We start from the raw sequence: 126,748 nt of genomic DNA on the forward strand, positions 1-126,748 counted from the left end.
AAACGCCTCGAGTGGCGCATGAAGCCCTGACAGACCTCAACAGTGACTAGGGCTGCAATCGATTTTCACGATTTTTGTATAATGACATTTTTCGATTTTGAATTGGAAAAAAACATATTTTACTAATCGAGAATCATTTGTTTTGAAAAAATCGGAAAAGAATCGGAATCGTGACCCCAACAATCGGAATCGAATCGAATTGTGAGATAGCAGAAGATTCACACCCTAACAGTGACGTCGCCACAAGCCTCCTCCATGGCCTGGAGAAGTGGGACCCGGCTCTTTGGGTTCCGTTCATTTACCTTCCACCTCCAAGCTCAAAAGAACTCCTCGGGATTCAGTAAAGGAGAATAAGGTCGAAGGTACAGAACGGAAAAATGTGGGTGGTCCTGGAACCAGTCACGCACTGGAGCAGCCCGGTGGTGCAAATTGCTCACCAGACCTGAAAGTGTTGAGTTTTTAACACTTGTGTGTTACAGTTGATACTACTGAGATTTCAGATGAGAAGTGTGTTCAACAATAGAACATTGTGTGTAGTGTTTCGACAACAAGTTGATGTGCAATTGAGCTCATAGTGTTTTGTAGGTTGAAGCTTTGAGATTTCACATGAGAAGTGTGTGCAACAACTGAACATTGTGTGTAGTGTTTAGACTACAAGATGGATGTGCAATTGACATAAGAGTGTAAAGAGGGAAAATCAGAGTCTAATGCAGAAAAGAGAGTGACAGGTTTAGCATTTTGTGTGAATAGTTTTCAGTTTTGTGTGAGCAGTATTGACTGCCTTGTGAAACGCCTTGTGAAACGTGTGAAAACAATCGTGAAAAACTGTAATGTTCATATCAACAGGATGTGTAGCTTGGGTGCATTTTGAGAGGCCCCGAACAGGCTAGTTTTAGTCAGCGGTGGTTATACATATACATTACAGAAACTACTAAGCATGAGATGAGATGAACTGAACTGAAATTAAATAAATGAAAACTAACTGCTCTAGCCTGTCTCTCACCCCTGACAAAGCTATGAAAGAGGCAGAGAAAATGGCTTTCGTAAATTCTCACATTTGAGTGTGAATGATGCAGCTTCACCTGTCTCGCGTGTGTGTGTGTGTGTGTGTGTGTGTGTGTGTGTGTGTGTGTGTGTGTGTGTGTGTGTGTGTGTGTGTGTGTGTGTGTGTGTGTGTGTGTGTGTGTGTGTGTGTGTGTGTGTGTGTGTGTGCGTGCGTACGTACGTGTGTGTGTGTGTGTGTGTGTGTGTGTGTGTGTGTGTGTGTGTGTGTGTGTGTGTGTGTGTGTGTGTGTGTGTGTGTGTGTGTGTGTGTGTGTGTGTGTGTGTGTGTGTGTGTGTGTGTGTGTGTGTGTGTGTGTGAGAGAGAATGGAAGAGAACAATTTCACTAAGAACTATAGGGGGCACCACGCATGCTACAATGTATAGTACAGTATTCATAAAAGTATCATTACTTAGTAGTTGATCTGATGATACATACAGCATGTGATTTTTTTTATTGATGTAGAGAAGCCAATCATTCATTTTGTCATCCCTTTTTGAACCAATTTAGTCGTTAAGTCAAATTAATTGCTCCCCACAGATTTCTCCATCCTATACCTCAACACCCCCCAGCCCCAGCCCGTAGTAGTAGTACATGCAGCGACAAATATCACCCTCCCCCCAGCTTCCCTCCCCCCTAACACAGGCTAATTGTGATCCTATAGACATAGGCCAAACCAGATGCACTGCGGTGGATTTGAACCCTTAGACAAGACTGTCGACAGGTACTTTACCCCTGCTCCACACAAGCACAACATTTTCATTAGCTACTATGAAATTAAATTAAATTGATGAAAACTACTGCTCTAGCCTGCCTCACACTCCTGAGAGAGAATGGCCCCTGTAAATTCACACCTTTGAGTCTGAACGATGCTCAGCTTCCCGTGTGTCTTGTGGTTTGTAAGTGCTTGTGTGCGTACGTGTGCGCGCGTGTGTGTGTGTGTGTGTGTGTGTGTGTGTGTGTGTGTGTGTGTGTGTGTGTGTGTGTGTGTGTGTGTGTGTGTGTGTGTGTGTGTGTGTGTGTGTGTGTGTGCATAGTCTGTATGAATGTGTGTGCATGTGTTTGTGCATGCATACTGTACATGCATGCTGTTGATTAAATGTTTTGCGCAAATGAGTCTGTATGTGCGTACTTATTCAAACAAATTCTATGTTCATGCACAACGGCATTGTGCACCCACACTGTAGACTAGAGAGTGTGTGTGCGTACCTAGACTATCTTGCATGTACATGGTTGTGTGTGTAACTCCTAAGTTTGTCTTAAAACTGAACAAAAACACAATTATGGAATAGCAATATAGAATATAGCATGAATATTATGCAACCTATGCAATCGTATTCAGACAAAGGATGCAGTCGCTAAAAAGTTATGAATAATGCTTATTCCAGACAAAGGTCATTTATCATGATTTTTCACTCAATCTAATCTTACTATTAAACACACAATATGTGCCTCGGTTCTAATCACTTAATTACATTCTAGGGACCAGTGGTCCACTACATAAATAACATTAGGGTGTACATGTACATGTACAAATGTGTATTTACTGTAAATGTGACTGACTGTACTGTCAAAGATCAAAGAAATGGAATTTGAAAAAGATACTTTGTCTACTGGGAGAATTTTGACACCAATTGGTCCAGCGGTGTCCGAGATTTGCACACAGCCACAAACACGCACGAACGCACAGACAGACACACTGGACACACTGGACACACTGGACACACACACACACACACACACACACACACACACACACACACACACACACACACACACACACACACACACACACACACACACACACACACACACACACACACACACACACACACACACACACACAAACTACTCAAAATGGTGGACAATCCGAGGGCTGAGCTTATGGGTCACAGTGACAGATTTGTTCTTTGTGAATAGAGGCATATGCGTAAGTAAGTTTCATGGTTGTAGGCCAAACGATGACATATGCCTGTTCAAAGTTTGCATTGTTAATCTATTGCTATAGCACCTCCCTTTGGCCAATTGGAGTACGATTCAGCGCTGTTTGGCATGACCCTCTGCTAGGTTTCATAAAAATGTGATTCTGCATTTATGTACAGTAGTTAGGTTTGCAGGAGTGGCCTGTTTTGAACAAAATGACAGTCATAACAAACCTGCAAATCTATAGCTCTTTCAAGTTACCCAAACTCAACCAGTCAGACAGCCAACCAAACAAGCTGTGATGAACTTCAGACAAAAATAGCAGTGAGAACATGAAAGGTTGTCAGTCAAAAGAAAACTGTTTATTGATCAAACTATTTACAAAAATAAGTAAAGAAAATGTAACACAATCAATACAAATCATTATTGATGTAGCTATAATGTCACATCTGAGCGGAAGAAAAATCTATTTTACTCTTACGTACCTGTACAAAAGACATAATAAAGACAACCCGTAACCTAGTATGTAGGGAAGTGCGTGTGAGTGGAAAATAAAGACCAGTTTAAGGATAAATCAAACAAAGCCAGGAGCACATGTGGGAGCAGAGTGACTAAATAGTCTCTCCAGAATAGCCAACCAGGTGAAGCTCCTCCCACTAACGACCTCCACGCTGCTGTCTCTTCCTGAAAGGAGACGAGAGCACAACCAGTAAGTAACAATAGGAGCATCACACAACCAACACAACAACCAATCAATGAAGTGGTGATTATGATTCATACTTATGAGGTTGTACTGTAGATGGTGTTATGACACCATATGTATCCTGATCCATAGTGGCTACTTGGAGACTCTGATAGGTGGGGTCTGGACCTGTGGTGTGTGGACCTCCACGCTGATGCCTCTTCCTGGAAGGAGACGAGAACACAAGCAGTAGGACAGTAGGAGCAGAAAGAGAGGCATCTTTCAACAAACACAACAATCAATAAAATGGTGATTATGAGGTCATACTTAGGAGGTTGTACTGTAGATGATGGCGTGATGACATCATATGTATCGTGATCCATAGTGGCTGGTTGGAGACTCTGATAGGTGGGGTCTGGACCTGTGGTCTGACAAATGAGAGGGACCGGGGAATGTTTCTTTGGTCAAATACGTTTGTCCTATGTTTTTAACCCATCCTAACTGTCAGCAGGGGGAAACTATGGAACAGTGTCCTGGGAATAGTTATTGGTTCAGTACACTCACTGACGAGCTAGACTTCAGCCAGTGTGTGTGCGTGTGTGTGTGTGTGTGTGTGTGTGTGTGTGTGTGTGTGTGTGTGCGTGCGTGCGTGCGTGCGTGCGTGCGTGCGTGCGTGCGTGCGTGCGTGCGTGCGTGCGTGCGTGGGCCGGTAGATAGATAGATCACAGATCGATAGATCGATGCCTTTAGTGATCCCGCAGGGGAATATCAGAATCATATTTCTTGTACACTGAAAGCAGGGCAGGCCAAGGACTTCAATTCACGAATACTTTTCAAAATGGTCAATATCAACTATATAGGTCTATTTTATTTAAAAAAAAATCATGCATGAAGTCAATGAACACAAATGTACCATTCGGATATTCTTATTTTCAATGCATCTTTCAAGAAGTTAAATATCTCTCAATTGATATTACTTTAATAGATCCACCTGTATGAAGCCATTAGACAGTGATACCAATAAAGACATGTGGACGTAGAAGGATTATTAATTTTTGGTCCATAAATGATGTGATATCAGTTAAAGTCATATTACCAAACATGGTCACTACATTCTGTTGCTTGGAAAATAATTACCGGATCACTTGACTGATTGACAGCTGTCTGGTCATGTCCACGATGTGATGAAGTGTTCAGTGTTCCTACAATATAAAAGCATGGAATTGAAATCAAGTAAACCTAGCATTTACTTACGTTAAAAAGCGTTTCCAAGGCAGAAGTTCTAGACCTGTGAGTCAGGACCCAAAAATGTGTTGCAACTTTATCATAGGAATATTGTGTAATGTCATGTAATAGATCATGTCATGATCAATACAAATTGTTCGGTCCCAGTGCGAGAACAACATCCTAAGGAGACTAGAGACTTAGACAGATATCATTTTAACTGTGCGATCTGTTGCTCAACCTGGCATGAAGAGACGAATGAAGACGCATGAAGAGGTTTAGCTGCAATACATTGCTATTATTATCTTTTAAAGCCAGAAACAAGCTTGTATAGTGAACACAATTCTTCATAGTATGGAGAATAGAGCAATTTCCAAAGCTGGAGAGGCGGAAAGAATAATCTGGATCAAAAAATAAATGAATGATAGAAACATTTTTATAGTTTAGAGTGAATCAACAGTGATGAAACACATATAATAAACACATAATGATGGATTATATTTATGGAATGAACCTATTTTACCTAGTTCTCTGGTGCAAAGAAGCACACAGCACACCAACAGTAACCCCTGCACAACCACTATAATGACAAGTGGATCCAACTTCTGACCTGGAATCAGAGACAAAATAAAATATATTCTTACAACTTATGCTATAATAACTATACTATATGAATATAATGTAATATCATAATAGATTATAATAACATTTGAATTCAATTGCGGGCAATCATAATGTTTGCTTTTTCAATTTGAGCAAACGTTAACGTAAAAAACTATTAACATTTTACCATTAAAAAAAAAGAGCATATCCTACTTATCTCCAGCTTAGCTCCTTTGCCAAAGAGTATCTCTCCACATGCAGCCACAGCACAGTAGTACATCCCAGCATCAGAGGAAAGGACACTGTCCTTGGAGAGACTGTAGACACATCTCTGTGGAGCTGAACCAGTTTCACATTTCCTACTCCTGTCCCAGGGAGATGAAACCATACCAGGATGGGACTCACTTTGGAACCAGTACACGTTGTGTCCTCCTGTACACTGGGCACCGTCTTCTCTAGTCCCAGAGAGAACCCAGCACTGGAGGGTCACCGGGTCTCCAAGTGGGACCGGCCCAGACACCAGTACCAAAGTCTGGTTGATGGACCTCTCATGGTCATGTTCTGTGAATAGAATAGAATTTAGATTTTAGAATGAAAATGAACCTTTGGCTGACAAGATAAAATAGGCTATATGCAATCACAGCAGTTCATAGTCATGTCAGCACTGCAGTACAATTCATGGTAGATAAGTGCTACTGTATATCAGAAGAAGATCATCATCGAGACTGAATGTATACTGTACCATTTACAACCAAATATGTGCCCTTTTCATATTTCATGGTAAATGTTGTTCCGACTGCACAGAAATATGTTGCTTCATCATCTTTGTTGATATTCTTGATGGTTAGACTGATGTCAGCAGTGCTTATATTCACGATGAAACGTGAGTTTTTGAACGGTCCTTGTAGTTCTATTGTGTCATAGGTTGAAGTAGAAAGTAGTTGGAGTGCATGTCCCAGACTTTGCTTAAACCATTCAAGCCGTATTGTTGTTACATTTCGTGGGCATCGTAAAGTGATGGTTTCGTTGATTTGGACAAATTTCAAAGGTATCTGCTGGGTAACCCGAATCATGGCTGAAGAGCCAATCCAGTCTCCATGCTTAAACGTTCGTATTGTACGATTTCGCAATGTTCGAAAACGTCAGTATTGAACGAAATATCGATACATTTCGTTAGTATGGAACGTTTCATTGGTCTGCTTTCTGAGGACCAGACGTCTGTATCGAACGTCTGGACAATGCGACGTAAATACATCCCGAATCAAACAATAATAATTATAAATATAGCTGCAAGCAGCGATAATACGGGGACAGTGAATAGAGAGGGAGAGAGACATGGAAACGGAATAGATTGAAGAGAGAGAGAGTGACATGGAAACAATAGATTGATGAGAGAGAGAGATGGAAACATAATGGTTTGATTGGACATCTCAACCTACTGCCATTAACAGGATTCGAACTCTCAACCTTCAGACTAATAGGCTGCAACACTACCTATAGTGCTATAGCTTTGTCCAGGCTGATATTATCTGTTGAAGATCATAAACTCTTGCCTTCTTTCATGAACCAAGCCCCTGTTTCACTAACACTAAGATCACTCGTTCACAAACCATTTACCAATGAAGAAATTGTACATCTCCTCAGAACCAAAACGAGTGAAAGTAGCCGATCTACAAGCTCACAAACCATGAAAAGTTGTGAGATTGTAGATCAGCTATTTTCAGAATGAAGTATGTCATACGTTGAAAAAACGTACTCTCAAATAAGCATGTCAGGTTATCTTTACCATTTGCACATGTATTCATTGATACAGTCATGTTGTTTGCAATTCAACTTAAATTAAGTCTGCATCAAGTCAGGCTTGAACTGGCGACCTTGAGATTGTGAGGCATTCATTTAAGGGAGACGCCATTGGCCCAACAGACAAGTAACTGTGAAAAAGGAGATCACACAGATGATACAGTTTCACGCAAATAGCTGAAAATCCTGGGTTTAAGTGTTTTTCAAACTGCTCAAAATTGCGGAAAATCTAAGGGCGGACCTTACTGGTCAAAAAGATAGATGTGTTCCTCATGAGTCAAGGCACAAGTGTAAGCAAGTTTCACGACTTTCGGCCAAACGAGGCATGACTTATGCCTGTTTAAAGTCTGCCTTTTCAAAAAATTGCTATAGCGCCCCCTTTTGGCCAATTGGAGTAAGATTGGTTTCAGTGATATTTGGAATGACCCTGTACATATCTGCAAAGTTTCAAAGAAATGTGAGTCTGCATGTATGTTTTAGGCACAGATGAATAATTTTCATAAAACTGTAATAGTTAAAATCTATCTCCTCCTGGGATTTTTTAGCAATCTGCACGAAACGTTTACCACTTGAACTTTGGACCTCTGCCTACAAAAATTTCCAACGGATTTTCCATAAGTGAAAAAATGCAGAAGTTAGGAGCCAATGACTGTTTTTCATATAATTCAAAATGGTGGGCGATCTAAAGGTCAGAGGTCAAAAGTCAGACCACGAAAGTTGTCGGGCATGAAGAGACGCATGTGTGTATCGAAGTTTCATGGTTGTAGGTCAAACAGGGCATGAGTTGTACCTGTTCAAAGTTGGCACTTTCAATTGAGTGCTATAGCGCCACCCTTTGACGAATGAGTGTGAGAATTATTTCTTGGTAGTTTTTCATGAGCATCTACCATATGGCCGAGTTTCGTAAAAAGCGTATGCACGGTTAAGCCAGAACTGGCAAAAACAAGTATTTTTCAAACTGCTCAAAATTGCGGACAATCTAAGGGCGGAGCTTAATGGTCAAATCGATACGTGTATTCCTCATGAGTCAAGGCACATGTGTAAGCAAGTTTCACGACTTTCGGCCAAACGAGGCATGACTTATGCCTGTTTAAAGTCTGCCTTTTCAAAAAATTGCTATAGCGCCCCCTTTTGGCCAATTGGAGTAAGATTGGTTTCAGTGATATTTGGAATGACCCTGTACATTTCTGCAAAGTTTCAAAGAAATGTGAGTCTGCATGTATGTTTTAGGCACAGATGAATAATTTTCATAAAACTGTAATAGTTAAAATCTATCTCCTCCTGGGATTTTTGAGCAATCTGCACGAAACGTTTAGCACTTGAACTTTGGACCACTGCCTACAAAAATTTCCAACGGATTTTCCATAAGTGAAAAAATGCAGAAGTTAGGAGCCAATGACTGTTTTTCATATAATTCAAAATGGTGGGAGATCTAAAGGTCAGAGGTCAAAAGTCAGAGTGTGAAAGTTGTTCAGCATGAGGAGACGCATATGTTTATCCAAGTTTCATGGCTGTAGGTCTAACAGGGCATGAGTTGTACCTGTTCAAAGTTGGCATTTTCAATTGAGTGCTATAGCGCCACCTTTGGACGAAAGATTGTGAGAATTATTTTTTGATCGTTTTTCATGACCATCTACCATATGGCCGAGTTTCGTAAAAAGCGACAGCACGGTTCAGCCAGAACTGCGAAAAGTGGCAGAAGAAGTAGAAGAAGAAGAAGAAGAAGAAGAAGAAGAAGAAGAAGTGACAGAATACTGCCAATAACAATACGTGTACAGAGCAGAGCTCTGTCCCCGTAATAATAATAACTAGCACTAATTCATTGTTTTTTCCTGTGTGTATCAACATGTGTTTCTTAAGATTAGCATTTTGACTAAAGCTTTTGTCACAAACTGTACACTTAAAGGTTTTTTTCCGCTGGTATGATTCCTCATAAGTCCAAGTCATTTCCTGGTATAATAATCCACAGGTGTGTTCAGGAAGAGCCAGAAAAGTCTGCAACCAGCTGTAGTGGGGCGGCGTAGCACGACAATCGTTCCCTTTTGTGATTAAACCGCCAAATTTGGTGGTTGATTGATACATTGGGAACAAAACTGGATATTGGGCCATCGCAAATTCTCACCCTGGTGGGCGTGGCAGCCATTTTTCAAAATGGCCACCAGCGGTTGATCAAATCTTCCTAATTTTTGTCCTACTAGGCCGAAATGTTGCTCAAGTATGTGAGTATGAAGGTGTGTGGGTGTGTTCATGCTAATTGTCTAAAAGGGGGCGTTGCAATGGGAGTGGCTTAGATAACAGCAATATTTTGGGAGAATTGTTCAAATGGTGATACAAGCGGGAAATTTGGTACAAATCATCTTTGGAGATCACGCTTCGATTTAGGAAACCAGGCCACTCTTAACCTTTTTTCAAGATGGCCGCCAATTTTTTTTTTTGCATTTTTGCATATCTTTGCCTATTATCATTTGAAGTCAATCACCAGATCACCTAATAGCACTCCCATAGTATGTTTTTGAACATTTTCAAACAGGAGTTACCATTTATTTGTAAGTCACTCCTAATGAGAATCGTAGCATCCTCAATTCTGCCACCTCCACCTCCTGTCTTTTCGTCAGTGCCACCGTTTCCAAGCCGTACAGCATCATGGCTGGTACCCCTCCTGTCTTATACATCTTCCCTCTCACTGGTATACTTCTGTTAAAAACAAGTAAGACGCGCGAACGCTGGAAGCGAACCCAGCTCGAAAATATTGTGTATTTACGGGTGTGTGTGTGTGTGTGTGTGTGTGTGTGTGTGTGTGTGTGTGTGTGTGTGTGTGTGTGTGTGTGTTGACTGTAGCTGCACTCTGGCGCACTCTGTCGGCCGCACCCAGGCAGTGCACTGCACACAGACAGACAGACACACAAGCCGAGCAGACTTTCATAGTAAGCTCCACTTCCGCGTTCGCAATAACTCCTGACACTTTCCTCCATCTGTTTCCTCAAAGTGCTCCTTCCGTCTTCTCAACACACTGTCTTTGGTTGCTAGAACATTTCCATCCATCCTTTATCACCTTAACCTGTTGCTCATCCTTCCCATCTCAGTGCCTCTGTCTAGTCAAAATGTGCAGGTCCTTTTCTCCCTCCTTGGTGTCCAACCTTTCATACAACTACTCATACTCTTTTCCTTAACCCTCACCACCTTTCTCTCTGCCTTACCCCTCATCTCTTTGTACTCCTCCCTACTTTCTCTCTGGCTGCCTTTCTTATCTCCTCCCTGAGCTCCACACAGCATTGTTCTTCTTCTTCATCTTCACACCTAACACCAGCTCCTAGTACTCAAGCCATACTCAAGCCATGTTTGAGTACTGCAGGCTCCAAGGGCCCAGCTTCCTGCTTTGAAATAGAGTCTAAATAGGAAGTAAAAGTTCATATGAATGGCCAGTAGGTTCGCTGTTTTACCCCTGCTGATGTCAGAAAGATTTTCTCTCCATTCAAGTGGGTGGGTTTTTGTCGCTAGTTTAAAGTCTTCTTTCAATCACCATGATATGCGTTTTGGGACATTTATTTTTATTTATTTGTAAATTGATGATAAAGTAGGGTATGCTGTAGGAGGGGCGGGATGATTTGATTGACAAGCTACCCAACCAATAGCATTCTTTCCGGTTGCGCAGGATATGACGCGATATAGAAAGATAGCGGATTTGAAATTCCTGAACAATCGGCTTCATTTACGGTCTGTAGAAACCAATGGCGTCACTTTGTCCAAACATTTTTACAGTCTATGTGCTACTCATACGCTGGCACCGTCACTGTAAATGGTAACTCCTGTCGTGCTAATAGGTGATTTGGTAATTGACCCCAAGTAATAGGTAAAGATATGCAGAAATGAAAATACAGTCTTTTGGTGGCCATCTTGAAAATAAATGGCTGCCATCTTTGATTTATGAGTTGCCCGGTTTCCTAAATAGAAGCGTGATCTCCAAAGATGATTTGTACCAAATTTCCCGCTTGTATCACCATTTGAACAATTCTCCCAAAATATTGCTGTTATCTAAGCCACTCCCATTGCAACGCCCCCTTTTAGACAATTAGCATGAACACACCCACACACCTTCATACTCACATACTTGAGCAACATTTCGGCCTAGTAGGACAAAAACTAGAAAGATTTGATCAACCGCTGGTGGCCATTTTGAAAAATGGCTGCCACGCCCACCAGCGTGAGAATTTGTGATGGCCCAATATCCAGTTTTGTTCCCAATATATCAATCAACACTTCTGCCAAATTTGGCGCTTTAATCACAAAAGGGAACGATTTGGCTGATATATCGTGCCACGCCGCCCCACTACTGGGCAGTACCTTCTGTTGTCAGGCTGCTGAAAAGGGCTCATGCTTCATTCAGCATTCTGACAGCAGCCGGGTTAAAACTATTCCAGAACCTGGTGGTGGAACTCTTGATACTGCGATAGGTCCCCTTGCCCGGTCGCGGTCGTTGTAGGGTTCTGAACAGTCTGTGACTTGGGTGGTACTTGTCCTTGATGATGCGCTTGGCTTTGACCACGCACCGCTTCTTGTACAGATCCTGAAGCGCTGGGAGCTCGCTTCCCATTATTCGCTCTGCCGATCGCACTACTCGCTGTAGGTTAATCTTCTCTCGGGCAGTGCAGTTCCCGTACCAGGCCGTGATGCAGCCTGTTAGGACGCCTTCAACCGAACTGTTGTAGTACAGCTTGAGGATGCGCTGTCCTACTCCAAGCTTATTCAGGCGGCGGAGCCAGTACAGTCTCTGCTGAGCCTGGTCAGTTTAATTTGTGAATTTTGTTTGAATGCCCAAAAGCTTGCTTTGAGTAATTTCCCTTAAACGTGTCTCATAAAACAATGAAAATAGGATGTTTTTAATCATAGCTGATGATGCTCAGAGCATCCCCACCTGGTGTGGGAGGCTGTATTTGCATGGGTTCAATGGAAAGGTTCAAAAGAAAAACTTGAATCTGTTCTTTTTTAGTTCCCAACATTGTTAGGACCAAGCGTGCAAGTGGTCTGACTGTGTTCTCCGCTTATTGCCTCATAATGATTATGATCATCATAATTACTACTGAGGTACTGGGAACAAAAAACAGCTGATCCCTGCTTCTATATGTAAAAAGACCTCCGGGGAGGTCCACCAGGCTCACCGGCCGGCCCTGCATACCCACACTTAAGCACCCCTCGGCGGGCGATAAGTCGGGGAGGTCCCTGCGGTCCATGGGCAGGTCACCGGGCCGCCACGGCGGGGCGGTGACCTGCAGCGCCCGGGGTTCTGTTGCCGAGGTTGTGATATTTCTCAAACCCTATCGTGAACACTCGGCCGTTGCCAAACAAACCACACTCCGTCAAGTCCTTGCCGATGCATGCGCTGAGTTTGATTCGTCGGTGCCATATATGCGTATGACCATATATGGACACAGCCGTCGGATCTGTGGATCTGGACAACCGGATCTCCATGTATGCCTATATACAGTGTGGGCGTATCGGGTTTGTTTATAGTTATGTCTGAGTCATAGTCACATGCCTATATATATGGGCGTATCGGGTTTGTTTATGGTTATGTCTAAGTCATACTGATGTGGCCGTGGTTGGCCGGCCGGTATTAGCCAAATTTAATGTAGGATATGGGGGAACTTTGATTTACAGAATAATGTCAATGCATCTGCAAGATACAGTATCTTTGCACCAGTAGGTGTTATCATAAAATTGGTTACCTGTAAAATGTTCAGCTCACACCAGAACAACTTGAATGACCATGTAGGGCTGCAGTGTCTCTTCTCTTCTCTGTATGATTTGCAACTCATCAAACAATAACAGTAAATAATGTATGTCATGTTAATTTGTTCTCAAAAGGATTGCCAAACCTGCCTGTAGTGTCAACCTATAAGTATTTCCATCACTGAAATTTACCATATTCATACTGTGAAAGAGAGGGAGAGACAAGGGTTGACTTATTTTTATTGTTTTTTTTTTCATTAACTTTTTACATATAGAAGCAGGGATCAGCTGTGCAGCTTGTTTTTACAAAATGTAGCAAAATATCCCAAATTACAAGATAGCCTACCTCCATTTTAGTATAAATCAACATCAATTGTAACCTCTCTAAGTCACTAAAAAGTTGGATTGCAAAAACATAGTAAAACTATGGGAGCACAGTTCTCCGCCAGGTCAGGAAGGTTATTGTGGGCCAGCAATATTTGGAATTCACCAATCAGGATGGAATATAAAAAAAAGACACAATCTTGTAGGAGTAATATAAAAAAGAAAAAGGTTACAAAAATCGGCCTCCTGGTGGCGCTATAATAGGACAATGTTAAAAGGGTGGCATTTGTTCTTCAACCTAGTGTAAATCTGCATGCAAAGTTCCACAGCAATCGGACGCTGCGTTCATGATTTGCGTCATTTTGATGAAAATGGGCCACTCCTGCAAACTTTAGATGTCAGTGTTAGCCAATGAGCATGGAATATAAAAAATCAAACAGATCCATCTTGATCACATGACTATAGAGATCATGTGTACCGATGTGCGTGATGTTTGGATAAAATCTGAAGGCTTAATCTAAAAAAGAATGTTTTACATAAGTCGGCCTGCTGGTGGTGCTATAAAAGGAAAAAGTGAAAACAATTCCCTTGGCCTCTGGGGAGCGTGCATGCAAAGTTTGATGCAGATCGGTGCAGTTATGGTGACACACTCAAATCGGCCTGTTATAGCGCCACCATGGGGCTGATTTGAAAATGTTCAAGTGGCATTTCTTCCTCTGCCTAGTGGGAATGTGCATGTGAAATGTTACGGAAATGGCAAGCTGTGTTCATGATTTGAAAATGATGCATTTTGTTCAAAACGGAGCAATCCTGCAAACTTTGGAAGCCAACCTTAGCCAATCAGAAGGGAATATGGAGAATCGGACAGATCCTTGGTGATCGCATGACTATAGAGATACTGTGTACCGATTTGTATGACGTTTGGATAACATCTGTAGGCGTAATGTCAAAAAATACGTTTTGCACAAATCGGCCTCCTGGTGGCGCTATAACAGGCCCATGTGAAAAAGTTGGGGCATAGGTTCTGAATAGGCATCAAGGGAGTGTGTGTGCACAGTTTCACAGCGACCGGGCCAACGGTGCCGGAGATTAGTTGGTAACGGACGGACAGTACACACGGACGGACAGGGTGCAAAACATACTATCTCGCCATGCCTTTTGGCCTGGCGGAGACAAAAAAGAAGAAAAAATATAAAAGCTATAGAAATAAACAAGGCCATACATGTGGGCATACTCTATGTGACTGATTGTGAATGATAACCTGATCTGTGCTGTATGCACTTTAAAATCAATATTGGTATTGGTGAACAAGTGTCATTTGAACTAATGTAATGTAATGTAATCTTAGATGTGACAGCTAACCGTGTTGAAGCACTTCACTGCCAGTCTAATCTCACAGCAGAGTATATACTCTCAGAGTTCAACTCTCTCTCTCTCTTCATCTTTTTCTTTCCTTTAGCTTTCCTTTCAGGGAAATCCAATGCTGCATAGTTCACTTCTTCTTCAACAGCATCATCACCATCCTGGAGAAAAGAATTATGGAACCAGAGATCAGGCTGTGGCCTAATCTAAATCACTTTAGTCGAGTCAGAGTCGTGACTAAATCATAATAATCAAAACAGCATTGATTCTTGACACCAAACACACCAAAGACAACAGAGCTCTGGACTCAATTCCTTGACAACCACAACCCTACGATGTCTGAGAGACCTCACAGTCAGGGAGAAGAACACATCGTAAAGCACAAGTACTGTATGCAGCTTTTGACTCTGTTGTACCTGAGGTGAGTTTCTGAACTGTTGGGTGGAGCCGTTGTAAGAAAACCATCCCATCAGTGCATTGATGAATATCAATTATGAGAAAACTGGGTGATATGATAAATCCAGTGTAAACCTAAACGGAGGAGTGGTGTCAGGGTAGGCTTAGTGTGGATTAATTATATGTCAGATCACTGGTAAGAATGGGTGAGGAGCAGGTGGTGGCACTGGGTTGACAGAATAATTACCCGTCAAGCCTTGTGGAGGTAATTCACTGAAACCTTTGGGATGACGGGTGCTATACTTGATGCACCCAGAGCCGGCTTACTACAACTCACCAAGGTCCCTTTTTATGACACATTATGGTATTACACTTAAATGACAGTTGTTTGTAGCATTAGGCATTAGGCAACATATCAAGTTTTCCAAAATGAAATGTATAGTTTTATAAGTACAAGTGTTCTGGTAACGGTTACAACGGGTACTCTGACTACGGGTACAACGAGTGAAATGGGCATTGTGTCGGAGGGGCGGCATACGTTCCTAGCGGGCATCATAATCAACAGCATCGTTCCCAACAGGCATCAGCCTAGTATTCAATAATTACCTGTTCCCTTGACTGATGAACAGCTGACTGGTCATGTCCAAGATTAGATGAAGTGATCAGTGTTCCTGCAAGTAAAAACATGGAATTAAAAACAAGTCAAATTATAAGCTTTCTAAAATGTTTCTGAACCTGCGAGTTGTGACCCAAAATGTGTCGCAAATTTGATAGAGGGTCCCAGTTGAGAACAACATTCTAAGGAACTGGTTATACAATATGTCATTTCACTGTGTAATTTATCACACTAGCAGGCGTGAAGTTACATTTCTTGATTTACATTTGTTTTGGTTTTCATCTATAATTTATAATAATTATCTATTCTTTATATGTATAGTTTATAATGAACTAAATGTCTCATAGTATGGAGGTACTTTAGTATGGAGTGATTTGCAAAGATGGGGAAGCAGGCCTGGAAAAAGTGTGTACAGATAAATATACAACAATACACATATCCCTCGCAAAAGATTACTTTTTTTTTCTCAATGAGATTTTACCTGTATAAATAAAGGATGAAAACATTATTTTCATTTTTTTGTTGAATCCTTGTATTTGGAGCTATACTTAACAAAACACATAATGATGTATTATTATGCATCATGTAATCGATCTATTATACCTTGGCAATGTTCACAAGCACTCTTTATATTTCTGGTGTAGTAAATAAGAACGACAATCACGATCACACAGCACACCAATAGTAACCCCAGTACAACCAGGACAATGACAAGTGGATCCGACTTCTCACCTGGAATCAGAGACAAAAAAATTCTTAACTGTTTATGACTCACTGAAAATATATCCTTTTATACTACACAAATGTAATATAGTATAACACCATTTATGATAATAGATTATCTAAAACAATACAATATGAAGTCAATAACCTGACTTTAATTCTGTATAATAAGTATTCCCTAATGGGATACTGTGGCTTTTTAATATTTTAAAACTTTTGTTATTGGACAAATATTAAAACGTTCATGTAAAAAACTAAATAATGTAAAATCTTACCATAAAAATGTTAAAAACAAATTACAATTTCAGTGAAATCGAAAACCACTAATAGGTAGCACTGTCTATCTAAACCTTCCGAAGAAACACAGACAAATACAAATGACTTTTTTGCCCTCCATTCACGGTAATATGGGAATTTAGAGCTTCATAATTTACACCATAATTAACACCAACATTAAATGAAAATGAGCATGCAGAAATATTAAAACAAAAACTGTATATACAATACAAACATACCATAGTGAACTGCACAGTTAAAACCAAAAAGCCTGAAGGTTTACTTATACAATATTATTACAATGTGTGCATTCAAAGGAAGAGAGAGAGAGAGAGAGAGAGAGAGAGAGAGAGAGAGAGAGAGAAAAGAAAAGAAAAACATGTTCTAAAGCTATGTCATCGCTTCTATTAACAAATGCATATCTTACCTATCTCCAGCTTAGATCCTTTGCCAAAGAGTATCTCTCCACATGCAGCCACAGCACAGTAGTACATCCCAGCATCAGAGGAGAGGACACTGTCCTTGGAGAGACTGTAGACACATCTCTGTGGACCTGAACCAGTTTCACATTTCCTACTCCTGTTCCAGGGAGATGAAACCATGCCAGGATGGGACTCATTTCGGAACCAGAACACATTGTGTCCTCCAGTACACTGGGCACTGTCTTCTCTAGTCTCAGAGAGAATCCAGCATTTGAATGTCACCGGGTCTCCGAGCGGGACCGACACCGGTTCCAAAGTTTGGTTGATGGACCTCTCATGGCCAGACTCTGTGAATAGAATAGTGATTTTAGAGTGAACACATACTATGGCTTACAAGATACAATAGGCCTCTGTATGCAGTCATAACAGTTCAAATCTTCATTATGTCCTGGCAAATAAGTGGTAAATATGTACTGTAAGAATATTCAGATACAATTTACATTCAGTACATACAGTAGAGAATGAATGTGACATACAGTACTATACCTTTTACAACTAAATATGTGCCGTTGTCATATTTCATATCATATGATTCTCCTATTCCACAGAAGTATGTTGCCTCATCATCTTTGTTAATATTTCTGATGGTTAGACTGGAGTCAGTAGAGTTTTTATTGACGATGAAACGAGAATTGTTAAACTGCCCAAATAGTTTTGTTGTGACAAAGGTTGTAGAAGAAACTTGTTGGAGCGTATGTCCCAGACTTTGCTTGAACCAGTAAAGAAATCCAGATCCTTTAATTCCCGGGCATCCTATAGTGATGGTTTCATTGATTTTGACAAATTTCAAAGGTACCTGCTGGGGAACCTGAATCATGACTGAAGAAAAGATGGAAATGGTAAAGAAAAACAAGCAGAGACTTAATAGTTAAAAAAGCAAGAAAAAAACGAAACCAAACAAAACAAAAAACAAAGGTAAAACAAAGACCAATAAATATATACATAAAATGTGTTACAAAGTTAAATATTATCTAAATATGGGTCTTACAGTATAACAAAATAGATGTACTTACACACTGTTCTCAGAAGAAGCAGAACAAATAATGTTCCAGTCATTGTGATATGACAGAAAGCTGCCTCAAATGAAACGTTAAGTCTGATGATCAAGGTTTACTAAGTGGAAAATGCATCATGTGACTGTCTAGAACATGAAAGGTACACTTCCTGTACGTCAAACTGTTGGTTATTTGTACAAAAGAAAAAATGTAATAAAAATAAATACAACAATATATAGGCTAAAATACAGGACAATTCGGGGAGGAAAAAACTAACAAAAGAATAAAGTTGGCTTAAAATGACATATTCAATCAACAAGTAGTATGCAAACAAAGAAACATAGTCTCACGACACGTTGCCAGACGATCAGAGATCTCCACCTACTGATACGCCTGGTGCCATAAAAATTCATTGAATGGGCTAAAACTTTGAGGAAATTAAAAAAGATAACTAGGCCAGTGTAACGCCAGTGGGATGTCGGACTTAAGGGCAGTCCCCGGTGGGAATGCATGCCATATCTAGGAATGCAATACCCATTGTACTTGTTGTCTTTGTTGTCAGAGTGTCCAGTGCGGTGGCCATTATCATAGCATTTTATCATAGCATTTTATGATGCCAGCACAGTGATCTCCATATACTGTATGGGTGTAAAACAATCATAAAACTACAACTGGTACAGCTACACAAACGTAACACAAAGCTTGGCTGATCGGTGAAGCCGATGGCGATGGGTTGGGTTTGCTAATCAGGGAAGCCAATACACGTATTCCTTGGACGTAGAGAGACTGACACGCAGACAGAGACAGATACAGACAAAGCAAGGATTTTCGTTTGGGCATTCCTTCATGGGATGGTATCAGCCGGTATCAGAAAATATTTTACATCTGTTAAAAGTACAATAGATGCTCAGTGCCGTGTCATGCTGCTGTGTTTCCGGCACAGCGTAAACATGTGGTGCTCCCTTTGAATACAATTCAAAACATGCACTGCGCTCAGGGGGAAAAAACACCTCGGTGGACACAGCCCCTTGATGTGTTTCTTTTGCACTTTGTCTTAAAGCTTGTGATGTCTTGTGTAAAAGGACTTTGAATTACTTTGCTGTTGAAATGGCACAAGGGACAGAGCCTGAGTGAGAAGTAGGCTAATGAGCATGGTCTATCAGTCTGTGGTAGCCAGCATCCTGTTCTACGCTGTGGTATGCTGGGATGTGGCATCAAAGCCTGGGAGCTGCATAAGCTCAATAAGGCCTGGAGATGGATGGGTTGAAGATAGTTGCAGAAAGGAGGATGAGGGACAAACTCAACTCCATCCTGGATAACCCCTTCCATCCATTCTATGGCGAGCTGCAGAAGAGGGTGGGCACCTTCAGCCAGAGACTCACTCTACCGCAGATGAAAACAGAACAGTAGAGACTTTCCTTTGTGCCAACTGAACATCAGACTGCCTACAACGATTGAGAATTCTCTACCTGAACACAGACACAGAACCATGTGGTTCTGTGTCGGTTGCTCTCGTGTGATTGTGTCCATGTGTGTCTGTGAATGTTGTCTGTGGTAGAAATGTATATGTAGAAGGTTGCTTATTGTTGAGTATAGTGTTTTGTATTGTCTGGTATATACATTTTTTATCACAATATGCTGCTGTAACACCTTAATTTCCCTTCAGGGATCAATAAAGTATATCTCATCTCATCATCTCATCAAAATGTGCTATACAAACAGCCTTACCTTGCCTTGCATCAATACAGTCATGATAATCGCAGCCCATGTACTGTAATGTAAGATGACGATGAAACAGAATTACAGATATTGTGTTTTTTACATGTAAAAAGTGTAACAATCTTATTGTCGTCTGACATAGTGGCACATCCTTGAGTGGTTTGAAAATAAATGATTTTATCAATTTAAAAATTGTATTTCATGGGTTGTTTGCCTCAGTCTGTCAAAAATAAAACATGTTTAATTTCTCTGAGAGGTGACCTCTTAGTCAGTGTTCTTACACTGGCCCTTCCTCCTCATCAGAACTTCTAGGATCACAGATATTCTGTGCACTACGCCTCACAGCATGTACTCACTGTTAGTTTCTTGTAAGTGATAGTGATCTATGAAATTGGGTTAAATCTTATAGTTACACATATGACTGTGAATACACTCCCATTCCCATACATTGTATGCATATCTGCTGCTAATTTGTAGGTCTTTATCTGCACAAGAGACATATTCATCTGTGTCTTTATCACACTTTGTATATTTTATTAGTCTGTCTCTTACACTCATTGTGGCAAGTTTACATACATTAGTCAACTAAAACTCACCAAACGACCAAATGTCACTCTGACTTTAGACAGAGCGCAGACATGCATGCACTCTACGGAACACAGACAGCTAGGCAGAGTGAAACAAAGACACATGCAGTTTCACATTACTGTGTCACTACCAACTATTACAACTAATCAGGGAAAGATATGGAATATACAGAGAGAGAGAGAGAGAGAGAGAGAGAGAGAGAGAGAGAGAGAGAGAGAGAGAGAGGGAGTGGTGCAGTGTGTGTAATACGACACCACACCACACCATATATCTCTCTCACCAGAGAGATAGGGAGAGAGAGAAAGAGACACATACCGTTGCTCTGTTCAAGCCCACGTCTGATTAACACCCACATAGAGTACATTTGTAAACATGACCATGCATGCCTGCACGGCTGTGAAGTTATGGCAAGTACAGTATAAACACTTTAGTCAACTAAAACTGACAACACAATTTAAATGTTACACTGACTTTATATTTCGTGAGCACATGCGTGCACACACAATATAATACAGAGAGAGCCAGAGAGAAACAAAGAGAGAGACACAGCTTGACAATACTGGATCAGAAAGTGCAAGTGTTGGTTGTACCCCTCTTCTAATTGAAGATGTTTTGATGTTTGATAATTGTATTCTTATTTCTTATGTAACTTCAAATTCTGCGAAGCTTCTTGCACTAAAAAGAATTTCATCCAGTCTTTTACACCAGTCAGAAATGTGATGTAATAATATAGTGACGTTGAAGTGTACTGTATATTAGATCTGTCTGTCAGGACTGTATATACATTTTTGTAATATTCTCAAACAAAGTTGAACAGTTTAGCTTTTTGGTCAAAAGTTTGTTGAGATGCTATGAATGGAATGTGTGTTCTATAATTGTACTCGTTGTGTCTGTTTGATTGCAGTAAGTGATGTTCAACTTACTTTTGGGGGTGTAAAAGGCGAGAGAGAGAGAGAGAGAGAGAGAGAGAGGGGGGGAGGGAGGGAGAGTAAGACAGAACTGCAGATCTTATAATAAATGTAGGAAGGGTACGCTGTATTGTGAACACGAATGCAAGAGTACCAATTTTTTTTTTTTTGGAGAGAGAGTAAGCCTATATATTTTGATTTGATTGCAGTCATATTTCCATTAGTGAAATATGTCTTGCAGATAAGCATTACAAAAAAATTATCATTATTATTATTCATGCATAAGACATTACAGCAAATTATATGCTACTGTAAATGTTTTACTTGGAGGTCCCTACTATGTGTGCTGTTTTGTGTTCTTGGAGGTATGTGGTATTGTTTCCATGTCAATGTCTTGCAAACAACAAGAAAAGTCACGTATAGCAGCTCTCTGGTGTAGGTGGTGGTTGGTGGTCACTGCCTTTGACAAACCACTGTTTACTCAAAATTGCATTCGACTTAATGTTCATGTCAACAGGATGTGTAACTTGGGTGTATTTTGAGAGGCTCCGAACGTGCTAATTCTAGTCAGCGGTGGTTATAGCTGATAGCTTTAGTTTCGGTTTCCAGGGCAGGACAGGAAAAGACCCCATTTAAACAGTTTAAACGTAACTGTTAGTGCCTTACATGAAGTGGGCTGTGGAATTTTACAAGTAGCCTACAGTGCTGTATTCATAAAAGTATTGTGCAGGTCGCTCACAAGACGGTAACAATAAATGCAGTGTACAAACTTGACTACTTTTGCTTGTATTATATTTTTACACTGTTTAAAAGTGTGTCATGGACATTTATTTTATGTATTTCATTACAGAAACAACTAAGCATGAGATGAGATGAACTGAACTGAAATGAAATGAAAATAGAAAAGGTACCAACATTCACATTTTCGAGTAAACCGCAGTGGTGGTCTGTCAAAGGCAGTGAGGTGGTTTTCTTTGTTGTTTGAAAGACATTAAAATGGAAACAATACCACAAATTGTAGCTCACCAGCAAGAAGAGAAAATAACACACATATACAAAAATGTAGCAAATAATGATTTTGCCTGAATTAAAGTTTTGCTTTTTATTAATTTTCATTGTAATGCTCATGTCAGCAAGCACAATTTCACCAATGGAACAATAGGCTATTAAATAATATGAGATCGATTTGTAAAAATGGCTGTCAACGATCGACTGTGATCTTGATATAGTATATTGAAATGTTAGTATACTGTACATCAACCAGTCGCTTGATATACTTTACAAAATGTGGTGTAATGTAATGGGAAAATTCTTGACCAATAGACTTCAATAAGATTTGCAGAGCAAAGATTGTAGTGAAACAATTTTTTTAAACAAAAAAAATTACATACTGTAGGCTATTTAATAAATAAAACCCATTTGGAACTCTTAATTAATGTTGACAATACAAAGTACCCTTCCTACACTTACTGTAGATGTAGGGAGACATAAGAGAGAGTCACTTGAGCAGTTACACCTCTGTTAGTTCCTGGGTTCAGATGAATTGATAGTCTTCTTTGAAGTGGTAAGTTCTGCCTGTGTGCCCAAGTATGGTATGGTTTTTAATGTCAAACTGATGGGAAGAGGACATATTGTTATGCACCATGAATCGTCCACAATGGAAACAAGTCCCCAGGACTTTTTTGTGTTATCCTTTTAGCCTAAATGTCCGACTGTACCTCGTGCTATTTATATTTCTGACTAATAAAGTATTCAATCAATCAATGTGTGTGTGTGTGTGTGTGTGTGTGTGTGTGTGTGTGTGTGTGTGCGTGTGCGTGTGCGTGTGCGTGCGTGTGCGTGTGTGTGCGTGTGCGTGTGCATGTGTGTGTGTGTGTGGGGGGGGGTGCGCGTTTGGTGTGCGCGCACGCGCTGTATCCTGTGTCTGTGTATGTGTGAGTGGGAGGGGTAGATGGCTCAGAAAAAAGTGCAAAAGACACCCACACCCCAGACCTACAGGGTGCTATATAAAAAAGAACAATATAATTTGCACACAATTAAATAGCTCCCATTTTCAAAGATTTATTATAAAGTGAGTGAAGTTTCGAGCACCATGGCTTCTGAAGTCTGAAGTCTGAGCAAGAAAACATCACTCACCTTTAAAATAAATCTTTGAAAACGGGCGTGCATATCTTATTGTTCCTACAGGGGTAGATACTAGGACATACATTTGAGAGAGAGAGAGAGAGAGAGAGAGAGAGAGAGAGAGAGAGAGAGAGAGAGAGAGAGAGAGAGAGAGAGAGAGAGAGAATTGATGCAACCTCAACAAAAGCCACGTAAGTGGATATGAAGCTGCATATGTCATATGTAGTCTACTACATAGAATACCCTGCTAATACTGCTATATTATAAATACTTCCCATAGCAACAACAAATACAAGTTCGGTAAAAAATAGCAGATCTACAAGCTCACATGCGTTGCGTTGTGATGGGTTGTGAGCTTGTAGATCGGATATTTTCAGAGATTTGGTGTAGAGGGAAGAAATGAAGTGGACCAGCCCTGAGACCCCGGTCAACTAAGTATATAGGGTTTATGGTGTTAAAAAGCAATGTTTGGCAGAGATCTATGCTCTAGGGAGCACATCTTTCTAGTGCTTGACTTTAGTTCTGTTATGTTGACTTTTTTGTTAAGGGCCCAGATCTATTAAACTTAAAGGGATATTTCACTTTAAAAAATGTTTGGGGTCATTTTACATCTACTCAGGCTTTTGTATTACCGTTCCAATTAGTTTACAGCTATGAAGCAAAAAAGTTTGTGTTGTACCTTACTTTCAAACGTACACATTGTAAGTAAACAACATTACTTCAAATAAAATAAATATATATATATATATTTTTTTTTTACCGTTTTGAAGTATATTCACTCATCAATATGAAGAAACCATGTTAATTTCCGTCAGTATAGACTAGTACCATGCAATTAACAATTATGTTATTTTGTATTATACATGAAGACATATACATCCACACAAATGTACACATGCACAAGCACAAACACACAAACACACGTGCGCGCACGCACGCACACACACACACACACACACACACACACACACACACACACACACACACACACACACACACACACACACACACACACAGTCACAGTTACTGTGGCTAGACAAACACCATTGGGCTGCCTAGAAGAAGGTGAAAGTGGTCAAGGTTGACAGGCAATGTTTCTCTCTTTCATTTATCTATTTCACACAGCAGTAGCTATTAATTCACTGTGAATATACAGTAGGAAGCAGAAAGGTTTATCAGAGTCGTTCATCACAGGAGAGGATGGGTCACGTTTTGCCTTGTGTGATCCTCTGTGAGTATATCAATATCATTAATAAGTCTATTGAGCAAGTATATGAACTATTTCAATGTAGATGTAGTGGCTGTATTTTAAAAAAAACAACGTGTTCAAGTTAACTGCTGAGTTTGTATACAGTAAAAGCATGTCAATAGAATCAGTATTGTAGTTGATTTGATGCTGGATGTCGGATGTTTTTGCCTTGCTGGAAATGTAAAATTTCAGCAATATTTAGATTTACATTATTCTATTTTAACGATAACAACAAAACAGGTGAGCAAAATACGCCATAGTGACAGCATGGGGTCAAAGAAAAATCATCATGGTCATTGGTTGGCCTAAACTGGAAATAAGCTATCTAGCAACACCTTTTTTGTTTTCATGAGCTAATAATGGAGGGTCGACTTCTGCTTTTCTGCTGATAAGCTACACAGTTGTGGTGTTACATCAACACATTTGTGAGTTACGGAATTTGCATCTTATGAATAGCCATGCCCTCTACAATATTCATTTGCTCATGGAGACTTATTTTTTGTTATGTACCAGCTTTTCATCAACTGGGATTTTATATATTGCTCCCTAGATTGTGTGTAGACTGTTCGGTGCTGACTGCTAAATTGGGAGTTGGGATTTGAGAGATTTCTTCGTATAATTAAAAATGGTGGGATATTTAGAGGCGGAACTTATGGGTCCTTGAGGAAAATCTGTTCCTAATGAGGAAACGCATGTGTGTAAAATTGTCATGGCTACAGGTGAAATGGGACATGAGTTATGCCTGTTCAAATGAATTACCGTTCAAATATTTCGTTTTCAATCAATTGCTGTAAAAAGTGAATGGGCGGTGATGCCTGGTTTTACTTAGTTCCTCGCTAACACATAACTTAATATACTGTTGATATGCACAGTAAGGTTATGGTTGAATTAAGGCCAATGCTCAGTTACTCACATCTTTGAATGTCTGTATTTCTCACCTTTACCAACAACAGGGTGTTGTCATATTGTTAAAAAAAAAGAAGGAAATTCCTTGTTGCTACCTGTAGTGTCCCTACTCCCCTTTAAGAGTAACCATGATGACATCACTAGTCAGCGACAGAGAGAGTGATGCTAGATGGCAGAATGTGTGCTCTGTAATGTAACAGTGACCACCAGTAAAGCATTGGAGTCTATTGTAACCTGAACGACATGTGTGGACATTCAGATTATTACATTGGCGACGAGTGATGCAGCTTTCTAGTGCTCAAGAATCCACGGTGATTTTTATTTTATTTTTCCTCTCCCCTGAGAGATGCTCTTGAAGCTAACAGCTAACAACAACAACGAGGCAGCTAACAAGCTAACAGCAGCACAGAAGGGATACGTGAGTCAGCACATTGGATGCCATATTACTGTGTGTGCACAACTAAACTGTGAAGTAGTTTACATTTGCAAATCGAATGGAAATGACACTGATAAGAGGCCAGATCGGCGCTAATGGAAATGACTGGAAGATGCTAACTGTGTGAAGAAAAAAAAACATTTTGAAAAAAACAAACAAACAAAAAACGTTTTTTTTTGTGTGAAAAAAACAAACAAGCACACTCGCAGCTACAATAAAGGCACAAAACATGGCTGCAGAACTACCCTCCTTCCCACCTTTTGACATAAATGCAGACCCTGCTGCTCTGGCAATTACATGGAAAAAATGGATGAGGAGATTTACCACTTTCTTGATTGCAGCTAATGTTGATAACAAACGAAGAAAGAGAGCTATGCTATTGTACTATGCAGGAGACCAAGTGCAGGATATATTTGAGACATTCACTGACAAAGGTGCGGATGATGACTATGACAAAGCTGTCAAACTACTCACAAACTACTTTCGCCCAAGTCACAATGTGGAATATGAAATCTATGTTTTTCGCCAATCAAAGCAAAACTCAGGTGAAACAATTGATGCTTATACCACAAGATTAAGACAGCTTTCCCAGACATGTGAATTTGCTGATGTGGACAAGGAAATAAAGTCCAAAATCATACTCAGTTGCACGTCATCACGCTTAAGAAGGAGGGCACTTAGAGAGGCCGCTTTAACCCTTAAAGGCCTCCTTGACCTCGCCAGGTCATTTGAAACATCTGAAATGCAAGCCGCAAGTATTGAAAACAAAATTGACTGTGCACAAGTCGCAGCAATGTCAATTAGAGATAGCAAGACGTGGGCTACAGCACATCAACGACAGACAGACCGCAGACCAGAGAGAAATGATAAAACACCATGCAGGAACTGTGGAGGCACATTCCCACATCAAGGTGGCCAGTCAGCATGCCCAGCGAGAGGACTCGAATGCAGGGCATGTGGTAAGCTCAATCACTTTGCTCGTTGTTGTCTGTCAAAGCAACACACAGAACAACGTAGCCAACCAGCACAGAAAGAGCCACGTGGACGAAGAGACTATCAACGACCGAGAGTGAAAACAATGCAAACACATGAAGGTGAATCTGTTGATCGCATGATTGCAGCTGATTCAAGCACGGATGATGAATATGTCTATGTCACACAAGCTAAAGATACATCTGAACCACCACCAACAACGCAAATATGGATTGCTGGGAGACCTGTGGATGTCCTGATTGACACTGGTGCCCAAGTTAATCTGCTGGATAGAACCGCTTATGAACAAGCCATGCCAAATATCACTCTTGAACAATGCACCAAGAAGATTTTCCCATATGGCATACAGACACCAATTCCCCTCCTGGGTAAAGCACATGCGGAAGTCTCTGCCAATGGCAAATCCACACCTGCTGTATTCTATACTAGAGTTTCGGGGGGCTACGCCCCCCTCAACCCCAGCCGCGCACGGGGCCCAGCCGTGTGTATATTGGGGGACCCAAATTGCCGGAGTGAAACTGTGGAATTTTTTTTTTGAAAAAGGAAAAAATTTGAAGAAATAATATTTGTTATGTTTCAGGGGGTCCACAGGGGGTCCGCGGACCCCCTGATGGTCCACTGACCCCCTGTGGAGTGTTGGGACGCGCGGGGACACCCCTGGAACATTGCGGACCATTTCGGTGTTTTTTTTTTTTTTCATGAAGGTGGTTGCTTGTTTCTGGCGCAGGCTGTGCAAACCTGGCAACCCAGCGCATGCTGCCGCACGTTTAAGTGGCGTAGCGTCATGAGGGTCAGTGGGGCCGTGGCTCGGTCAGTGAAGACCCTGTAGTGCGGATGATATGTGGCATAGAGGGGCAGATTGTAAATCCACAGAGGAAACATCCGTGGGCTACCATTGGTTCAGCGATGTGTGCGGTCGGCCTGCGGCCCCTCCTCCTCCACCAATGTGCAGTATTGAGAGCCCTGACGTCACAACAATTGGAGCGATGGGCACTGCACTGTGGTTGGTTAGGGTACACCTAGGGCCCAGGTAGAACCCAGTTAAAGCCTGCATGGGCAAACCCAGTTAGGACCCGCCTTGGTCCCACATAAACATGGCTAGTTGGGGCCCACCTAAGGGCCAGGTAGAAGCTACTTATAGCCTGCATGGGCATCGCAGTTGGGACTGAAGTGGATGCCGCTGACATTGCTGACATGGGGTCCATATGGTTTAGCCCACCTTGAAACCATATGGGAACTACGCTGGCATGCTGGCTGTAATGCAAACGCTGCATCATACCTGCAGTGTGTAGTTTGATGTTGTGTGTGTAGCAGATATACCTGCAGTGTGTAGATCAATGTCCATAGGAAAGTCAATGGCCAGCAGTGTTTTTTTTCCCCAGCAGAGTTTCTAGTGTCTCTGTGTCTCTCTGGAAGAGGTTGCACATGAACTCTGCAGCCGCACTGAGGCGCTCCAACACAAACACTCTGACATTAAGCTGCTTCACACAACAAACATCAGCACCACGCTGCTGTTTGTCCAAAAGACACAATATCTGCTCTCCCACCAACGTCATGTGTTCATTTATCGACAGCCGTACAGACTCCTTTTGACACATTTTACGTCGTTTATCCAGCTCTCACTGACTCTCCACATCGGGCTGTTATTTTGCTGCGATCAAGTCAACGATGTGAGAGATTAGCTATCACAGACGGACGGACAGGGGGTGAAACATAGTGTTGCGCCATGCCTTTCGGCCTGGCGGAGACAAAAAAAAACCGAAAGTAAAGGAAATGGCCATTTCTGCAACAGAAGTAGTCAATAAACTATGCTATGAAAACATGGGCCACATTGGCAAAGAATGTAAGAAAGAGGCAATCATGTAGAAAATAGCCGATCTCCAAGCTTACAAAGCCTCTGAACGTGAGGCGTTTCGAGCTTGTAGATCGGCTATTTTCACAATATTTACTTGTGGAACGGAGTCAAACAGAATGGGGGGGTCCCAGATCAAGTACGTGTATTTGGGGGGGGGGGGGGGGGCGGCGTGAAAGGGTTGATAAACACTGCTGTAATCGGAGCGAAATTATCTGAAATTACTACATGACCATAATGCAGCCTAACATCTGTTGCACGGGGCGGTCCTGCCATTACGTTAGTTACTGTAGTTGCTGTGGAGCGACATAGTTCTCCAGAAGACACACACAAACATACACCATCTACAATGGACGAACTGAGCAGCAATATAGACATTCACCACACGAACGTGCATTGTTGACAAAGTGATTGCACAGCCGCTGCAGGCATGACAACCAGGTTAGCGTTAGCGACATGGCAGCTATCACAGCGCCCTGTCCGTCGTGCTGCAACTGCCTGTGATGGCTACAGCAGTAACAGCAAGCTGTCTGCGATGCCATTGTCTGGAGACTGCTCTTAGCGTGAGACGACCAATGAGAGTGAGCGCTGTAGTTGTTGCTAAGATACGGTGGCGTCTCTGCCCCATAGCTTGTAGATCTCTCACACATGATTGGCGTAGGCTGCGTTGCCAGGTCTGACTTTGTGTCTAAGCAATGGTCGGCTGATTTTGGCGCGCCTTTGGGCTCGTTTGCATTGTGCGCACGGCAGCGCTTGTTTAGCGTACGTCAGCGCGACGTGGCAACGGACGTGGCAACGTGAAAGGTGATTGGCTGGTGAAAAGAAACACCCGACGTTACACCAGAAATGGTGCCTGGAGAAAATGGTGACCAAAAAAAAAGTTTGGAAAAAAACCCCGCAGCGGCTGCGTGCTGTTGTGGTGATGAGGTCGTGCGCACGGTAAACGGTACGAAGCTGCCTCCCCTTCCGTTTTGTCCGACATTTGGTGAGTAGAATTAATTATGTTGCGCGGTGGAAAAGGTGTATTGAGCAGTGAGATGTCCCCTACGCGAGGCGTAAATTCAGCGCGGCCGGCGTGGCGAGTCAGTTGGCGACATGTGGTCTGGCGGTGCGTTGTTTAGTCGATAACAGAGCTGTGGGGTGTGGACACCGAGGGTGCGGAAGTTGGTCGCCATTTATATAGTTAGATGGTGCAAGGTGACCACGGCTCCCTGCTCGGGTACAAGACTGCATCTGAGCTAGGACTGATAAGGATAGTGTGTTCAATTAAACCCACCATGTCCAAAGCAGACCATCTCATGCTTAAATATCCTGACATTGCAAAAGGAATTGGAAAGTTAAAGGATTTCCAAGTCAAGCTTCATATTGACCAGAGTGTCGCTCCAGTCATGCAACCACACCGCCGCATCCCTTTTCACATCAGGAAGAAGGTGGAACAGGAACTGCAGCTCTTGGAGGACCAAGGCATTATTGAGAAAGTAGAAGGCCCTACTCCATGGGTGTCCCCCATTGTAGCAATGCCAAAGCCCAAGAACCCAGAAAAGGTACGCATCTGTATAGACATGCGTCTGCCCAACACAGCCGTGCTGAGAGAACGGCACATCTCACCAACGGTGGATGACATTGTGCATGACCTCAACGGTGCAACAATATTTTCAAAGCTGGACCTCAATGCAGGCTATCACCAGCTAGAACTTGCTCCTGAGTCAAGATACATCACAACATTCTCAACACATGTCGGACTGAGAAGATACACAAGACTCATCTTTGGAATCTCATCAGCAGCAGTATTCCAACACACAATCCAGAATGTACTCCATGGAATCCCAGGAGTCCGGAATTTCAGTGATGATATCCTGGTCTATGGTGCCACAGCCGAAGAACATGATCGCTCCTTAGAAGCAGTCTTTGAGAGCCTACACAAGAACAACCTGACTATCAACAAAGACAAGTGTGAGTTCCACAAAACATATTTGGAGTTCTATGGCTACATTTTCTCAAAAGATGGCATCTCACCCGACCCGAAGAAGATTGAGGCTATCACACACATGTCGCTCCCTCAGAACCCAAGTGAAGTGCGCAGCCTAATAGGAATGGCAAACTACAGTGCACGTTTCATTCCTGATTTCTCTTCAATCACCCAGCCGCTGCGTGACTTCACAAAGAAGGACACAGAATGGTCCTGGGAAGCAAAGCACACTGAGGCACTGAACACACTCAAGGACAGACTATGTGATGAGCTACTTCCATCAAGACAGGGAAACAAATGTCATTGTGGATGCCAGCCCAGTTGGCCTAGGTGCAATCCTTGCACAAACTGATAAAAAGACACAGACGACACACATTGTGGCATACGCCAGCCAGGATTGAGAGGTGGGCTCTCAGACTCCAGCCTTACAAGTTCAAGGTTATTCACAAAGCAGGAAAAAGTAATCCAGCCGACTACATGTCCCGCCATCCACAATGTCTTCACTTTTCAGTGCTCACCGATGATGTGGATACAGAAATGCACGTCCGTTTTGTTGCAACACATGCAGTACCCAAAGCAATGACTCTTCAGGAAGTTAAAACAGAAACAGCGATCGATCCACTACTTCAGCACCTGATCAAAGTCCTTCATTCAGGCAGCTGGGAAAGTCTGGATGTGGATTTCCCATTGGAATCTGATCGAGCAGCTCTCAAAGCATTCCACAACGTCAGAGATGAGCTTACTGCTTTTGATGAAGGCTGTCTGCTTCTTAGGGGTAACAGACTGGTAATACCAAAGACATTACAGGCCAAAGCCCTTGCTCTTGCACATGAAGGCCATCAAGGCATTGTTAAAACAAAGCAGCTGCTTAGAGAAAAGGTCTGGTTCCCTGGGATAGACAAACAGGCTAAAGAACTGATTTCCCAGTGCATTCCCTGTCAGTCAGCCACTCCTAAAACGGTACACCAGCCACTACAGATGTCAGAGCTCCCGCAAGGACCGTGGCAGAAAGTCTCTGTGGATTTCTGTGGACCTTTTCCATCAGGTGACTACCTCCTTGTCATTCTGGATGAATACTCCCGATTTCCCTTCGTGGAAATTACAACTTCCACCTCTGCAGGCAAAACAATTCCCCTCCTAGACAAAGTGTTCTCTATAGCTGGGATCCCACTGGAGGTGAAATCTGACAATGGCCCCCCGTTTTCAAGTAAGGAGTTTGCAGACTTTGCACAATATCTTGGCTTCCATCACAGGAAGATTACTCCCTACTGGCCACAAGGAAATGCTGAAGTTGAAAGATTCATGCGCACCCTGACCAAAGCAGTCAACACAGCAACGGCAGAAGGTAAACCATGGAAGCAAGAATTGCACAAGTTCTTAAGGAACTACAGAGCTACTCCTCACCTCACGACCAATCGGTCCCCAGCTGACCTGCTCTATGGTCGTCCCATGTCAATCAGACTCCCCACTGTCCCGTTGCCTCGGGACAGTAAAGTAAAGCATTGGAGTCTATTGTAACCTGAACGACATGTGTGGACATTCAGATTATTACACTACCTTGTAAGGAAAGTGAAAAGAGAATACAATCACTTGGTGCTTTTGGTGCAGAAAATTGCTCTCACTAACATTCAACATACAACATTTTGTATTTTTGGATACGTGTGACTTTCACCCCACTCCATTTCAAAGACAAATACTTTTGACTCTATATTTCTAGGTAGGCAAAAAGTGCATTATGAATTAACCACTCTATTTCAAATATAGTGAAAATAGCAGATCTACAAGCTTGCATTGCATCGTGACGCGTTGTGACTGTGAGCTTTAGATCTGCTATTTTTGCTATTGAAAAGTTCTGGAAAATTGTTTTATTTGTTTGGGAAAATATGTCAATCACAATACAGCAATGCATTGATATTAAAAAGAAAATGTAATTTGTACTTCTGAAAGCATGTACTTTTGAATAGTGAAGTATTTTTAAAAGGAAGAACTCCAGCACTTTAAATCAAGTACAAATTTGACTGAGCAACTTTCACTTGTAATTGAGCTTTTTACTAAACTAAATGTAGCCAGGGAAAGTTGTTAACCAGTTGCTCAAATCTGTCTGCTGGGAAATGTAGGTATAAATCACACCGATATAGATTTATTTTAATAGGCAATACATTTGAGAGTGTTTCCTACAGCTTCTCTCCCCTTCATGCAGGGAGTTGCAAACTTCAGTAGTACAGGCTGCTACCATGGACATAACATAACATTTCTTAATTATATTACTTTGATGAGCTGTTGTTCCTTATTTTTGCTCAGTGTTCCAAGCTGTATTTGGTTTTAACATTGATCCTGTGGTTTGGAAATCCTTGAGTTCACCTGGTGATGGATTTGGATACAAGGTGGTTCAAAGACAATCAAGGTAAATAAAGACAGAGCATGGATTTGTGTGACTGAACACAAGTCTAAAACACTGACATGCTTGTCATATTTTTCCTTTTACCCATCACGCTAATTACTCCCCATGATAGAACAGTCATTAATTGAAACTGGATAAGTTTCAGAAAATTTAATTTCTGGATGTATTCAATATTTTGTTAACACTTTTCAGGTCACGGATTGCTCCCTTTAGCATACTGGTCAGTGCACCCACTGCACCCCTTTCACAAGACAGGAGCGGCCAAATATTTAAGTGTTCTACAGAGTCATGCAGCCCCATGTCTATTACAGGTAGGCAACATAAACATCAACATAAAAAGTTCATTAAATGATATGCCATTTTTGGAGAAACTGAATAATCATTACATGATCGTAATTCGTTCATTATGCAGTACAAATGGTCTCAGCCGCAATTGTGATTTAAAGGTACCTATAAACAACTTCAGTTTCTTGACAGTTTAACCAAGTAACGTGATGTGTGATTATTTTGTTTGCATTAACTCATTCATAAGGGGCAGTATCACTTGTTCAAGTGGTGACTACATTATTTTAGAACAAAACCTCTATAATAATAATATTGGATATGTATTAATGCAAGAAGTATTTATAGTAATCCTGACATAATAAGATGATGGCAGACTACTCAGAAATACATACTGAATGTTTGACTGACGATGTAACAGAGAAGGGATTTCATTTGTGACTATTATTTTAATCTGTACATTTATATTTCCATCTTCCTTATGCTATGTTTAATACAGTGCCAGATTTTGCAGTCAACATGTCCCTTGGCTTGACAATGACAAATGACCCTACCACAGGAAAGACAATTGTGAGTTCATTAACTGCAGTTATATTAAATGCAAATACGAAAGAGTCTTATGTACTTGGTTTGTGTTTTGAGTATTTTGTCAATAAAACGTTCTGGGATAATGGTTATAAGTATAAAACTATTCCTAATCATCTACAGTAAGTGTAATTCTCTCTCTCTCTCTCTCTCTCCCTCTCCCTCTCCCTCTCCCTCTCTCTCTCTCTCTCTCTCTCTCATATATATATATTTGCATTTGTCCCTGTGACAGTGTAACTTCTCCACAAAACAAAAATATTGTACATTGAGTTGAGATATTCTGTTCTCCCATTCCAGGCATGTGGTCCAACCATTCCAAGAGAGTGCACAACTATCACCACATACAACGGTGTATGCTTAGAGATAAGTGCAGATGACAGGGTTGGATCACCTGTGCCATCATCTCTTGAAGGTAAATACTGTATGTTGATTTAAATACAAGTACTGACACACACACACACACACACACACACACACACACACACACACACACACACAGTACTCCACCACTTTTCAACCTATCTTCATATTGTTCCTCACTAAGATGGTACCATTTTTGTCTCAGTCTTTGTTTCGGAGGAGGGCTGTGGACAGTTCCTTAATTCAAGAACAATGGCTTCTATTTCAACATGCTAACTTTCCAGGAAGAGAAAGACCTTTGTTTGTATTAGCTTCGAATCCCCATTGATGATGTCATTGGTAGGTTTCTGAACTGTCCATAGCCCACCAAAGAGACACAGAGTGAGTAGAAAGACATTGTGACATCTTATAATGAGCACAAAGGGATTCTACTGTTGCGCCTCAGCCTTAAACGGCCAGTCCGGTGCGTCACAAGGGTAGGGACAATAGACTAAAAGTCAACTTTTTACTTGCACCTAAATAATAAAAGGCTTAAATTGTGTTGCTCCAGCGTTCATCTCTTCTGCATCTTATAATGAGCATTAGTGAGAACAAATTATATGAAGATAAGATTGAGAGTGGGTGAAGTGGTCCTTTAATAAAATACTGTTATATCAATATTATGTAAAGGTTGCAGAGAAACAGCAGAGTACAACAAACAAAAGATGACCTTATTCTTTTCTTCTTATGTTTTAACAGAGTGTCCTGCAGGGGAGGCAGCAGATATTGCATTCTTACTGGATGGCTCAGGCAGTGTTTCCGCCTCTGATTTCATACAAATGAAGACTTTTGTTAAAAGTGTGATTAACTCGCTAATGACAAAAACTACACTCCTACAGGTGAGACTAGTATAATTGGTCATGTAAAATTATAACTTACTAGACCATACCCGGTGAAGTGCGCAGGCGAAAGTAATTGCAAAGCGTGGGGTTATTGCGCGTCATGTCGCGCGTCCCAACCCCCCGCATCCCGTCGCGCCATGACCTTGATTGTGACCTACTGATCATTCCCTCCAAGTCTGGCCACCCAAATGACTTTGTTCACAGATAGAGAGAATTAGATGGCACAGTGTGATGTCACATGGCAAAGGATGACATAATTTAATCTAATTAACATCCCAATTAATTCAATTACTGATCATTCCTACCACCTTTCTTTCACAAAAGTTATTTTGTTTCATGATTTAGTTCACAGACAGGAGTGATTCAAATAAACAGCCATGCATTGCTGTGAACAGTCTAATAAGCATCTTGCACCATACTGTAGGTTCCAAATTTATAACAGGACTCAGATAAGATGACGGCCACAATTCTACTATACCATTCTGGAATTCCTAATGTCATCTTTATGAGACGCACTGCTTCCTGCAGCTTCTACATACAGTCTGACATGACCAGATGTAGGCCTACAATTCATCATTCATCAACGCTCATGCAGACGTTTGCACAAGGTTCAACTTTTTTTATCAGCAATACCTATCACAAAGTAAAAGTCACATGAAATTCATTGTGCGCCAAAAACCAAAACAACTACAGTGTGATAACTACAAGAGTTACTGTATACAGTACATAAAAAGAATCACACCCTGTGTGAAGGAAGCGATGCCTTTGGGGCGGGCCTTAACTCATTTCAGTTTGTCCCTATTGGTGGTCTGAGTCCACTTACCAAATTTGTACTTGGTAGCATGCTGCAAACTGGAATAATGGCTGTTTAAAGGCCAGCCAATGGGCAGACAGAGGGGGCGGGGCTTAAGTAATTACAGTTCGTCCCTATTGGTGGTTTTAGTCCATGTGCAAAATTTGTACTCCGTAGCATGCTGTGAGCTTGAGTTATGGCTGTGTAAAGGCCAGCCAATGGGAAGACAGAGGGGGCGGGGCTTCAGCAATTCATGCTCAACCCTATTGGTGGTCTAAGTCCACATACCAAATTTGGACTTGGTGGCATGCTGCAAACTGGAGTTATAGCTGTTTAAAATCCCGTGCTCATCCCGTGCTCATACGGGCGGACGGACATAACATACGCTGGGGGTCCCTGGACAGAGGGGGCGGGGCTTCAGCAATTCATGCTCGTCCCTATTGGTGGTCTAAGTCCACATACTGAATTTGGACTTGGTGGCATGCTGGAAACTGGAGTTATAGCTGTTTAAAATCCCGTGCTCATCCCGTGCTCATACGCTGGGGGTCCCTGGACCCCTCTTTGATAACCAGTGGCACGTGTGGCCAATGAGAGGAGAGATGGCATAGGCAATCTGCAAGTCCGTGTGTGTGTGTGTGTGTGTGTGTGTGTGTGTGTGTGTGTGTGCGTGTGTTTGTATGTGTTGCTTCTTTGCCGTGCTCATCCCGTGCTCACACAAACGGACGGACGGACGGACGGACGGACACGCAGACAGAGTCAAACGTAGAGCGGTTGGCACCGCTAAAAACTCAGTGTTAGACGAGCATCTATCAGACGTTTGAGAACTAAACTAAACTAAACTAAACTAAACAGTGAATTCAATCTTTTTCTATTGTACCTGTGTTTGCAGTTTGCAGTTGCCCAGTACTCTGAAAACCCCTACATCCACAATTATTTTGACGATTTTGCCACCTCAGGATCTTGGCAATCTAAAATTGATCGTATTAGTCAACAATATGGACGGACGTTTACAGCTAAAGCAATTAGACATGTTGTGTAAGTACCTTTATATTGACAACATACCACAAATGTCGAGCATTTTATGACAAGAGTTTAGCATGAACATTTTTATTTTATTTTATTCCGACAGCCAAGGTGTTTTTTCAAGAAATAGAGGATCCAGACCAAATGTGAATAAGTTCCTGATAGTCATTACTGATGGAGCGTCTAATGACAGGAAAGACTTATCTAATGCTGCTTTCCTAGCTGCAAGGGAAGGCATTGTTCGATTTGCCATTGGGGTAAGTTGTCCTACTCATCATTTAAAAATGTATGTACTAAAAGGGGGGAAATTATGATGAAAACCAGAAATGAATTATAATTTCGACATACCTGTACAGTAGCTTATACCACAGACACAGTACAGGCCACTGAGGCAGCTATTAGCAGAGCCAGAGGGCATAGCCGCGGGAAGACCTTTTAGGTTAAAGGACGACTTCACCACTTTTCAACATATCTTCATATAATAGGTCCTCACTAATGCTCATGATAAAATGGTAAAAAAAATAATCTAATCAGTCTGTGTCTCAGAGGAGGGCTGTAGACAGTTCAGAAACCCATCTACCAGTGACATCATCGATGGGGAATCCAAGCTAATAGAAACTGCAGGCTTTGTATTCCTGGAAAGTTTCAAGGCAATAATAGATCCCATTGTTCTCGCCTTAATAAAAATCTGAATACATTTTTTTAAATCTTTTTGGGAAAAAAATCCTGCCTAACGATGATGTCTGGTAGACGGGTTTCTGGACTGTCCACAGCCCTCCTATGAGACAGAGACCAAGTAGAAAAAAATTGTATCATTTTATCATGAGCATTAGTGAGGGCCTATTACATGAAGATAGGTTGAAAAGTGGTGAAGTCGTCCTTTAAGGGTGCGGTATGCGCCGCGATTTTTTTTCCACGGTTTGGTCGGGTTTTGGGTTTTTTTTTCACCTAAATTTGGTTTATTCGGTTCACCTAAATTCGGTACCTGGGGGGAGGGGGGGGGGGGGGGGCGGGCGGTACTGCCAGAGGGCCTTAAACCACAGTGGCTAAGAATGTAGCCAGATAGACATTAGTATCTACTGATACTAAAGTCTGGAATATAGAAATCCATTCATAGAAAATACTTTTCCATTCAAGATTCTAGAGGTTTTATTTGTTCCATGCTCAAACAGTTGTGTGTGGCAGGCTCCACCAGAATGAGCTAACAATGTCCAACATGACTAAAACAAGGTATCACACAAGTAGACAATAAGAGTTATAATATAAGTGTACTAAGTAGTAATAAGTAATAAAGTATGAAGTATGTAAAGTGCAAAAAAACCTACGTAAAATCTACAATATCAATGTTGAGATGAGCAAAGAATTATAAACCAATTACTTATAAACAATAACATTGTCATTAAAACATTGCAAACACTGTTTTTGGTATCCTTAGGTTGGACGTGCTTTTAATGATTATAAGGCAAAATTAGAGTTGGACACCATTGCAACCGATCCGTCAAAACACGTGTTTCGAGTGACCAACTTTCAAGCTCTTGATGGAATCAAGGAGGCTTTGCAGAACAGCATCTTTTCAATTGAAGGTACTTTATAGTTCCAACGTCCAAATTAAATCTGGCTTAGCAAGGAAATATTTTTTTTTCCCCATTCAAAATTGAGCAGTGAGATATTTCTTGTTGATTTATTTTACCTTTACAGGATCTCAGACAAGCGGTGGCTCATTGAAACTGGAAATGGCTCAAGAGGGATTCAGTGCTGCTTATGTACCTGGGGTAATCAAAAACATTTCTTTAGTTGTTTCTACACACAGAACCCTATTCTTGGTCATATGAATTGGTATGAGGGGTACAGCAGATGGGCAAATAAAAAATCGCACCCTGTGTGAAGGAAGCGGTGCCTTTGATGAGTGGCCTCCTGGTGGCGCTATAATAGGGCGGGGCGGGGCTTCAGCAATTAATGCTCGTCCCTATTGGTGGTGTAAGTCCACATACCAAAGTTGGACTTGGTGGCATGCTGCAAACTGGAGTTATAGCTGTTTAAAGCCAGTGGCCTCCTGGTGGCGCTATAATAGGGTGGGGCGGGGCTTCAGCAGTCAATGCTCGTCCCTATTGGTGGTGTAAGTCCACATACCAAATTTGGACTTGCTGGCATGCTGCGATCTGGAGTTATAGCTGTTTAAAGCCCGTGCTCAAACGGACATAACGGACAAACGGACAAACGGACAAACGGACAAACGGACATACGGACGGACATAGTCAAGTGTAGAGCGGCTGGCACCGCTAAAAACTTGTGGAGGTGAATGGCAAGGATGGATGGATGGGTAGGTTGGTTGGTAGGTAGGTAGGTAGGCAGGCAGGCCTTTATTTATCCTGAGGGAAATTCACTGGATCATGCTTCTATAGTGCAGTTCTTTCATTACCACCATTTACATACCACCTCAGGCTCCATTACGCAGCCTGGATTAGTAATTGCATGCTGCTATTCTTTTAGGACATTTTAGGATACTTTTAACAAAGTATATTAGGGACACTCCATTTTGCAGCCTGTGATATTACAATTCTGAAGGAGGTAAGGCACAACCTGCGATATTAGTGGCAACCCTAACAAAAAATATGGAAGGAATTGTTCCACAAAAACATAATTTCATTTTATTATACTTATACTAGGGAGGATTCCAGATGGCAGCTGTTGGTGCCTTCCAATGGAAAGGAAGCTACCAGGAAATATCAAAACGAGGCCAGAGGGCAAACTTCAAGGAGCTTACAGATATGGATCCTGACAGTTATCTTGGTGAGAAAGTAAATTTCTTATTACTTCTTATTATATTGTATGCTGTTACCACCAAGTATAGAAATGCCTGTATCTAAATAATGAAAGACTTCTATCCATTTGGACGTCATTGTTTAGTGACTGTAGTGTAGTCCAATGTATTCTGACACAGCACAGTTTGTTTTTCTTGGTAAGAAGGTCATGTGATAATCAGCTTTAGCAACACCTACAGTACATGCACCCTAAGCATCATTAATTATTTCAAAAATCAAGTACTCAATGTTTACTCAGTGCTGTTTTCTCCTAGGTTACTCCATGGCAATTGCAAACACAATAAGTGGCATTCTCACCATTGTCGGTGCTCCAAGATATAAACACATGGGGATGGTAATGGTGTTCTCCTCCAGCAAAACCTCCCAAAATATTGACCCTTCAACAGATCCACAGGTTTGTGCCCCAAATATTATTCACAAAACATGAAGGAAAATATATATTTTAGTAATAAATGTAATTCTGCCTCCTTTGAATAATGATTTTTGGCTTTCTCAGTTTCAGATTGGAGCATATTTTGGGGCAGAGGTTTGTACCATGGATGTGTATCGTGATCAAATGGGATACACTGACATAATCCTCATATCTGCTCCTTCATTCACGGAGAAAGATCGAGAGGGCAGGGTTTACGTCTGTAGCCTTACTCACGGGGTAAAGAATGTTTAACTTTCTGTCATCAAATGCATACATTTTACCTCAGGTGTTCAAATTGTAATTCTCATTCCTGTTTTTCTGTTTTCCCACCAGAGAGCTGATTGTCTATCCGATAGTGAAACAGTGTTGAAAGGTGTTGCAGGAGAAAGAGGAAGGTTTGGTTCCTCTCTTGCTCCACTGCCTGATCTCAACAGTGATGGATTCAATGATTTGGCTGTGGGAGCACCACTAGAGAATGATGGTCAAGGAAGCATCTATATTTTCCATGGTGATGGAAGAAAAAACGTCAATCCCATGTACTCACAGGTGTGTGAGACTGAGAGTCAATACAGTGGCCATGGATTCATGCAACGTTTTGTATTTTCTGGACAGGTGCAAACCTTGCAACCCATGCATTATAACTTGATCTCCGAAAACATTCTCTTACCTGTTTTCTCATCTAGAGAATCCCTGGCTCTGATGTCCAGCCTGGACTGCGGTTCTTTGGTCTGTCTATTAGCCAGTCTTCTTTTGACCTCAGTGGAGACAGCCTGCCTGACTTGGCAGTGGGTTCAAAGGGTGCTGTCCTCCTACTCAGGTAAATATAAAGAATGATGTAATTCTATCCCTGGTGTTATTCTTGTCTTCTACCTCTACCTCAAGACATCAAACCCTTTTACACCTATTACTTGAGCCTGTTTCTAACACATCTGAAAACCTCTGCATACAGAAGGCACTAAAAAGGGCCTTTCATCCAAAAAAATGTTTTACTTGATCTGAAAGGAAAACATGTGAAACAATTTCATCATTAGTGCCATCAGAATATGTTACCAGACTCCAACTCTAATGATATAATATAAATAAAAAACACCAACCAAAATGTTCACAATGAACACAGCAACACAGAATTGTATTGGACACCAATTTCAGTGTAACAGAGACTCATCAACTTTGTTCTGGGCTTGTTATGACTGGTACATGCAAAACCCCAGCCTCCCAAAACCGACGCACAACCTATCACGCCAATAGAGCTGCATGAGCTTAGCTTGATTGGCAGAGCTGTTGTGGCCGGGTCTTGTCTTGGGCACTATGCATTAAAATGTGGGTACGCCAGGGAGTTTTAGGGGGCGGGTTCGGGAAACACATATGCAGTCAGATATTTTTTTCTCCCATTCTGTTTGCATTGCATTACAGAGAAATTGTTGACTTTCTTGCACTTACTTTTAGCAAACAATGGCTGCACATAATATGAATGAAATGAATAAGAAACCCTTTTAAATATGTCATTTTGTCATACTGTATTTATTTTAGATTCTTGCACCATGGTACACTTGTACATTCCGCGCTATTGCCCTTTCCCTCACTAAGTAAATGAGAGTAAAGGAAGAGGTGATTCCAGTGATTCTGTCCATTTCCAGAGGTGATTCCAGTGATTCTGTCCATTTCCAGATCTAAGCCAATAGTAATGGTGGAAGCACAGGTGACATTCATCCCAGCTCAGATCCCCACCAACAACCCAGACTGCAATTCTCCTTTGAACAACACAGCTAAAGTCTGCTTCACTATGACTCGCCAATCAGGTTTAAAAAATATTTTTCTAAGTCTATACACCACAGAGCCATTTTAGCTTTCAAAATACTTTTATGTTGGGAGTAACTTTTCAATTAAAGTCTAAACTGTTCCAGCTCAAGCACGGATTCATTATACATTGACACTGGATTCAACCCGCAAAACTCCAAACAACCGTGCTTACATCGAGACACTAAAACAACGAGAGCTGTTCAAGTCTTTTACCCTTGACATGACAAAGACACACTGCTTTTCACATATATTTGACATTGAGGTAGGTTGGTAATCTAAATGAGCAGAAATTAGAGAAATATTTTTTTATTGAAGGTTGGACTACTGTATAAATCTTTTCATAATAATACCCTCTCATTGCAGGCGTGTCCAGAGGATGCTCTGAATGAACTGTCTAATGAACTTAGATTCACCTTTGAAGGTGTTCCATCTTCAGACAAGCTCAGTCCAAGCCTTGATGAGCAAGCTCAGACAACCACCTATCATCCTGTAAGTCTGCCTGTCTGTCTGTCTGTCATGGGTCCAAACATGTACTCTAGAATGCCATGGTAATACTTTTTATTTAGAGTTTGAGAGAGTACAGATTACCCTATCCCATTAAGGGAGCTTGACATTAGAGACTGCAGATTAGCCAGAATGATTGCCATTGGAATAATCGGTATATAGCCTACTGTAGCTAGCTTTATGGATTTCCAGTTCAGAGTAAATTTATGTTCAAACAGCTTTTAAGACCATCATGTCATATTGCTGTTTGAAAGAAAATGTGATTAACACCGTTGACTTCATCCTTTGTATAACAGTTAGGGTTTGAAATCAACTGTGGCACTGATGACCGCTGTACTGACAACCTCAAAGTTGATTTCAACTTTACCAGGTGAGACATAATGTACACATGTCCTCTAAGAGTGTGGTTACTTTGTTGATGAACCAGTGCCATTTCTTACCCATATAAAAAGTTTGAGTCTACAGTCATGAGTTGTAGCCCTTACCAATGAAGGCAAAACTGATTTTGTGTCCTTGCTTGTCTGTCAAGTCATATGTCACATTCAGTTATAAAGAACATTTGAAAATAACTCCTTTACTACAATGCTGTTCAAAGTTTGCATAATCAAACGATTTCTTTGGCCAATTGGAGTAAGATTGGCTTCAGCGCTATTTGGAATGACCCTCTATCATTCCTAAAAATGTGACTCTGCATTTATTTAGTTAGGGGCAGAAGAATACTTCTCATAAAACTGCGATATGCATTGGCCCCTGGAGGCTCCATGTTTTCACGTACAAACTTTATTACAACTGGTTTGAACATATTGGTCCAAAGTCCATGTGTAGAAAGTTTCGTGCAGATTTCTCAAAACTCTCAAGAGGAGAATTGAACTGTTTTTCATATCATTCAAAATGGCAGAAGATGTAAGGGTCATAGGTCAAAGTGGCAAAGTTGTTCGCCATGAGGAGACGCATAATGTGTAATGAAGTTTCATGGCGGTACGTTAAATGTGGCATGAGTTATACAGTACATCATGTTTGAATTTTTCCAATTGTGTGCTATAGAGCCACCCTTAGGCCAATGATTGTGAATTTTATTTCTCCGTAGTTTTTCATGAGCCTCTACCATACTGCCAAATTTCATGAAAAACGATTGCACGGTTAGGCCTGGAGCGGTGGAAGAATCAAACATGATCTTTCCTCTTTGCCATGATTATTCCTCATACGCCTAAGAAGAAACAATGTAATAACACTTTTCTTTTCTGTTTTTGTATCAGCTCTACAGAAGTTAAAGTGGGCATAGATGAACTGTTGAACGTAATGGTGTCAGTTGAGAACAGAGAGGAGAACTCGTACAACAGTCGCGTCACTCTCACATACCCTCCTGGGCTCTCATACAGGAAGTTCACCATACAGCAGGTAAGGCAGTATTGCCATGGTAACGTCAACTAAGCCCAAGTTCAGCCTTAATAAGTTGTTCTCACTGGTTAAAGAAGATGTGTGATTAACATGCGTTGCGTTTTTTTTGTCTTTACCAAGGGAAGAGTGGAATGTAACTCTTTAGACGCTGAGAATGGTTTATCACGGGGGAAGAGTGACTGCACCATTGACAAGCCTATTTTCAAAAGCGATGCCAAGGTTCAACTTTTAGATTTCTGACATGTCTTCTCCTCTCACATTATCTGCAAGGATGGATAAAAATAATTGTCAAAAGTTTTTTTTTTTTTTTTGTAGATGAATACAGTAGGCTAAAGTGTTTTAAAGTGCTTTGCTTTCTGATCCATTCCATTCTAGGCTGTTTTCACTGTCTCCTATGGGATAGATATCAACAGTAAACTTGACAGAAATCTGCTGATCACTGCAAATGCCACAAGGTACTGTTGTCTGTTGGAAACCCCTGCACTGTGTGATTGTGTACTTTCTATTATTACATTACTAGGGAATGTTTATCTTCTGTTTCAGTGGAAATGCTGAGCATTCCCAAAAAAGTGAACTTTACCGGTGGAAGGAGATTGATGTGAAGTACAGCATTTTTCTTTCCATTTCCAATCCAAGGTTTGCATTGTTTCTTGTCATTCACACAGTAATTATTTTTAAGTTACATTTTTTTATTGATAGGGAGCAGATTCAAACTTGTCAAGGTTTTATAATGAAGTAAAACAATTATTAAATAAAAAAATATATATATTTCTATGCAGTTCACTCAGCTACACCAATTTTACCTTTGGAAAAAATTATCTGCAAACACCACTTCCACAATCAATTACGGTAAAACATCTTATGTAAATATTTGTATGTTCATTTATTCAATTCAGCTTTTAGGTTTACTGTTGTGACATCAAGCGACATCAAGGAATACAATACCCCTTCTTTCTATCATGTCCTATCTCCTCTCAGGTTTTAAATTCTGTGAGAGCCTTTAATGTTACGGTGGTCATCAAGGTGCCGGTGAGGCTTGGTGATAAAGACATCTGGGTGAATCCTGGTAGTATAAAGGTAACTTACATGGATGGACACTTCAATGCATGTTGGAACTCAAACACACCAACCTTCAAACTGCTCTGTGACAAACTGTTCCGGTTCAATTAGTTAGGGTTATTTGATGTGCTTTTGATGTGACTCTAATCTAATGTTATATTTTCCAACTTTCAGATTCCAGGCTGCAGCAGATCTAAGGACGAGGAACCTAACTTCCCAGATTTTGTGAATAACATCACGAAAAATTATGAAGTGGTAAATATAGCTATATCAATCAATCAATCAACTTTATTTGTGCAGACTCAGGGGTCCATTAAAACACATAACTTAAAAACACTTTACATATACAAAAATAACACCCCCATCAGCTATTACAAGAATCATACCAGTGTTTCCAAAAAGATCAATATCTGGTAACACTGAGGCTAGATATAATTATATACATATATGTGTGTGTGTAAGGATAATTTAAGGATAATTCCTTTTAACAGATTGTTCATGAAAGTCCTTGCGGTCTTGTTTCCAATGAGAACCTGTGAGCAATTAGGGGTTAAGAGTCTTGCTCAGGGACAAATTTCATTTCATCGACACATACAGTATGCTGACATGGCCTGGAAGAATCGAACCTGGGGCAACCAGGGCCTCTGGCTCCCTAGGCGGGCTCACTAACCATTCAGCTATGGCCCGGCATTCAGCTATGGCCGTGTGTGTGTGTGTGTGTGTGTGTGTGTGTGTGTGGAAATAATCTATTATTATGAAAGATAATTGTGGATTATTATTAATGAGATAGTAATGTACTTTGTTTCAAATGCCCTGTTGGCGAAAGTGGTGAGTTGGTCTAGTGGTGGCTTAGCATAATAGACCCCTGGTGAGCTAGCAGCTTCAAAGGGTTTCTTGCATACCAAGCGGGGGAAGGTTGTGAGATAAGAAACAATAGGTGGACAGGGCAGAAGGCCAGAGCTAGCCTCCCCTTGTGTGATGTGTAACAAGAGACAGGACCAAGCGCAAAGCCTTGTGGGTAACCAGAACTTCCTGTTGCTTAAAGATCTGCCCTAAAGGCGGACCTTATGTGTGAAGTTGATATAATAGGCTGCCTGAGCACAGGATTTTAGATTCGGAAGGAACAGTGCCGTGGGTTACCTGAAATATGGGTTTTAAGTAACTTACCGAGATCCTACAAGAGAGTGAGAGACCAATAGTGAGTAACATTGTAATTTTGTACTTGTGATGTGTACGTCTGATGTGAAGTCATATCCTTAATACTCTGTGTGTTATGTGCTTATTCTCTCTCTCAGGTTTTATTACCTAACCACTAACTACCGGTGCCTAAAGTGCTAACCGTTGCTAACTGGTAACTAAGTTTTAGACTAGATTATGTTTGTAATGTTTGTATAGTAAATAAAAAACCATCAAAGACACCAGGTTTGAGTAATGTGCTTACAACTCTCTCCACTCTTCTTAAACCCTTTCAATGGGTCTAGCGATTGTAGCTTAGCTGCATCAAACGCAGAAAGTGCGATTTGCTACAAAATTGAACAGTAATAAAACTATTGATGCCTCCGGAGGAGGCATATTCGAGTTTTAAGCGTTGAACTACGCAGTTATTAAACTTTAGAGTCTCTTATATAAGAGACATCTATCAGTTTTAAGTTTAATTACAAGTTATTAAACTTTAGTAGTCCCCGGAGGGGACTTCTGTCAGTTTAAGCGGCCTTTAATAAGGCCTCCGTGTTATACAGGGGTATAACACAGTACAGTTTTAAGGATTAATTACATAGTCATTAACAAAGTTTAAGTGTTACACGTAATCAACCACTAGTGTGTCTGAGAGGGACAACTAGTTGTGTGTATTGGTTATAGTCATTAAACAGAGTTAAGTGTTACAGAGTAATTAAACAATTATAAACCCGTGGTAGCCTTGGTAAACTCTAAGAAAGTATTTGGCCATAGAAGCGGATGAACCTTGAGAAAAGGTCCCGTGGTAGCCTCTGTAATTCTAGGAAAGAGAGAGGCCCTGGAAGCGGATGATATAATTGAGTGATGCTGTGTTGTTGTAAAGATATGACACAGATAAAGCCGTGGTAGCCTATGGCGCTTGAAGCGGAACGTATAACTATACTGTCTCTTTAGATGAGGAGTTAGTTGCAACAAAATATATAAGGCCTGGTATGGGACAGGTTTAAATAGGCTCACAGAACTAACGCTGGCTTAATGAACCAGTGCTAGTTGTGTGAACAAAGGGGACAAAGGGCCTCAACTAACACAAACTGAAGGAAGTCATCTGTCCACGGAGGCGAAGGGAGATACACGGAGCCGGCGGCCTACACGACGCTAGGACCGAGGCAGTAATACCGTACGGGCCCGAGGAACCACCGGGAAGAGACTCGCTATCAGGTTGCTATGAACAAAGCCCCACAGTTCTGCGAAGACCGTGGAGGACAAAGAGACTGTAGATTGTGAAACGCTGCGTGCTAAGAATAAGGAGCTGAGGGAGAAGCTAGAAGCTAACCACAGGTTATGTAGCTAGGCTACCGTTAAAAGTTTGATTAGCGTACCAATAAGGGGGTTTAGAAAGCTAACAGTCCTGAGAGCTACTCTTAGTGTCGCTAGCTCACAGTGCTAACAGATCTATTGTCTAGCATAAAGTGCTAGCTGCTAGCTAACTGCCACTGTTGGGTGGTGGGGGAGAAAATTAGCATTGTCTTTGTTCACTTACAAGACAGTGCTAAGCTAACCGCCAAATTCTAACACGCCTTGAGAGGAGAAGTAGTTAGGTTTGGTTAATAATCTAATCATAGATGCTTGCTTTAAGCTGATTAGACAAACTTTAAAATAGTATTCATGGTTTAACTAGGCTTTATGAGAGACCAGACACTGCAATATAGCTAAAAATCAGACTAAAGACAGTGATTATGAGGTGATCTTATAATTGGGAGTTAAAGGCCATTGTTTACTGATAAGGGGTGGGGGAGGTTTTCTACCACTAGTGTAATACCATGGTTAACCAGACTTTATGATAGACTAAAACTGTGAGCAACTAGATGGTTAGTTACGATAGCAGTGGATTAAGTCATCATTGTGGGTTAAATGCTGTTATTCACTTTGGTAGAGCTAAATAAATCCTGCCAGTATTAATTAACAGTTACTAGATGTGAATAGACCATTAACAGGCTTCTTGCATAGAATGCTACAGGGTGGGGGCTATTACAGGTTAAACACAGTGTTAATTAATTATTGTTGTTATTAGCTAAAGGCTGAACAACACTACTACTTGCTAAAAGAACTGACGATTGCTTTCACAGCCTATTGTATTAAGACTAACTAAAAAAGGCCTACCTAAAGTCCTGTAGATGCCAAGAAGGCCAGGTAAAAAAGGGGAATGGAAGTGTTAGCTGAGTTACTAGAGAGGTGTGAAGCAGCTCAAGCAGGTTTTAGGAGAGATGCAGAGTTTACTCTTTGTGGTCTACCAAGCGAAAGGCTGGCATGGGAGCTAAGAGCTGATTTAGATAGATTCCTGGAGGTTGTTACATATTCTATCGCCATACTGGAAGTTGTTGGCATCGATTCATCTGTGATCTGCAGGATACAGGATGTCTGTTGCCTTGAGTATGACGAGACTATAGAGAAAATCAAGGAGGCAACTTTGACCAGATGGTCAAAAGCCAAAGCGAGTGAAGACCCCCCTGCTGTGAGGGAAAAGCGAGTGACTATCTCCACAGATAAGAAGGCGGCCAGCAGAGCAGTCTCGATGGACAACGCGGCGGAGGGAGTGCCATCGGAGGTCGAACCAGCTCCAGGGGACCACGCTGAGAAGGAAGTCCGTCCAGAGGGCCATCCGGAGGGAGTGGCATCAGAGGTCAAACCAGGCGTTGCTGTTCCTGCAGACGAAGCCGCGAACGCAGAGACCCCACTCTACGCTGCAGAGGGAGGTGAGAAAGTTACTTCCACTGCTGCACCAGGAGACGACGCTGAGAAGGTTCCAGAGGGAGCCGTGCTAGGCGCCAACATCGCAGATGAGCAGGCGGCCAGCAGAGCAGTCTCGATGGACACCGCGGCGGAGGGAGACCCCACCTATCCACTCATCGCAGAGGAGGTTTGTCCAAGGGGAACCGTGCCGGGAGTCAACGTCGCAGAGGAGTCGGCGGCCGAGGAGGGAGTGCCATCGGAGGTCGATGACTTCACAGAGGCGTCAATCGTGAGAGCCACGGAGGAGGACCCACTCAACGCAGAGGGATACCATCCACCAGAGGCCGCAGGAGAGGCGCCGGCGAGGGCGTCAGAGGACGTCGTCGTGACAGCTGGAGGAGAGGAACCGTTGACGGCTGAGAAGGAGGTGCCATCAGACAGCGTTGCTGCTCCCGCAGACCAAGCCGCGGGCGCGGTGGAGCTGCCACTGGAGGTCGCGAGAGAAGCTGCAAGGGAGATGGTCGATGGAGCCGCGCAGGCGAGGGCGTCAGAGGACGTCGCCACCGAACCATTCAATGCAGAGGGGTGCCAGCCGCTGGAGGTCGCTACTGGAGAAGCTGCACCAGGAGAGGCACCGTCGGAGGTGTCAGCCACAACAGCTGCCATGGAGGACCGTCCAGAGGGCGCCGCTATGACGGACGTCGACACCAGCCCACCCAAGATGGAGGGGAAGCACACCACTACGCCAGGGCGGAGAGCCATGGCCAGCCAGCTGGGTGGTCCTACGGAGCCTCGGGGTAACCAAGGTGGCAGGCTACCTGCTGAAAGCGGCGTGTCCTCTGAGCCACCAGTTCACAACGGTGGCAGGCGACCAGCTAAAAGCAGACTGGTGGCGTTCGAGAAGGGCGGCGTTTGCCCCAAGCCTGCGTGTCACAAAGGTGGCAGGCGACAAGCTAAAGGCAGACCAGGGTCTGTCCGAGATCGGGGGCTGGGCGCCAACCCAGCACCCCCAAAACCACTCAGAAGGAAGTCTGAGTGGGTGTGGCCTGACATGCGAGCGCCCGCTCGGAAAGAGAGGGGCGGGGTGCTACGTCAGGTCACTTCAGTTCTTACCGCCAGGATCCAGGCAGAGAGAATGCTTCGTCCTGGTGGGGCTGGAATAATTAGAAAAAAGAAGGTGAAGATAAAAGATGAGCCTTCTTCACCCTCTGCGGAGGAAAGCAAAGTCCCACGCTCTTTCTTGGCAGCGGCCAAGAAAAGCCCGCAGATGGGTGCTGCTGGAAAAGCAGTCTCACTGGCGGCTGGTGGTGCCAGCAACGTGACACTGGCGAACGGACTGACACTTGCGCTGCCACCCTCAGAGTAGGGGAGCAGTGCGGACGAGGAGCGAAAAGACGCCATGCGAGGTGTCTAAAAAATCGAAATGTCTTATTTGAGCGACTGTTTACATAGGAATTTCGAGATATATTTTGTAAATGAATGTATCATTTCTAGGTTGGCAATATACCACAGAAGAAAAACTTAACGCATAATGAAATGTATTAAGCTACTTGTAACTTCCAAAACTATGCCACTAAGTTCAAAATGCAACATAAGTTGGGAGGTTCTTCCGCACAACAACAATTATTCTCTACTGATGTTTGACTCATGGTATGAGCAATCAGACCTGTTTGAATTATTATTTGTTGATTGTCTAAAAAGCGTTTTTGTATGTGTGCTTGAAGTTTAAGTTAAGGTTTCTTAAGGTGAAATTGTAGATCAACTATTTTAATAATCTTTTAACCCTTTTGCCCAAATTGCAATGTCAGTTACCATGGCAAAATGCCCTAAAATAGGACATTGACTTAGTGGTAGGAGAGAAGAAAAGACAAGACACGTGGGTGTCAAACAAATGGGCCCTGGAGGGTTCATGCGTAAATGTAGATAATAACTACAATTAAAGTTAATTTGTCCTGGGATTTAGGAAAAATCTCAGGGATAAACTAGTGCAAAAGAATTGTTGCTAAATTAAATTGGTCATGATTTACTGTGAAGTAAAGTCAATTTGAGATCAAATATTAGCCACAATGTCCAAAAAGTATTTCAAACAAATTGAACATTAAGTTGAACTGTTAATTGTTTCAGTGTATGGGTTTGGAGCCACTTAGAGACAATGTGTGAGCCATACTAAACAATTATTTTACCGAGCCGTTATCTAAAGAGCCAAAAAGCTCACGAGGAATGTTTTGTGTGTGTCCTGGATCCTAGATCAGACACACAGGTGGCAGGTGTGGAAATAATCTATTATTATGAAAGATAATTGTGGATTATTATTAATGAGATAGTAATGTACTTTGTTTCAAATGCCCTGTTGGCGAAAGTGGTGAGTTGGTCTAGTGGTGGCTTAGCATAATAGACCCCTGGTGAGCTAGCAGCTTCAAAGGGTTTCTTGCATACCAAGCGGGGGAAGGTTGTGAGATAAGAAACAATAGGTGGACAGGGCAGAAGGCCAGAGCTAGCCTCCCCTTGTGTGATGTGTAACAAGAGACAGGACCAAGCGCAAAGCCTTGTGGGTAACCAGAACTTCCTGTTGCTTAAAGATCTGCCCTAAAGGCGGACCTTATGTGTGAAGTTGATATAATAGGCTGCCTGAGCACAGGATTTTAGATTCGGAAGGAACAGTGCCGTGGGTTACCTGAAATATGGGTTTTAAGTAACTTACCGAGATCCTACAAGAGAGTGAGAGACCAATAGTGAGTAACATTGTAATTTTGTACTTGTGATGTGTACGTCTGATGTGAAGTCATATCCTTAATACTCTGTGTGTTATGTGCTTATTCTCTCTCTCAGGTTTTATTACCTAACCACTAACTACCGGTGCCTAAAGTGCTAACCGTTGCTAACTGGTAACTAAGTTTTAGACTAGATTATGTTTGTAATGTTTGTATAGTAAATAAAAAACCATCAAAGACACCAGGTTTGAGTAATGTGCTTACAACTCTCTCCACTCTTCTTAAACCCTTTCAATGGGTCTAGCGATTGTAGCTTAGCTGCATCAAACGCAGAAAGTGCGATTTGCTACAAAATTGAACAGTGTGTGTGTGTGTGTGTGTGTGTGTGTGTGTGTGTGTGTGTGTGTGTGTGTGTGTGTGTGTGTGTGTGTGAGTGTGTGAGTGTGTGAGTGAGTGAGAATCTGCGTGCTAGTGCTATGAAGATGATATCCAAAGCGCTGTGTGTGTGGACACAGGCTGTAAATGAAATTCCTTTATAAGTTTGCAGCGTGTGTGTGTTGTGGCGTTCTCTGTGTGGCAGTGGTCGTGGTCGGCACCATAGAGTTATTATGGTCAGCACTTTGCAGCAGTCACTCCACGCATGCGCAGTTTGATCATCCCATAGTTTGTGGCGCTGTAACCATGGCGCCATCCCATAGCCCGAACTTGGAATCTCCGGTGTTTACACAAAAACTCTAATAAACAGCTTACATTATGGGAAAGTGAAAAACAGGTGCCGTGGTTGTGTGCAAATGCTAATGGTCAATGCCCGTGTAAAAGATCAATTGCTCAAGCCACTGAGGAGAACCGTGCGGGACAGGTTTTGAGGACAGAGATTTCCTCATTGACAGGGGCTCTCTTAATTATTGTAGGATATGCTGAAGACATTCCATTTCATAACATTTTGGTTTGATTTTGTCCTTTACTCGCCCATAGGACTGTTCCGTTGCCACGTGTACAGTGTTCAGATGCAACGTATTCATGGTGAAAGATCAGCGGGACGTGTATAACATCTCTGCTAACCTGAGCTCAGGATGGATCGAGCAGGTAAATATCATGTCTAAAATATGCGCTGTTTATTCAACACTAAACATTACATTTTAGATGTCAATCATTGCTATTTACTGTAGGTAAAGTAAGGGAACTATAGTGTCAAACTACGTCAAGAATACATTTTACACTGAGTTGAAACAATAAATAATCATTGGTGGTTGAAGATGGTTAAAATGATTTAAAGCATCTCAGATCCTTGGGCAAATTTGAATAATTCCCATGTCTTTCCTCAGATTAAAAATGGGGTTTGTGCAGGTTTAATCATTATTATTTCCACTACGTTGGATGGTTGTGAGTGGGTGAATATTAAATTCTGGGTGATGTCACAGCTGATCAATGCATCACTAATTTACACATTGTAGCCCTTATTGACACTCATTAGGCAGAAATGTGACCAACCATCCTTGATTACCATCATCACAAGCAAACCAGTAAAGCCAGCAAAGATCAGAGCTTTGAATTTGAGCAAAATGTTCCTCATCTTCTTCCCTCTTTACTTCTGACCCACAGATTGGTCTCCAGTCGGCCAAATTCCTTTTGATCAGCACAGCCACGTTGGAGTATGACAGAGACCAATACATCTTCTTTTCAACAGAGTCTAAAAACGACCCCCCAGTTCGAAAGGTAACATTCCGTCTATTTGTTCAGTTCACTCTTTGGCATTTAGAAGACTTTGAATGTGATGTTGAATGTAATTGTTGTTCTCAGATTGTGGCCACAGTAGAGGTGTACACTGAGACAGACCTCACCAACTGGATCATTGGTGGAACTGTGGGAGGACTTGTTCTTTTGGCTTTGATCACTGCTGGCTTATATAAGGTAATACACTGTATATAATGTACGTTCATTTCAAGGTATTAGTTAGTTGTTTTGTTTGATGAAAGCACAAGACATTTATTCATGAATGATAATACACACAATGATGTCCCATATCATATTCTTTAAAGGGCTATGGCGGCTGTTCAGATAATTCTTGCGTAAGCCAGCTATCATGAAATCCTCAGCTCATTGCATATAGATGCTTTGTCAATCCCATGGCATCCATTTTGTACGTGCTAGGTACCCTTTCATGTCAGCCAGTGCTGTAGTTGAGGACCACAATGGAAATAAGCCCTCTGGTGTTTTCATCCTCTGTGATGCATTGACTGTATGTCGGAAAGTGCTCTGTGCTCTTTTTATCTCACCAAAGCATCTGACACACAGGATCTGACATGAAATTTGACCTGATGGTAAAGATTCAATATCTGAGCAAGCCGGCAGGCTCTATTAGCACAATGGTAAAAATGTCAGCACTTGCGCAGGAAACCGGGTTCAAATCCATGGTAGAAGAGGAAAGTTACATAGTAGCTTTAATTAACTAATAATTTATCATATTTTTAGTAATCAAATCATATGGATGTCTGGATTAACATGGGAATAGGGTGGTTCCAGTGTGAAATGTGAAAGTCTGACTTCATGTGACCAGCCTGTCACTTCAGTCATGTATGACGCTGTGTATGTCAGTCAGTTTGTCTGTCCATCCACCATTTTTGTACCAACCAACATATCTTGAAAACTATTGCCATATACTTTTCTGTGAACATTCATGAACCCGAGCTGTTTTTGGTGACGCAGTTTTATGCAGCATTAGCAGAGAAATTCCCGGTACATTCAATTTTTTCCATTCAATAATTTGTCATTGTTTAATGATGGAGGCTTAATGCTGCATTGCTGGATTTATGCTAGTTTTTCTCCTCATGTATATGTTGGTGTATCCTACTCTCAGGCTGGGTTTTTCAAGAGTCAGTACAAGCAGATGATTGCTGATCAGGGTGGAGAAGGACAAGGTCCAGAAGATGGTGGAGCACAACCACCAGAGGAATAACAGTGAACATAAGGACACAGATCAGGGAACCATGTGCAGTATGGACTGTACTTACTGTATAGTACTTTGTATTGCATTGGGGCAACAACAAAAAAAGAGAAAAAAATCCACTGAGGAGAATATATCATTCATTCACTGTTACTGACAGTGGGCAGGTTTCTATTTAGCTTTATATTAATTAACATACTATGCGTTTTCTTTTTCTAATGTATGAAAATATTTTTCATTATGCCTCAAAGTTATTCTCACATGTAATATAGAATGCTGTAGTTGTATAGTTTCACAATTTGGGAACAATCTGCTTCAAACAAATCAGACTCAACCCTTATGCGTGTGCGTGCGTGAGAGAGATTATACTGTACTATACATCTATACACATTTTGTAGTTTACTTTGTATGAAATGCACTATAGAAATAAAGCTTACTTCTTTAAATATGTTTTAATAGAGCATTATTTCTCAGATCACACACATCACAACCTTATAATCCAGAATTTCACATAGATTCCACTTCTAACCTGCTTCGTGGAATGTTGTCTATGTTGTAAGATCAATGCTCTATAAATAGTTTTCGCTTCACACCGGATGTAAAGCGGATTAGATCAGATGGGAAAAGAAAGCAAGTGAATCCAAAAAGAGAAATAGAGCTCTTACTTCAAGCAGTATTTTATCAATACATAAATACATAAAAATTGTGCCTCCAGGAGCACACTTTTCTAGTTCATTTTGGAAATAAGAATTATTCATACTTAATGCTAAATAACTATAGGTTGTATAGGTTGCAATATTCCATTATTGTGTAAATCTTTATTGTTTTGCTCAGTCTCAGGACAAGGAGGAATCTGTTACACACATACCATGTGCAGTATGTAATGTAAGATACACACTCTCTATAGTTTGCGCATACTTCTGTTTGTGCATGAACATTTGAATGCACGCAAGCACTCATACACACACATTCATGCACACACATTTAATCGAGAGCGTGTAAACTTACACACACACACACACACACACACACACACACACACACACACACACACACACACACACACACACACACACACACACACACACACACACACACACACACACACACACACACACACACACACACACACACACACACACACACGCGCGCACGCACGTATGCATGCACACACTGGAAAACTGTCAAACCACAAGACACAGGGGAAGCTGAACTTCGTTCACACTGAAGGGTGTGAATTTACGGGGGGCATTCTCTTTGCCTCTTTCTCAAGCTTTGGGTCTGTCAGAAGTGAGAGGCAGTCAAGAGCAGTAGTTTTCATCCATTTCATTTAATCATGCATATTAGCTCATGAAAAACTAGAATTAGAAATATAAATATCCATAAAATACCTTATAAACAGTTAAAAAATACGAAAAATTGTCACGTTCATACACTTTGTATTTTTACCCCCTTGTGAGAGTGACCTATTGTACTGTACACTTGCAATACAACACAACACTTTTATGAATATTGAATATTGCACTGTACTTGCAAAATCTCACAGCCCACTTGAAGTAATCCACTAACTTAAGTTTAAATTGTTTAAAACTAAATATTTCCTGTCCTGCTCTGGAAACGAAAACTAAAGCTGATAACCACCCCTGACTATAATTAGCCGATTCTAGGGCTCTCAAAATGCACCTGAGCTACATCCTGTTGATATGAGTAAACGGTCCCGTGGTCTTTCAAAGGAAGTGGTATGGCCAACCACCACCTACATTTGAGAGCTGCTACGTGGCTTTTATAGTTGTTTGCAAAGCATTGACATGGAAACAAAACCACATATTGTAGCTCCCCAGAAAGAAAACAAAGGAACACACATTATGCTAACAGTGAGACCTCCAATTAAAATGTTTAGCATAAAATATGCTGTCATTATGCCTGAATACATGTTTTTTCAGTTATTTTCTTCATTTAAATGTAATGCTTATTTTCAAGTCATATTTCATCAATGGAACAATAGAACTGGAATCAAATGAAATCATATCAAATCAGCTTGGAAATATGTCTGTCAAAGATCAACTCATGTTGATCATTATATGGCCATGATACAGTACATTGAAATGAAATGGTTAGGTTTGTTGATTTGTGTTCACCAGTAGACTTCCATAAGATAAGGAAAGCCAAAATTCTAGTGCAACACAATTTTGAAACAGAAAATGTACACATACATTATATCCTAAATAAATTCTAATTTGGTACTTGTATTAATGTTCACAAGACATGTTCCTACACTTACTGTAGGCGTAGGGAGAGTCATACAAGTCACTTGAGCTGTCACACCGCTCTTAGTTCCTGGGTTCAGATGAATTGAAGGTCTACTTTGAAGTGGTAAATTCTACCTGCCCTGCATGCACTGTCAGTATGGTGGGTTTTTACTGTCAAACTGATGTTCTGCATGTGAAGAGGAAACAGTAGAACATTACATACTGCATTTTGCTGATGTTCTTACCCAGGGTAACTTACAAGTGCAATTATAGAACTTGCTTTCATTTACTAGTAACCTAGTCTCGCATAGCCAGACTCTTCACAGCTCCCTCTACTGTGGAGAGTCTGGCTATGTGAGACTACTAGTAACCCAACATTACAAGTACGCTTGTGTTCCATCAAAACACTAAACCCGGCAACATTGTAGAACAAAACCAACAGTTTAATGAAAAGACAACATTGGCGTGAAATTTGGATAAAATGAGTTATATCCAAACATGTGTGCTACATAAGTCAGCCTCCTAGTGGCGCTATAAAATGCAGGGCAAAGGTTTTTCCTTGGCCTCTAGGGAGTGCACATACAAAGTTTTACACAGATCGTGCAGTTATAGGTAAAAACACGAATCGTCCTGTTATAGCGCCACCATGAGGCTGATTTGAAAGTGGCATTTCTTCTTTGGCCTAGTGAGAATGTGTGTGCAACATTTTGCAGAAATTGCATGTTGCATGTGTTCATGATTTGAGGCATTTTGTTTAAAACGGAGCACTCCTGCAAACTTTGGAAGCCAATCAGGATGGAAGATGAAAAATCTGAAAGACCTGTTTCGTTTAATGACTATAGAGATACTGTGTTAGTTTTTAAACTAAACTAAACTAAACTAAACTGTGTACCGATTTGCGTGACGTATGGACAAAATCTGTAGAAGTACTGTCAAAACATTTTTTTTGCAAAAATGGCCTCCTGGTGGCGCTATGACAGGCCCATGTGAAAAATTTGGGGCGGAGGTTCTGAATTAGCCTCGCGTAGCCAGACTATATCACTGCGTGGATATGAGTCTGGTGCTTCCATGAGGACGTTTTTTTCCCCAAGGGGCGGGATCAAAATAATGGCCCTCGACGCATTTGGTTAGACCTACAACCAACTACCAATTACAGTCTCCCATATTTGAATCCTGGGCCCTGATTGGTTACCCACGTCTTCTGGAGCAGGAAATGGATTCTCTATGGAGCGGTGCCAGCCCCAAATCGCAGAGTGCAATTTTTGGTCCCAGGCTAGTTCTGAATTGGCATCCAGGGAGTGTGTGTGCACAGTTTTGCTGCAATCAAGCCAACGGTGCCGGAGATTAGCTGCTCACAGACAGACGGACGGACGGACGGACGGACGGACAGGGTGCAAAACATACTCTCTCGCCACCACTTTCGGCCTGGCGGAGACAAAAAGGAGTGGACCAATAATGGACCCCTGGTTAATAAATTGAATCATCTGCAATTATCATGACAGTGCTGAAGCATCATTCAAATAAGGAAGACATATTACTAACATTAGGTCTCAGTCATTTAATATCTAATGGAATGAGGTCTAAAACTACAGAAACACCATAGTGCAGCTTTATTGTTATTACGCAGAAAAACTATAAATTCATTCAGAGTCAAAATATGGATGTCACACATGACAAGGCCATTCACATCTGAGGGTCACCCCCCCTTCCCTGTCCCTATCAATTAATCTTCCGATGATCGTATGTTCATCGATTCACTTGTGTGCACACACTTGCACTCACATACAATTAAACAAGTAAACGTAGCCGCACGCACGCACGTACAGTAATGTTTTGTTATTTAGTAATATCTGTTTACTATCCATGTTGTGTTTTCATTAAGCTGAAGCTTGTTTTTGCTCTTGTTTTCCTTTGTTGGTATTTACTACTTGTTGATTGTATGATATCCATCCTTTGGAGGAGGATGTATGAGCCTATTTGTTTTGGTTTTTCTCTCACACACAATTGTCCTGTATTTTATGAACTGTTTGAATTTTTCTTTTTTGTGGGTGTGCAAATGATCAAATAAAATCAAATGGATCCTGGGCTGGCCAGGTTTGGCAGGAAGTGCATCTTTCATGTTCCAGCCAGTCACATGATGCATGTTCCACTTAGTAAACCTTGATCACCAGACTAACCCGTTCATTTGAGGCCGCTTTCCGTCAAAACACAATGACTGGAAAAATGTTTGTTCTGCTTCTTCTTACAACAGCGTGTAAGTACATCTATTCTGCTATACTGTAATTATACTTATATAATATTTAATTTCGTAACACATGCACCTATATTCTCCAATGCATTTTATTATGCATTATTTAAATTCAATACATAATAATAATAATAATAATAATAATAATACATCAGACTTATGTAGCGCTTTTCTAGTACCCAAAGTCGCTTTACAAAACAGCTTAAAAACAATTTTATTAGGAGAAAAAAGAAAACAAGAGAAAAGAAAACATTAAAAGGCTAAAACAAAAGGCTAAGACTTGTCTTAGTTGTATTATTTTTCTATTTCTTGGTCTTTGCATTAACTGGTAATATTTGTTTTTCGAATTGGTCATTCTGTTTGTTTTATGTATTTTTTTTTGTCTTTGCTGTGTCTGGGTATTCCCATTGTTCTTCAGCCATGCAGGTTCCCCAGCAGATCTCTTTGAGAATTAACAAAATTGATGAAACCATCACTTTACGATGCCAGGGGAGTAAAGGAAGGGATTCTATTCACTGGTACAAGCAACGACTGGGACATATGCTCCAACTCATTTCTTCTTCAAGCTATGACAAAACAGAACTACCGGGACAGTTTAACAACTCGCGTTTCATTGTGAAGACAAGCACTGCTTACTCCACTCTAACCATCAGAAATATCAACAAAGACGATGAAGCAACATACTTCTGTGTAGAAGCAACGTCATTTAGTATGAAATATAAAGAAGCCACTTATTTGATTGTAAAAGGTACGTACATCACGTACAGTCTTCTTCTGTTATCTTTACCAGATACCACTGTATCTGCCAATTAGTACTGTTGACAAATGAAAATACTGTATGAACTGTTATGATTGCATAGCATACATAGGCCTATTGAGTCTTGTGTCAACCAAAGGGTACGTTTTCACTCTAAAATCTCTATTCTATTCACAGAGTCTAACCATGAGAGGTCCATCCACCAGACAGTGTCCGGCTTAGTCCCGCTCGGAGACCCGGTGAACCTCCAGTGCTGGGTTCTCTCTAAGAGCAGAGATGATGGTGCCCAGTGTACCGGAGGACACAATGTGTTCTGGTTCCGAAATGAGTCCCATCCTGGCATGGTTTCAGCTCCCTGGAACACAAGCAGCAATTGTAAAAGCGAGACTGGTTCAGCTCCACAGAGATGTGTCTACAGTCTCTACAAGGACAGTGTCCTCTCCTCTGATGCTGGGATGTACTACTGTGCTGTGGCTGCATGTGGAGAGATACTCTTTGGCAAAGGAGCTAAGCTGGAGATAAGTAGGATATGCATACATTTTTTTAAAATTGTTATTAGGATGTTGTTTTTCCCCTTCCTTTTAATGCACACATTGTAGTGATATTGTAACTCAACTCAATTTTCATTTAAAATGTCAAATGTGAAGAGATTTTTTTTTTAAAGCAATTTTTCACTATTCAGTATTCAGTATGAATACATTCAAATTCACTTTTGAAATGCTGTACTTGCAGGTTTATTTGAATCAAATTTAAATGATAGGGTAACATTTACCATTTTATTTAGCTGTCCATAACATAAATTTGCATTTTTTTTCATTCACTGAAATATCTTTTTTTTAATATAACATTGATGGTAAAATATTACATTGGTTAACTTTTTTACATTAACGTTTTAATAACAAAATAATTTAAAAAGCCACATTATCCCATTAAGAAATAATTATATACTGTACAATGAATGTAAGGTATATTGTTTTATAAATGAATCTGTTATGATATTGTATTATACTATATTGTGATATTGTCAAATTGTGTAGTTGTTGACTGAGCAGCGTTATACATGACTGACATCACATGCTGGTCACATGAAGTCAGACATTCACATTCCACACTGGAACCACCCTATTCCCATGTTAATCCAGACATCCATATGATTTTATTTTAATTAACTAAATTATTAGTTAATTAAAGCTGCACTATGTAACTTTCCTCTTCCACCCCGGATTTGAAAATGGTTTCCTGCTTAAGTGCTGAATTATTTACCATTGAGCTAATAGAGCCTGCATGCTTGCTCGGGGGATAAATTACATCTTGACCATCAGGTCAAATTTTTGGTCAGATCCTGTGTCTGGGTGAGACATGACCTTTGACACAATCTAAATGTCTCAATAGAAGAGCAGGGAGACAAAATACAACCACCCCAATTGTATACGTTATTTTGTATTAACATACTCGACCATACAGATTGGGCAAAATGACATTTTATTCATTAAAAACTCCACCCTCCAAGTCAGAACTGCAATGGAAATGTACTGACACACACCCACACACACACTACTATAGCAAAGGCCCAGGGGGCCATCACAAGTTACATAGTTCCGCTTTAAGGATAATATTAGTCATTAACAGATTTTACTTATTGTTTTGTCTCTGATTCCAGGTCAGAAGTTGGATCCACTTGTCATTGTACTGGGGTTACTATTGGCGAGCTGTGTGATCGTGATTGTCGTTCTTATTTACTACACCAGAAATATAAAGAGTGTTTGTGAACACTGCCAAGGTAAAATAGATCCATTGCATATGCATGTTTCTCATGGGTTACACTTTTTATATTATTAATATAAAATGCACCACATTTTGGGTCCTGACTCACAGGTTCAGACACACTGCCGAAAGGTTATAGTTTTAGTTGATGTTAATTTCATGTTTTTACTTGTAGGAACACTGAACACTTCGTCTCATCTTGGACATGACCAGTCAGCTGTCCATCAGTCAACTGAACTGGTAATTATTTTTCAAGTAACCAAATCCGTGTTTAGAAACATGACCTTAGCATTTATGGACCACACAGTAATATTCACTATTCCTCTAAGTTGCCATGTTATTTTCTAAACTTAAATCTACCTCCACATTACACTGTATTTAGGTAGTGCAATCTGTCCTATGTTGTCTAATGGCTCCACACAGGTGGAAGTGTTAAACTAGAATAATGGAGAGATATTTCATCACCACTAATATTCTCAAAACTAAACTAAAAAGCAGTTCAGAAACTCATCTACAGGAATACCAACCCCCAGTCAAAGTTGTCTTTACGATGTGCTTCTATCCCTGAGTGTGAGCTCTCTCAGGCATCATAGGGTTGTGGTCATCAAGGTCTTGAGTCCAGAGCTCTGTGGTCTTTGTTTTTCAAGAATCAATGCTGTTTTATCTGTTTATCTGTGTTGATTCAAATGTAATTGCATGATTTAATCATGACTCTGACTCAACTAAAGTGATTTTGGCCACAACCTGATCTCTGATATATCCTAATCATTTTCTCCAGAATGGTGATGATGCTGTTGAAGAAGAAATGAACTATGCAGCATTGGATTTCCCTGTGAGGAAAGCTAAAAGAAAGAAAAAGATGAAGAAGAGAGAATTGAACTCTGAGAGTATATACTCTACGGTGAGAGTAGATTGGCAGTGAAACGCTTCATCATGGTCAACTGTTACATCTGAGATTAGATTAGATCAGATCAGATTACATTTTAATGCTCACCAGTGAGAAATTAAATTGTTACAGTAGTCGAGGTAATTCAAGATGCATACATGTACGTAGATGCATAAGGATCAGGTTTTTGCTCATAATCAGTCATGCAGAGTCTCGATGTATATGCTCTTATTTACAGTATGAACACTCTGTACTTCTGTACGTCAGTGCTTAGTGATATATTTCATGCATAGTGTACTCATTAGAAGTCAGTTAACTGAGTAATCAATAGTAGGTATGTTGTAGTGCAGGTGAATGTAGCTACTATCATAAAGTGATGGTATGTTCAATAGTATACAATGCCAGTAATATACTGTACATTATGGTATGATACAAGATGTGATATTATTCATAATATTCATAGTATGTAATGCTATGAAATGTGGCTAATGATGTAATGTTGTCAATGTCATATGTAGAACGTTAAATAGATTCATACATGCCCCCACAGTATGCCTTGTTTATTTCTATAGCTTTTTTGTTTACTGCCTTTTGCAAAAGTTTTATGTTGTATTATAATGAAATGGATGTACAGTACCATATGATTTGTGATTCTTTGTGACATTTTTCAAAACCAAACTGCACACCGCTTCAGAAAAAAAAACAAATCAATAAGATAACTGACCTCCCTTTCTTTCGCCTTATGTCTTTAACTTTCAGTATATCTTTATAGGCTGACACTACAGTCACATTTGGTAATCCTCATGATAACAAACAAGAAACATACAAATTAACATAGTAAACATTATTTCTTGTTATTGTTTGACATAATAATTGTGAATGAACAAAACACTGCATGCCTACATGGTCACTCAAGTTGCTCAGATGTGAGCTGATTATTTTGTGGCAAACCCATTAAATAATAACATTACATAGATTTATGTATTGGCATGGTTCTAAATGGTTGTCAAATAAATAATTTTCCTTGCAATTTTAGTCCATGCACTTATACCTCCCTAACACACAAACCTCTGCCTTTTGGGGATTTTATGTTGGTTAAGTTTGTGAAATATTAAACATATTAAATTAGTCCTACTTACATTATGTAACACAGCACATAATCTATCTAACTTTTTATAAGGTAGACTAATAGCAGACTTACTGTCCCATTGACTTGCCTATTATAGTGTGATGGCTTATTTTCTCTTATTTTACTTTGACTGAATTCTCTTTGTTTGGTACAATGAACAAACTGTGTACAATTAAAACAAAGTATTTCTCTTAGTTGCTATATAGTCTTCAAAACAAAACAAAAAAGCAAAGCTAATCAGCGAATTTAGACACAGAATAAGGTTAATACAAGTTGTCAGATACTCCCTAGAACAGTAGTTATCAATTTTTTTGTGCCAAAGGAATTCCAAATGTATATATATTTGGCTGCGGACCCAGGGACCAGGGACCCCCAGAGAAGAATTGTGTTAAAACAAATAATAATAATTTCAAACACTTTCAAGATTTTTAAAAAATGTTCAAAAATAGCAGATGTATAAAGCTCTCAGTGAGCTTGAATAGGCCTATCTGCTATTTCTAAATAGCCACGGTAAATATGTTTGCTTGGGACCCCCTGCAACCCTCCAAGGACCCCACTTAAGAACCACTGCCCTAGAGTAGGTAGACATGGCTATTATATAACCTCGCGTCACCAGGCTTCAGTGGTTCCCAAACGTTTTATTAGCTCAAGACCCAAAAACGAAATTGAACGTTTGCCAAACTAGTGAAAATTGCAGATCTACAAGCTCACATCGCTTTGCTTTGCGCCTGGTTGTGAGCTTGTAGATCTGCCATTTTGGGGGTTAAGTGGTTAAACCCACGGTATCCACCGCCCCCCGGCCCCCGCCCATCCATTCTCACAGCTCAGTGCATGAGACAGACAGACAGACCAGAGACAGACGTAATGAGCTCGGTTTTATTTGGAAGGAATCTAATGAAATAAACAAGTTGTTGTAATGTACGCTCAACCTCATGGAAGTTGAGTAGAGTTGTCAGTGTTGCCAGGGAGGGAAGTATTAGTATCGACTTTGAAGTCACATCTTGAAAGAGAGTTGAAAATAAGTGAATTATCGTCATGACAAACTGCAGTGAGTAGCCCTGATACATGTCATGGATGAACTTCAACTTGGTGTTTGCACTTTCTCCATTTACGGCCCGTACATCTATTTAAACGTTGAGATTTCAAATATAAAGTGTATACCCCATGGTCGCTGTTACAATTATGCACGGGCCCGCAGAATTACCCGTATCTTCCGTATTGTTCAATAAAAAGCATTTTAATCCGATTGGTGGCCATTTTCTTCGTATTTTTGCCATAGGCTTTCAACTACGCGACCCTATCGGTTGGTAGGTGTATTGCAGTCTGATACATAATAACTCTATACGAAAATGGCCGCCGATCGGATTAAAATAATGACTATTCAACAATACGGAAGATACGGGTACTTATACCCATCCGAAGTGAATCGTAACCTCTGTGGCCATGGGGTAAGCACTTTATAATATTTGAAATCTGAACGTTTATGTACATCTGAACGTTTATGGCCGGGCTGTAAATGGAGAAAGTGCAAAAAACAGGTAGAAGTTTCGTCATGACTGTCATGATATGACGGTCAGTAAGACATAAATAAATAAGTTGTAATGTAGCTAGCGCTCAACCTCATGGAAGGTGAGTAGAGTTGTCACTGTTGCCAGGGAGTGAAGACTTTGAAGTCACATCTTGAAACAAAGAGAGTTGAAAGAGAAGTGAATAATCGTCATGACAAACTGCAGTGATTGGATTCTCCAGGTGAGTTATTAGGCTACCTACAGTTAGCAGCTTGCATTTAGCCTGGGACCAGACGAATCTGACAGTGCAAAAAAAAAAATTGCCCTCGGCGATTTGAGTGATATAGTCTGGCTACGTGAGGCTAGCTTGCATTAGCATTCCCAAATAGGCTGAAGTGTGTTATCATTTACTTTTATTATTTTACTTGGTAAAACAAAAACTAGTCAGAAGTGTATGGTCGGAAAAGGCCCCCTGACCGTGTATGTCCTTGCTGTGTTTTATTGTAATGCTTGCGCAACTTGCAGGCATAAAGCACATAAAGGTAGCCTGTGTGTATCAGTTATGGTACTTAAATCTGTACAAGTAGGCTTGTAATTCTTTTTTTAAAGGCCAGATATGTATAATATTTTTAAATGGAAATGAACAGACCTTGAAGGTGATGTGTGACTGCTTGGTGTTACTGTTTCATTAATTAAAGCATAGCTGTAAAGTACTCAACCCCAGTTCTTGAGTTAAAGTAGTATTTGCTTTTTACAATACTTGAGTAACTGAAAGTAGTAGCCACTACTTTTCGATACTCAAGGATTGTGAAAAGCAATTAAGAGGCCTATATGCTTTTAAGCGTTCAAAAGTACATGTTACAAAGTAAAGTTTCTATTTAATATCAATGCACTGATTTCAGTCATTTGGATATATGGTCACTTTCTCTTGACTTTCTCTAAAGGATGGTTTATACCGGTTGTGTGCCGTTGTCGCACAATAGCCGATCTACAAGCTCACAGGGATGTCGAGCTTAGATTGGATATTTTCAGTAAAGCATGTGGCTGGTAAAGTCAAGCCCTACAGTCATAGATATATAGGTATTGTAAGATTAAAGAGTATTTTATTTGGTGAAACTTAACAATAAATAAACTGTAAAGGTATCAGATATTTCATAAAATCAAAAGTTAAAGTCCCAATCTGCAATTTCTTTAACTGGTTGGCTATGTAGAATGTAAAACAGCGGGAACATCCATTTAGACAATTCCTAAACATCATCATTTTACATACTGTGCTAATTGTTTAGTAAACTGAGCTGGCATCTTTTCACGCTAATTCACAAATCATAGATTGGGACTTGGCCTGTCAAAACGTTTCAGTTGTGAGTAGTTTTCTAGGTGTAGCTTTTTTTAAATAATGTGTGCATGTTTAAAAATGACACCGCTTGCCCAGAGATCTTTCTGCCCTGATTTGTAAAGGAAGTGACTCAATAGATTGGAAAGCCCCAGCTGTACTCTTACAATTTAATTACTGATGTGCTCTTGTGTGTTTGTTTATCTGTATGTATGAATATGTAACTGTGTGTGTGTCTATAATATTGCCACTGTAATATGCCTCTTGCCCTTCCTTATTTTGTTATTACTTTGTTTTTTGTTTTGTTTTTGTGTTTTTGTCTGTAGTGTTTGTCTTTTATTTATTTTATTCCAGTTTGTTTAAATTCATGTTTCAACTTTCTGTGTAAAACTCAAAACGCAAATAAAAAGTTATTACGAAAAAAAAAAAATGACACCGCATAGAGAGTGCAAAATATCAATATGTGCAGATAAGCATGTTTATTATAATACCATTTGTTTGATGAAATGATGAAATGGTACATTACATACTCTTGGTCACTTTTCTTTATTTCTTTCTTTCTTTCTTTCACACTATGGTGTCCCTCTCAACTTATTCTGGATCATAGGAGCGCCCAGGTGATGACCCCAGACGGAGACAGTGAGCCTAGTGAGGAGTTTGACATCCTGGCATGGGTGTTACAGATGGACAACCTCATCTGCAACTTATGAATGTGGAACCCCCTCACCATATCAAGCTAAGCTTCTTCTCAGTCCTGTAGAGGTCAAGCTACGCTTCTTCTCAGTCCTGTAGAGTCTGTTCTCCTATACAGTTGTGGATGCTGGACCCTGAAGCCTGCTCTACAGAAGTCCCTGCTCACTGTGCTACACCAGAATGCTATGTGCAGTACTAAACATCAGCCAGGATGAACATGATATCAACAAGCATCTGTATGGGCTACCAAGGATGACTGAGAGGATCACAGCTAGGAGAATGAGGCTGGTCAGTCACTGCCATTGACACTGGGAGCTCTCAGCAGTGGAGGAAAGTATTGGCGGACTAGCCAGATGTATAGGCTCAAGATGACTGGAGATGCTGCTAGTGCTTATCCGAAGATGATTAGTGAGAGGGGGGTTCTATCTCTCTATCCATTGGTTCCAAAGTTTGACCCTGACCATCACTTACAGTACACAACTGATGAAGTCAAGTAGAAGACGGCTCAAGGTAGGAACCTTTTTTTTTTTTTTTTTTTTTTGCTGCTGCTTGTGTTGTATGCTGTGTGTACTAATGTGATTCAAGCTGTTGAACAATTACTGTCATTTTGGGACCCAATGACTGGGTGCCAATAAACATGTTCTGTGTGTGTGTGTGTGTGTGTGTGTGTGTGTGTGTGTGTGTGTGTGTGTGTGTGTGTGTGTGTGTGTGTGTGTGTGTGTGTGTGTGTGTGTGTGTGTGTGTGTGTGTGTGTGTGTGTGTGTGTCTCTTGACACTTAAATTATCCAATATGTGAGTTTGATATTTCCTTTTACAATCAAGCTAGAGGTTTTGGACTGATGTGGATCTACTGTGTGTCTGTTGGGATTGTGGGAGTTGTTGAAGGTTGTAATAATAATAATACATACCATTTATTTGGCGCTTTTCTGAATACTCAAAGTCGCTTTACAAAACAGAAACAAAATAAAAAAATATTAGAAAAAAGCCTTCTGCTCAGCTGCCCCTTTACTGTGGAACCAGCTAAGAGCTCCACAGTCTGTCGATGCTTTCAAGAGAGGACTAAAGACTTTCCTATTCAATCTAGCATTCAGTTAGCCCCCTTAGGTTTTCTTTGTCCCCCCTTGTTTTATGCAAATGTTTTTTATTCTGTACAGTAGCACTTTGAGGTTCGTTTCAAATGTAAAGTGCAATATAAATGAAATGTGTTATTATTATTATGTGAGCTGGGAGTGCATGAGTTCCATAGGGAGGGGGCGGCCACCGAGAAGGCCCTGTCACCCCAGGTTTGTTTCTTAGTCCTGTCCTGGAGGTTGGCATCACCAGACCTGAGGGAGGGGGCGTGGCAGAGTTTTGTACATACTGTAGTTTCTTGGGAACCTTGGTGGTGACACCGTATATAGGCTATTGCAGTAGTCGAGTGGATGTGCATGAATGAGTGTATTGGTTCATGACTGCCTTGGTGGCAAAGCCTATATCTATGTAGGCCTATCATGATTCTTTTTCTTTCTTTCTTTCTTTCTTTCTTTCTTTCTTTCTTTCTTTCTTTCTTTCTTTCTTTCTTTCTTTCTTTCTTCTCGAACCCCAGACTGCTGGCAGTTTGATGGATATTCCAAATCCCTCAGTCCCATGCCTGATGTGATGTTGGTTGTCAAACATGATACAATATGATATAGGTTTGGTGGGAGGCCAGTGGTCTAGTTGGCTGACCTCTTTGGACTCTACTTTGATTGAAGTTAACCACTTAAGCCCTATTTCAATTATAGCGAAAATAGCCGATCTAAGCTCACTGCGCGTCACACCGTGATTTTCGCCTATAATGACTTGCCAAAATACTTACACCAGGTTATAACATTAACACAATTGAAAAGAAAATGAACGTGTTCATGTTTCACTGTTCCTTACATTTGTTTTTCTTTAAACATAAAAAATAATGACTATACAGTAGGAGCATTCTAATAAGTTTGAGGCATATTGATTAATTCAAAAACATTAATCTAAAACAAAACTTGCCCACAATTCAGTCAGATAACTCACAAATAGATTGAGACCAATAATAGCTTGAGAACATTTTATTTATAAAATGTATACAAGTGTGAATATTATATTTGATCTTGGCGTTCAGACTATGCTAATACATTACTACATTTGCTCAGCACATTAGCAGATCCTACTGGTGGTACTGGAGTGGTGGTGGGACCAAACAAAGCATATACAACATCAGTGGCAGCACTGACAGCGAGAGGAAGTACAATGAAGCTTGAGTAGACTGCTTGACACGTCACATACAGTACTGTACATCGCCCACACAGTGCTGTACATGCGTATAAATCTCTCAAGTGTATCTGCATGAACTAGCTTGCAGGCTACACATCATTCATTAAAATATAATAACACCAGATCCACAGTGCAGAAAAATGCCCAAGCCAACAGAGTATTAAGAAATGTACAGATGACACATTGTTTTATAACAGTATGCACTGGTCAAAAGTGTTTTCTGGTAGCCTTCACTCCATTATTCAGTCTAAAAGCCCTCTCAGTACAGCTGTTTTCTGAGATGGGGGCGTGGCCAAAGTGGCTCTCTTTGGCGATTGGTTCATACTGGATTATCCCAATTGGGCCGGGCCGCCGGTTAGATTTTCAACCGAGAAAACCCCGTCTTTCTACAGCGTCACCAGATGCATGCACCCTGAATGCGAGGCTAGCGATTCAGGGTCTGGAGCCAGGCTAATTGTCTGGTGTACTAAAGTGGAAATGTCATTCAATATTAATATACAACTTCTCTGCAATGTAATGATGAGCAATGGTAAAACAAACCAATAAACAGAATGTAATGATCCAATGTATTACAATATAAAGTACAGTCTATTCTGTACATTGATGAGTCCCCGATCACTGTTGTTCCGCTGGTGGTTGAGCTCCACAGTCTACTGGACCTTGTCCTTCTCCACCCTGATCATCAATCATCTGCTTGTACTGACTCTTGAAAAACCCAGCCTGAGAGGATACAGATACACCAACATATTCATGAGGAGAAAAACTAGTATAAATACAGCCATGCAGCTCTAACGCTCTATAATAATATAGTGGCAAAAAACAACTACTGTACAATATAAAATACACCGTGAGAGGCTACGTTTTGAACATTCATAACACAATTAGTCCGTCTGGGCTATTGGACCATGACCACGACTACGGATGCCATAGCATGCGGGGAGCTCAGCCGCCATTACCCGTGGCTAAAGGCCAGTCCACACCAATGCAACTCCTGGCAACAAAACAGTTTTAGAGACCGTTGCAGTGGTCTGGACTGACCAGCTGCGGACCGGTGCCATTTGGAAGTAGTTGCAAGGAGTTGCTTTGTTGTGGACAGGCTTAATGGTAGAATAGTTGTAGTAATAGTAGGATAGTAGGACAGTCACAATAACTTGAAGTGAATGTGCAGTATACACAGTATACTACCTATTACCTTATATAAGCCAGCAGTGATCAAAGCCAAAAGAACAAGTCCTCCCACGGTTCCACCAATGATCGCATTGGTGAGGTCTGTCTCAGTGTACACCTCTACCGTGGCCACAATCTGAGGAGTGGTCACAAGAACAATTACATTTAATTCACATTCAAAGTCTTCTAAATGACAAAGAGCGAAATTAACATATAGCTTACCTTTCGAACTGGGGGATTGTTTTTAGACTCTGCTGAAAAGAAGATGTATTGGTTTCTGTCATAGTCCAAAGTGGCTGTGCTGATCAAACTAAATTTGGCTGACTGGAGACCAATCTGTGGGTCAGAAACAAAGAGGGAAGGGAGTCTTTGTTAGAGACAGTCAATACATATAAAATTCTATACATCTTTACTGTATCTACAGACATAATAGAATTGCAAAAATATTCTTATGACAAAGATTTTGATCCTCGCAGTCCTTTATTGATTGGTTGCTTGTAATACTGATGGTGACAAAGGAATTCTTGGTTGCATTTATGCATGTATGCCTTTTAACAAGTGTCACTACGGAGAGATAAATCCCTAAAATGTATTGATTAGTGATGCACAAACTGTCTGTGACATCACACAATTCAAAAATTCACCCACCCGGTTGTGGGTGGGTGAATTTTTCCAACATAGGGTAAATTATTAAAATTTGTATTATTAAACCCACTTCCACAAGGACCCAAATTGTAATCTGAGGAACATATATTATTTATGATAAGGTCAAGGATATGAAATACTTTCTATGCACAAAATGTCTGCATGTGTGTCCGTCCGTCCGTCCGTGTGTCCCCGCATATCTCAAGAACCGTCTGACGGAGTAATGTGCCAAGTGGGAAGTCATTTTGATCGGCACTTGTCCAAAAAGTCTCCATACAGTATGTGGAGTACCCTCATGTCATCAATATGTACTGGCCTGATAATGGGTACAATGGGTGTTGCATTACCGGAGGGGAATGCGTTCCCAACTGGCATCGGCCTAGTCATTTTAATGATGAACGTTAAAAAGAAAGGAGTACGGCCCGAACGGCTGGCGTAGAGGTCATGGGCACCTAGGCTCAATGTAGCCTGACAGCGTGTTGCGGGTTCGGGTCCCGATCCCGACGGCCTTTGCTGCGTGTCACTACCCATCTCTCTCTCCTGCACATTAGTGCGTAGTCCTGCACATTGTCTTCCCTTACAGAATACATTCTGTATCACTTCATTAAAGCAGGTTTTAACTTCATCAGGCAACATATAGTTGATGAATGTCAGTTGACTGATAGTGTAACATTAATTATTGAGGTAGTTTTAACACTACTGATCCTTTACTTTACCTCTACAGTGTATTGAGATCATTGTTACGTATTGAATCTTAGACATTGGTATTTACCTGCTCGATCCATCCTGAGCTCAGGTTAGCAGAGATGTGGTAAATGTCCCGCTGATTTCTTGCCATGAACACGTTGCATCTGAACACTGCACACCTGGCAACAGAGCAGTCCTATGGGCAATTAAAAGATAGATTAAACCAAAGTCATTAATGTTTGACAAAATAATTTTGTGCAATTTATTGATGGCAATACATTTACCACTGTAAGATCTTGCTTGATGTTATCTACAAAATCTGAGAGACTAGGTTCCTCATCATTGTGTCTGTCGCAGCCTAGAATCTGAACGTTGGAAAATATATAATTAGAGTCACATATTATAGGCACTCATTGAAATGAATCTGTCATGAGAAATACACAGCAGTTTGTGTGCTTGATTTCCAACATACATTGAAGTATATATGCATGTGAGTTACCTTTATGCTACCAGGATTTACCCAGATGTCTTTATCACCAAGCCTCACGGGCACCTTGATGACCACAGTAACATTAAAGGCTCTCACGGTATTTTCAACCTGGGAGAATATAGAACATGAAAGAAAGAAGGATGCGGTATTATTTGATGTCATTTGATGTCACAGCAGTAAACCTAAAAGCTGAATTGAATTGATAAACATAAAAGATTTGCATAACATGTTTTACCGTAATTGATTGCAGAAATGGTGTTTGTAGATCATTTCTTCCAAATGTTACATTGGTGTAGAGTGAACTGAATGGAAATAATAGAATAGTTTTTTTCAATATAAAACCTTAACAAGGTTTAATCTGATAACCAGTCAAAAAAAAAAAAAAAGTTTAACATACATATAGTGACAGGGTGAATAACAATGACAATGCAAACCTGGGATTGGAAATGAAAAGAAAAATGCTGTACTTCACGTCAATCTCCTTCTGTTGATAAAGTTCACTTTCTTGGGAATGCTCAGCATTACCACTGAAACAGAAGGAAAATTATTGCTAGTTATGTAATAATATAAAACACACACAATCAGTGCAAGGTTTTCCACCAGACAACAGTACCTTGTGGCATTTGCAGTGATCAGCATCTTTCTGTCAAGTTTACTGTTGGTATCAATCCCATAGGAGACAGTGAAAACAGCCTAGAATGGAATGAGAGAAATCAGAGAGAGTGCTTTTAACGTATTGCATCTACCAAAACAGTAGAACATATATTTTTAAAGTTATTTTTATCTGATTATCCTTGTAGGGGTGCGTGAACATAAGATAGGTTAGAAATCTAAAAGTTGAACCTGGGCATTTCTTTTGAAAATAGGCTTGTCAATGGTGCAGTCACTCTTCCCACGTGATAAACCATTCTCAGCGTCTAAAGAGTTACATTCCACTCTTCCCTTGGTAAAGACAAAGAAAACCACAATGCATGTTAATTACGATTCTTTGATCAATGATAATAACTTATTAAGGCTGAACTGAAGCCTTACCTGCTTTATGGTGAACTTCCTGTATGAGAGCCCAGGAGGGTATGTGAGGGTGACACGACTGTTGTACGAGTTCTCCTCTCTGTTCTCAACTGACACCATTACATTCAACAGTTCATCTATGCCCACTTTAACTTCTGTAGAGCTGATTATGATAATGCAACAGAAAAGAAAAAAGTTAAATTACACTGTCTTCTTGAGAGTACTAGGGGAAAGGCAAAATATCATGTTTGCCATTCACTTTGGTTTCATATGAAACTCAAAATAGGGCTATTAATCTTTGAAGCCCAGGCTCTAGAAAGACTCACTTTTACTCTCTAGAGTTTGAATCCTTGTAATCTCTCCGAGTTGCGTTACTGCATCTGTCAGGAGGGCCGTTCAGAACGTGTGAACATTGGCCTACAAGTGGGCGGGCCTTAGATCAGGAAGCAAGCCAAGCTTTACCCAATCAAATGTAGTGGGCGGGATTTACATCTGTGCGTTCGCTTTCTATGTGTTCCCACTGGAAATAAACCCAAACTCATTCAACGATGGCGTCCTCGGAGCCGATAACACCACGGAAAGTTAGTAACATTTTAACTTGTTCTTACATTATAGAAACAAGTGGGCTTATAACCAAAACGGTCCATGTTCCGTGGGGGAAATGTTTTTAGGGTTCCGTGGGAGAAATGTTGTTAGTGGGAATGAAAACATAGGCGTCCCACCGGAAGAGGAGGGCTGAGGGCAGACCAAACGGGCCAACTTACTGTATCCACAGTATATTGGGCGGTCCCCCCAGAGTCAAATTCAAAGGAAAAAAAGAGCAGAGGGCGCTGTTTTTTCCTTGATTGGAATTGGAATTCTTGTGATGTCGCTGATATTCAATTGTTGTATTTGTTTTCTTATTTTTTTTTTTCAGGATTACTACATGTTTTAGTGAGGGTACCTACCCTAGGAGACACGGGGAGAACATGCAAACTCCACACAGAAAGGCTAATTTGTTTTAATTGTCAATTGATTATTTGTGCCTTTGAGCTATGTGTCTTGTTGTTTATGTCAGTGGTTCTTTTACAGTATTTGTGATTTGAGTTACCTCCCGGTTTGTACAGCACTTAAGAAGAGTTTTTAAAAGTGCTTCATAAATACAGTTGACTTGATTTGAAAAACAAGCAAGCCCACAAAATGTTGGACTTGTTGGACTTTTGGCTGTGATATCAGGTATCAAGCAGGTATCATTCCATATATTCCAACATTTAGTTTGATAAGAACGAGCACTGGTTCATCAACAATGTAACCACACACTACAGTAGAGGATATGCATACGTTATGTCTCACCTGGTGAAGTTGAAATCAACTTTGAGGTTGTCAGTACAGCGGTCATCAGTGCCACAGTTGATTTCAAACCCTAACTGTGGTACAAGAGAGGACGTCAACCGTGTTAATCACATCTTATAATACAATTGGCATGCAGGCGCATGCGCGAGGTAATGGGTTTGTCCCCAAAAAATGGTTTGTCCCAAAAAAAGAACTGCGCATGTTAGGTTTCGCTTTTGGTTTGCATGTTGCAGTTAGGTTTCGCTTTTGGTTTGCATGCTGCAGTTAGGTTTCGCTTTCGGTTTGTGCGTTGCCAAATCATGTGCGAGAAACAAGCAGCGGTGTTGCAATGAACATCTACACGCTCCACTGCCTCTGTCTCCGATGTCCGGGCCAGGCTACTAGACTTCTAGTGTAATAACAATGGGCCCGATTCACTAAGCTGTTTACACCCATATTTTGAGTGTAAACAGCTTTATGGTTTTAAATGGGGGCATGGAGCGATGCAAAGGATCTTCCATATGAACGCGCCTCTGACCTTCAGGCAGAAATGAGGAATAACTGTGATCCGCACATGTCAGGGATTTACACACCCCTTTGTGAATTGCACGTCGGGTTTTGCTCAGAGAAAATACACCCTCCTTTAGTCACTTTATTTACACTGATATTTACGACCAGCTTAGTGAATCGGGCCCAATGAGATGATGGTCTTACAAGCTGTTAGAACCAGCTTGGCCGATGGCCAAATAGTATGCGGTTCTATTCCCAAGCCCGGCGACAGATTTGCTGCAACTCTCTCCCCATTTCCTGTCTCTCTACTACTGTCCTATCTAACTATATAAATGGCGACCAACTTCCGCACCCTCGGTGTCCACATCCCACAGCTCTGTTATCGACTAAACAACGCACCGCCAGACCACATGTCGCCAACTGACTCGCCACGCCGGCCGCGCTGAATTTACGCCTCGCGTAGGGGACATCTCACTGCTCAATACACCTTTTCCACCGCGCAACATAATTAATTCTACTCACCAAATGTCGGACAAAACGGAAGGGGAGGCAGCTTCGTACCGTTTACCGTGCGCACGACCTCATCACCACAACAGCACGCAGCCGCTGCGGGTTTTTTTTCCTTTTTTTCCAAACTTTTTTTTTGGTCACCATTTTCTCCAGGCACCATTTCTGGTGTAACGTCGGGTGTTTCTTTTCACCAGCCAATCACCTTTCACGTTGCCACGTCCGTTGCCACGTCGCGCTGACGTACGCTAAACAAGCGCTGCCGTGCGCACAATGCAAACGAGCCCAAAGGCGCGCAAAAAACAGCCGACCATTGCTTAGACACAAAGTCAGACCTGGCAACGCAGCCTACGCCAATCATGTGTGAGAGATCTACAAGCTATGGGGCAGAGACGCCACCGTATCTTAGCAACAACTACAGCGCTCACTCTCATTGGTCGTGTCACGCTAAGAGCAGTCTCCAGACAATGGCATCGCAGACAGCTTGCTGTTACTGCTGTAGCCATCACAGGCAGTTGCAGCACGACGGACAGGGCGCTGTGATAGCTGCCATGTCGCTAACGCTAACCTGGTTGTCATGCCTGCAGCGGCTGTGTAATCACTTTGTCAACAATGCACGTTCGTGTGGTGAATGTCTATATTGCTGCTCAGTTCGTCCATTGTAGATGGTGTATGTTTGTGTGTGTCTTCTGGAGAACTATGTAGCTCCACAGCAACTACAGTAACTAACGTAATGGCAGGACCGCCCCGTGCAACGCATGTTAGCCTGCATTATGGTCATGTAGTAATTTCAGATAATTTCGCTCCGATTACAGCAGTGTTCATCAACCCTTTCACGCCCCCCCCCCCCCCCCCAAATACACGTACTTGATCTGGCACCCCCCCATTCTGTTTGACTCCGTTCCACAAGTAAATATTGTGAAAATAGCCGATCTACAAGCTCGAAACGCCTCACGTTCAGAGGCTTTGTAAGCTTGGAGATCGGCTATTTTCTACATGATTGCCTCTTTCTTACATTCTTTGCCAATGTGGCCCATGTTTTCATAGCATAGTTTATTGACTACTTCTGTTGCAGAAATGGCCATTTCCTTTACTTTCGGTTTTTTATTGTCTCCGCCAGGCCGAAAGGCATGGCGCAAGACTATGTTTCACCCCCTGTCCGTCCGTCTGTGATAGCGAATCTCTCACATCGTTGACTTGATCGCAGCAAAATAACAGCCCGATGTGGAGAGTCAGTGAGAGCTGGATAAACGACGTAAAATGTGTCAAAAGGAGTCTGTACGGCTGTCGATAAATGAACACATGACGTCGGTGGGAGAGCAGATATTGTGTCTTTTGGACAAACAGCAGCGTGGTGCTGATGTTTGTTGTGTGAAGCAGCTTAATGTCAGAGTGTTTGTGTTGGAGCGCCTCGGTGCGGCTGCAGAGTTCATGTGCAACCTCTTCCAGAGAGACACAGAGACACTAGAAACTCTGCTGGGGAAAAAAAACACTGCTGGGCATTGACTTTCCTATGGACATTGATCTACACACTGCAGGTATATCTGCTACACACACAACATCAAACTACACACTGCAGGTATGATGCAGCGTTTGCATTACAGCCAGCATGCCAGCGTAGTTCCCATATGGTTTCAAGGTGGGCTAAACCATATGGACCCCATGTCAGCAATGTCAGCGGCATCCACTTCAGTCCCAACTGCGATGCCCATGCAGGCTATAAGTAGCTTCTACCTGGCCCTTAGGTGGGCCCCAACTAGCCATGTTTATGTGGGACCAAGGCGGGTCCTAACTGGGTTTGCCCATGCAGGCTTTAACTGGGTTCTACCTGGGCCCTAGGTGTACCCTAACCAACCACAGTGCAGTGCCCATCGCTCCAATTGTTGTGACGTCAGGGCTCTCAATACTGCACATTGGTGGAGGAGGAGGGGCCGCAGGGCGACCGCACACATCGCTGAACCAATGGTAGCCCACGGATGTTTCCTCTGTGGATTTACAATCTGCCCCTCTATGCCACATATCATCCGCACTACAGGGTCTTCACTGACCGAGCCACGGCCCCACTGACCCTCATGACGCTACGCCACTTAAACGTGCGGCAGCATGCGCTGGGTTGCCAGGTTTGCACAGCCTGCGCCAGAAACAAGCAACCACCTTCATGAAAAAACAAAAAACACCGAAATGGTCCGCAATGTTCCAGGGGTGTCCCCGCGCGTCCCAACACTCCACAGGGGGTCAGTGGACCATCAGGGGGTCCACGGACCCCCTGTGGACCCCCTGAAACATAAGAAATATTATTTCTTCAAATTTTTTCCTTTTTCAAAAAAACTTTTCCACAGTTTCACTCCGGCGATTTGGGTCCCCCTATATACACACGCCTGGGCCCCGTGCGCGGCTGGGGTTGAGGGGGGCGTAGCCCCCCGAAACTCTAGTATCAAATAAAGGCAAAATATCAAGGCAATGTTAGTCTGTCTATAATTCTCTAAATGAAATTAATTTACAGAAATATGTTACACATGAAAGGACAGACAGACAGACAGACTGACTGACTAAGGAATCATTTAAAGGTAACTTACATGATGATTGGTGGTTGTCTGAGCTTGCTGTTTAAGGCTGGGACTGAGGTTGGTGGGAGATGGAACGCCTTCAAAGGTGAATCTAAGTTCATTAGACAGTTCATTCAGAGCATCCTCTGGACAAGCCTGCAATGACATTATATCATATCAAATCATGAAAAGATTCACAGTCAAAATATTCATAAATGTGATTTCTCTAATTTAGGATAATATTTAGGTTACCAACCTACCTTTATGTTGAATTCATGTGAAAAGCAGTGTGTCTTTGCCATGTCAAGGGTAAAAGAGTTGAACAGCTCTCGTTGTTTTGGTGTCTCGATGTAAGCGCGGTTCTTTGGGATCTTGCGGGTTGAATCCAACGTCAGCGTATAATTTATCTGCGCTTGAGCTGGAACAGTTTAGACTTCCATTAAAAAGTTAGTATTTACTGTAAATGTATTTTAAAGTCTAAAATGTCTCTATGGTGTGTATACTCTGTATATTGACTGCATTAAACCTGTCTCCACAGTAGAGTGGTTAGTCATAGTGAAGCAGACTTTAGCTGTGTTGTTCAAGGGAGAGTTGCAGGAGATGTTGGTGGGGATCTGGTCTGGGCTGAATGTCACCTGTGCTTCCACCATTACTATTGGCTTAGATCTGGAAACGAGAGAGCAATACAGTTAGAGTAAGATGTATCTATCTATATACATAGAGTTGAAGGAAAAACCTCCATTAACATTTTCTTAAAAAGGGAAATGGAAATACTACAGCGTTCACTTCATCCAACAGGAATACAGTATGACGAAATGGCCTTTTAAAATAAAACAACTTTTATTTCTTGATGGGGAGCGAGTCGAGCGACACAACTCGACACAATGCCTGCTTTCTCGCTTGGATCAGCGGGAAACCTTGTGAATACTGAAAGCTGGCCATAATCCAGCTCTTGTCGCGGGCGGGCGTGCATGCGTGAAATGAGCGTGATAATTTCATGGGATGCCGCTCCGTCCTTCAGATTGTCCGCTCCTCCTAACTAGTCGCGTGCCTCCCATTGAAGATGAATTACTAGGCTCATCAATCACTCCCCGTCTGAATAGCCCTTTTAATAAGCAGTCATTGTTTGCGAAAAGTAATTGCATTACAAACAAAATACGAGACTGGCTTCAAGACAAGGTGGGGGCCCCCATGTGGTACCCGGCCCCCCACCACCAAAATAGGTACATGATATCATCAAACAGGGTTTTGATATTCCATACTGTTTGCCTGTATAATCTCGGCTTTAAAAATTGAATCAGGAATGCTACATCCAATCAACCCCTAATTGGAGTCATATGTTGAGGGTCCTCCATAGAGTGCACCTCCAAAAGCAATACTGACATGCAACCCAGCCTAGCGGATATGTGCTCTGCGAACTGTGCGAAGTACCCTTTTCTAGAGTCTGGCACTTGATTGATGTTTTCATTTTAGGTCAGGCTACAAAAAGTTGTTTTGAAAGGCCTTTTTTAGTGCCTAGTCTTTCAACATTTTTTGAAATGTGATATTTTTTTTACAAAATAACAGAATAACACCAGGGATATAATTACACCATTCTTTATAATTACCTTAGTAGGAGGACAACACCCTTTGAACCCACTGCCAAGTCAGGCAGGCTGTCTCCACTGAGGTCAAAAGAAGACTGGCTAATAGACAGACCAAAGAACCGCAGTCCAGGCTGGACATCAGAGCCAGGGATTCTCTAGATGAGGAAAAAAGGAAAGACAATATTTTAAGAGATACAGTTATTATAATACTTGGGTCATACCTGTCCAGCAAATACAGAACATTGCATGAATCCATGGAAACTGGATTAACCTCTGACTCACACACACCTGTGAATACATGGGATTGATTTTTCGTCTTCCATCACCATGGAAAATATAGATGCTTCCTTGACCATCATTCTCTAGTGGTGCTCCCACAGCCAAATCATTGAATCCATCATTGTTGAGATCAGGCAGTGGAGCAAGAGAGGAACCAAACCTTCCTCTTTGTCCTGCAATACCTTTCAACACTGTTGGGCTATCGAATAGACAATCAGCTCTCTGGTGGGAATATAAAAAACAGGAATGAGAATTTGAATACCTGAGGTACTGTAAAATGTATGCATTTGATGACAGAAAGTGAAACATTATTTACCCCTTGAGTAAGGCTACAGACGTAAACCCTGCCCTCTCGATGCTCTCTCTCCGTGAATGAAGGAGCAGATATGAGGATTATGTCAGTGTATCCCATTTGATCCACATCCATGGTACAAACCTCTGCCCCAAAATATGCCCCAATCTGAAACTGAGCAAGCCAGAAATCATCATTCAAAGCAGGAATAATGATGATAATTTCTATTTTCCTTCATGTTCTGTGAATAATTTTGAACAAAAACCTGTGGATTTGTCGAGGGGTCAATCTTTTGGGGGGTTTTGCTGGAGGAGAACACCATTACCATCCCCATGTGTTTATATCTTGGAGCACCTACAACGGTGAAAATGCCACTTCTTTGTTTGGCAATTGCAATGGAGTAACCTAGGGTAAACATTAAATTATGTTTTGAAATATTTAATTATGCTTGGGGTGCATACTGTATACAGTAGGTGTTGCATATGCTGATTATCAGAATAGTCTTAATGAGAAGCCATCCCTAGAACCCTTTATTTATTTATATATATATATATATATATATATATATATATATATATATATATATATATATATATATATATATACACACACACATACACACACACACACACACACACACACACACACACACACACACACACACACACACACACACACACACAATACATATACTGATGCGCTAAACTTGGACACATCATCAGTGTTGTTTCCTGGATTCACTGGGTGTTTCGGGTCTTTCAACAGACACCCTCCTCCAGGCGACCTGACCGAGGCTGATCAGACCCCGGCCTGTGTCCAAGTGGCTTGCTACTACCCCACGGCTCTCCCCTCTTCAACCAGAGCCATCTGGAGGCTTTTTCTGCTGCGTCCACGTTGTTGCCTATGGCTCTTCTTCAGTTGGCACCGGTTATGCCCAGTGTGCCATAGGCTTTGCTCAGCAAATAACTGGCAAAGCCCCTACTGCCCACCTCCACTGGCATACACCTGGTCCTCCATCCGTTCCTCCGACAATCCTTCACCAGCTCCTGGTACTTCTCCCTCTTTCTTTCTTGAGCCTCCTCCATCCTCTCCTCCCAGGGAACTGTCAGCTCCAGCAAGAAGAGTTGTTTTGTGGCCTCTGAGACCAAGATGATGTCAGGTCTCAACCTAGACTGGGTGATGTGTGGTGGAATTTTCAGCTGCCTCTCCAGGTCAACTGTCATCACCCAGTCTCGGGCCGTGGAGAGCAAACCAGCAGAGCAGTTCTTTGGTGTTTTTTCCGGCCTTTGTCCTTCCTTGACAAAGTGAATGGCCTTAGCTGTGGCTTGGGTGTATCGGCTGCCCGTGATCCCCTTGCTGATTGCTTCAGCGATGGTTTTGAGGACCTGGTCATGCCTCCATCGATACCGGCCCTCACCCAGCGCCTTGGAGCAGCTGCTCTGGATGTGTTCCTGTGTCCCAATTTTGGAACACAGGGGGCATGCAGGTGTTTCTATTTTGCCCCATATGCACAGGTTGGACGGGCTTGGGAGAACATCATAAACCCCCTGAATCAAGAACTTGATCCTGAAGCTCGCACCTCCTCCTGCACCAACCTCTGCCTCTCCCTCCCTCTGGCAGAGTCGTATCGGGTCGCTGTTAGGCTCCCAAGTCCGGCTCGGCCTTGCGCCAAGGATGGCCTTGTGCTTCAGTCGAGTTTCTGCTTGCTGGACTGCATCGGCTTTCCTCCACTTCCTCCCTGTCCTCACAACAATCCCTGCCCCGGGCACTTTGGCATCTCTGGATCCAGAGTACTGCAGATGTTCCCGTGCCACGATGAACTCCTCCTTGACTGAGCTGAAAGGGAGTCTGAGTTTATTGGTGTTCCCGTACAGCCCGATGTTGCTTAGGCTGCGTGGTAATCCCACGCAGCCTTGCTCAAAGCCTTCCACCACAGTCATCGGGACCTCATAGATGAGCAGAGGCCAAAGAATTCTTGGCAGGATTCCATGCTGGTAGATCCAGGCCTTGAATCTTCCCGGGAGCCCAGACTTGTCCACTGTTCTCAACCAGCCCTCCAGGTCAGCACTGGTTGCCTTGATGGACTCTCTGTCATTCAGACTACAGTTGAAGACCTTTCCAAGGGTCTTCACCGGCTTCTCAGTGACAGATGGGATCTGATGTTCTCCCAACCTGAAGCCGAATTTGTCTGTGACCTTCCCCTTCTTTAGAACCAAGGACCTGGACTTTGCAGGTTTGAAACTAATGCGTGCCCACGCCATGATGCTCTCCAACCCCTGGAGGATCCACCTGGCTCCTGGTACAGCTGTTGTTGTTACTGTGAGGTCGTCCATGAAGGCTCTGATGGGAGGTTGCCTTACTCCAGACTTGCTGAGGGGGCCTCTGCATTCTGGTTCAGCTGCCTTGACCAGCATGTTCATTGCTAGTGCGAAGAGAATCACTGAGATGGTACAACCAGTGATTATGCCCACTTCCAGCTGGTGCCAGTCAGATGTCATCTGGCCAGAGGAGACTCTCAAGCTGAACTTGTTGTAATAGTCCAGGATGAGGTGTTTCACCTTCTGGGGTACATGGTGTTTCTCCAGTGCGACCTCCACCAGCTTGTGGGGTATCGAGCCATAGGCGTTGGTGAGATCCAGCCATAATACAGCCAGGTCCCCTCTGCCTTCTCTCGCCTCCCCTGATGAGCTGGGTTAACCCACGCCTGTGTGTAACCCACACACACATATATATATATATATATATATATATATATATATATATATATATATATATATATATAAAATCGAGCGCAGTGATAGTACAAGTAGGCTTAGCAGGCAAGGCAGGGTGTAGGCTACAGTGGAGCTGCTATACACTCAACCTCACTCATCTCCCTTCATTCCCCTTCGCCAACAAGCTAACACACACACACGCCCTCATTCCCACAGTTCAGTTAGGCAGCCTTTTAAGCAGTCCACTATTCACTGTTCATTCTACATGCTCAGCTTGTCACAGCTCGTTGTGTCAGCGTTCAAACTTCCCGGCCTCCTCCCTTCGTGGCATTTAGTTTTCATATGTTAATGCGTGATTCTGTGGATTGTACTGTGATATGTGGTATCTTAAAGGGCACGACCACTTTGGTAGAGGTTTGGATTGTGTAGTTACCTTGCCATCAGTGTTAATTGTGTTGACTAAGACCAAGACTAAAAGACTAAGATTTTGATATTTAGTCGACTAAGACTAGACTAAGACTAAACAATTGAGAGATGGCAACCGTCGGGTCGGTTTGGGATCTTGCTCTTCCTGGAGAAATTTCAGATGACTAAAATAGGACTGAAACGAAATGGTGTGTTTACTGTGTTATTCAAAAGACTAAGACTAAATCAGAATTTGCTTTCAACACAAGAAATCAAAAATAATTGCTCCATTGATTAGAAATTGATAATTCAAAATATGCTCCTCATTGATTTACATTGTACGGTAAAACAGCTCTCAAAGTCACTCTTTTAGCACATAAACGAACGCAAACAAAGTTGATTCAGACAATATAGAACATCACCACCATTTTATCATTATAAAAATGTTAACTTCCGGTTGATTTTACTATTTACGACCAGATCCAGTCCAGGTTTTCTTCCTAATAAAAATGGCAAAATGAACAGGAAGTTGACATTTTTGCTAAATAAAAAAAATAACTTTGTGTTAGTTTATGTGCTAAAAGAGTGACTTTGAGAGCTGTTTCAGCACACAATGTAAGTCAATGAGGAGCATATTTTGAATTATCAATTTTTAATCACTGGAGCAACTATTTTTGATTTCTTGTCCACCTTTGGAGTTACATCATGGCAAGGTAACTACACAACCCACACCTCTACCAAAGTGGTCTTGCCCTTTAACTTATGCAATTAAAAGGTTCAATGTTATGTTCATTTAATAACTGAAAAGACTTTAAATACTTATAATATACATACCTTTCGATATTTGGTGGTCACTGCATACAATACAGTAATATAATATTCTCACCAAGATAACTGTCAGGATCCATATCTGTAAGCTCCTTGAAGTTTCCCCTCTGGCCTTCTGTTGAGACTTCCTGGTAGCTCCCCCTCCACTGGAAGGCACCAACAGCTGCCATCTGGAATCTGCCATCTCCCTAGTATATACAGTAAACTGACGTTTTTATGGATAATGTTTGACTATATTTTGTATATACTGAAGAATATAAGTATATACTGTGCTTCCAATGTTTTAAATGTTAGTGTTGCCTCTATAAGATCACAAGTTGTGCCGTACTGTCTTTACAATCAAGTTACATATTAAAATGGATCTGTAAAAAGGGACAGACTAGAAAGGGGGACTCAGTGGTGAACAAATCAGCAACACACTCAGTAACAGCTTTCTCTCTCTCTCTCTCTCTCTCTCTCTCTCTCTCTCTCTCTGTCTGTATCCGGCGAGAATAAGCGATGCATTGTCACGTTTACTGTGTTGCCGTGGGCAACACAGAAATGGGTCTTTACTGAACGTGTGTGTACACACCTTAAATATTTTTTGTCAACACAAGGAATGACCATTTTAAATCCATTTAACTGCATATGTTTCTGAGACTATTGCAGTGTTTTTGATTACCCCAGGTACATAAGCAGCACTGAATCCCTCTTGAGCCATTTCCAGTTTCAATGAACCACCACTTGTCTGAGATCCTGTAAAGACAAAATAAATCAACAAGTCTACTCAATTATTCATTTAAAAAAGTGATGACTGTCCTGCTGAGACAGATTTTATGTGGACTTTGGAACTTTACCTTCAATTTTAAAGATACTGTTCTTCAAAGCATCCTTGATTCCATCAAGAGCTTGAAAGTTGGTCACTCGAAACACGTGCTTCGATGGATCGGTAGCAATGGTGTCCAACTCTGCTATTGCTGAAGCTTTATTAAAAGCCCTTCCAACCTAAGGATACCAAGATACAGAGTTTTGTTTACAATGTTGTGAATGACATTGTTAGTCTATACTCTGTAAATGATAATCATTTGTTTTATAATCCTAGGCTCATCTCGACATTGATAATACTTATTGTAGATTCAAAACTGAGAATATTTTAAAACTAAATGGTAATGGAAATTAACCCTCAAGGTCAAGGTGTCTTTGTTACATCTTGTGGTCAAGTACATAAGAGTAATTATTTGTTTCTGGCTCCTCATAGCAAAGAAAGAACAGTTTGTTTGTTTGTTGGACCTAACTAACAGTACTTATTCTAGTATTAAGAAAAAGAGAAGTAACAATTTGTTCCTAGCACTTGACTAGGTACTTGACGGGGCTGTGTGCAGGTCCTTACTCCTAGTATATGAACATAAGTTTTCTCCATGTGTGTATGTAAAAGCTCTATAGCAGTGTTTCTCAAACATATCCCAAATGTATACGTATTAGGCTGCAGACCCAACTTTTAAAACATTTTGTGCCAGTGATGCCACAAGAGAAGGTTTGTATTGTAAGATCAGATTTAATACAGAATTCTACAACTGTCTTTACTATACAGTAGGTGGGGAGAGAGAAACATAATGCTCTGAATAGTCATCCTTATACAATACCTTTTCTAATTTGACTACCTTCTATCTGGTGAAATTACAATGAAATGAACGACTTTCAATCTGGCATCCATTTTGGGCATGTCATAGGCAGGCAAACCCTTTTTCAAAAATAGTGAAAATAGCAGATCTATAAGCTCTTGAGTAGTTTTTTTGCGTGAGAAAATGAAGCCGTTGCTGTGCGTTGATGTGGTTCTTCACCACATATTGTTCTCCACCTTTCTACTAGGCTCAAAGATCACTGAGATTACTCTCATTTTCAGCAACTTGCGTTTTTAGAAATAATGGGTAGCAATTTGTATTGAGTGTGTCCAGACCCTAGATACTGTATAGAAATCATGGATAGGTCGTAAGTGTCCTACAGTACTTCTATGTTCACAGCCACCTACTTTGCTGTGGAACGTGATGATGTACATTAATTACTATGGATACCATAACCAACACATATTAATATCGAGCAAAAGCATGATATTCGTATTGAGCGAAATTGCCACATTAGTATTGAGCAAGCACATTACACCTTGTGGATTGAATGCTACCTCTGACGCTGAAGCTAAGTGTTTCTATCATATAGGCTATGGTCATTCTCTCTACACCAGTCTGTGTACATATTTGTTTTCTGCACTCCTATTACATTTTCTACTCTCCACTTTATTGGTTATTACTACTTAGTATCATTGTACTACTGCAGGGGTGTCAAACTCATTTTGGGGTCCGGGCCACATTGGTCAAACTAGAAGCTCGGCCCTGCTACGCAGGGCCGAGCGTCTAGCCCGCCGCCACGCCCACGTAGTGCCCGCGGCCACTTGGCAGCGCATATAAGTGGCGTAGCGTCATGAGGGCCAGTGGGGCCGTGGCTCGGTCAGTGAAGACCCTGTAGCGCGGATGATATGTGGCATAGAGGGGCAGATTTTAAATATCCAGAGGAAACATCCGTGGGCTACCATTGGTTCAGCGATGTGTGTGGTCGCCCTGCGGCCCCTCCTCCTCCACCAATGTGGAGGAGGTAGAACAGGTAGAACCCAGTTAAAGCCTGCATGGGCAAACCCAGTTAGGACCCGCCTTGGTCCCACATAAACGTGGCTAGTTGGGGCCCACCTAAGGGCCAGGTAGAAGCTACTTATAGTCCGCATGGGCATCGCAGTTAAGACCCACCTCGGCCCCACATAGAATTGCCTAGGTGGGGCCCACCTAAGGGCCAGGTAGAGTCGGTGGGGACCCCCCACAGGCCAATGTTAAAATGGTAGCACTTGTTCCTCAACATAGTGTGAATGTGCGTGCAAAGTTGACCACAATCGGACGCTGCATTCATGATTTGCGGCATTTTGTGCAAACTTTAGATGTGAATCTTAGCCAATCGGGATGGAATATGAAAGATTAAACAGATCCGTCTTGATCACATGACTATAGAGATCATGTGTACCGATTTGCATGAAATGTAGATAAAATCGGAAGGAGTAATGTAAAGAAATATGTTGTACATAAGTCGGCCTCCTGGTAGCGCTATAAAAGGTAGATGTGAAAAATGCAGGGGAAAGGTTTTTCCTTGACCTCTAGAGAGTGCACATACAAAGTTTTACACAGATTGGTGCAGTTATAGGTAAAAACACAAATCGGACTGTTATAGCGCCACCATGAGACTGATTAGAAAAATCTCAAGTGGAATTTCTTGCTCGGCATAGTGGGAATGTGGGTGCAAAGTTGCACGGAAAGTGCATGCTGTGTTCATAATTTGAGGCATTTTGGTCAAAACGGAGCAGTCCTGGAAACTTTGGAAGCCATTTTTAGTCAATCAGGATGGAATATGAAAAATCTGAAAGACCGTGTTTTTTTTAATGACTATAGAGATACTGTGTATCGATTTGCGTGATGTTAAGACAAAATATGTAGGAGTACTGTGAGAAAATGTGTTTTGCAAAAAGCGGCCTCCTGGTGGCACTATAACAGGGCCATGTGAAAGAAATGGGGCAGAGGTTCTGAATTGGCATCCAGGGAGTGTGTGTGCACAGTTGCGCTGCGATCAAGCCAATGATGCGGGAGATTAGCTATCCACAGACGGACGGACAGGGGGTAAAACATACTCTCGCGCCATGCCTTTCGGCCTGGCGGAGACAATAAAAAAGCTAAAGTAAAGGAAAAGACCATTACTGCAACAAAAGTAGTCAACAAACTATACTATAAAACATTGGCCACATTGTCAAATAATATAAGGAGGCAAACATGTTGAAAATAGCCGATCTACAAGCTTACAACGCCTCTCAACGTGAGGCGTTGTGAGCTTGTAGATCTGCTATTTTCACAATATTGACTTGTGGAACGGAGTCAAACAAAATGGGGGGGTCCCCAGTTCAAATATGATTATTTGGGGGGGGTAGCCACTGCCCTAATGGGACCGAAATGATCTGAAATTACTACATTACCATAATGCAGCCTAAACGTGCGTTGCACGGGGCGGTCCTGCCATTACGTTAGTTACTGGAGTTGCTGTGGAGCTACACCAGAAGACACACAAGGCCACAACATACACCATCTAACGGAGCAGCAATAATAACATTTACCGCACGAACGTGCATTGTTGACAAAGTGATTGCACAGCCGCTGCAGGCATGACAACCACGTTAGCGTTAGCTACATGCCAACTATCACAGCGCCCTGTCCGTCGTCGCTGCGACTGACTCTGATGGCTACAGCCATAGATATATAAACACTACAGCAAGCTCTCTGAGATGCCATTGTCTGGAAACTGCTCTTAGCGTGACACGACCAATGAGAGTGAGCGCTTTCGTTGTTGCTAAGATACGGTGCATGGCACACGGCGTCTCTGCCCCATAGCTTGTAGATCTCTCACACATGATTGGCGTAGGCTGCGTTGCCAGGTCTGACTTTTTGTATAAGCAATGGTCGGCGGATTTTTTGGCGCTTTTGGTGTCGTTCGCATAGTGCGCACGGCAGCGCTTTTTTCGCGCACGTCAGCGCGACGTGGCAACGGACGTGGCAACGTGAAAGGGTGGTCACTGTTTCGCAGATGATGATTGGCTGGTGAGATTGACCACCCGGAAGTAAATTGCGAGCAGACACTTTATGACACTTTATGATTATTAGAAAAGGAGGCACATGTGAAGGTTGAAAATTAAGTAGAATTACTTATATAGTTTTGCATGAGCGATTTTTGTAGCAAGTTGGGAGTAAAATGGAGCAGTGCTTTGGCCGTGAGTTGTTCCCTAGTGGTTGAGGTTCCAAAGGCACACGGCTCTCTGATTGTATTGTTGGGATGGGATGGGATGGGATGGTGACTTGATGTGGGCCAGTTGCGGACACGCATGCGCGCTCACACGCATTCAGTTACAGGGCCGTGCAGAGGGCGAACTGAATACCGAATATAGGAAACACTTGTCCGAATGTCTGAAAATTATTATTTAAAAAATATATATATACCGTGGCTTCACGGCTTGTTCTCACAGAACAAGTTTGTCCAGTATTCAGACCCAGCCTCAGTGCATTAGAAGCTGCTCCCATTAAAAGGTATTATTAAATGGCGTTTTCTAAAATCACATCGCAGGCCAGATTGGACGACGTGGCGGGCCAGAATGTCTATCCGAGCTCAATTTTCTTTTGCTACAGTTTGTTAAGGCCCTCGGTCTCTGCTAACAGCTGCATCATTGGCCAGTACTCTCTGTGGTATTAGCTACAGGTATATGATTTTGTTTTACTGTATATTTAATCTACGGTTTTCATTTTTCCTTAAGTATATTTTGAAATGATGAGTTCATCTAACAACTTACCCCAATGGCAAATCGAACAATGCCTTTGCTTGCAGCTAGGGCAGCAGCATTAGATAAGTCACCACTGTCATGAGACACTCCATCCGTAATGACTATCAGGAACTTGTTCACATTTGGTCTGGATCCTCTATTTCTTGAAAAAACATGTTGGCTGTCAGAATAGAAAAAAAAGAAGACATTAATGGAAAACTCTTAAAATAAAAGACTGGTACGTTGTGAAAGGCACTTACACAACATGTTGAATTGCTTTAGCTGTATACGTCCCTCTTCTTTGTTGTATAATATCATCAATTTGAGTTTCCCAAGATCCTGATGTGTCAAAATCATCAAAATGATAGTGGATGGTGGGGTTTGTGGAGTACTGGGCAACTGCGAACTGCAAACACAGAAACGCATTGAACTCATGTACATGTGCAGTATGCTGCAATTTACAGTCAAGTAGTTGAATTGGTTGAGAGAATCAAACTGGAACAAGAATTTGTCAACGGGGGGGGGGGGGGCGTTTCACTGTTTCAGCCCAGCTATGGCTGCACATGAACTCTACAGCCGCACTGAGGCCCCTGCTGGAAAGCATCCCAGCCCAAACATTAACGTAACTAATAATTGGGCCGCGCGACCGGGTAATGACCGTAATAATCCTAAAAAGAAAGTAAAGCGAAGTATTTCTAAAAAAATTTGCCCGGTACGCGAAATGGCCAATCCGCCCCTGTGTCTCTCTCTCTCTCTCTCTGCTGCTGCTGCAGCTGCTCCAGCCATGCGAAGTTTCCTGGCTTTTTTTGCGTGGACCCATGGCTGTGTGCAAAGTTTTGTAAAAGTTTTGTGTCGTCTCTTTGTCTCTCTGTCTTTCTCTCCCTCCCTGTCTATCTCCCTGTGTGTCACTCTCTCTCTCTGTCTCTCTCTCTTTAACCCTCTCTGTAACCCTCGTTACAACACCCCCATTACTGTAATCCAGATTACTAATTTTAAGATGTACTGTAAAACGTTATCGTTTTTTTTACTGCAGCGTTACATGTAATCCGTTACTTCCCAACCCTGGCTGTATGTGACATAATCACTCTTCGGTCTGTTGCTAAAATACCTTGAGAACAGGCGTGGCAGATTGTCATGACACTTGGAGGGAATGATCAATGTCACATCTGTAATATACAGATGTGAATCTAGTTTACATACTATTTAGAATATATATATAATATATTAGAATTCAATTTTACCTGTGGTCAACAGATGGCAGTGCAGTGCAGCCTATACACAAATCCACGGAGCGCTGTCCTGTAGGTGGCCCCGCCATTGCTGCGGTCAGCTGCTGCTGCGCGGTGTCAGTCAGCTGCAGTCAGCTGCGTGAGCAGTCGGTCACTGACTGTTCACGTTACTCTTTTACCTGCATTTTACAAACTTTTACGAACTTTACAAAGATGTACAGAAAATCGTGACGAACCTGTGTAGTTTATGGCTGCTCCAACAGCCAAGCAGGTAAAGAGTAACGTCAACAGACGGACAGAACCGCAGCAGCAGCTGATTGAGTCTGACACCGCAGCAATGGCGGTGCCACCTACAGGGCAGCGCTCCGTTGATTTGTGTATAGTGCAGCTACAGAGTCCTTGAGCATGCGCAGTAAGCATCTACCAGCAATGTACAGACACATGCCATTCATTCCTATCAACGTCTCCTCCTGTGGGCACGCACTTGAATAAACTCGACAGATCTGTAATCCATCGTCCTGCCTGGTGTTTACCGAACGTTAAACATCTAATGTTCTATAATAGTATTTGCAACTCAACAGTGGAAGAAAGCGATGGAAATCTCTATCCAATCAGCATGTATTCAAAATATGGCCCAATTTAGAAGAAAGCTGACCAAAACTTGGCCAATTATGCGAGTCCCACCTTTGTAAATCCGCCCACAAGTGAGCGAATCATTCCTTTCACAAAAGTCTTCATTTTGTTGAAATCATTGGGATTAACGCTGCCTGAGCCATCCAGTAAGAATGCAATATCTGCTGCCTCAGGACACTCTGTTAAAAGATGTGTGAGAAGAAAAGATTAAGGGCATGCTCATCTTTTGTTAATTAGTTGTATCTACCGTTCCTCTGCAACTTTGTACATCTTGATACCATTTTCTTTAAAGGCAGGGCATAATGTGAAAAAAAACTGAATGTATGTCATAATTTGGCATTTTCATAAACAATAATTATGTTTTATAACTGTTGGAAAATGGTGTTTGAACAGCTAAAGGGAGGGAGGGAGGGAGGGAGAGGGTGAGAGGTTGAGAGGGAGTGGGAGATGGCTGATTTGTTTGTGGATGATGCCATGATGACACATTGAGGTTAGACAACACACTCCATATTTTGCATTTTACATGGTTATGGCTGAGCCAGAGTGATGTCAGAGGTCTGCCCACCCACCTGCCCTCCCAACGTGCTATAATGGGGCAATGTTGAAAGGGTGGCATTTGTCCCTCAATGTAGCATGAATGTGTGTGCAAAGTTTCTCTGCAATCAGACGCTGCGTTCATGATTTGCGGTATTTTGTTCAAAACGGGCCACTCCTGCAAACTTGAGATGTCAATCTTAGCCAATCAGGATGGAATATGAAAAATCTAACGGATTCGTCTTGATCACGACTCTTGGTGGCGCTATAAAAGGTATATGTGAAAAATGCAGAGAAAAGGTTTTTACTTGGCCTCTAGAGAGTGCGCATACAAAGTTTTACACAGATCGGTGCAGTTATAGGTAAAAACACGAATCGGCCTGTTATTGCGCCACCATGAGACTGATTAGAAAAATTGCAAGTGCCATTTTTTCCTCGGCATAGTGAGAATGTGCGTGCAATATTTCACGGAAATCTTAAAAAATGTAGGCAATTTGTTCAAAACGGACCAATCCTGCAAACTTTGGAAGCCACTTTGAAAGGCATGCCTCGGGCCTGGCGGAGACAACAAACGTCTGTATGGGAAGCTATCACGTGTCAGAGAAGATAGCAGTCAGGAGGATGAGACTAGCCTGTCATTGCCATTGACACTGAGAACTACCTGCCAGAAGGCTTGTGCTGTGGGAACCAACACGGGGCGTTGATTAGTAGGACGTTGCACACCTACCTAACGTGGACGTGCTAAAGAAAGACGCTGATACTGCTCTGTTTAAATAAACATATTACCTTCAGGAGATGATGGGACATGCATTCCTAACTTGTCATCTGCACTTATCTCTAAGCATACACCATTGTATGTGGTGATATGTGTGCACTCTCTTGGAATGGCTGGGCCACATGCCTGAAATATATGAGAGAGAGAGAGAGAGAGAGAGAGAGAGAGAGAGAGAGGGAGAGGGAGAGGGAGAGAGAGAGGAGATAATTAAATATATAATACAAAGCAAGTAAACAAGACTAACTAACTTTGATATTTACTGCATAACATAACTGCAGTTAACTCACAATTGTCTTTCCGGTCATAGGGTCATTTATCATTGTCAAGCCAAGGCAAGACAAGTTGAAAGCTGGCACTGTATAGGATGATGGAAAGATCAAAGTCAGCATATTAAGTTATATTGTGATACATAGATAGACAGATAGATTATCTTTATTTGTCCTTACATAAATTAATTCCACAATAAACAAGCACGTTAATAATAGCCGCAAAAATAAACAGGTTTAAACGATAGCCACAAATAAAACCCCTTCCCTATTACATCATCAGTTAAACATTCAGTATCTACTGTATCTTCCTATGAGTGAATGTTAACTCAAAATCTTAACAAATCAGTCAGGAAACTGAATTTAGTTTAAAAGTGACTTTAAATCCTCATTAGAACTGATGCCATTTGTGAATATTTGTTTCACATATATATATATATATATATATATATATATATATATATATATATATATATATATATAGTAACTCTTTATATTAATTGTAATGCTAATATTGTGGTTTACCATGAATAGGCATGGGACTGCATGACTCTGTAGAACAGTTATATATTTGTCCGCTCCTGGCTCGTGAAAGGGGTGCACTGACCAGTAAACTAAGGAGAGCAATCAGTGACAAGGAAAGTGTTAATATAATAAAATATTGAAAACATATGTAAATTACATTTTCTGTTGCTTATGCACTGGCTAATGATTGTTAGATTAAAAGTTTGGTCAAGATGTCAGTGTTTTAGACTTGCGTGTCTTTATTTACCTTGATTGTCTTTGAACCACCTTGTATCCAAATCCATCACCAGGTGAAGTCAAGGATTTCCAAACCACAGGATCAATATTAAAACCAAATGTGGCTTGGAACACTGAAAAAAGGAACACATTTTGTTCCGTTAAAAAAACGTGTTCCGTAAAAACAACAACAATAAAAACGTGTTCCGTAAAAACAACAACAATGTGTTCCTTGTTTTAAATGTACAGTCAATGAGCCGTACATTTAATGTACAGCTCATTTATTTTTTTATGAACCAGGTATAAATTCAATTAAATACAGCATAAACACAATAAAGCTCAAATGCTTTTTTACATTTTGGTCACTTGCATTGGTATATTGGTGCAGATGGAAAAAAAAGTTCTGTCCATGCCAACTGTCAGGTGAATTTGTCTGGTGTACAAATGCAGGTAACGTTTTTTAAATATGAGTTCATGATAATGTTCTTATGTAAGTATGACATATAACAAGACACAGCTAAGGGCTAGTACACACTGTAGGATATTTGCTCCGATTATGCTGTCTGGGACCTTTTTTGGCACTCGCCGACCAAACCCCCGATCTGACGCAGATCGGGCTTTGATCACCGAGGTTTTGCTCGCTGTGTGTGAAAGGCTGTGCGAGAGGAGAGCCTTTCAGAGGAGCACTTTAAACCTATATACAAATGCATTGGATATTTGAAAATAGCCGATCTACAAGCTCACGACGCATCGCAGCTATTTTCAAAGAAAAATCTTGAAAAAAATTGAAAATAGTCGGATATTTTCCAAATCCGCACAAATCTTGTATGGCAGTCTATGGCACAACACATTTTCAGAAGGGTGAGGGGGGGGGGGTCTGCGGACAAATACATATTATGTGTTGTTTAAACCACTGGTTTAAACAACATTAGGAAACAAGGCCAAATAAGCAATCTACACTTTAGAAATAACCCCCAAAAAACGCAACATGCAACTACCAATATTTACAAGCAACTCTACAGAAAAACAAGCCCAAAGGCACTTATAATAAGCGGACATGGACAGCGGACATGGTTTCTGAGTTGCATTGCGCACTTTTAAGCTGGTTGACTTGTTTGTTTCATTGAGAGAGATAGAGAATTATTTAATGTCAATCAATAGCGTCCTGTCTCGGTCTCGCACATATATCACGAGAGCCTTGCCCGTTTTCGTGAGACGTGGGTTAAAATGAATTGGAATAAAAACAAATGTATGTATCGGGTCTGGATCGCATCGTAGTGAACTATCATACAGTGTGTGATCCCTTGTCGGCGATCAATCGTATAGTGTGAAAACCACAACGATATATCACAGCCGATTTCAAGAAATAGACTCCTATAGTGTGAAATGCTTAACGATCAGACGACTCCCCGACCACTGTAAAAGTCCTACAGTGTCTACCTGCCCTAAGTGTAGGTTATTATACAACTGACAAGCTGTGTCTGAAAATAAAACCCATGCCTGGGTTTTGTTTCTGCCAAATTGGTGCGTAACATATAGGCCTATCAGACTCTTAATTTGAGAACACCATGTTGTGCGTAAAAAGGTGATGATACATACATTCATTCAAAGATGTATCTGTGCATTGGCCTTTGAAACCATGACATTACTGTGAATATACTGTATATGAACAGCATGGATTGTAGAAATATTTGCAGATGTATTCATTAATTCATGCTTTATTTGGAATATAGGAAAAGGGGGGATAATACTACAATAAGTTGCAATGCTATATATTGCTTACATTATTAAAGAACACAGTGTTGGTCAGTAGCTTAGCTAATAGCTTAAATACAGTGTATTTCTCAGTAGCTTGTGGGTATTATTAACTCACAACCTTCAGAATGAGTCAAGTAAGCTATTTCATTCACCATTAGCTTGACAAAAACTACATCACTGTTTTCAGTGACACATCAACATAAAACTGCACAACAGATGAATTTTGATTCTATCTCATAAAAGAGGGAATTCTCCATCTTCATCCATTTGTAGCTTTTGCCCATATAGCTTGTTCATGTTTTATTGCATCAAGTATTGCATCCTTCAGCCACATTATCAACCCCATTAAGGTACAAAGTATCTTCAATTTAGCTAACTACTTTTACCAAGAAATGTGTAGTGTACTGTAACTATAGGCCTATTTTTAAAGAGAGCATACATTTAGTGCAGCTCAGACACTTTTTATGAAGAGTAACAAAAAATACTTGCTCAACACTGAGAACTCAGCACCCTGCTATTGAGTTAAGTTGATAATGTTAATAATAGCTCCGCAATTGTGGCAGTAATATAGATTTTAAGTTGTAGAGAAATTAGAGGGAGGAAAAATGCATTTTTGTCTTACCTGACAAGTAAATTGCAAGAACTGCCCACTCCATGAGTGCCATAGGTAAGTGAAGTACTAGCCTCGATCTCCAGGCTTTTATTGTTTAGTTTTGCTAAAAAAGAAAAGCCTGGAGGACCGCGTCGGTGTACCCGGTATGGGAAGTGTTTCGTTTCCCCAACCAACCAGAGTGCAGTGGGCGTCACTCGTAATGTTGTGTTAACGGGGCGGGGGTTGACGGACAGATCGGTGAACCAATGGGATCAGGCGCAATCTCTCCGCGCCTCTGTACACCCGCCCCTCTATACCCAAAAACAGGAGTGCTGGTGCAGCCTAGTGAAGTACTGGTTCACACATCAGGGCTATCCCACAATAGCTTCTGCAAAGTCATGAGGAAGTTTAACCCATCAAAACCAGGAAGGTATCTGTGTCATTTAAATTTTAGGGTTGGTGTGACGGCCCTGCCCCTCTGCCTCCACTGTTGGCTTGCCGGCAGCCTGAGGGGTAGTTTGGGAGAGTATATACAGGGACCTCTCCTACCAACCTCTCATTCTCTCTCTATCCCCCCTTGAAGCAGGAGCTGCTTAGGGTTGCCACCTGGCCTGTTTTGGGGCCTAACCCTGTTTAAGTTGCCTTTATACACCTTTTTATACAACACTCACACAGCACATTCCACACAAGATATTTTCAAAAATAGCAGACATAGAAGCTCACAGTGTGTCACTTCGTGCCGCGCTGCAAGCTTGTACATCTGCTAGTTTTGAACATTTTTGAAAAGTCGTGAAAGTGTGAGAACTACTGATTTAGAAGGCATTTGTAGAATTGGCCTCAGGTCTTAATGGGTTAAGTAAAGAGGAGGAACAAAGAAACAAAACGTTGGATGATTCTGAATACAAGAACGCGGGTCAAATCTGGTGACCTTGGAACAGTAGGGCCCCCATATTTCTGGCCAGCAAAGTTCACTCGCCCCAGTCAAATCCAGCGACTTCGGAACGCTCGGACCCACAAATCCGGTGACCTCAGAACGGTCGGGCTCACAAATCCGGCGACCTCATAAGTCATAACGGTCAGACCCACAAATCAGACAACCTTTGTTTTTCTGATGACAGATGTCTCTACATGCCTCTAGAGGTCTCTAAAGGGTTTCCTTCTAAGGCCTTGATTGATTGATCGATCGATAGACAGACACACAGACATAGGATAATAAATCATTTTAAAGCAAAACTTGCCCACTGTGAGTAATAGTGATTAAAATAGTTTATTACACGGCTTGGTTGAATGCTTGATTCTGATTCGGTCAATCACTGAATTCAGCGGTGTGTTATTTCTTGATAATGACAGATGGGCTCAATAACAGACCGCTAATCAAAGACTCCTCAAAGAGCACCTACTCATATCAATCTGCGCTGCTTGATTTTGTGCCGTATCCAACATGACAGCCATGTAAACAAACACACAATGTCATTTACAACTAAACGTTGCTCTCAAGAATGTTTTTGAAAACATTTGAAGCGAGAAATACACAATGCAGTAACCAAAAATGTATTCTATTTGATCAACACTTCCTTGTTTTCCGATGCGACCGTGTCCGCCCAGCGCAACACTTATGGAATTCATTACTGTAAGCAAGGAAATACTTCATTTTGTTGTTACTTTTGGGTCAATTTATTAATTAATTTATTAATTAGCCTTGTAATGAGCAGGATAATTGAGGGGTCGCTGGTCATTGTCCTGTTGGGATTCATTTCTCAATAATGGCCGACGACCCGTCAATTATCCCTTGCATTTCAGTAGACCCACAGTGGAGACCCCCCCCCCCCCCCCCAAGCCAGAGTATATAATAAGAAATGTATAGATGACACAATGTTTTCCAACAGTACAGGTGTGTAGCCTACTGATCAACAGGGATATTGTTCTGGTTTACTAAAGTGGAAATTACATTATATTCTCTGTGTTGTAACAACGAGCAATTATTAAATAATAAATAAACAATAGAACAGAAAGTAATGATTCAATGCATTACAAAAGTACAGTCCATACTGCACATGGTTGAGTCCCTGATCTGTGTCCTTATGTTGACTGTTGTTCCTCTGGTGGTTGTGCTCCACCATCTTCTGGACCTTGTCCTTCTGCACCCTGATCAGCAAACTGCTTGTACTGACTCTTGAAAAACCCAACCTGAGAGTAGGATACACCAACATACACATGAAGAGAAAAGCTAGTATAAATACAGCAATGCGCAGCTTTACGCTCTATAATAATAATATACTGTAGTGGCAAAAACCCACTACAATAAAAACAATATTGCCGGCAATGTCTGTGTTAATGCACCTTGATTAGGATGCACCGTGAGGGGCTCTCACAGCCCTCTAAAAAACGTGATGCGTCATCCAAGGCATTATTGAATGTACTGTCTTACTGTCTATGAAAAGATACGTTTTGAACATTCATAAAACAATTAGTCCACCTGGGCTATGGGATCATGACTACGGATGCCATAGAATGCGGGGACAGCGGCCGCAATTACAGATCCCATTACCCGTGGCTAATACGCTAATAAACAGCTTAAATTAGAGAAAGTGAAGAAATGGCTTCATCACTCCTTGGCATAATCGTCAATGCCCATGTGCAAGTTCAGATCAGACTTACACTTTTGTATATTTAATGGTAGGATAGTTGTAGTAATAAGATGGTAGGATACAGCCATAATACCTTGAAGTGAATGTACAGTATACACAGTATACTACCTATTACCTTATATAAGCCAGCAGTGATCAAAGCCAAAAGAAAAAGTCCTCCCATGGTTCCACCAATGATCGCATTGGTGAGGCCTGTCTCAGTGTACACCTCTACTGTGGCCAAAATCTGAGGAGTGGTCACAAGAACAATTAAATTAACATCACATTCAAAGTCTTCTGAATGCCAAAGAGTGAAATTAACATATAGATGCAATGTTACCTTTCGAACTGGGGGGTTGTTTTTAGACTCTGCTGAAAAGAAGATTGGTTTCTGTCATAGTCCAATGTGGCTGTGCTGATCAAACTGAATTTGGCTGACTGGAGACCAATCTGTGGGTCAGGAACAAAGAGGGGAGGGGACGAGCAGCAATCTTTGTTAGAGGCAATTAAGAGACAGCCAATGAATATAAAAGTTTATACATCTCATTCTACAATCATTGTAGAATTGCAGGAATATTCTCATGACAACTACTGTAGACTGATCCTTGCACTTTTATTGATTGGTTGCTTGTAATAATGATGGTAATAAAGGAATTCATGGTTGCATTTACGCATGTACGCCTAACGAGTCCTGCTACTGATTAAAAATTTCACCCACCCACAACCGTCCAACATAGGAGAAATTATTCAAATCATTATTTTATTAAACCCACTTTCACATGGACCCAAATTATAATCTGAGAAAATGTGTATATGAAATATGATAATTTGGTGAAAGATTCCCAACGGGCATCGGCCAAGGCATTTTAATGATGAACGTTTACAATTTACAATTTAGGCATTTAGCAGACGCTCTTAATCCAGTGCGATTTACAGTAAAGCAAGGTAAACAGAAGGTAATACATCAAATGCATAGAACTAGTCATCTAGAATCATAGGTAAACCAAGAACCTATCATCAGTCTAAAGTTAACAGTATAATATAAAAAAAAAAAAAAAATGTACATATACACAAAAAAAATAAAAAAAATAATAATAATAATAATAATAATAATATGTACATATACACACTATAGGATGCAAGGTAATAATAAAAAATAATAATATGTACATATACACACTATAGGATGCAAGGTCTACAAATGAATCTGGCGTCTGTCTATATAACATGCTAAATCTAAATTACATTTTAGCCTTTCCATAAGCCTGCAAGGTCGTCAAGGGTAGGGTAAGTGCTACAGCAAATGCTACGAGCTAAGGTGGAGTCTAAAGAGGTGAGCCTTCAGATTACGGCGGAAGATTGGGAGTGAGTCTCCAGTTCTACAGTAACTGCAACAGATAGCTGATGAATGTCAGTTGATTGAAAGTGTAAAATTAATTGAGGTAGTTTTAACACTACTGTTTTTTTACTTTACCTCTACAGTGTATTGAGATCATTGTTACGTATTGAATCTCAATGTTATTTACCTGCTCGATCCATCCTGAGCTCAGGTTAGCAGAGATGTGGTAAACGTCCCGCTGATGTCTTTCCATGAACACGTTGCATCTGAACACTGCACACGTGGCAACAGAGCAGTTCTATGGGAAATTAAAAGAGAGATTAAACCAAAGTCATTAATGTTAATTTTGTGCCATTTGTGGATGGCAAGACATATTTACCACAATAGGATCTTGCTTGATGTTATCTACAAAATCTGAGAGAGTAGCTTTCTCATCGTTGTGTCTGTCGCAGCCTAGAATCTGAACGTTGGAAAGTATATAATTAGAGTCACATCTGTATAGGCATTCATTGAAATGAATCTGTCATGAGAAATACACAGAGCAGTTTGCTGGTTGGTGTATTTGAGCTCCAACATACATTGAAGTATATTATCCATGTGAGTTACCTCTATACCAGGGGTGGGCAACTTTGATGATGGAGTGGGCCACTATATTTCCACACTCACTCCAGAGGGCTACATTGCATATACTGTCGGGTAGACACCTCATATCTCCATATATTTTTTTTCTTACCACTTTTTTTTTACCATTCTATGTCACACAAAAGTAGCAAAAAAAGCCGATCTACAAGCTCAAAACGCGTCGCAGCGCGACGCGTTTTGAGCTTGTAGATCTGCTATTTTTGCTATTTTTGCTATTTTTTAATTGGAATTCTGAAAAGTAACATTTTTATTTAATTTCAAATGCATTTGTATGAACTTAAATACAAATACATTGGACATAAAAAAGACAATAGAATTTTAATACTAGTCATTAAGCTACTATTATAGACTGAAGTAATTAAAGCGGGTCATGTTTGCATGTTTGGAATTGTAACAGCTGAAATCAATAAGATATCAGTATTCTGATATTAACCTGCGGGCCGCATTAAGTGAAGGTGGGGGCCGCATGTGGCCCCCGGGCCACCAGTTGCCCATGTATGCTCTATACTACCAGGATTCACCCAGATGTCTTTATCACCAAGCCTCACGGGCACCTTGATGACCACAGTAACATTAAAGGCTCTCACAGTATTTTCAACCTGAGAGAAGATGATAGAAAGAGGGGTGAGGTATTCCTTGATGTACGCTTGATGTCACAACAGTAAACCTAAATGCTGAATTATATTGCTAAAATATTTGCACAACATGTTTTACCGTAATTGATTGCAGAAGTGGTGTCTGCAGATCATTTCTTCCAAAAGTAAAATTGGTGTAGGATGAACTGAATGGAAATATTAAGACGTTTTTTTCAATATAAAACCTGCTAACCAGTCAAAAGAAATTGTTTAAATTAAATATAGTGGCAGACGTTTGCGAATGACAAGAAACAATGCAAACCTTGGAGTGGAAATGGATAGGAAAATGCTGTACTTCACATCAATCTCCTTCCATTGATAAAGTTCACTTTTTTGTGAATGCTCAGCATTTCCACTGTTACAGAAGAAATATTATTGCTAGTAATGTAATAATATAAAGCACACACAATCAGTGCAGGGTTTTCCACCATGCAGACAAAGGTACCTTGTGGCATTTGCAGTAATCAGCATCTTTCTGTCAAGTTCACTGTTGGTAACAATCCCATAGATGACAGTGAAAACAGCCTAGAACGGAATGAGAGAAATCAGAGAAAGTGCTTTTAACGTATCGCATCTACCAAAACAGTAGAACATACATTTTTAAAGTTATTTTTTATCTGATTATCCTTGCAGGGGTGTGTGAACATAAGATAGGTTAGAAATCTAAAAGTTGAACCTTGGCTTTGCTTTTGAAAATAGGCTTGTCAATGGTGCAGTCACTCTTTCCACGTGATAAACCATTCTCAGCGTCTAAAGAGTTACATTGCACTCTTCCCTTGTTAAAGACAGAAAACCACAAAGCATGTTAACCACACATCTTTTTTTTTTTTACAAATCTCTTTATTGTTTTTCTCAGACAAGTTAAAATACATAATTTTTTTGGCAGTTGAACAAAGAGGTCTGAATTTTTGACAAAAAACTACAAACAAACAAAGCACATTACAACAAACAATAAAATTAGTATAGTAATTAGCATACATAATAGGGGTCATGAAAATAATAAGAAATTAAAAAATAAACAGACAAGACAGACAATAATTAAGACACTCAATCATACCAGGGAGGGGAAGGAGAGGAGGGGGGAGAGGGGGTTTCTCTGCACAGAGCGCTGATTATTTTCGTAGTATGGATGCCGATGAGGTCTGGTAAGGGTTACTAATTTATTTATTTTTAAATTATTTTCTAGAAACGTTAAAGAGAGTCATTGAGGGAGAGTCTGAATTTGGTCTAGTCTCTCCTTCAAGGGAGACACTAATTTGCGGGTTCCTCCACCATAGTTAGGGTGTCAATGTGGTCTAGAACGGGTTGCCAAATTTTGTGAAACATCTTCAAAGAGCCGTTAAGGGAGAACCTGATCCTCTCAAGTTTAAGACAGTACAGAATTTCATGAATCCATCTGTTGTGTGTAGGAGGGGAAGGGTGTATCCATTTAAGGAGAATAAGCCTCCTAGCGAGTAGGGTCGTGAAAGCAATAACTCGGCGTGCTGAATTGCGCACAACAGGCATTACTGTGGTTCCAAGAAGAGCAGTGAGGGGATCCGGATCAATTGGTTCACCCAACAACTCGGCGTGCTGAATTGCGCACAACAGGCATTACTGTGGTTCCAAGAAGAGCAGTGAGGGGATCCGGATCAATTGGTTCACCCAACACCACCCCCAGGGTGTTAAACACTTCTGACCAAAATGTTGACAATTTAGGGCAGGACCAAAACGTGTGCATGTAGTCTGCTGGCGATTGTTTACACCTATTACAAGCATCGGACCTCTCAGGGTATATTCTGGCCAGCTTTGCATTGGTATAATGGACTCTATGTAATATCTTGCACTGTAATAGTTTGTGCCTTGCACAAATAGAAGAGGTATGTACCAGGTCTAAAGCATGGTCCCACTGATTATCGGACAAGGTGATACCGAGTGGGATTCGATCCCACCTCCACAGTTGACAAAAATCCGTAATTTTGCGCCTAACCTGTCACGCTATGGAACGCTAGAAAGTACCATAGGAAAAGATATATATACTCTAGTGTGTGTCCAGATGTGAACTGACGCAACATGAACTAGAATGGTTCAACTGAATCAACTGGCTTCTCATATAAGCAGATAATATTGACTGATATAAGCGCTCCGTTCACATGATAGTTTAATAGCTGTAGAAACAAGTCAATGATGTTGGTAGTCACACCATGAATCACAAACTCTTGTGTAAAGTCTGACAAGTGCATAATAGCCTATCATCTTAATAATCTTAGTTATGTTTTCATTACAAACGCTGTTAAACTAGGCTGTGCACTGCAGAGCGTAGAACAGCACCATCTGCTGTAGGTCCTATGTTAAGACAGCAGCACCACCAGTTCAAATGGTAGCCTATTATTATAGTGATACCAGTAAGACTCCCTAATCGGGAGATAAGCGACCGTAGGTCACATGTATACAGAAGAGGGCTGTAACGGCGATTGGTTCCTAGTTGTGTGGGCAATGGATAGTTTTGTTTGGTGGTCTAAATGTGGGGTTAGCTGTGACATGGTGGCGTTTATGTGGGCAGAAAACGTGTAATGTGTAGCTGTTGCAAATGGGTAACAGAGTGAATGCTGAGAAATACGACTGGCAGCTGCAGTGGCAGGGGGTCCTCCACTGGGGGCGCCACCACTTTTGCATCCGTTCTGGAGCACCAGGAGTGGGTGGTCCCCGGGAATGCCCCGTGAGCAGCCCCGTTGGGGTGGTCATTTGGTAATTTGTCCACATGTGCTCATTTTTTACACTTGGGGGTCCCCGAGGCAGCTGGGGGTCCCTGGAGCTCCGGGGGTCCTTGGAGGGTGTAGTTTGGCAGGTAAGGAGTGTGTGTGCAAAATGTGGCATGGATCGGGGCAATGGGTGCGGAGATATGAGCAGGGCAAAAGTGTGACGTGTGTGACGGAGTGACGGACGGACACCTGGAGCAGCTTTCTGTAGTAAGTGCGACCTACGGTCGCAATTATTAGTGATATATATTATATCACAATGCATGTATCAAATCAATATCAAGCCCATTAATCTGGACTCTACACACCTCTACAGTTGCGCATGATGCTATTTTCTAACCACTCTATTACATGGCCACAATCACAATCTGATCATCACTTGCTCTTTTGTTTGGAACATCAGCAATTGATGTGTGCAAATGAGACAACAGCGATTATGCTATTATCTATGTCTATGTCAAATAGGTCCATAAATCGCTGTAGAGGTGTGTAGAGTCCAGATTAATGGGCTTGATATTGATTTGATACATGCATTGTGATATAATATATATCACTAATAATATCACTATAATAATAGGCTACCATTTGAACTGGTGGTGCTGCTGTCTTAACATAGGACCTACAGCAGATGGTGCTGTTCTACGCTCTGCAGTGCACAGCCTAGTTTAACAGCGTTTGTAATGAAAACATAACTAAGATTATTAAGATGATAGGCTATTATGCACTTGTCAGACTTTACACAAGAGTTTGTGATTCATGGTGTGACTACCAACATCATTGACTTGTTTCTACAGCTATTAAACTATCATGTGAACGGAGCGCTTATATCAGTCAGTTGATTCAGTTGAACCATTCTAGTTCATGTTGCGTCAGTTCACATCTGGACACACACTAGAGTATATATAGTATATATATAGAGTATATACAGGTGTATATTATACACCTTTTCCTATGGTACTTTCTAGTGTTCCATAGCGTGACAGGTTAGGCGCAAGATTATGGATTTTTGTCAACTGTGGAGGTGGGATCGAATCCCACTCGACACTTTTAGATGTTTTTGTAGATTTTCTTTTTCTTCATTATTCTCACTGTTTTTTATGGCTGCATGTCTTTACTGTTTCATACAAGTAAGATTCCACAAACAATGGGATGGATGTAATGCTTTATTCATTGATATAAACAACGTTAAAGGGTAAGACCACTTTGGTAGAGGTTTGGGTTGTGTAGTTACCTTGCCATGATGTAACTCCAAAGGTGGACAAGAAATAAAAAATAATTGATCCATTGATTAGAAATTGATAATTCAAAATATGCTCCTCATTGACTTAGTAAAAGTGTACGGTAAAACAACTCTCAAAGTCATTCTTTTAGCACGTAAACAAACGCAAACATAGCTGATTCAGACAATATAGAACATCACCAAACCCAGTACTGTTTTTTTTTTATAAAAATGTCAACTTCCTGTTGATTTTACTATTTGAAGATCTGGATCCGGATCCGCGGATCCAGTCCAGGTTTTCTACTTATTAAAAATGGCAAAATCAACAGGAAGTTGACATTTTTATTTAAAAAAAAAACAGTACTGGGTTTGGTGATGTTCTATATTGTCTGAATCAACTTTGTTTGCGTTTTTTTACGTGCTAAAAGAGTGACTTGAGAGCTGTTTTACCGTACAATGTAAGTCAATGAGGAGCATATTTTGAATTATCAATTTCTAATCAATGGAGCAATTATTTTTTATTTCTTGCCCACCTTTGGAGTTACATCATGGCAAGGTAACTACACAACCCAAACCTCTACCAAAGTGGTCTTACCCTTTAAGCTTTGACGAAGTGAGCTCCACCCACTTCCTCAAACAACATCTGCCGTCGGGGACGCGCAGGAGTCCAGTCAAACCGGAGGCAGTCAATCCGTAACACCGGTTGTGTGCCGTTGTCGCACAATAGCCGATCTACAAGCTCACAGGGATGGAGATATGCGACCCATGTCGAGCTTAGATTGGATATTTTCAGTAAAGCATGTGGCTGGTAAAGTCAAGCCCTACAGTCATAGATATTATAGGTATTGTAAGATTAAAGAGTATTTTATTTGGTGAAACTTAACAATAAATAAACTGTAAAGCTATCAGATATTTCATAAAATCAAAAGTTAAAGTCCCAATCTGCAATTTCTTTAACTGGTTGGCTATGTAGAATGTAGAACAGCGGGAACATCCATTTAGACAATTCCTAAACATCATCATTTTACATATGTGTTAATTGTTTAGTAAACAGAGCTGGCATCTTTTCACGCTATTTCACAAATCACAGATTGGGACTTGGCCTGTCAAAACGTTTCAGTTGTGAGTAGTTTTCTAGGTGTAGCTTTTTTTAAATAATGTGTGCATGTTTAAAAATGACACCGCATAGAGAGTACAAAATAATCAATATGTGCAGATAAACATGTTTATTATAATACCATTTGTTTGATGAAATGATGAAATGGTACATTACATACTCTTGGTCACTTTTCTTTCTTTCTTTCTTTCTTTCACACTATGGTGTCCCTCTCAACTTATTCTGGATCATAGGAGCGCCCAGGTGATGACCCCAGACGGAGACAGTGAGCCTAGTGAGGAGTTTGACATCCTGGCATGGGTGTTACAGATGGACAACCTCATCTGCAACTTATGAATGTGGAACCCCCTCACCATATCAAGCTAAGCTTCTTCTCAGTCCTGTAGAGGTCAAGCTACGCTTCTTCTCAGTCCTGTAGAGTCTGTTCTCCTATACAGTTGTGGATGCTGGACCCTGAAGCCTGCTCTACAGAAGTCCCTGCTCACTGTGCTACACCAGAATGCTATGTGCAGTACTAAACATCAGCCAGGATGAACATGATATCAACAAGCATCTGTATGGGCTACCAAGGATGACTGAGAGGATCACAGCTAGGAGAATGAGGCTGGTCAGTCACTGCCATTGACACTGGGAGCTCTCAGCAGTGGAGGAAAGTATTGGCGGACTAGCCAGATGTATAGGCTCAAGATGACTGGAGATGCTGCTAGTGCTTATCCGAAGATGATTAGTGAGAGGGGGGTTCTATCTCTCTATCCATTGGTTCCAAAGTTTGACCCTGGCCATCACTTACAGTACACAACTGATGAAGTCAAGTAGAAGACGGCTCAAGGTAGGAACGTTTTTTGTTTGTTTGTTTTTGCTGCTGCTTGTGTTGTATGCTGTGTGTACTGATGTGATTCAAGCTGTTGAACAATTACTGTCATTTTGAGGCCCCATGACTGGGTGCCAATAAACATGTTCTGTGTGTGTGTGGGGGTGTGTGTGTGTGTGTGTGTGTGTGTGGGTGTCTCTTGACACTTAAATTATCCAATATGTGAGTTTGATATTTCCTTTTACAATCAAGCTAGAGGTTTTGGACTGATGTGGATCTACTGTGTGTCTGTTGGGATTGTGGGAGTTGTTGAAGGTTGTAATAATAATAATACATACCATTTATATGGCGCTTTTCTGAATACTCAAAGTCGCTTTACAAAACAGAAACAAAATAAAAAAATATTAGAAAAAAGCCTTCTGCTCAGTAGGGCATTCACGAATAGTGATTTTTAGTATTCGAATTATTCGACCTATAAGTATTCGAATATTCGATTAATCGATTTGATTATAAAAAATAAAATAATAAAAAAATAAAAAATAAAAAAAATAAAACGTTTTTTTTTTTTTTTTTTTTCAATGACATTGATGACTGGACTCAAGGAATGCGAGTTGACGTCACACCAGAGCTCACAGCTGCGTGTCTGCTGCAGAAAAGCCAAAAAAAAAAAAAAACATTTTTTTTTTTTTTTCTTATCGAATAATCGAATAGTGGTTTGATAGTCGAATAGTCGGTTTGATAGTCGAATATTCGAATATTCGATTATTCTGTTAATGCCCTACTGCTCAGCTGCCCCTTTACTGTGGAACCAGCTAAGAGCTCCACAGTCTGTCGATGCTTTCAAGAGAGGACTAAAGACTTTCCTATTCAATCTAGCATTCAGTTAGCCCCCTTAGGTTTTCTTTGTCCCCCCTTGTTTTATGCAAATGTTTTTTATTCTGTACAGTAGCACTTTGAGGTTCGTTTCAAATGTAAAGTGCAATATAAATGAAATGTGTTATTATTATTATTATTATTATGTGAGCTGGGAGTGCATGAGTTCCATAGGGAGGGGGCGGCCACCGAGAAGGCCCTGTCACCCCAGGTTTGTTTCTTTGTCCTGTCCTGGAGGTTGGCATCACCAGACCTGACGGAGGGGGCGTGGCAGAGTTTTGTACATACTGTAGTTTCTTTCTTTCTTTCTTCTCGAACCCCAGACTGCTGGCAGTTTGGTGGATATTCCAAATCCCTCAGTCCCATGCCTGATGTGATGTTGGTTGTCAAACAATATGATATAGGTTTGGTGGGAGGCCAGTGGTCTAGTTGGCTGACCTCTTTGGACTCTACTTTGATTGAAGTTAACCACTTAAGCCCTATTTCAATTATAGCGAAAATAGCCGATCTAAGCTCACTGCGCGTCACACCGTGATTTTCGCCTATAATGACTTGCCAAAATACTTACACCAGGTTATAACATTAACACAATTGAAAAGAAAATGAACGTGTTCATGTTTCACTGTTCCTTACATTTGTTTTTCTTTAAACATAAAAAATAATGACTATACAGTAGGAGCATTCTAATAAGTTTGAGGCATATTGATTAATTCAAAAACATTAATCTAAAACAAAACTTGCCCACAATTCAGTCAGATAACTCACAAATAGATTGAGACCAATAATAGCTTGAGAACATTTTATTTATAAAATGTATACAAGTGTGAATATTATATTTGATCTTGGCGTTCAGACTATGCTAATACATTACTACATTTGCTCAGCACATTAGCAGATCCTACTGGTGGTACTGGAGTGGTGGTGGGACCAAACAAAGCATATACAACATCAGTGGCAGCACTGACAGCGAGAGGAAGTACAATGAAGCTTGAGTAGACTGCTTGACACGTCACATACAGTACTGTACATCGCCCACACAGTGCTGTACATGCGTATAAATCTCTCAAGTGTATCTGCATGAACTAGCTTGCAGGCTACACATCATTCATTAAAATATAATAACACCAGATCCACAGTGCAGAAAAATGCCCAAGCCAACAGAGTATTAAGAAATGTACAGATGACACATTGTTTTATAACAGTATGCACTGGTCAAAAGTGTTTTCTGGTAGCCTTCACTCCATTATTCAGTCTAAAAGCCCTCTCAGTACAGCTGTTTTCTGAGATGGGGGCGTGGCCAAAGTGGCTCTCTTTGGCGATTGGTTCATACTGGATTATCCCAATTGGGCCGGGCCGCCGGTTAGATTTTCAACCGAGAAAACCCCGTCTTTCTACAGCGTCACCAGATGCATGCACCCTGAATGCGAGGCTAGCGATTCAGGGTCTGGAGCCAGGCTAATTGTCTGGTGTACTAAAGTGGAAATGTCATACAATATTAATATACAACTTCTCTGCAATGTAATGATGAGCAATGGTAAAACAAACCAATAAACAGAATGTAATGATCCAATGTATTACAATATAAAGTACAGTCTATTCTGTACATTGATGAGTCCCCGATCACTGTTGTTTCGCTGGTGGTTGAGCTCCACCGTCTACTGGACCTTGTCCTTCTCCACCCTGATCATCAATCATCTGCTTGTACTGACTCTTGAAAAACCCAGCCTGAGAGGATACAGATACACCAACATATTCATGAGGAGAAAAACTAGTATAAATACAGCCATGCAGCTCTAACGCTCTATAATAATATAGTGGCAAAAAACAACTACTGTACAATATAAAATACACGTGAGAGGCTACGTTTTGAACATTCATAACACAATTAGTCCGTCTGGGCTATTGGACCATGACCACGACTACGGATGCCATAGCATGCGGGGAGCTCAGCCGCCATTACCCGTGGCTAAAGGCCAGTCCACACCAATGCAACTCCTGGCAACAAAACAGTTTTAGAGACCGTTGCAGTGGTCTGGACTGACCAGCTGCGGACCGGTGCCATTTGGAAGTAGTTGCAAGGAGTTGCTTTGTTGTGGACAGGCTTAATAGTAGAATAGTTGTAGTAATAGTAGGATAGTAGGACAGTCACAATAACTTGAAGTGAATGTGCAGTATACACAGTATACTACCTATTACCTTATATAAGCCAGCAGTGATCAAAGCCAAAAGAACAAGTCCTCCCACGGTTCCACCAATGATCGCATTGGTGAGGTCTGTCTCAGTGTACACCTCTACCGTGGCCACAATCTGAGGAGTGGTCACAAGAACAATTACATTTAATTCACATTCAAAGTCTTCTAAATGACAAAGAGCGAAATTAACATATAGCTTACCTTTCGAACTGGGGGATTGTTTTTAGACTCTGCTGAAAAGAAGATGTATTGGTTTCTGTCATAGTCCAAAGTGGCTGTGCTGATCAAACTAAATTTGGCTGACTGGAGACCAATCTGTGGGTCAGAAACAAAGAGGGAAGGGAGTCTTTGTTAGAGACAGTCAATAAATATAAAATTCTATACATCTTTACTGTATCTACAGACATAATAGAATTGCAAAAATATTCTTATGACAAAGACTTTGATCCTCGCAGTCCTTTATTGATTGGTTGCTTGTAATACTGATGGTGACAAAGGAATTCTTGGTTGCATTTATGCATGTATGCCTTTTAACAAGTGTCACTACGGAGAGATAAATCCCTAAAATGTATTGATTAGTGATGCACAAACTGTCTGTGACATCACCCAATTCAAAAATTCACCCACACGGTTGTGGGTGGGTGAATTTTTCCAACATAGGGTAAATTATTAAAATTTGTATTATTAAACCCACTTCCACAAGGACCCAAATTGTAATCTGAGGAACATATATTATTTATGATAAGGTCAAGGATATGAAATACTTTCTATGCACAAAGTGTCTGCATGTGTGTCCCCGCATATCTCAAGAACCGTCTGACGGAGTGATGTGCCAAGTGGGAAGTCATTTTGATCGGCACTTGTCCAAAAAGTCTCCATACAGTATGTGGAGTACCCTCATGTCATCAATATGTACTGGCCTGATAATGGGTACAATGGGTGTTGCATTACCGGAGGGGAATGCGTTCCCAACTGGCATCGGCCTAGTCATTTTAATGATGAACGTTAAAAAGAAAGGAGTACGGCCCGAACGGCTGGCGTAGAGGTCTGGGCACCTAGGCTCAATGTAGCCTGACAGCGTGTCACGGGTTCGGGTCCCGATCCCGACGGCCTTTGCTGCGTGTCACTACCCATCTCTCTCTCCTGCACATTAGTGCGTAGTCCTGCACATTGTCTTCCCTTACAGAATACATTCTGTATCACTTCATTAAAGCAGGTTTTAACTTCATCAGGCAACATATAGTTGATGAATGTCAGTTGACTGATAGTGTAACATTAATTATTGAGGTAGTTTTAACACTACTGATCGTTTACTTTACCTCTACAGTGTATTGAGATCATTGTTACGTATTGAATCTTAGACATTGGTATTTACCTGCTCGATCCATCCTGAGCTCAGGTTAGCAGAGATGTGGTAAATGTCCCGCTGATTTCTTGCCATGAACACGTTGCATCTGAACACTGCACACCTGGCAACAGAGCAGTCCTATGGGCAATTAAAAGATAGATTAAACCAAAGTCATTAATGTTTGACAAAATAATTTTGTGCAATTTATTGATGGCAATACATTTACCACTGTAAGATCTTGCTTGATGTTATCTACAAAATCTGAGAGACTAGGTTCCTCATCATTGTGTCTGTCGCAGCCTAGAATCTGAACGTTGGAAAATATATAATTAGAGTCACATCCTTATAGGCACTCATTGAAATGAATCTGTCATGAGAAATACACAGCAGTTTGTGTGCTTGATTTCCAACATACATTGAAGTATATATGCATGTGAGTTACCTTTATGCTGCCAGGATTCACCCAGATGTCTTTATCACCAAGCCTCACGGGCACCTTGATGACCACAGTAACATTAAAGGCTCTCACGGTATTTTCAACCTGGGAGAATATAGAACATGAAAGAAAGAAGGATGCGGTATTATTTGATGTCATTTGATGTCACAGCAGTAAACCTAAAAGCTGAATTGAATTGATAAACATATAAGATTTGCATAACATGTTTTACCGTAATTGATTGCAGAAATGGTGTTTGTAGATCATTTCTTCCAAATGTTACATTGGTGTAGAGTGAACTGAATGGAAATAATAGAATAGTTTTTTTCAATATAAAACCTTAACAAGGTTTAATCTGATAACCAGTCAAAAAAAAAAAAAAAGTTTAACATACATATAGTGACAGGGTGAATAACAATGACAATGCAAACCTGGGATTGGAAATGAAAAGAAAAATGCTGTACTTCACGTCAATCTCCTTCTGTTGATAAAGTTCACTTTCTTGGGAATGCTCAGCATTACCACTGAAACAGAAGGAAAATTATTGCTAGTTATGTAATAATATAAAACACACACAATCAGTGCAAGGTTTTCCACCAGACAACAGTACCTTGTGGCATTTGCAGTGATCAGCATCTTTCTGTCAAGTTTACTGTTGGTATCAATCCCATAGGAGACAGTGAAAACAGCCTAGAACGGAATGAGAGAAATCAGAGAGAGTGCTTTTAACGTATTGCATCTACCAAAAGAGTAGACCATATATTTTGAAAGTTATTTTTATCTGATTATCCTTGCAGGGGTGTGTGAACATAAGATAGGTTAGAAATCTAAAAGTTGAACCTTGGCATTGCTTTTGAAAATAGGCTTGTCAATGGTGCAGTCACTCTTCCCCCGTGATAAACCATTCTCAGCGTCTGAAGAGTTACATTCCACTCTTCCCTTGGTAAAGACAGAAAACCACAAAGCATGTTAACCACACATCTTCTTTGACGTATGAGAAGAACTTATTAAGGTTGAACTTGGGGTTTGTTACGTTGAATTGACGTTACCTTTGCCATACTGCCTTACCTGCTGTATGGTGGGTTTCCTGTATGAGAGCCCAGGAGGGTATGTGAGGGTGACACGACTGTTGTACGAGTCCTCCTCTCTGTTCTCAACTGACACCATTACGTTTAACAGTTCATCTATGCCCACTTTAACTTCTGCAGAGCTGATTATGATTATGCAAAAACAGAAAAGGAAAAAAGTTTAAGTTTCTTCTTGAGAGTATGTTGAATCATTAGGGGAAAGGAAAAGATCCTGTTTGCCATTCACATTGGTGTCATGAAACTCAAAATAGGGTTCGTAACACCCTCTGCTGGTCAACCCAAGAACTACATTTTACTAATACATTGCTTAACAAACTGCATCTAATCAGGGTGTCTGGTTGTTATTTCAATGTATAAAATGAAAATCTTACACATATTCTATAGAATAAATCACATTTCAATCTAAAAGATCTTACGAAACCCCTCCTTCTACCTCCAAATACATCAGTTTGGCTGACTTGGTGGTAGTAGCTGTCCCCCGACAGCTATATATTATGTTTTATTGTTGATTGTGTATTTGTGCCTTTGAGCTGTGTCTTGTTGTTTATGTCTGTGGTTCTTGTACAGTATTTTAGCTACCTCCCGATCTGTAGAGCACTTTGGCCAAGGAGAGTTGTTTTTAAAAAGTGCTTTAAATGCAGTTAACTTGATTTGACAAACAAGCAAGCCCACAATTTGTTTTGCATTCAAGATTAATGGCCACAACTCCAGGCAGTAGATATTGACGGATTTCCGCGCGACGTCATCACAGAGCAGAATGCGCAATCTGCGCATGCTCGGGGGAAACGAACCGGAAGCGCCGTTCACTCTGTTGTTGTGTTCGGGAGTTAGATAGCCATAATTCTGCTATTATAGGCATAATAGGCATAATGCTGCTATTATATACAAACAGATCCAACTTCCGACAAATCATCTTTATTGAGTAAACAAGGTATTACAAACTGCATAATTTAATCTACTTTCATTAAACCCGGTGAAGATCATTTCTTTTATGAATGGACATTTGACCAGAGCTGCTGCGGGTAATGGCGCCCTCTATAGGCTTACCCCTCCTCTGCGCGGTCATATCCTCTCATGTTTACTAACAGGAAACCCGTCTATAAATGACCTTGTTTGACTTTTGGTTGTGATTTCTAGATTCTGAGATCAACTGAAATATCAGTTGCATTCGCAATTCGCAAACACTGAATTAATTGCAACCAGGCAGCAATAGTAACCTGTTCAAAATAATTACTATGTATCTGTGTGTTGTACATTTAAGTCAGTCATCTATGCTACTGAAGTGCCTGTAAATGTACAAAGGAAATTACTGTAGCAATAAAGAAATCAATTGCATAGTATTCCTGTGCTCATAAACTGGCACTCAAGCAGGTATCATTCCATATGTAGTCTAACGTTTTGTATGATGGGAACCGCAACTGGTTCATCAACAATGTAACCACACACTTACAGTATAGGACATGTGTACATTATATCTCACCTGGTAAAGTTGAAATCAACTTTGAGGTTGTCAGTACAGCTGTCATCAGTGCCACAGTTGATTTCAAACCCTAACTGTGGTACAAGGCAGGCGGTCCACCGTGTTAATCACATGTAGTAACAATGAGATGATGGTCTTACAAGCTGTGTGAACCAGTTTGGTTAAGATGTGGTTCGATTCCTGAGCCCGGCAGCAGATTTGCTGCATGTCACTCCCCAACTCTCTCCCCATTTCCTGTCTCTCTACTACTGTCCTATACCAAATAAAGGCAAAATATCAAGCTCTCAAGGCAATGGTAGTCTGTCTATAATCTCTAAATAGAATTAATTTACAGAAATATTTTACCCATGAAATGACTGACAGACAGACAGACTTAGGAATCATTTAAAGGTAACTTACATGATGATTGGTGGTTGTCTGAGCTTGCTGTTTAAGGCTGGGACTGAGGTTGGTGCTAGATGGAACGCCTTCAAAGGTGAATCTAAGTTCATTAGACAGTTCATTCAGAGCATCCTCTGGACAAGCCTGCAATGACATTATATCATATCAAATCATGAAAAGATTCACAGTCAAAATATTCATAAATGTGATTTCTCTAAATCTAATATATGATCATATTTAGTTTACCAACCTACCTTTATGTTGAATTCATGTGAAAAGCAGTGTGTCTTTGCCATGTCAAGGGTAAAAGAGTTGAACAGCTCTCGTTGTTTTGGTGTCTCGATGTAAGCACGGTTCTTTGGGATCTTGCGGGTTGAATCCAACGTCAACGTATAATTTATCTGCGCTTGAGCTGGAACAGTTTAGACTTCCATTAAAAAGTTACTCTTTACATACTGTAAATGTATTGTAAAGTTTAAAATGGCTCTATGGTGTGTATACTGTGTATTTAGACTGCATCGAACCTGTCTCCACAGTAGAGTGGTTAGTCATAGTGAAGCAGACTTTAGCTGTGTTGTTCAAGGGAGAGTTGCACGAGGTGTTGGTGGGGATCTGGTCTGGGCTGAATGTCACCTGTGCTTCCACCATTACTATTGGCTTAGATCTGGAAATGAGAGAGCAATACAGTTAGAGTAAGATGTATCTACAGTATATACATAGAGTTGAAGGAAAAAAAACTTCCGCTCTAATTTTCTTAAAAAGGGAAAGGGAAATACTACAGCATTCACGTCATCCAACAGGAATACAGTATGACAAAAACATTTCTTAAACTTTTATTTCTTGATGGGGAACGACGCGACACAACACCTGCAGAAAGCTGGACACAATCCAGCTCTTGTTGCGGGCGGGCTCCTCCTAACTAGTCGCTCGCCTCCCATTGAAGATGAATTACTAGGCTCATCAATCACTCCCGGTCTGAAAAACCCTTTTTAATTGCATTACAAACAAAATACGAGACTGGCTTCGAGACGTGGTGGGGGCCCCATGTGGTGCCCGGCCCCCCACCACTAAATAGGTACATAATATCATCAAACAGGGTTTTGATATTCCATACTGTTTGCCTGTATAATCGGCTTTAAAAATTGTATCAGGAATGCTGCATCCAATCAACCCCTAATAGGAGTCGCATGTTGAGGGTCCTCTATAGAGTGCACCTCCAAAAGCAAACGCAGCAATAAAGCATACAGTGCTACAAATGCAAAACATTGTACCGTATGCATAGAAATGCTGACATGCAACCCAGCCTAGCGGATATGTGCTCTGCGGAGCACCCTTTTCTAATTATAGTTAGAGTCTGGTATAGCATGTTCTGATGGCACTTGATTGATGTTTTCCTTTTAGGTCAGGCTACAATTACAGCAAACAACGAAGTTGGTTGAAAGGCCTTTTTTAGTGCCTAGTATGTCAACATTTTTGGAAATGGGAGATTTTTTTTAATTGGATCATGTATCATGTTTGATGTCTTACAAAATAACAGAATAACACCAGGGATAGAATTACACCATTCTTTATAATTACCTGAGTAGGAGGACAACACCCTTTGAACCCACTGCCAAGTCAGGCAGGCTGTCTCCACTGAGGTCAAAAGAAGACTGGCTAATAGACAGACCAAAGAACCGCAGTTCAGGCTGGACATCGGAGCCAGGAATTCTCTAGATGAGGAAAAAAGGAAAGACAATATTTTAAGAGATACAGTTATAATACCTGGGTCATACCTGTCCAGCAAACGAACGTTGCATGAATCCATGGAAACTGGATTAACCTCTGACTCACACACGCACCTGTGAGTGCATGGGATTGATTGTTTTTCTTCCATCACCATGGAAAATATAGATGCTTCCTTGACCATCATTCTCTAGTGGTGCTCCCACAGCCAAATCATTGAAGCCATCACTGTTGAGATCAGGCAGTGGAGCAAGAGAGGAACCAAACCTTCCTCTTTGTCCTGCAACACCTTTCAACACTGTTGGACTATCGAATAGACAATCAGCTCTCTGGTGGGAATACAAAAAACAGGAATGAGAATTTGAATACCTGAGGTAAAATGTATGCATTTGATGACAGAAAGCTAAACATTCTTTACCCCGCGAGTAAGGCTACAGACGTAAACTCTGCCCTCTCGATCTTTCTCCGTGAATGAAGGAGCAGATATGAGGATTATGTCAGTGTATCCCATTCGATCACGATCCACATCCATGGTACAAACCTCTGCCCCAAAATATGCCCCAATCTGAAACTGAGCAAGCCAGAAATCATCATTCAAAGCAGGAATAATGATGATAATCTCTATTTTCCTTCATGTTCTGTGAATAATATTTGAACACAAACCTGTGGATTTGTCGAGGGGTCAATCTTTTGGGGGGTTTTGCTGGAGGAGAACACCATTACCATCCCCATGTGTTTATATCTTGGAGCACCTATAATGGTGAAAATGCCACTTTTTCGTATGGCAATTGCCATGGAGTAACCTAGGAGTAAACATTAACTTATGTTATGAAATATTACAGTGTAGCTGCTACACACTCGACTCACTCTCCCCGGTCCCCATTCTCTAACAAAATGCATACATACACACACACCCACATAAGTCAGATGGTCTCTCCACGTTCAACCTCACTCATCACCCTTCATTCCCATTCGCCAACAACACACACACGCCCTCATTCCCACAGTTCAGTTAGGCGGTCTTTTTAAGCAGTCCACTATTCACTGTTCATTCTACATGCTCAGCTTGTCGCAGCTCGTTGTGTCAGCGTTCAAACTCCCCGGCCTCCTCCCTGCGTGGCATTTAGTTTTCATATGTTAATGGATGATTCTGTGGATTGTATTGCGATATGTGGTATCTTAGCTTATGCAATTGAAAGTTCAATGTTATGTTCATGTAATGACTGTATTTTAGGCTCTGCTTTGGGGGGTTTGTGATCTCAGATATTCTGTGTCATGCTTGCACAGATAATCTGTAGTATCACAGGAGTAGAGTCACACCGCCAAACTGAATGAAATAGCATTGCAATAAATTATTATTCCTGACAAAAGTGTCTAACTGAAAAGTCTTTAATTACGGTACTTATAATATACAGACATTTTGATACTTGGTGGTCGCTGCATACAGTACAGTAATATAATATGAAGCTAATTTTGTATTTTCTCACCAAGATAACTGTCAGGATCCATATCTGTAAGCTCCTTGAAGTTTCCCCTCTGGCCTCCTGTTGATATTTCCTGGTAGCTACCCCTCCACAGGAAGGCACCAACAGCTGCCATCTGGAATCTGCCATCTCCCTAGTATAGATACAGTAAACTGACGTTTTTATGGATAATGTTTGACCATATTTTGTAGTATATACTGTACTGTGCTTCCCACTGTCACACGCAGTAACAGCTTTGTCTGTCTCTCTCTCTCTCTCTCTCTCTCTCTCTCTCTCTCTCTCTCTCTCTCTCTCTCTCTCTCTCTCTCTCTCTCTCTCACACACACACCTTAAAGATGTTTTTGTCAACAACAAAAACACAAGGAATGTTAAATCCATTTAACTGCATATATTTCTGAGACTATATTGCAGTGTTTTTGATTACCTCAGGTACATAAGCAGCACTGAATCCCTCTTGAGCCATTTCCAGTTTCAGTGAACCACCACTTGTCTGAGATCCTGTAAAGACAAAATAAATCAACAAGTCTACTTAATTAGTCATCTAAAAAGTGATGATTGTCCTGCTGAGATAGATTTTATGTGGACTTTGGAACTATACCTTCAATTGAAAAGATACTGTTCTTCAAAGCAACCTTGATTCCATCAAGAGCTTGAAAGTTGGAAACTTGAAACTTGTGCTTCAATGGATCGGTAGCAATGGTGTCCAACTCTGCTATTGCTGAAGCTGTAGTAAAAGCACTTCCAACCTTAGGATATCAAGATACAGAGTTGTGTTTACAATGTTGGGAATGACATTGTTAGTCTATAAATGATAATCTATTTGTTTATAATCCTAGGCTCATCTCGACATTGACAATACTTATTGTAGATTTAAAACTGAGAATATTTTGAAACTAAATAGTCATGGAAATGAAATAGTAAATGGTAGTAATATAGCGCTAAAGCGCTTTACATAAATTGTGCATTACATTAACCCATTCACACACACATTCATACACCGATGGCAGAGGAAACCATGCAAGGCACCAACCTGCTCATCTGGAGCAATTAGGGGTTCAGCGTCTTGGGGGGAGCCCCCCAGCCCGGGATCGAACTGGGAACCTTGCAGTTTCCAGTTCACTCTACCCGGCCACTCTACCCCTGAGCCACTGCTGCCCCCTTGAGCCACTGCCGCCCCCGGAAATTAACCCTCAAGGTCAAGGTGTCTTTATTGTTACATCTTGTGTACAAGTACATGAGAGTAATTGTTTTGTTCTGGCTCCTCATAGCAAAGAGAGAACATTTTTTTTGTTTGTTTGTTGGACCTAACTAACAGTACTTCTTCTAGCATTCTAGTATTAAGAAAATGAGAAGTAACAATTTGTTCCTAGCACTTGACTAGGTACTTGACGGGGCTGTGTGCAGGTCCTTACTCATAGTATATGAACATCATTTTTCTATATGTATATGTAAAAGCTCTATAAGAGTGCTTCTCAAACATGTTCATGTCCAGGAGCCCCAAATGTATACGTATTAGGCTGCAGACCCAAACTTTAAAACATTTTGTGCCAAGGATGCCACAAGAGAAGGTTTGTTGTTAGATCAGATTTAGTATTTTAGTATAGAATTCTACAACTGTCTTTACTATAGGTGGGGAGAGAAAAACATAATGCTCTGAATAGTCATTCTTATACCTTTTCTAATTTGACTACCTTCTATCCGGTCAAATTACAATGAAATGAACGACTTTCAATCTGGCATCCAGTTTGGGCATGTCATAGGCAAACCCTTTTTCAAAAATAGTGAATATTTTTCTTTTTCTTGGCCTGATCATTGATAAACCTGATTGAGGGAAGTAGCTGTTTTGCAATCTACTGCTAGTGGCTCTGTGGCTACGAAACCATTTGCCACACTTCTTCAGTTGCCTGAGAAAATGAAGCCGTTGCTGTGCCTTCTTCACCACATGTTGTTCTCCTCCACCTCTCTACTAGGCTCAAAGATCACTGACATTACTCTCATTTTCAGCAACTTGTATTTTTAGAAATAATGGGTAGCAATTTGTATTGAGTGTGTCCAGACCCTAGATACTGTATAGAAATCATGGATAGGTCGTAAGTGTCCTACAGTACTTCCATGTTCACAGCCACCTACTTTGCTGTGGAACGTGATGATGTACATTAATTGCTATGGATACCATAACCAACACATATTAATATCAAGCAAAAGCATCATATTCGTATTGAGCGAAATTGCCACATTAGTATTGAGCAAACACATTACACCTTGTGGATTGAATACTACCTCTTCCTCTGACACGGAAGCACAGTATTGCTATCATATGCTAGGCTATGGTCATTCTCTCTACACCAATGTCTGTGTACTGTACATGTTGAGTTTTTTTGCACTCCCATTACATTTTCTACTCTCTACTTTATTGGTTATTACTACTTAGTACCATTGTGCTACTGTATAACCATTACTGCGTACTTATATTATACCTCGTTTTAAATATAATGTATTGGTTATATAATTAAGTTGGACATTGTTAGCATAACATTGGAAATGTTCTGGTAGAGTCTGCCACACTAATATATGTCTTACAGCACATACTTGTTGAGCATGTGACAAATAAAACCTCTTGAATGGAAAAGTGTTTGTAGATACTAATGTCTATCCGAGCTCAATTTTCTTTTGCTACAGTTTGTTAAGGCCCTCTGTCTCTGCTAAGAGCAGGGCCGGACTGGGACCAAAACTCAGCCCTGGCATTTTGGTCCGAACCGGCCCGCCACCCCCCGGGCCGTTTGAGGGGGGGGAGCGTTTCACTGTTTCAGCCTAGCCCTGCACAGAACTCTGCAGCCGCACTGAGGCCCATGCTGGAAAGCATCCCAGCCCAAACATTAACGTAACTAATAATTGGGCCGCACGACCCGGAAATGACCGTAATAATCCTAAAACAGGAGCAAAAATATTTAATATATTTAAAAGAAAAAAGAAAATGGCCAGTCCGCCCCTGGCTAAGAGCTGCATCAATGGCCAGTACTCTCTGTGGTATTAGCTATAGTTTGTTTTACTGTATATTTCATGTACGGTTTAAAATTCAAATGATGAGTTAATCTAACAACTTACCCCAATGGCAAATCGAACAATGCCTCTGCTTTCAGCTTGGGCAGCAGCATTAGATAAGTCTTGTTTGTCATCAGACACTCCATCAGTAATGACTATCAGGAACTTGTTCACTTTTGGTCTGGATCCTCTATCTCTTGAAAAAACACGTTGGCTGTCAGAATAGAAAAAAAAAAGAAGACATTTATTGGAAAACAATTAAAATGAAAAACTCATAAAATGTTTGACATTGACATTTGTGGTATGTTGTGAAAGGCACTTACACAACATGTCGAATTGCTGTAGCTGTATACGTCCGTCCTCTTTGTTGTATAATATCATCAATTTGAGTTTCCCAAGATCCTGAGGTGTCAAAATCATCAAAATGATAGTGGATGGTGGGGTCTTCGGAGTACTGGGCAACTGCGAACTGCAAACACAGAAACACATTGAACTCATATACAGTGTGCTACAATTACAGTCAAGCAGTTGAATTGATTGAGAGAATCAAACTGGAAAAAAGTCTGTATGTATATTCAGTTCTATGAATGTCACCAATCATTAATCATATCAGTTACATCTGCTCCGACGAGATGATAAACTGGTAAAAAAAAAAAAAAAAGGTGAAAGTTGCAATCAAGATCAAAATTACGGTCATGCTGTATTTCAGGAATGAAGAGAAGTAGAAAGATGAAGTGTGATTAAGTTAATTAGTTTCATGTATGTATTCCTTTGCTGTATGTGACATCATCACCCTTCGGTCTGTTACTAAAATAAATTGAGAACAGGGGTTGTCATGACACTTGGAGGGAATGATCAGTAGGTCACAATTGAGGTCATAGTCAAAATCATATAATTGGTTATAGCACTGGAATGGAGAGGTAGAGAATAAGTAGAGTAAAGCTACCCTCAACAGTGGAAGAAAGCGATGGAAATCTTTATCCAATCAGCATGCATTGAAAATATGGCCCAATTTAGAACAAAGCTGACCAATACCTGGCCAATTATGCGAGTCCCACCTTTGTAGATCTTCCCACTAGTGAGCGAATCATTCCTTTCACAAAAGTCTTCATTGTGTGGAACTGGTCATCGGAAACACTGCCTGAGCCATCCAGTAAGAATGCAATATCTGAGGCCTCAGGACACTCTGTTAAAAGATGTGTGAGAAGAAAAGATTAAGGGCATGCTAGTCTTTTGTTAGTTTTATTCTACCGTTCCTCTGCAACTTTTACACAATCTTGATACAATTTTCACAAAGGCAGGTGAACAGATCATTTTAAATGTCGGATATTAAAATAATGTGGATAAAACTGAACTTTGTTATAATTTGGCATTCTAATAAACAATAATGATGTTTTATAGCTGTTGGAAAAGGGTATTTGAACAGCTAAAGGCAGGGAGGGAGGGAGAGAGCCTATTTCAAACAACTCAGACAATGTTGGGTATCGAAAGCTGTCTGCTGATTACCTTGTTGTGAGGCGGCGCGTTGTCAGGACAATGCTCTATTAAAAACAATATATTTACCTTCAGGAGATAATGGGACATACATTCCCAACTGGTCATCTGCAGTTATCTCTAAGCATGCACCATTGTATGTGGTGATAGTTGTGCACTCTCTTGGAATGGTTGGGCCACATGCCTGAAATGGGAGAAATAATATATGAACTCAAAGTGTTTTGTGGAGAAATTACATTTTCATAACATCGATGCTTAGGAATAATTGCAAATTAAAAAGTTAACTAATACAGTATATATTGTGAATAAATATTGTAAAAATAATCAAATATAATTTTCATGAATAATTTATGTTACAGTTTTGAAACACAAATAAGACTCTAACTGTCTTTTAGTTAATAAAACATCAACTGATGCACACACTTGGACACATCATCAGTGTTGTTTCCTGGAGTCACTGGGTGTTTCGGATCTTGCAACAGACTCCCTCCTCCGGGCGACCCGACCGAGGCTGATCAGACCCCGGCCTGTGTCCAAGTGGCATGCTACTACCCCCACTGTCTCTTGGGGGTAGTTGGGGAGACATTTACATATACTGCATAACATAACTGCAGTTAATTAACTCACCATTGTCTTTCCGGTCATAGGGTCATTTGTCATTGTCAAGCCAAGGGACATGTTGACAGCTGGCACTGTATTAAACATAACACAAGGACGATGGAAATTATATTGTGTTAGATAGATGGATGGATAGATGGATATTCTTTATTAGTCCTTGCGTAAATTCGTTCCACAAGTGGTTTAAACAACCACGTTAATAATAAATAATAATATCTGAAAAAATAAACAGGTTTAAACGAAAGCCACAATTAATACTCATTCTCTGTTACATCAGTTACATTCAGTATTTACTGTATCTTATGAGTGAACGCTATAACTCAAAATCATCATAACAAATCATGTTACTTTTTTAAACTGTCTGCAAACTGAATTAGTTTAAAAGTGACTTAAAATCATAATTACAGCTGATTTCTTTCCAAAACTCTTCATGTTGATTTTAATGTTAATATGTTGTTGCTTACCTTCAATGGATAAGGAACTGCATGAATCTGTTGAACATAGATATATCTGTCCATTCCTGTCTTGTGAAAAGGGTGCACTGACCAGTAAGCTAAGGGGAGGAATCCGGGACCTGAAAAGTGTAAAAATATAATATATACAATTTTGAAAACATCCGTAAATGTAATATTCTGATGCTTATGCACTGTCTATTAATGGATGTTAGATCTTATAATTTGTATCATGGTGAGAAAACAGTGCGATGACTAAAAGGAAAAAGATGTCAAGCATGTGAGTGTTGACTTGTGTTCAATCACACAAATCCACTTCATTTACCTTGAGTGTCTTTGAACCACCTTGTATCCAAATCCATCACCAGGTGAACTCAGGGATTTCCAAACCACAGGATCAATGTTAAAACCAAATGTGGCTTGGAACACTAACACAAACAAGGAACAAAATGTACAGATCATTTTTATTGAACCAGGTATAAATGCAATAAAATACATGAAAAGCATAATAAAACAATAATGCATTGGTGCAGATGAAAAAATAAATACATAAAATGCCAATAGTCAGGTGAATTTATTTTTAAACCACATTGTCATTTTAAATGTTATGAGTTTATGATAATGTTCTTATGATATGTAAGTATGACATTTATCAAGACATTTAACAAGTGTAGGTTATTATACAACTGATTGATTGGTTGAATATTTTATTAGGCAAAGAATGTAAAACAGCACAGTTACATTTAAAATACTTTGTCTAACAGGTCCGTTCATGAAAGTCCTTGCGGTCTTGTTTCCAATGAGGGCCTTGGTATTCAATTCATAGGCATATATAGTGGCACCACAGTTCGAATAACTGACAAGCTGTGTTTGATAGGGGTGGAGCTCGAAAACCGGGTCCATTATATACCCGGGCATGAATTTATCGAGACCCGGGTATCGATAAGCTTTAGGCTTGTCGAGCCTGTTATCGAGTGCAGCGGCCCCTGACGTCATGTCTAAACTATCAAAACAAGAGGCGATCAAGAAATAAATCTAATCACCCACGCTGGCACAAACATGTCGGTCTAAAAGTGTATTGATAGCTGCAAGTTGTGACAAACAGCGCTGCCCGGGGAAACAAGGAAGAGGAATTTTATTGGCTCACTACATCACTATTTTAAGGGGGCTGTAAGCGTCCATTTGGTTCCATTTCTACACTCGGGTGGTTGCGTCGTTGTTGTGTTTACATGTGCGGTGCAGCGGTGAAACAATGGCGTTAACGAGTGAAACGCTCAAAAGTTTCACTCGTCCTCTTCTACCCAATGTAGCAAGTCTCCGTTGACAAATTTAATTATCCAATTGATAATAATCCGTTTGGGATCTCCCTGTGAATGAATAACTAGTGTTGCTTGAGCGTGTCCGTCTATCGTTGCCGAAAATGGCAGATCTACAAGCTCACAACGTGGTGCGAACAGACGCAGTGTGAGCTTGGAGATCGGCTATGTTTGGTGCGTGACACCGTCGTACGATGAAGTATAAATTGCGATTTTAAAGTGACAGTACACACATTAACCGTTTCTTCAATATTATTTTCCAAAAGTAAAAAGGTCACTTGCCTTCTGTTAGAAAAGTACTGTATTTGAAGGCCTTAGTAAAATGGAGTGCGAGTGATATATTTTGGTTAAAACAAAGAAAAAAGAACAGAAAAAAAATATGCATTTTTTGTTATAAAGAGTTGAAGAGACATGGAGATTTTATAGTAATTATTACAGTACTATTCATAATATAAAGCCATTTAACACTTATTGCACATTATATGAATGGTTGTTTTAATGATAGGCAAAAATATTTTTAACTTTTGTCATGTTCATTTTAGATAGTGGTCAGCCACAAACTCACTGTCACAACTGGCCAATAAAAAAAGATTCCGGTTCTGTTCAGAATTTTTCGTCTCACGTCTATTTTCTTAATAATAGAAAAAGATCGATAGTGGGCTCGATAAAAGCTCGGTTCGATAAGCAGGATCGATAAGGTGCTCATTATCAATAAAAATTAACGAGCTCCATCCCTAGTGTTTGAAGGGTTACACCCCACCTACTGTACACGCCAGACTACCAGACTAATAGGTATGCCTGTTTAATTACCTTGTGTACAAAATTGGTAATAATAGTAATATTATTTTATTAGTTAGGAATTACAGTTCATATTAATAATTATGTTCCTGTAAATCTTTATGTGATATTTCCAATGTTGGTATTGCATTAAAGGATTTAATTGTATATCGATTCCAGATAATTGCATTACAAATAATTTATTTGTAATGCAATTATCTGGAATCGATATACCTTTCCCGAAGTGTTGCACATGTAGTAGTTACTCAGAGCAATTTTTAGATTGTGGTTATTTCTTCCTTTTTCTATACTGACTCGTATGAACAATGACATGCACGTATGCACACACGAATGGTGCAATCATCTTGACATCTTTCTTGCACTTTGTCAAGTCC

The 126,748-nt window shown here is 41.0% G+C and overlaps 5 protein-coding genes and 1 long non-coding RNA gene across 8 annotated transcripts; 2 read left to right on the forward strand and 4 right to left on the reverse strand.

Annotated features, from left to right (window-relative positions):
* Window positions 1-3,501: 3,501 nt before the first annotated feature.
* On the reverse strand, window positions 3,502-4,853 carry LOC311060625. Its single transcript, XR_014602293.1, has 4 exons — window positions 4,786-4,853; window positions 3,976-4,076; window positions 3,747-3,872; window positions 3,502-3,650 (listed from the first exon to the last, which is right to left on the reverse strand). It is a non-coding gene; the product is annotated as an uncharacterized lncRNA (long non-coding RNA).
* Window positions 4,854-14,640: 9,787 nt separating this feature from the next.
* On the reverse strand, window positions 14,641-17,994 carry LOC311059775 (uncharacterized protein). The gene is made up of 5 exons (XM_084077823.1): window positions 17,668-17,994; window positions 17,127-17,468; window positions 16,304-16,432; window positions 15,691-15,755; window positions 14,641-14,849 (listed from the first exon to the last, which is right to left on the reverse strand). Exons 1-5 carry the CDS (start codon window positions 17,702-17,704, stop codon window positions 14,703-14,705), a joined length of 720 nt encoding a protein of 239 aa, XP_083933949.1. The 5' UTR covers window positions 17,705-17,994; the 3' UTR covers window positions 14,641-14,702.
* A 6,655-nt stretch (window positions 17,995-24,649) lies between these two features.
* LOC311059662 (integrin alpha-M-like) lies at window positions 24,650-55,135 on the forward strand. 3 transcript variants are annotated; one of them, XM_084077676.1, is made up of 30 exons: window positions 24,650-24,746; window positions 33,222-33,324; window positions 33,514-33,632; window positions 34,103-34,173; window positions 34,486-34,600; window positions 35,287-35,426; window positions 37,112-37,257; window positions 37,352-37,502; window positions 38,681-38,828; window positions 38,944-39,017; window positions 39,912-40,035; window positions 40,322-40,461; window positions 40,564-40,716; window positions 40,813-41,025; window positions 41,163-41,296; window positions 42,148-42,278; window positions 42,384-42,541; window positions 42,643-42,768; window positions 43,080-43,153; window positions 44,040-44,181; window positions 44,302-44,400; window positions 44,557-44,636; window positions 44,725-44,817; window positions 44,961-45,030; window positions 45,160-45,258; window positions 45,415-45,495; window positions 52,833-52,943; window positions 53,460-53,573; window positions 53,658-53,768; window positions 54,715-55,135. In XM_084077676.1, exons 1-30 carry the CDS (start codon window positions 24,716-24,718, stop codon window positions 54,811-54,813), a joined length of 3,450 nt encoding a protein of 1,149 aa, XP_083933802.1. In that variant the 5' UTR covers window positions 24,650-24,715; the 3' UTR covers window positions 54,814-55,135. The 3 variants fall into 3 exon arrangements, with proteins under 3 accessions (XP_083933802.1, XP_083933803.1, XP_083933804.1); XM_084077677.1 differs by having other exon boundaries at window positions 33,535-33,632; XM_084077678.1 differs by lacking the exons at window positions 35,287-35,426; window positions 37,112-37,257; window positions 37,352-37,502 and having other exon boundaries at window positions 38,778-38,828.
* A 4,100-nt stretch (window positions 55,136-59,235) lies between these two features.
* On the forward strand, window positions 59,236-67,385 carry LOC311060083 (uncharacterized protein; the record flags this gene model as incomplete). The annotated part of the gene is made up of 8 exons (XM_084078207.1): window positions 59,236-59,304; window positions 59,717-60,046; window positions 60,233-60,577; window positions 61,716-61,835; window positions 61,995-62,059; window positions 62,598-62,651; window positions 62,944-62,963; window positions 67,283-67,385. Exons 1-8 carry the CDS (start codon window positions 59,262-59,264, stop codon window positions 67,383-67,385), a joined length of 1,080 nt encoding a protein of 359 aa, XP_083934333.1. The 5' UTR covers window positions 59,236-59,261.
* Window positions 67,386-69,477: 2,092 nt separating this feature from the next.
* On the reverse strand, window positions 69,478-96,592 carry LOC311060084 (integrin alpha-M-like; the record flags this gene model as incomplete). Its single annotated transcript, XM_084078208.1, has 30 exons — window positions 69,478-70,362; window positions 70,835-70,945; window positions 71,032-71,145; window positions 72,227-72,337; window positions 72,426-72,506; window positions 72,641-72,739; window positions 72,867-72,933; window positions 73,066-73,158; window positions 73,245-73,324; window positions 73,475-73,573; window positions 73,664-73,805; window positions 74,975-75,048; window positions 78,547-78,672; window positions 78,777-78,934; window positions 79,043-79,182; window positions 80,124-80,257; window positions 80,391-80,603; window positions 80,698-80,847; window positions 80,939-81,078; window positions 84,679-84,808; window positions 85,282-85,355; window positions 85,457-85,604; window positions 90,022-90,172; window positions 90,252-90,397; window positions 91,905-92,032; window positions 93,174-93,288; window positions 93,450-93,517; window positions 93,954-94,042; window positions 94,201-94,303; window positions 96,550-96,592. The coding sequence occupies 30 exons, from the start codon at window positions 96,590-96,592 to the stop codon at window positions 70,258-70,260; spliced, it is 3,432 nt and encodes a 1,143-aa protein (XP_083934334.1). The 3' UTR covers window positions 69,478-70,257.
* A 13,548-nt stretch (window positions 96,593-110,140) lies between these two features.
* On the reverse strand, window positions 110,141-123,868 carry LOC311060085 (integrin alpha-M-like; the record flags this gene model as incomplete). The annotated part of the gene is made up of 27 exons (XM_084078209.1): window positions 110,141-110,245; window positions 110,717-110,827; window positions 110,914-111,027; window positions 112,088-112,198; window positions 112,287-112,367; window positions 112,503-112,601; window positions 112,729-112,795; window positions 112,928-113,020; window positions 113,107-113,186; window positions 113,337-113,435; window positions 113,565-113,706; window positions 115,065-115,138; window positions 115,464-115,589; window positions 115,700-115,857; window positions 115,970-116,109; window positions 117,024-117,157; window positions 117,287-117,499; window positions 117,589-117,741; window positions 117,834-117,973; window positions 118,658-118,787; window positions 119,079-119,152; window positions 119,253-119,400; window positions 121,760-121,910; window positions 122,020-122,165; window positions 122,755-122,882; window positions 123,260-123,374; window positions 123,818-123,868. The coding sequence occupies 27 exons, from the start codon at window positions 123,866-123,868 to the stop codon at window positions 110,141-110,143; spliced, it is 3,183 nt and encodes a 1,060-aa protein (XP_083934335.1).
* Between the last annotated feature and the right edge of the window lie 2,880 nt (window positions 123,869-126,748).

The sequence above is a fragment of the Gymnoscopelus microlampas genome, assembly GCF_963454915.1.
Source record: "Gymnoscopelus microlampas genome assembly, chromosome: 14".
Lineage (NCBI taxonomy): Eukaryota > Metazoa > Chordata > Actinopteri > Myctophiformes > Myctophidae > Gymnoscopelus > Gymnoscopelus microlampas.

Bases quoted from the DNA above. Each gene is read 5' to 3' on its own strand.
- LOC311059662 (XM_084077676.1), top strand. From the start codon at position 24,716: ATGGGTCACGTTTTGCCTTGTGTGATCCTCT. The intron at 37,258-37,351 runs GTAAGTACCTTT...TTATTCCGACAG, and splicing joins AAAGCAATTAGACATGTTGT to CCAAGGTGTTTTTTCAAGAA. The intron at 42,542-42,642 runs GTAGGTTGGTAA...CTCTCATTGCAG, and splicing joins CACATATATTTGACATTGAG to GCGTGTCCAGAGGATGCTCT.
- LOC311059775 (XM_084077823.1), bottom strand. From the start codon at position 17,704: ATGAAATATGACAACGGCACATATTTAGTTGTAAAAG. The intron at 15,756-16,303 runs GTATAATAGATC...TTTTACTTGCAG, and splicing joins TGCTTGTGAACATTGCCAAG to GAACACTGATCACTTCATCT. The intron at 14,850-15,690 runs GTAATTATTGAA...TCTTTTCTCCAG, and splicing joins TTCATCAGTCAAGGGAACAG to GATGGTGATGATGCTGTTGA.